General features: G+C 44.7%; 1 protein-coding gene across 6 annotated transcripts; it reads left to right on the top strand.

Annotated features, from left to right (window-relative positions):
* Positions 1-27,646: 27,646 nt before the first annotated feature.
* BCL11A (BAF chromatin remodeling complex subunit BCL11A) lies at positions 27,647-129,294 on the top strand. Of its 6 annotated transcripts, none has more exons than XM_044264013.1 (5): positions 27,647-28,160; positions 35,090-35,419; positions 113,151-113,252; positions 118,716-120,458; positions 128,455-129,294. In XM_044264013.1, exons 1-5 carry the CDS (start codon positions 28,106-28,108, stop codon positions 128,544-128,546), a joined length of 2,322 nt encoding a protein of 773 aa, XP_044119948.1. In that variant the 5' UTR covers positions 27,647-28,105; the 3' UTR covers positions 128,547-129,294. The 6 variants fall into 6 exon arrangements, with proteins under 6 accessions (XP_044119948.1, XP_044119951.1, XP_044119946.1 ...); XM_044264016.1 differs by having other exon boundaries at positions 28,051-28,160; positions 118,716-118,858; XM_044264011.1 differs by having other exon boundaries at positions 28,051-28,160; positions 118,716-120,610.
* The last annotated feature ends 14,486 nt before the right edge of the window (positions 129,295-143,780 follow it).

Raw genomic sequence — 143,780 nt, 5'->3', positions numbered from 1 at the left:
CTCCCACGCTCCGAGCCTGGCCGGGCTGGAGCTGGGGGTAAGGGCGAGAAGCTGGCAGCGCCGGAGTGGGACCCAAACGCCTGCCCGGGAAGCTTCTCTCGCCGTCCTCCCCTTAGCAAAGAATTTGCCCCAGAATTCCGCTCTGGAAAGGCTTTGCACCATGGCCCTGACTCCCCTCTTGAAATGCGGTAGGAACTGGGTGTCACAAAGGCAGAGAAGGAGAGAACATTTAGATTTAAGTGCAAACTGGTGAGCGCCTGGGTCTGGATCCCAGGCTCTCATCTGCAGGGTTCAGGAAAACTTCTCTGCTCTCTTGGCCTTTACTCCCACTATACCGTAGAACTTTCTGCGATGATGGAAATGTACTGAATCTTCATGGTCCAGTGTTTGGTAGTCATGAGCCACAAGTGTGGCTGAAGAACTGAATTTTTAATTGTATTTAATTTTAATGAACTTAGAGGAGCCGCATGTGCTTCCATGCATGTAGGTACGTGGCCGTGCCCTTTGGACCCTGCTACCCGCTTTGGACCCTTAAGGGCTCAAGTTTGTCTGGGCGGTTGAATATGTAGTTACGCTGTTAAGATCAAAATTTTAGGTTCACATAAAGGATGGAGCGCGTGCCTGTTGCACCGGAGAAGATGCCTTGGAAGTAGCTGGTCTGGGAGAAAGAAAAAGTGGTGTTAGCTGAGTTTATCCTGGTTGTTTGGGGAGATGAATAGGGGGTGAGCTCTGTGCTGGGTAAGGTGGATTGGAAAAAAGGTAAAGAGGAAATGGATCTTTAAAAGACCCTGCCGCTATTGCCAAGTGGGACTGGCCCAACTTGATCTGTAGTTAGAGAAAACTGGGGCTCATAATCACTGTCATGTGACTTAGCATACACCTCTTACATGCTGGACTTCCTGAGACAAGTTAATCAAACTCAGAAACAACTTCAGCAGAATTTGGGCTCTTCTTCAGTCCTGGGTGCTTGTAACCAGGCCCGGAGGAGGGCTGGGGTTCTGTTGCTGCTGTTCTTCCTGGATATGTGATAAATAATGAAAAAAAAAAAAAAACAGTAAGACAGTATCACTGCAGGTTCGGAGAGTGTGTATCCGTGGGATGGAAGACACTTCCTGATCGGGAAACTGGAGGATTAGAAGTATTTCTTCGTGGGCAGAATGTCTGAGGTTGCGAGCCGACTTCTCACTCATCATTGTCTTTTTTATGTTCAAGGAGGGAGTGAAATGTAAAATTCAGAAGTTACCTGCAGCCCAAAACTGCCTAATCACCGGTCTCCTCCAAGAGTGTACACCGATCAACAACTTCCATTTATTTTTATTGAGCATAAACATGTACAGCTCAATAGGCCTGGTTTATTCATCTAGTTTATTGAACATTTGCAATAGCAATCCAACGATGTGGATTCTACAATCTGAGTGGATTCTCTCTTTTGATCTTTTAAATACATTGGTGTGTGTGTGTGTGTGTGTGTGTGTGTGTTGGAGGTAAATGAGGGAAGGGGTAAAGATGGACCAAGAAATTGTCTTGTATTATCTTTGCAGATTCAGAGTGCCCTTTAACCTATTCTAAAGTATCCAGAAATCGACCTGTGCACACGGACATCCTTGTAGAGGGAAAGCTGGCGGAAATGTCTTGGTGGGGCTCCTTGCCCATAGTAGGCATTCAGTAAATATTTGGTGAATTTTTATGAGAGGGAAAAATGGGCTGTGATACCATATCCAAACTATCTTTGTGGGTTGTCCATCCCTTTTTGTTTTGTTTTGTTTTTCCCCTGGAGATGTTCCCAACCACAAATAAAGGACAAGGGGGAAAATAGTTAAGCACACCTAGAGCTGCGTCCAAACAAAAGAGGCAAGAGACTAAACAAACTAAGGTTTTCTATTTCTCCCTGAGCCACGTAATCCCTTTGATTACATCTAATACCTGCCAAAACCCAGATGGTGTGCCCACCCATCTCCTGTGTGATAATGCCACATTGTGAAATCTACCCATTAATATTAATTGTCAGCTAGAGAATCTGTCTGAACTACTAAAGCTTGAGATTGCCTTGAGAAAGCAGGCCCTGCTTTAGCAGGGATTTTAAGATAATTCTCATTCTTTCATTCTGTATCTCACATATGTAGAATGTTAAATAATAGCCGGAGAATGCTTTTCTAATTTTGGCACATGTCTGCCTCTCACAATCCAGGTCTTAAACCACTGTTCATTTGGGGTCTACACCTGCTGACCAAAATATTACCTTAAACTGCTGTGGGCTTGCCAGCGACATGTAGGCACCCACTGTTCACCATATAGAGAGAATTTTAACTCCCTGGGAGCTGTTTGAATTGAATGTGCCCTAGCATGAGATGCTCAACTAGTTCCCCTTTATTTTTCTCCCTCTCAGTAATTGACTTGGTAATCCTTGAAAAGTATTACAAAAATCTCTTTTTTTTTTTTTTTTTTGCAATTATTGCCTGAGCCTTCCCGAGAAAGCAAGGCAGGGACAGGAGAGAAGGCCTGAGAAGAGAATTTAGGGTCCGGGTGCCTTTGGGGTGCCGCTCCTGGCTGATAATGCCATCAGTGATGCGTGATTTGGACTATGACCATAAACATGCCCAGGGAGGCTCCAGGATCCCGATCCCATCGAAGCTTCCAGTTCTCCAGGTTGAAATGTCTCAGTGTAGCAGTTTCTGCTGTGTTCACTGAACTTTTTTTTTTTCAAGCCACAAAATTTTAGAATCCATTTATGCCTGAAATAGATATGAAAATTTAGTAGGTGTGAGATTGAGTTTTTCCTCTGGAGTCTCCCCCTCCCCTGAATTCTCATGGGTTATGGTACAAACGCCTTTTGACAGTCGTTCTTATAGCCAACACCTTCAACTTTATGAGTAAAAGCAGAATCCAGCCCACACACTGCCTTTATTTTTGCCAGGAGCATATAGGGCTGGTAAAAGGAATTAATTCGCTATTCTGTGTCCTTTTTTCAAGGAGGTAGCTCCCTGTCATCTTGAGCTTGATGCCCACCTCTGGCCAGCATGGCAGCTATGCGGATCGCCGACTGACTGGGACCGAGGGACAGTGCGCAGATGAAAACTGGTGACGTTCTGTTCTTTTGGGTACATAAATGAATGTTTACTTCAAAGCCCTGACAGTTCTTTTATTAGCAAATATTAATTTCAACTGAAAAAACCAGAAGACCTTCCTGGAGCAGCATGTCTAAATAGACATTGAGATAATTTTTAAAAACACCTATTGGTATGTAAAGCAACCTTCCTCATGAAAAGAAGTAACTGTGCAAGTGGCAGAAGCCAGTTTACACAGCTAAATATTATGATTATTTAATTTATTGCCATTATTTTACAAAACGTAAAAAAAAGCAACTGAATTGCAATTTTGTTCCCTTTCCTGGCCAACTTCGCAATTCTGTTTTGTATGAATGCTGATTTTGTAAAGAAATGAGGGACAAGAGAGCAAATGGCTTTCTGCAGAGAGAGGTGAGTCGTCCTGGCCACTAAGTCTTCTGTTTCCACAGGACTCATAAAGGGGAGTTAAAGTCCTGCCTTGAGGAGACACAGTCACTGGCTGTTCATCAGAAGGCCTTGTGCAATAGTGATGTCCTTCCACTTCTGTCCTGCCTGTGGCGATTTTGCAAAGAATTCTCTGCCTTCTTCAGAAAGAGCGTTAGATGGGTGGCACATGTGCAGGGTGAGGGGGATGGCTCTCTCTGTGTCTCCTCCCCTCTTACTGGAAACCAGCTTTCTGATGCCAAAGATGGGGACAAGTTGTTCTAAAGGCACTCAGAAGGCAGAAATTAGCGCTTTTAAAACTGAAGGTGAATCAGAAGGTCTATTTCTGCCTCACACGCTTCTGTTCAGCCATTTAAAAGGACCAAAATTAACTTCTGAACACATCCATTCTTTGCACAAATAATAGTGGGAGGTGGACCAAATCGCTTTGTGAGACAGAAATCCTCTCTGAGGGTTTGTTTTCAGCGTCTATGTTTTCAAATGATCAAAATTCAGGTTCTTATGGTGTTTGAAAGAGTTCACCCACAGGAGCAGACCCTAACATTTCAAGCTTAGCTTTGAGCAAAATTTTATGGCTGGCTTAGAGACCTTTGAAAAACACACTTAATTATAACAAGGCAGCATTGTGCAAACATATGAGGATGTTGTTTACACTACTCCATTCTTATCAGTTAGAAGAAACACAATAAAAATATTAAAGAGCAAACAAGCCAAAATCAATGTGAAAGGAGATCAAAGTATAATTAATTGAAAAGGAAAGTGCATGCGAAAATACTGTAAAAATTATAAAGTATCACCACACGTAAGGTAATATCCCATTATTATAATCATCTCTAAGCCTTAAGAGAGAGTACACAGTGCCAATACAATGTGTTTCTCAATGTGTGAGGGCTGTCTGCTGTTTTGTGTATTTATATATTTCAGTTGCTGGACACTGAGCCATTTTAAACCTCTTGGTAAACCAGTCAGTACCTTCATTTTATGCTGTGCCTTCTCAAAGGAATTTCCTGAAACCTGCAAGCATTTCTGATGCTCCTCATGAGAATTCTGGATGGCCAAGTCCAAAGAGAAGCACAAGTGGTTCTAACTAAATATTCCTTTTTAGGGAAGAGCATGTCTTGAAATGAGAAGGTCAGTTTGAAAAACAGTGTGAAGATGTATTAAGGTGCATTATGGCGGTGTCTGTGGATGTCATTGAACACCACTCCCCCCTCACGCCCTGGCCAGCTTATTTGATTTCCCCTGTAGAGGTCACCTACTGAGGAGCAGTGCTAACCCCTACCCACCCACACCCACTGTCCTGAAGCCAGAGCTGAAGACTGCAAAATTCAAATGTCCTGGAGGCCATGGGTCTTTAAAATATGTGTTTGCATTTCCTACTCTGGTTGGAGCAGAACCCAAGCCAGGGCCTCTGAGCTGACACCCTAGGAGTTCTGGAGGGCTCCCTGCTCCTGCTCCAGAATGGAGCTGCTGATATGTTCTTATAAATCCAAATGAAAAGAAATCTCTTTGATGTCTAATCTATAGTATCTGAAACCAAGTTTTCTTTTACATCAGTAAATTGAGGGGTAAAAACTTTGAAAAAAACCTACTTCCTACCAAATCAGAAAAACAAACAGACATGAAACAGACTTCTATACTTCATTGCCTAGGACCCTGACATTTTTAATGGCTGGCAGAAACTTATCTAATTATAATGGGCAGGGCAAAATAAATATGTAATTTGATAGTCTGTTAGCAACTCCTTTTACTCACCACACGCAGAACATTTTCTAATTTTCCCTTTGATTGTAAATAGAAATCTAGTTTATTAGGCAGAAACATAGATTATTAATAAATAAACCACTTGATGCCTGTGAAGCACTTTGAGGGTGAAAAGTCCCTACTAAATGGCAAATATTATTATTTTTATTGCAAGCTAATGGGAGAAAAGTAAGCTAATGAATGCTTACAGAGCCCAGAAGTAGTCATCACACTTAAATTGCTGTAGACTGTAAACTATTAAACTTGTTTCTTAGATAGAGATGGGTTTAAATTTTAAGTTGATACTTTTAAATTTTTGCCAAGGATGAAAAGCCACACTTATGGGTCTGTAATTTAAAGAATAACTCAGGGGATTAATCAGCTTTTACATTTAAACCGAAGTTGCCTACAACATATACCCCTTCTGAAAGTACAGCTAGCAAAAAGAGAAAAATTAGCAAGACTAATTTTCTGAGTTAAATTGTTACCAAGGGATATAGCTTTTTATAAGTATCACTTCTTTTGACTAATATCATATCCATGCACCAATCTACATTAAAATAATGTAATCTACATTACAATCTACATTAAAATAATTCCCTAAACAGAGAAAGTGAAACCTGATGATCTGGGGTTCAGGCTCAATGCTTTCTCGGGCTATCCTCTTTTGCATTCGGCCCTGACACTGTGGTATATATGATATGTCAGATGAATGAAATCTTCTACTATCTGATATTTGAAGTAGGGAAGCATATAAAAATAATACCAAGTCACAATGGAATAGTTGAAAATGGAATTATGGATGTAAGTCTGATTTTCCTCCTAAGCATTTTCCAAAAGTCAGACCATAATTATTCACTTTTGATGTTAGTTAAAGTGGACATACTGTATATTTTAATGTATTATGTTAAATTTGCCAATACACATATGAATATGTGTTTACATAACTGGAATCCACACTTTTTGTTCATTCTTATTGACAGTAGATTTAATTTAAACCAAAACACATAATTTAACAGAGAAACCGATAATGATTGTAAATGTTACAATAGAAACGACTTTGTTTAAATCTCATATAAATATATATTTTGGCTAAATCCTGCATGAGAAATCCATATGGGTTACTTGAGATTTTCCTCACTGAAAATGTCAAAGCAAGTCTTCATTCTCAAGAGAACTAGGTTCTGATCTGGGATCACAGCAAAGGTGTGCTAAAAGGAAAGCATTTAAAGACAATTTTCTTGTCTCTCCCCCAGCTCCACACACACACATTCCAGGCATTTTAAAATGACACCATTATGCTCCATGTCCAGGACTGGAAAACAAAGTCTCCTCCTGTTTGACAAGATTCAGCCTGCAGTGACTTTAGCAGCCAAGATACAAGATTTTTAAATTAAGGCCTTCAGAATGGAATATTAGCAGACCCGTACTAAAACAATGCTGGCAGCCCTTATGATGAGACAGGGTAATTTGCTAATTAGCAGAAGTCTATCTGAAATGCAGCATGGTATCCCATTTTTCATACTGGTATTTTCTACTGGATGGAACCAGAGAAATAAAACAAAAGCCACGAAACCTCATGGTCCAATTTCCATAAATGGGTCTCTCCAGCCCTGTAAAGATAGAATCTAATTTTTAAAAGGTTTTTAATTTACAGAACGCAGCTTGGCTCTACTAGGAATGTTGTGCTAAAACCAGAGCACCACCCAACCAGCGATTAGATCACAATAGCTACTCTCCAGTTATTTGATTTAAGGTTTAAAAAAAAAAAAAGGATAATGACCTGTATTATTTATTCATCCTTGTTTCCTTAAAATCTGTGTTTGGGTTCATCTTTTTAAAAAAAGGGTTTAGCAAAGGGCTATGCTTATAGTGGATGCTGAATAAATATGATTGGGTGGTTCGAAGGCTTCGATACCTTCCGCTCTTTATTCTTTCGAGGTAGAAAAGAATGAATCTGGGTCTTCCTTTTTGGCAGATTGGGTCAGGGGAAGGAGTAAGGGTTGGAGGTAAACACTTTTGGGACTCACACGGGGAAAGGCAAATTAGATTCTTGACATTAAGATTTCAAATATAGAAGCATTCAAAGAACAGATTTTTATATGTGAAGATTTCGAAAGTCAGTCATCCTGTGCATGTAAATAGAAATCACTGTCGAGAGCATCATCTTCAATTATGAAGGAGAAAGCCACGATAATGTTCCATCCAAGTTGCGTCATTTGCATATGGACCTCTTCTTCTGTAGATTGGCGAACAGAAAAATAGGTTCAATGGCAGAGAACAACTTGCTTCAAGCCATCCTCCAAATTGCCTCCAGGTTTTATTTCTCCAAAGAGCGTGCCACCCCCACCCTTCTCAAAAACCTCAGATGGTTTTCCACTGCTTATGGAATTTGGTCAAGACTATGAAGTCTGACATTTGAGGCCCCTCCCAAACTTGCCCCAATCTCTCTCTCCAGACATCATCCTGCCACTCTGCTCTGTGCTCTAGATACACCAGGTGAACTCTAGTCCCAAACTAACCACTCCCGTTTGTGTGCCTGGTCTTGGCTCAGGCAAGTCCTTGCTTCCTGAGTGCTCTTACCACATCTTCCCACCAACCAAAGCCCTACCCACCCTTCCCCAGGAGCTGAGAAATCCCTTGCTTTGGGATCCCCTCCTTGATTTCTCCTTTATTTCCTATCCTCTGTCTGACTTGTTTTGTGGCCAGATGTGTGTCGATTTCTCCCCTGGACCATGAAGCCCTTGAGGACATGGGGACATGAAATAAATTTATTATTTATTTATTTATTTTTAACTTGTCTTCATTCCCCTCTACACTTGATACAGGAGCCTTGGTGTGGCAGACAAAAGACCTGGTATTACACTCCAAATAAGAGGCCTGCCTACTTCACATCATGCACAGTATTCAATATTCTATAAATTAGAGACATCGGTTACGAATTAAAAGCAAAACAAAACAAAAGCAACAGCTGCCATGTTCCAGGAATCACACTTGAAGTAGAAAGAGAGAGAAAGCAACTGATGTTGAGGGTTATCTGGAGACAGTTCTTCATTCCCTTCCACCTCATTCCAAGGTGATGAAAGCAACTTCTACATCCTTCCCGGGGCCTGGGGATTCACAGCCTGACTTTTACCTGCACTGAAACTGGACAGATTTGGCTCACTCTTCCCTCTGCCTGACACAGCCCGATAAATGCAGGCATGACTTAGGAGGTTTTGGCTTTCGGATCATGGCGCAAATGTCTCTCTACAATGAAAAAGAGCATGTCTCCTCCCACCCCTGCCCCAGAATAGTCAGGGTTTTAGAAAAGGAAAGAAAAAAAAAAGTGATCATATTATTCTATGATTAACTGAACAAAATTGGAATTCTTTATTCTTAGGATGATTAAAAGTCAACGTGCTTTTCTGTTATGTCTGAGCCTGGGATAGGGTTTAAAAAGCAGTATGTTCAACTCTGTGTTGGAACTCCTGTTCAACTCCTTGCCCTGGTGAGTCCTGCTTGTCCTCTTCCTTGCTTCAAAGCCAACAATTTGGCCCATCTTAGATTATTTTTCACGGTTTCTGCTGGTGGGCTAGTAAATTCCACGAGATCCTGTTTGCCAGACGTCAACAACTGCTTTCAGTAGCCATGGATGGCAGATCTACCCCCACCACCACTTTCTTTCCCATAAATAATAAGCTAAATTGTTTATCATCCTTTTTTGTATCTATGTCTCTATTTGATGGGTTATCCCTTTTCCCTCTAGGTTCTGGGTTCATGGAAATTTGTTTTATTTTCTCCTTACCCTCAGAGGATACTGTGAGTGTTTTCTTAGGTCTCTGACGTAGTTAACATCTAAGACCAAGTTGGGGTTCCTGCACATTGCAGTCTATTTTACCACATCAACCCAGAGGCTTGCTTGTAATCTAATAGATAGAGCTAAACAGATTTGAACAATATGCAGGAAAAGCACTAGAACCTGCATCTTCTGATAGAACATATGTAAGTAATTAAGAAAAAAAATAATTGCACGTTTGAGAAGGTGGACTCACCAAGCAGTTGTTGAACTATAAAAATGCATTAAGTGTAGTCAGTTTCTTTTTTTAATTATTCAGGAATGTTGTTTATGTTATCATGAAAAAAAGAGGTGAGAAAATATATTCGGCAATTTTTGGTTTTCCCCCATTTGAGCAGATGGCGATTTGTAGTTCAAAATTTGTAACTCAAATTATTTCACATTTTTATTAATCAGTACAATATGTTTTTAAAACAACAAACTGCACTTAGAAATATCAGTGTAAGTTCCCCAATTTGCCTAGTTCCAACAGAGAGCAGTTTAAGAATTAGAGAATTTGTTAGCAATATTGGGAAACAGGACATTCCAGTTCAGTATTTCAATTGTAATTATTTTTATTTCAGTGTTCAGAGTATCTCATATGGGGGAGGGGGCAGTTGAAAATAGTACAGAAAATTGCAATGGGGAACTGTAAAAAGCTGGGAGAATCTGTTTCAAGATGTTTGCTTTTTTGGTAGAACAAAAAGTGCATTTTGTTAGAGACAAATATTTTTGTGATAAAAAAACATTTTATGTGAAGTGTAGATTGGACTTTTAATATAAAAAAGAAATGTTAAGCCATTCTATTTTAGGAACCTTTGCCGTCTTAGAATGAAAGCTGTTAGAACTGCATATATTGGAATGTTCTCACAACTGTTGTCATCCTATGTTCCTCTGCAAACCTGTTAAATTACATGAGTGTAGGAATAAGGGATCTTTTTTATTATTATTAATTGACACTCATTTTTAGCTGGCATGTGCTGGCAGGTCTTTCCAGACAGACCGCAGACCGTATAAGGCAGAGCTTCAATCTGAAAGTTTGGGAGTATTCTAAAGCCCTGTAATATGGAAGCTAGGAAGTGTAATATTAAAGTGATAAACATCTTATATTCAGTGTAATTCACAGTTTCTTTCATTCTTTTTACTATCTATAGATCTAAATCAAAACAAATTCCATAAAAGAGGGGGTTATTTTCAAGCACATTTTCCTTCAGAGAGCTCTTGAATATTTTATCATATCTATTTCTATACATATGCTATACATTTCTAGATCCCTGTTGAACAAAATCCAAGGTGATGATTAAAAAAAAAAAGAAAAAACCTATGACATTAGAATTCCCAGGAGACATAAGGTTAGCCTTTGTAAATGAAATAAACTTTGTTTTGGCAATTAAGGAATACACAAAGATATTAAGTCAAGGAACAATATGTCTGAACTATTAAATTGTTTTTTTTTTCCAGGAGGTTATTAAAAATGTATTTCAAATTGCCAGAATGGCAGGAAAAAATAAAAAACAACAACTTAAAATGGTTACATTTTCCTTTGCTGTTGAGAAGGCATATTGGATTTCATACAATTTGATTTTCAAGTAGAATATTTCCAAATATCCACTTTAGGTCGCAGTGAGAGGTTCACCCCCCACATTCCCAATAGTGAGACCTTTTGAGCTGTCACTGCAGCTAACTGTGAATGGGTGGGCACTTCAACTGTCATCTGGCAATGGGAATATATGGATTTTCTGGGCGTCCCTCGAATTGTGCAGAACCCCGGGTTTAGACAAGCTCTTCACGAGGTCAAACAAAAAACCAGACCCGGATCACGGTGCCGCCCAGCATCAAATGGGGCAGGAAGTATAAGCTTATGATGTGAAGAGGCAATCTCTGGTGTCTGAACAGCGTCTGTGTACTCAAATGGTTAATTCCCCCAGGCTGTCATATTGCATAAACAGATCCTCCTTTAATAAAATTAATTAGGTTCTGAGCTTTATAGGGTGATGCCCACTGACCCTTTACATGCCTATTGTTCCCAGATCCAAGCGAAAGGAAAAAGAGAGGCTGCCCAGTCGACAAGAAAGAGTCCCAAGTTGAAAGATTAGAAATCTCAAGTAGGAGCTGGGAGAGGGGGTGGAGGAAGCTAGGTAATGGTTGCATCTGCACCGAACTTAAAAAAACAACACAACACAACACAAAAACCGGCGCGCTAATGGGGTTTTGCTAATTTCGCTTTTGTGAGCGCCACGAAATTCAGGCTGTGTTGAGCTCCTGAGAAACATCCAGAGTAATTGCAGATTGCAGGGATGCGCGGCTTTAGTTCAAAAAAGACCCGAGGCATAGGGGCAGGGTTAGGTGGAGGGCACCACAGGATCTGCAAAAGAAAAGCAGTAACCTGCAAACCCACTTAGATTCCCACTACATCCCTCCCTTTTCTTCTGGCTACCCCCTAGCGCTATCCCGTGCATTTCACGGCACAAGTTGCTTCTGATATTCTTTTAAGTTTGCTAAGGGAACTCCTCGAGGGTGGGAGCGGGCGCTGGGATGGGGAAAGGTGAAAGAAGGACCGTGTCTTTCTTTTTTCTTCATCACAAGGGGCTTGAGGTCCTGGTCCTGAGGATTGAGTAAGCGCATCCCGGGCGCCTGTGGTCGAAGAAAATCTGAGGCACGGCAGCAAACACTGCCCGATGTTGTTAGGGGGGAAAAAAATTAAAGGGAAAGGAAACAATCGTCGTCGACCGGATGTTTCCAATTACAGGGGAGCCAGAGAACAGAAAGTGGAGGGGGGGGGGGGCGTTTGGCGAGGATGCGCCAATATTTGGAGAGGGTGGGGGAGGGTTGGAGGTGAGAAGAGACGCAGGAGGGTAAAATACAAGAAAGGAGGCTTCTGTGAGAAAAAGAGGAAAATAGGAAAATGAAGCAGAACTAGAAAAATGACAAAGTGTTGAGTGCTGATTTATTGCAGAAGCCTCTGGTCATTTCCATATATTGAAATGCGCCCAAGCGGCCAGTCAGTCAATTTCTTTTGAGCTGCTGCCGCCGCTGCCCACGGGCTGCCCACGTGACTCCCCCTCAGTCAGCCTCTTTACCACCCAGCCCCTGAGACAGACAAGAAGAGGAAAGAAAGAGAGTGTGAGGCAGAGGAGGCATCTGTGTACTGTAGTGGGTGATTTGAGAAGGAGCCATTTGGGTGGGTTTGGGGAACGGAGGAATGTGGCCTGGGGAGGGGAGAGATAGGTTTCAAGCTCAATTCAAATGTTACATCCAGTTACCTCTCTGGCATCTTTCTATCTCTCTCTTTACTCTTTCTCCTTTTTCCTCTTTATCTCTGCCCTCTTAAGCAGTTGATGGGGACAGAATACACAAATAGGAAAAAAAAAAAAAAACAACTGTCTATCTACAAATACATAATGGAGATGGGTGTGGAGATGTAGGATATTCCAGTCGGATTTGATTTTGGTGTCTTTGATACTGTCCATTGCTTTGGTAGATTGTTTCTTAAGGAAAGACGCGCACGCGCGCACTAGCGTGCGTGCGCGCGCGCACACACACACACACACACACACACACACACAAATCCTAGATAAAAGCCAGTGAGTTGTTAAAAATGAATTTGCAGCATTAGAGCTGTTAGCATCATTCAGCAAGCAGCAAGCTTGATAATTTCCAGGTGTTGGGGAAAGCCGTTGTCCGGGAGCTCTTACAGAGCTTATAAATCCCTGTTGGGAGGGAGGAAAAAAAAATCTTTAGAGGTGAATGAAATATCAAATCACAAGACTCCTATGTAGATTTATGATTGCATAAGAAGCTTGATCATTTCCATATACTGAAATGTGCTGTCCTCCTGAGCCTGCCCAGCCCTTCCAGGAGACGAGGCGCTCCGTTCTGCCTTGATCAATGTTGACTATGAAGCAAGAAGGGGGGGGCGGTGGAAAGCAGGCTGGCACCAGATGGAGCGGGGTCTCGGGAAAGGTCAAGGTTAGCCCAGGCTGCTATTGAGTCGGTAGCAGCCTCACAGATAGATCTCTGCCTCGAAGGCACCCACTGGGGCTTCTCAAAATCAAATCTAATAGAAAAGGCAGTCACAGAATGAAATCGCTTCATCTGAATGCTAAAATTGTTATTAGGCTACATTAGAGAGATATCAGGCACGTGGTTACCAAAAAAGGGAGCATGCCTAGCAGTTTGTGTCTGAAAGAAAATCTATGAATATGTTGATAACATCAGTAATGGGCAAGTAGAAGAGATGGATATCTTTTTTTTTTTTTCTGTCTGAAGAACAGATTAACATATTAAATGAACTTTTTTTTTCTTTTCAACAGAACTACCTTGTATTTAGAATTGCTTGAAATTCTTCTTTGGAAAGGGTGTATGTGGAAAAAAAACAAAAAAAAGCTGTTCTCTCCAGAAATAGGTGGTCCTTACTGATCAAGAAGTTTGACTCACTTAAGGAATTTTGTTAGCCTCTTCTGCTAGGTGTGTGCCTTTGGAAATTTATTCCTCAAGCATTACATTGGCGGTTGGCACTACCATGGAAATCAGTCTTTCTGGTTTTGGACCACTGGAAATCTGTCAGAGGCCTTCCTCCTCTCTCACTTCTTCCCTGCCCTCTTTTTCCTTTTGCATTCTTTTTAGAGACAGAACAGTTTCTGGAGAAAATGTCATCTCACAGGCAAACCCAGCCTAGGAAGAGTGCTTGGGACCAGACATACATAGCCTGTTAGGGTAGCCGCACTTATATTTTTCAGACAGTCTCTACCCCCAATTATCATAATGAAACCCACATTAGCTGTTTTTAACCTACAGCATAGCCCTATCTTAAAGAAGGATTTAGTCTTGTAAAATAAATGTGGGCTACACTAGATTAAACATGATGACTGCACTCCAAGGGTTAATAAATTTAGAATTAACAGATCATCCCAGCTTGATACAGCTACTATAGATGATTTAATATGCAGCCTAAGTAGGTTGACAGTCAGCTCACAGATGCAGATAAGATCAAACAGTCTCTTGATTCAATAGATTGAATGGTTGTACTGAGTGTCTAGAAGGTGAGTGACAGAACATATATGGTAGGGGTTCTGGTAAAGAGGAGCTTCGATTCCCAACTGCTGTTTTGTGCACTGGCTTTCTTTTTTTCACAGTTCACCTTCTGTAGCAATAAAGTCCAGAGCAGGGGCTTAAAAATTCTCCTCATCATACAGAATAATGGGAGCTTGTTTAAGTTTTGAATAAGGGAAAGATAGACACCTTTACTATCAAGATGTATTTCTAATTCGTTCTGCCTGGTAACTAATATCCACCAGTTCCTCTCCTTCTCTCTTCTCACAGGCTCTCAGGCCAGGGCTCTACAGACAGGATACAAGATTCCTGGACGATGCAGATAAAGGCAGACTCATTGCTAAAATTATATAGGTAATTTCCTCAGTCCTCTACTGTGCTCTAGCTGCGAAGATCTGAATATGAAAATGAAGTGCGAAGCTAAGGTGAAATTCAAACTCCACTACAGCCACTGTAAGAGGTTTACACTAGGAGAGAGCCTGCAGGTTTGAAACTGATTGTAAAAAATAGCAAAGCTTGCGGGTGGGGGACTTTGGGGCATTGGGGAAGATTGGGGAGTGTCCAATAGTAGAAGTATCTGTGTCATCAAAGCTTACCTTTGTGGCTCTATCTAGAGATTCTAACACCTAACTGAGTGTTTTGGGGTTTATTAAGGTTTAATTTCCTTTACGTATTCCTATTCTAGTATTTAAACAAGACAAAAACAGTTTTAAAAGAAGTGTGTGTGACCTGATGTGATAGACAAGTTTATAACAGTTTTTATGATTTGATCAAGAGTGAGGGCTCCTCCTAAACCCATTAGATTCTGTCATGTGAATATATATTCAGGCAATTTAAAAATGCATATTATGTATTCAATAGACCGGCACAGGTCTGAATTGTATCCTGTTATTCTGTTCTATCTCCAACCCCCCCCCATCAAGTCTCAATATGAAAATTTGCAACAGTGACTGTAGAGCTACGGCAATCAGTTTTCCAATGTTTCATTTATTTATTTTATTTCGTTTTATTTTTGAATATCAAAATGTCCAGTCCACACTATGAGCTAATGGCCCACAAAATTTTCCTTCAATAAATAAAGCCATTTAAAACCTAATAATAGCTCTACACACTGTTAACGCGTTAACTTTTCCCTTCCTACTCCCATCTCCTAGTGAGTAGGATGATATTCTTCTCATTCAGAATTTATTATCATTAGGTAACCTCTAGGAAATTCTTAAGATATTTCAATCTTTAAAAATGTGGTGGCAGATCTTGGTATGGTGTATTTTGTTTTGTTTTTGAAAATAATACCTATTCCTATGTAACCTGCATATTTAAAGGTTTTGAGATAAAAGCAAATCTTTACAATTTTAGGCCGAGGAAAGTGTTTGAAGTGTATCTGTGACTGGCAGAAAGAACTCTGAATGTGGGTATGGCTGGGGGTGGTGGGCATTTATTTCACATATTAACCAGATCTAAATGTTTCTTCATTTTATTCTCCCTTTCTTGGACAACCTGTGATTGCAGCAGGGGGCACCACCAACATACGAATTACTTGGAAGTAGGCAGCTTCAGCTCTCCTGTTTCCCAGACTACTTGGAGGCATAGCCACTGAAAACAGTTATCTCTCAGAAATTTGCATATTTATGGTGCCTCCTGCAGGTTCCTGGGATTGCTTTACAGTCAGGAAAGGTAACAGAAAAATATATATCCTCCTTTAAAACATGAAAAAGGATCATATAGGAACAGTGAGTCTAATAGGAGATTAATCCTTGCAAAGCCTGTAGCATGAAATTTGTTTCTGGAACATTTTTGTTGTGGTTTTGTTTTAGGATTTGAAGGGAATATTTTGGAAGTTATTGGACTAAGTCCCTGATTCCTTGAAAATAGATATAGGAAAATACTTAACATCTTGAGAAAAAAAATTAGCATAGACTTACTTATTCATTGAATGAATACCTCTAAAGAACAGAAAATTCCTTACAGACACAGAAAAGCCACCCAATAGATCATTTCAAAGCCTGGTTCCATGGCACATATATTTTTTTTGTCCCAGTCATAAGCAATGAACAAATGTGCAGTGTAGCTTTGGATATAAAAGTTAATTAGGTCTCAGAAGAGAATAGTTTCATTTTTATTGGCTCTGAGTTTAAAGGATACCTTTGATACACCTTTCCTCACAGCCCTTTTTGACCTTCTTTATGGAAACTGTACATGGGCCACTCAGGCGTGTTTGGTTCTGGATGCCAGATTTCTGTTACTCTCTTCACCTCTGCAAAGCATTCTGCCAAACTAAGCATCACAATTGAAATTACACCCAGAAAGATCCAATGTTATCTCTGCCTCAGGACCAAGATGCAGTCTGTGTGATATTTGATTAGGGGCTTTAGTTCAGTGAAAGGCTTTGGGCAATCTTCAGTTGGCAATACCTGAACACAGGAATATGGGGCGGAGACTTGAATTCCAAGTCATTTGGTTTCCATGTATCTTCATCAGGACCTCATCCTGATTTTAACACAAGTCTGTTGTACTTAATTGCCTTCCCTCTTAAAAGGCCAGTGAACAGGGTTCCCAGAACTGTTACCTCAATCATCAGCAAACCTCTTTAGTGATAGTGGACCTCCACCACATGCAGCCTTCTCTGTAGCCCGTCTGTCGAAATCTAGGGGATGAAAAGAATTTTTCCTGCAATTAGACTTTACAAAATAAAGATGCCATGTAGTAAAATTAATATGTGCTATCAATAATATATGTTGACATAAGTGTCCAAAATGCTAGCGGAAGGATTCTCTTAGTACACATTAGTCACCACAACTGTGTATGTACTTAGTACTACCTTTCAGGGCAACATTAAGTGATATATCTATCTGTTTTTCGGGCTAGGGCGATTCTTATTAAAATAATTACTGCCATTATCTTATTATTTCAGTGCTAGTGTATCCACAATGTTTAGGCATTTGATATTATGTTGAAAAAAAAAATATATATATATATACATACCTCAAGATTCAGATTGATTTACTTGCTGCTGGTTGATCCCTTGTCCCTAAAAAAAGGAAGAAAATATACCACCTAAAAATCAGGGCTCTTTTGCCCCTTTCGTCTCCCATAGTGAAAAGTGTCTTCCTTCTAGAATATTTAAAAATTGGGAGTAATGAATCGCGACTTCTTAACGTTACCAGAAGTATATTAACTTTGAATGTTTCTACAAACGAGATATCATGTTAGTCTTACTGAGGGTAAATTAGCTAAAAACACAAGCCTGGACTTAGCTTAAAATTTGTCTCTTTGTCATATTAGCTTTAAAGAGATTGAAACCTTTAAATGTGAAGACCAGTGGCAATAAAACAATCCAGCTTGGAATTCTAAAGATGTTAGTAGAACTAAAATTATGTCAATTTTTTTAATGGAGTAGTTCCTTTTTAGTTTGCAGCTGCTTTACAGTGTGATTTATTTATGCTAAAATAAAAGGAAAAAAATGAAAGTTGTAGATTCCCATGAAGAAGAGTAGACTTCCTGTAAAACATGTTTAAAAATGAGCATATTTAAATTTTCTAGAATTATTAATTCAACACATACAAAAGATCTGTAATCTTCAGCAAAATTCCTTTAAGTGCTTAATATCCAAATAATTAATATGTATGCTTCCCCCCACCGCATGTTTACAGTCCCAAATGGAGTTTCTTTTGAAAATCCACTAATCTTGTATTTTTATCTACTAATTAAGTTTGGAGTTCAAGATTCAGTCTTTTCAGGAGAGTGTCATGGTTCTTTTCCCTTCTTATGTGAAGAGCACATGCTGACACTTCCCTCACTCCTTAAGCAAGACCACAGAAATCACTGGAGTAGGTAGGCAAGTGGGTGCCAATATAATGCTCCATGAGGCAAGCTAGAACCAACTAGAACAGGTCTTGATATGGAAGAAGGTAGTATGTGAAGAATTGGGCTCCAGAATTAATTTCTCAGAGTTACTCTGTGTTATAATGCATTTGGATTTGAGCTATTTGAATATTTTATTGCATTTCAAAATCTGAGAACTGAGAGCAATTAAAAAAACGTTGTAATCCAGGGTAGATAGGATTTTGAAGTTCCTGAAAATCTGAGTGGTCTACTTTGTAAGTCTTTATTCACATACGAGAGCTTTTCCTAAGGTCCTACTCTGTGGTGAGGGGGAGAAATGATGAAAATGACAGAGGCTCTGCCCTCTAAGCACTGACAACCCAGGACCCGAGCGAGGCATGAGGCAGTGGTGGTGGTTTTTATGACATAAGTTATTATGTGAAATATACACAGAGAGACATGCAATTGTTTCCACCTGACACAAATGGGCTTGCAGTTTATAATGTGTCAGTTAGTGCAAATGGCCTATACTTCTTAAGTATTTAAAAAGTGAAATAATATAATTTTCCACTGTATGCATATTTAATTTATTAATGAGCAGACACAAATACTTGTATCTTTCTCACCTGCAGCAGCATCTGAAAATGCATTTGTGGAATTCATTCCTTGATTCAAGAAATGTATTAAATGCCCACTCTGTGTTAGGGAAGTGAAACAGTGTCGTTTTAAAGAGTGAAACATGCATTCACAAATGCATGCTAGAAATAGCCTATAGTATTGCCTACAAAACGAATGTAGTAGAGAAAACCCATTTCTCAAAAGTAACTCGTTATTTTAGAACATCATAAAAACGGAAAACAATAGATTATCACAGATATTCATGACCAGACCTCATTATTTACCATTGTCATTTCTGGGAAAACAAGTTCTTTCTCTAGAAAATAAAAATCTTGTGTCAGGGGGCACCTGGGTGGCTCAGTGGGTTAAGCCTCTGCCTTTGGCTCAGGTCATGATCTCAGGGTCCTTGGATAGAGCCCTGTGTCAAGCTCTCTGCTCAGCGGGGAGCCTGCCCCCCCTCACCCGCCTCTGCCTACTTGTGATCTCTCTCTCTGTCAAATAAATAAATAAATAAAATCTTACCCCCCCCAAAATTGTGTCAGAAATGATCAGAGTGGTGTTCCCTCAAACAGGTCTTTGCAAAAGGTTTAGAACTATTCAAATCAGCAATGTGAAGCCAAAGGTTATATAAGGCAAGGATGATAGTGTGCATCGGTATGGTTTTGGCGTGTGTGACTCATGAACTTTATGGGATAGCTTGTGCCTGTGTTATGTGCACCCTAGTGCCTTAAAAATAAAAGCCATCCAAGAGCACAGACCATGTCTCATGTCTCGGTGAGGTGCTCCATAAAAAAAGAATAACAATTCTTAGGATGAGATTCTTCATGTTATAGGAACCTGGAGGCTAGATAACTGACCTTGGGCAAAGAATTTTTATTTTTTTTCTAAGAGCAAGAGAAAGAAAACAGGCAAATTGTATATAAGCAGAAATGGGAGACAAGAGAGATTTGTTTATCCTCTACCAGGCTGCCAAAGAAAGATGAAATAAGGATAGGCATTTTCTACAGGAAAAGTTCCTTTTGCTGAATTTGGCAGGAAAAACAAATACCGATGATTAACTATTAGAGAAAAAAAGGTGTCTTAATTTCTGAAAAAGGGATCAGAACAGTTCCAACTATTCAGTAATCTCTAAGAAGGGTTAGTATAATTCTGGAGTGGTTGTGGGGCAACACATTTGTGGGGTTTATGAGAAATTGGCAGAGAAGGAACTGGAGCTTGGTGACATGTCTTGATGACTACTTCTCTTCTGTCACCTAACTAATGCCAGAAGAGACCAACTAAAGCTATTATGAGGAGAGAATTATCAAGGCTCTAATGATAGCTGATGGCTTGGTTTGGTGGTCTGATTTTCTTAAGGGGAAACAGAGGAAAATGAACTGCTCTTCTTCTGGAAGTGAAAGATTTCTGAATGCAGACGTGGTGGCCCCACAGTTCTTGGTGGGTCCTTCTGCATGAAGTTCTTAGGGCCTGCTAACAATGCCCAGCCATGGCCACACCTTGTTGTGTGTGGGGAAGGGGCGTAGGGCAGCGTGCTTTTGAAAACTTCATTTGAACTCATCCAAACAACAAGAATTGGAGAAGCAAGGGCTTGAGGTTTTTTTTTTTTTTAAGATTTTTATTTATTTATTTGACAGAGATCACAAGTAGGCAGAGAGGCAGACAGAGAGAGAGGAGGAAGCAGGCTCCCTGTTGAGCAGAGAGCCTGATGCGAGGCTCAATCTCAGGGTCCTGAGATCATGACCTGAGCAGAAGGCAGCAGCTTAACCCACTGAGCCACCCAGGCGCCCTGGGCTTGAGCTTTTTACCTTCATCTTTCCTCTCATTCTTACTGCCCTCTCATGGACATATTAACTTGAGAAAGCACCACCATCCCTATCACTTACTCCCATGGTCATCATTGTCATCTCCGCCACCATCATGTCCATTACCACCCATCATTCTTGTTTTCCTTATGATAGAATCAGACACATCCTCACTAACAAACATTAATTACATTTTATATTGGTAGTATACCAGGTTAATAGAACATACTGCAAAACTCTGACTCATTAGATAATCCAAGGTACATCCTTCATTTATCTGTGAACAAAATCAAGCGGAGAAATAACTCATGTTTGTGTACACATGGTCCTTGGGTAGCTCAATGCTGACTGTTACTTTCTGAGCAAATCAGTTGACCCAGGAAGACACAACTTTCTGAAATAAGATGTTAATACCTCTTTTATTTTTATCACATTGTTGATAGACTAGATAAAGGAGATCTAAAGTGCTTTATTTCTCTTTGGTAAATTTATACTTTTTATCAGAAAGTAACACAGAATCTGTGTATGAATCTGAGGTTGCAACATTCCTTGATATATAGTCTGAATTTTAGTTGTTTTTCTCCATCTCTCTCTTCCTATTTCTCTCTCTCTGTTCATATGTATGTATATTCTAGGATGATAAAATAATAAAAACCTATAATAATAGCAAAAAGTACTTGTCCAAATAAAGGACTAACTGCCTATAAAATTTCCTTTTAGACAGTGAAGTTATAGAGCTAGAAGTTGACAATAAGACCATCTGAAACCACTAAAAACATTTCTGTGATGTTCTATGAGGAAGAGAAGGATAAGAGGGAAGGAGTGGAATGGGAAGAGGAAGAGGGAGAGAGAGAGAGGGTGAATTCTCCAAAAGCTTTCTCAGCTAAGTTATTCTGTCTTTTATGAAACAACTTCACATCTGGACTGATAACTTAAATTCCACCCAGTGCCATTTAAATCGCCCAAGTTATAAACCTCTTAAACTTGAGGTTTATAATAGAAACACTGACAGACCCTTAACTATAGTGCCTCTATAGTAATGAAAGCACAACTATTTCATTATAGCTGTGTCTGGCAGGGCTGCTATAATTAAGAGTCTGTCAGCGTTTCCATTATAAACCCAAATTTTAAGAGGTTTTTAACTCACATTGTTTTAAATCACATTGGGCTGAAACTTGCTGTACAAAATGTCAGACCAGATGTGTGTGTGTGTGTGTGTGTGTGTGTGTGTGATGTTGCTTTTCCTTTTATGTATCCCTTCCCCTGCCCAAAGAAGCAAATAGGTGAGACTTATTTTGTGATTGGGTGTGATCGGGTGTGAAAAACATGTCCTGAAAAAATTATTCCCTTGTTAAAAGAAAAGGAATCAAAGAGGGGTGCAGAAGATTAAGTTTGATATATCTATATCTATATTTGGGGGGGGGGTTGTCCTGATTGTATTTTTTCCTTTAGAAGTGCTCTCCTTTGGGAAACCAGATTTGTGCAGATCCAAAAAACAGTATTAAAAAAAATGAATCTTTCAATATTGGATTCTTGATACTGGTTTATTTGGAAGATATCTGATTACGTAGGCTGCTGGAGATGATGGAACTATCTTGCACTGTATTCTTAATTGTTCAGTTGCTCTAATATTTGGGGTGATCCTTTTGAAGTCACCATCCTTGGTGGGAATCACTTTTAGGCTAAAATTAGCTCTTATAATAGGGTTGCCTGATCAAAGCCTTATTGGTCTCTGGGGCAAATTAGTAGAATTTGAATGGTCATGTTGGTTTCATTCACATGGTAATAGGATTTATTCACTTATTCACTCCAAAACCATTTATTGAGCATCTACTGTATATGAATTTTATATGTTTTTAAAGCAGTACATTGCACTGGCTTTATTGTCCAACACCTGTCTTTAATGTCAATGGTAGGGAACCAAATTAAATATTTTACCTAGCAGTGTTAATAACCAGAACTCCCTCTTGTCTTCAAAGGGGCCTCCTACTTAAATGGTGAGACTGCTTCCCCCTACCCATACATTATTGACTCAGCACACATCAGCCCAGTCTAGAGGCAAGTATAGACATATTTAGAGCAGATTCAGCTTTCTCGTTCTTTCTTCCCCCCCCTTTCTCCCTTCCTTCCTCACTGCCTCTCTCCCTTCTTTCCTCCTTCTTTCCCTCCCCACCTCCCTTCTCTTTTCTTTCTTTTTTTTGGGCAGGACAATCAGGTGGATGAAGTAGCCTGCCAGCCAGCTAAAGGCCCAGGGAGCCTCTAGAGAAATGCCAAACCAACTGTTTCCCCAGGAACTTTCTGGGGGATGTCTGCCCTTGCATAAGGTGTAGACACTACTCCCCAGGGGCCTCCTTAGGTCCTCCGCTCTGGATGACAGTGGCAAGAAAGGGGGAAGAAATGTTACAGAGAGATGGGGGTTGAGGGAGGCTAGGAAGAAGAGGGGTTTGTGGCCCCTTCTTTTCACCTTTCCCTTTAGGGGACCCACATAAAGTCCACCTCCTTTCTCACACACAACTTCCTCCTTTTTTAAAATTAATTTTTTCTTCATCTTAAAGACACCCTAGACTCCCACCCTCAAGTATTCGGAATGCAAAACCTATGTCAAGTATAGAATCTAATCCCAAGTTTTATTTTTATCAAGTTGACTGCCCATTCTCTATTTTCTGAGCTGCTATTAGGCCAAAAAGAAGAAAAAGAAGAAGGGGGGAGGGGGAGAAGGAGAAGGAGGAGGAGAAGGGAGAGGAGGGAGGAGAGGAAAAGAAGAGGCAAAGGGAGAAGGAGAAGGAGGAAAGAGGAAAGAAAAAGAAAAAAAGAAAAGAAAGAGAAGAAAAAAGAAAAAGGAAAAAGAAAGAAGTCCAAAGTAAGGTGGGACTGATTGTAACAATTTTTAACCATTCATTCAATCATTCATTTATTTATCTTTAAGCCTATAAAGGTGTTTCCCCCTAAAGGCAGACAGTGAATATTTTATTTTAATCTTGTAGTTTCCATCGAGACAGACCTTTAACCCTTCATTCTCCAGCTCCGCCCGAGTCCCCCGCACCAGGCGATCCTCCGCGCGAGGGCTGGGACTGTATTAAGTCTCCCTCTTGGAGCTGTTTGTTGACCACATTCACGTTCAGAGCCCTGGAGCTAAAAGCACTTTACACCATAAAATAAAAGCACTGTCTTTTTTTCTAAAAGGTTACGTCTGGAGGCCACGCGGCTCATACTTCATACCGAAAACTACTGAAAGGACTATGAAATCCTCTATGATTTACACTCTCTCTCTGCATTAGGGTATAGATCTACTCGACTCTAAAAATACGGTGGGTTTCTAACCGACGTGAATATATGTGCATTATTTCAGAAAGTCTGTTAGAAAACTTGTCAACACATTATAAAGCATAAACCAGGACTTGGCTATTAAGTACGGAGATCAGAGGCAGAATATATACTGCAGGAAGTCCTGGGGAGTCTCCTCCGCGGGCAAGATAAAAAGGGGGAGGAGGGGAGAGGAGGGGTCGACTGTTGGCCTGGAGTTTACATTCAGTGTCGTCACCAAAGGTTTGGGAAAGAGCCCACGGAGCGTAATTAACAAAGGTTCCACAGCTCCAAATTAAGTTAACTGAATGGCCAGAAAATAATTTTAACGTTGTCATAATTTATTACTTTCTAAAAGCCACTTTGGGAAGGTAAATATACTTATTGTGTATCCAAGTGTGCGCTTTTAAAGTGACCTTTCACCCCTCTACAAAAGCACTTGCATCATTAATCAATACTTATGTAATATTTTTAAACCTCTTAAAACAACACATTTTTCTTTCTTTAACACACGTACAAACCCTCCCCCTCCTCCCACTTTTGAGGGCTTTAGCGAGCATCCAGCGGCAATGAAGGAGGGGGCGTCACTCTGACCCGCAAGCAAGAGGGACCGGCAGTGGCGGTCCGCGACGAAGAGGGATCAAATGCCAATACACAGCCCCAGGTTTTCTGGACTGGGTGAAATCAGGCTGGGGGAGGGGCGGGAGCGAAGTGCAGTTCCTATTTCACTCTGGGCATTTTATGGTGGTGAAATTAAACATATGTTAATGGTGGAAACGTCGCTTCTTACCTCTCCTTTGGCACCTAGGGAAAGCAGCTGCAAAACTGGTTTTTAATGTATGTTTTAAGATGTGGTTTCCGAAGGAACCCCCTGGAATCTGAAACAAGTGCAATAACATAGCAGACCTACTTGTAACTAAGTGCTTAATTTCCTATGATTTTTTTTAAAAAAGAAAATCAATAAAATGTTGCCAGTTATTTATTGGAAATAACAACAGATAGCGGCCCTGATAGGGTGCCGGTGTTAGAGAGCACACAATTGTGTAATGAATTGTAATTCAGAAGACTGTTAAATGTGAACCACAGAACCTTTCAGAGGTAATAAAGTCATTACTTTTTACACTACAGCCAACCCTGAAAAGCTTTATACACACCATTATATATAAATCATACATATATATTTCCACAACACACATTCACCCATTTATATACCTTCTCTATATATGGACTTTTATGGATGGATGGGGGAAATACTTAAATTTGAAAAACTCAGTTCCAAAAGAATCTGAATCACTATTGTTACCTGAAGAGGCTTTTATTTTATTTATTTATTTTACAAAGACCTCCCAGTTGCACTTTATTCTTCCCTCTCCTCACCTTCCCTCCAACCATTCTTCTCCACGCCGACCCCCTCCCGTGCAATGACACTCTTTTGGTTGTTCTGAGGCTAGTTTAAAAAGACAAAGAAGATGAAGAAGAATGAAGAAGAAGAAGAAGAAAATGAAGCGGAGGAGGAGGTGTAGAAGGGGGAGGAGGAAGGGGAGGAGGAGGAGGAAGGAGGAGGAGGAGAAAAGGAGGAGGACAGAAGGAGGAGGAGGAGGCAGGACAAGAAGAACAGGAAGAAGAAGAAAAAAGACAGTAGTGGGAGATGCCGACCTGCTCTGAAGAACTCATGAAAAAGGGGAAATAGTGTAACGCACACATTACAGAGCTTTACTGCAAGTTAATCTTCCTGCTTCTTAAACAGGATTTGAGTGCCCCCCCCCAAAAAAGCTGGAGAGAAACAATAACAACAAAACACATTTACGCAACGCAGTTCGGCACACATTTCTCCTAATGTTGAGCATCAAAACCTCTCTTCCTTCCTTAGTGGGGCCCGAAGCTTCGCGGAGCCAGGCAAGCCAGTCATTTTCTAATAGGTTTGAAACTTTACTAAGACAACACGAGAATAAACAGCCGCTCACCGGCGCGGCAGGGAGTGGGCGCGCGTTTGCAAGCCGGAGGCTTCATCTTAAGGCAATAAAGCCCCCAGCCAGGTGGGGAAACGACGGAAACGACGTCCCTAAGACTGAGGAGGGGAAGAGAAGACGCGAGGGGTTGTGGAGCCGCTTGGAGGAGAGGGAAGGAAGGCTCCTCGTTCTGCAGACACACACTCACACACGTCCACCTGCAGCTCGGAGTCTCGCGGACCGCAGCGACCCGCCTCCACCCTGCACCCTCCGCGCCTCCTTCAGACTTGAGTCCGTTTGCCTCTCCCCCTCCCCTGCCCTTCCTGATTTGGAATCGCAACGCGGTCTCGGTGGCGGCGGCAGCGGCGGCTGAGGCTACAGGGTGGCGCTGGCAGGCGGGGAGGCTGGGAGGCGGGAGACGCCGGGGGACTTTGCAGACACGTTTCTGAATAAACTTTCCAATCGCAGGGGGTGCTGTTGCTGTACATTTTACGTAAAACTGAAAGTATCCCACGCCAGAGTGAAGCCCGCTTTTTGACAGCGGCAGCACGCGCGCGCGCGCGCGCGTGTGTGTGTGTGCGTGTGTGCGCGACCGAGCGCGTGTGTGCATTAAAGAGACAGGAGTTTATTTCCAACAGGTCTTCTTTAATTTCCCGGGAACGTCTGTGGAAAGGCCGGAGGGGCCGGTAGGCGCCAGGGTTTGCGCCTTGGCTCTGGGCGCCTGAGCAGCGCGGCTTTGACCCAGGGCGGTCACCCCACCACCGTGGTCTCCCCAGCTGCTCCTGAGAGCCAGTCGCTCTCTCTTCATTCCCCATTTTCTTTCCCCGGGTAACAGCACAGGAATAGTTGTGCCCTGCCTGTAAGAAACGTTTTTCTTTCCGTTCCTCTATGCTTTAGCAGTTGCTTTTAAAGAGTGGGAGGGGGTGTGTCCATCCCTGGGACCCGGCTCGAGGACCTCCCGCGGCGCCGGGAGCGGGTTCCCAGGGACTGGAACTCTCGGGACTGCCGGTGCTTTGTCCTCTGGCCCGCGGCCGCTCCGTGAGGTGGACGCCTCGGCGCCTTCCTCGCCCCGGGCCGCGGCACTCCTCTCTGGAGGCTGGAACGTGTCCCCTAGTCTGGCTTCTCGTTCTTTATTCCTTGGTCTCTATCTTTGAGACCCTTGGAAGCCCCGAGTCCGTGCTCCCAGTTTCATTCAGACCCAAACGCTTGTCAGGGCGCTTAGATCCCAGCTTCCCCCCACCCCCCACCCCCGCCTCGCCCCCGGCTCGGCCTTGTGGGTGCCCTCCAGCTCTGGCCTGCGCCGCCTCCCTCGCCCTAGCCCCCTCTCTCCTGGCTGCCCCGGCACCTAGAGGCCCCGGAGCTACCTTTCCGGGCCCGCAACCCTCCAAACTTGGGCTGGACTCCGTTTTGCCGCGCGCTTCCTCCCGCCTCCCCTTGCCCGCTGCGGAGCAGTAACTTGGAGGCTCAGCTCTCAACTTCGGGTGATTTTTCTTTGCTATCCTCTCCTCAGGCAAAGTTTCCCGAGCGCAGCCTCCAAGCTCCTGGCTTTCACCACGGCCCCCGGCGTCCGCACGCGGGGAGCGAGCGCGGCAGCCGCGCGGCGGTGAGGGGAAGTGGGTGTGCGCACGGAGGAGGGTGTCCGGGAGCAACTCTACCTGGCTTCCCTCCGCCCGCGCTTCCCGGGACCCAGGCTGCGGACTAGCCGTACACTCATGCTTTTTTTTTTTTTTTTTTTTTTAAGTAATCTTTCATTTTAGGGTCCGCGTCCAGGGCGGGGGGAGCAGGGCGCACGTCTCGCCTCCCCCACCCTGCTCCCCCCCAACCCCGCCGCCCCTTTCTTCTCTCCCGGCCACGCTGCCGCCACGGCGCTAGCTGCGGCCACTGGTGAGCCCGAGGCCCCAGCGCCCCCTCCCCTCCGCCCGCCCCTCCCCCGGGGGCCGCGTCTGGCGTCTGCGGAGCCCCCCGCCCCGCACCTCCCCCGCCCCGCACTGGCCATTGGCTTGTCCTGGTCTCTTTTTCATGTCCAGCCCCTGATGTGTGTCCATTGGTGTGAGCTTCCCCTTCCCTCCTCCCCTTCTCTCCTGCTCGCCCTGCCCATGTTTTGTGTGTCTCTGTCCATCCAGACTCCTGACGTTCAAGTTCGCAGGGACGTCACGTCCGCACTTGAACTTGCAGCTCAGGGGGGCTTTTGCCATTTTTTTCATCTCTCTCTCTCTCTCTCTCTCCCTCTATCTCTCTCCTCTCTCTCTCTCTCTCTCTCTTTTTTTTTTTTGCTTAAAAAAAAAAAAAAGCCATGACGGCTCTCCCACAATTCATCTTCCCTGCGCCATCTTTGTATTATTTCTAATTTATTTTGGATGTCAAAAGGCACTGATGAAGATATTTTCTCTGGAGTCTCCTTCTTTCTAACCCGGCTCTCCCGATGTGAACCGAGCCGTCGTCCGCCCGCCGCCGCCGCCGCCGCCGCCGCCGCCCGCCCCGCAGCCCACCATGTCTCGCCGCAAGCAAGGCAAACCCCAGCACTTAAGCAAACGGGAATTCTCGCGTAAGTAACCCAATAATAGTAATAATAATTATTAATAATCACGAGAGCGCGCAGGACGAGAAGTAAGAGCGAGGGGGAGAGAGGGGTGTGTGCATGCATTTTTAAATTTTTTTCACGAGATGAACCTCCGAGAGTCGGGATAAAAGAGCTTAAAGGGAGGAAAAAAAAAAAAACCAAACAAACAAAAAACAAACCTCCTCCTATCCCGAACCACAGCCGTACGTACACTTTTGGGATAGCACGCACCTTTTAATTTTTATTTAATTTACAAAAATTTGACTCCTCCTCTTTCGTGCTTTCTACTGCTTTATTTCGCTTTTCGATAAGGAATGCAATGATTTCCCCTCCAATTTGGCAAAATAATGAACAATGCTATGGATGCGAACAACTCTCTTGCAAACCTAGAGGAGGGAGCTGAAGGGGAAAAGGGGGGTTGCTTGCACTCACCGAAGGAAGGAAAACGGGGCGGGAGGAGGGGGCCCAAGCCAAAAAAACAATTCCCTGGGAGAAAAGAGGTGAGACTGGCCCTCGGACAGCAGCGCGCTCACGGTCAAGTGTGCATCTGGAGGAAAGTAGTCATCTCCACAATAGTGAGAAAGTGGGATTGTGGGAGGGGGCCCCCCGGCGCTCTGGAGTCTGCTGAGTGTGGAGAGGGGCCGCGGCGGCCGGGAGAGCTTGGCGACCGGGAAGGACGAGAGTCTCGGCCGGCGCTGCCGCCTTTTGTTCCGTTCCGAGGTGGGTGTTTGTCCCGCTGCCTTTTGTGCGGGCTCCTAGCGCTTGCCCTTCCGCGCCTCCGCCGCCGAAGTGCAGGAGCAAGGGCCCGGGGCGAGCGGGAGACGGAGGGAGGGCGCTCGAGCGGCCGCCGCCTGGGTTCCCGCTGCCCGCCCCTCCCCGCCGAACCTCAGTGGCAGCGAAAAGACGTGAAAAATAAGATAAAAATAAAAACAAAAATAAAACAAGGCAAGAGGATGTAAAATTTCTTGCCCCCAAACAGAAGCCAAACGCTCAGCCAGCCGTTTTCTGCGACGCTCTCCTCTTTGACTCCCCCACCCCCCCCTGCAAAAATCTCAATCTCTATTAGAGGGGGGAAAATACAATTACCCCCTTCCTAAAACCCCTTTAGTTGCAAACTTAGAGCGCCGTCGGCATGGAGAGGGAGCGAGGAACTCCCTCCTCTTACTATTTTTTGGAAGATTTTCAAAAAAAGTGGAAGTGGATTTTGATTGGGAAAAATCTCGTGTCTGAATGTTTACAAGCACCGCGTGTGCGGGAGCCTCCTGCCAACAAACAGACAGAGGACCGAGCGCGGCGCGGCAGCCCGGGAGCGGGCGGCGGCGGCGGCGGGGCCTCGCCCGGGCCTCGCCGGGCCTCGCCGCGCCCCCGCCCTGCTCGGGATCGCCCACCCCGCGCCAGCAGTCTGCCAGCCCGCACAGCGGCAGGCCGAGCGGCGACTCCGCGCCAGCCGGGTCCACAGTGCACTCTCGCCCCCAAGCACAATGCCCAGACGTCCTCCCAGCCCACCAGACTGCGAAATCGGTTAGGGAGAAACTCAGCTTTGCGAAGCATTTTTATTTTTCAAAGCAACTGAAAAAGCACGTCTGCTCCCCCCTACCCCACCCCCCGAGGTTCTTGTCCGCAGCTCCGGACCGCGGGGAGGTCACCACGTGCTTTCCTTGCCCCGCTCCCACCGGGTCTGGCCGCTAGCCCCAGCCTCCCGAGCTCTGCCTGGCCAGGTGTGTGTGGGGTGGGGGGTGGGGGGGGTAGTGGAGGTTGGGGAGGTGGGCAGAGTAGTATGTGCGAGTGTGTTTTGGGGGAGTGCTGGATCTCCGTACTCCGTGCACCCCACCCTTCAGTTCCTGCCCTCTAACCCGGGCCGTCTTGGTCAGTGGTGGTAGCGGTGGTCCTTTTGAGCCTTTATGGGGGTGGTGGGTGGATTACTGGGTCCTGGCTAACAGAGTGCGTCCGGAAAGGCGGGCGGTGGGCACTTAGGAAAGTTTGGCAGCCGGGGAAAGAAAGGCGTGAGAGGGCCCACATTCCTTCTCCTCCTCATTCGTGACCCTTATTTTAATTTTTGATGCGATTTAAAACCATCACTTACACGCAGTTTTATATTTATTAAAGGGTTGGGGGTGCGCATAAGGAGTTGAATTTTTCACTAGGCCCTGGAACTTGTCACACACTTCGGAAGCTCCCCCGCCCCGGCACGTTGCGGGGCCCTCCCTCTCCCCACCCCCGCGCATCCCTCCCTCGTCGCTCTCCCCCGCCCCCCACTCCCCCGGCCGCGCCGGATGCGGAGCAGACGCGGCGCGCGGCGGTGTGAAGTTACAGCCCGGCCAGGTACCGGCGGGAAGGAAGGGCAGTGTTCGCAGGACTCGGGAAAGCCGGGCCCTTCTTCGGAAGGATGCACTGGGGCTCAAAGGACGGACTAAGGCGTGCAGTCCGGGCTGCTCCCCTGTCCCCCACCCACCCCGGGTCCATCTCGGAACACTCCAAGCTGGGTGGGTTTAGCCGGCCTCTCGCCTAGTCTCAGTGCGGTCTTTGGGTTAAAGGACTAGTATGGAGGGGGTGCGGGGGCCGCTTCTTTCTCATTTTCTGGGTGCGCAGAGGGGGCGGGAGACATTCCGGTCTTCAAGACCCCCCCCCCCCGTCCTCCGCTTCTTGGGCTGACTGAGCCATTCGGTCGCTAGGAGGCAGAACAAGATCAAGAAAGCTCAGCGAACTTGAACCTGTACCAGAGCCTCCCCCACTCCCTGCTCTGCGTTTCTCCGCCTGGGAGGGACGAGCTTTGCGAGGGTGGGGGTGGGGGAAACGGACGGTTAGGCAGAATTCCCTTTCTCCCCCCATCACCCCTTATGTCTTTGTTCTTCATTTTGACTTTAAAAATGCTTCTGGCCAGGGCTGCGGAGAAGCGCTGGGAGTGCGGGTGACAACCCGGTGCGCCGGGCGCTGAGTGGGGTGCAGTTTTCTCTTTGGGGGCAGGCATTTTTGGTGGGGGGGGGGGAAGGAGTCTGCACTTTCAGCCTTCGAGGCAAGGCCAAAGGGCGGGCTCCAGCAAGTTTGCACTTAGTCTCCCGATTCACTTCTACCCCCACACCCTCGCGCAAAGCACGGACAACGGCGGCTACCGCGGGCTTGCACCGCGGTCTGCCGCCCAACACTTGGCTCCCCCGCCTCCTGCAGCTCTCGCCTCGGAGCCCGAAATCACAACAATAGTAATAGTTATCATCATAATGATGCGGGCTAGCAGCATCATTAATAATGAATAACCGCAGCCGCCGCCGCGCTGCGCACACTCGTGCCCGGAATTGCGGGAGAAACGCATTTGCAGAGATTCCCCGAAAGTAAAAAGTGTGAGCCTGGGGACACAGAATGAATTTCAGGGCCCGCGCTTGAGGTGTGTGTGTGGTGATACCGAGACTACACCAGGTTAACTGGCCAAGTTTCCCAAGCCCCACTTCCCATTTCTCCAACTGGCGGGGTCAGGGAACAGTGCTCACGCTGAGGCAGGGTGGTACCGCGGTGGACGCGGCAGTAGGGGCCCCTGGCTGCCGGTCGCCTCCGGCCTGGCCCGAGCCCCACGGACCGGCAGCCGCTGCTGCACGTGTTTGCAGCGAGTGCTGCCGGAGACTGCAGCCAGCAGGCTGCTTGCTTTGTGCCTCAGAGTCCCGGCGCCCAACTTCACTTTCTGCAAAGCCCGCCCCCGCCGGGTCCCCTGCCCCGGGCCTGTCGCCCTAGCCTTCGCTTTTGTTTCTTTGCTTTTCCTCTCGGCATTTCAGACTAGGTTTGCTTCCTTACCCTGTTAAGACAATCAAAAGGAAGGACTTGGAAAGCAAACTTGAAGGCATACCTCCTTTTCCCCCTCCCATTCCCCCAGCAGCCCTCGTTTCTCTTGCTCCTTCCCTACATTTCTTCTAAAGCTTTTTTTTTTTTTCTTTTCTCCTTCTTTAAATTTATTCCTTTACAACTGCACAGAGGAAGGAGATCTCAGTCAGCCGCTGGGGCATTGAGACGTTCCAGTCTGTTTTGCTGTTTCAACGCAGAAGCATTTTATTTTCCATTTCTTTCTCCTCTTGTAGAGAATTCGCAGCTAATTATTATGATTATTTGCCCACTCCCTTCCACTTCAATCCTGGACTCCCCGCTTTGTAGCGGGAGGTTTAGGCCGGAGCTTAGAAACGATGGTATTGTGGGGGCGAAGGAGGATGGAGTTGAATTGAGGGAGGGGGTAAAATGGCTGAGGTTAGGAATGTTTTTAGGGAAAGAGGAATTTGCATTAAAATACAGAGAAATTATCAGATGCCCAGAAAGGAAATGTTGATTACCACTGAGAAAAGATGTCAATGCAAATCAGTAGACTACACCAAGAGATTTGTATTTTCATATTTTCTTTGTGCCCCACTTCGACTCATTTTTAATAATATAGCAGCAATAATAAGAACACCTTTTGGTATTTCTCTGAACATTACTAGCCAAATGTTTTGCAAGAAGCCCAATGTTAGACATATTTCATACATTAGGATATAATTCTTGTTAATTAGCAATAATTTACGTTAAGAGCATAGAAAATGTTGAGGTTACAGGTTTTATATCTGTACATTTGATCATCTTGTTATTTTCAAGAACTTTGCCTCCTATAAAATTAATTAGGTGAAATGTGGAGGTGTAATCAGCAACCTCTGAATTACCACTTCATTTCCTGGTTTTGATTGTAAATCAGTTCAGTCACTACATTTAGAAGACTTTAACCAAGTCTGTTTGCACCGCATTACCTTTAACTATTTGATACCTAGGAGAATATTTCCTTTTGCTCCTAAATAATATTTCCACTATCAGAAATATATCAGGCCTTGGAGATTTAAAAAAAAAAGAATCTTAATGGTGGAGTTCAAAAAAAAAAATTTTTTTTTTTTGCAAAGATTCTACGTAGTACTAACTTAATGAAGCAAAATATATTATCTCTGAGTCTTTCTTTAATCTGTGAACCTCAGCACTTGTAATTAATGCTCAACAACAACAACAAAAGCCACATTTGTTGATGTGGATTAAAAACCTTTAATTCAAATAGCAGGGATCTTGGAGATGACTTACTTATTCGGTTCCTCTCTTGGTCAAAATGAAAGCAAATGTAGGAGAAAAATGACATAGAGGCATAATGCAAAAGCACTTCCGTTTATCTCCTTTTATTTGAAAAGCGTGCATGTAGTATTCTGTATTTATCTTTTGGTCAGTATGTTGGGCAAAGAAACATAAGTGCTTACTTTGCTGTCTTTATTAGTGGGAATATAACCTTCATATTCCTGTGGTGACCTTATGTTAAATTAGTAGGAGTACCAGAGGCTAGAAATTATGACATGTCCTACTTGAGCACAGGTGCAGCTAGGCAGGGCTCTCTCAATATTATTTCACCCAGCACATCTGGGAGTTACTCCAGATCTTCCCCCTCAATATTCAGCCTGGGTAGGGTTGAAATAAATTTAACCTGAGTTCACTGGATTTTTGCACTTTATCAAAATCGGTTCCAATATTCTACACTCAAATTAAAATCTATTTTTTGATTCTCTGTGGCTTTAAGTTCATTAAATGTGAAATTGGCAGCTTGCTAAAGAAGGTCAGACTGATTAACTGTTTAAGACTTGTACATTTTCTGCTTCAGTTTTATTAACTGGCAGCATCCTGGGTGTGTTTTTTATTTTGTGATTTTTTTTTTTTTTTGGCTAGAGTAAGCATATAGTTTCAGGAGCAGAGACTTACCAACTCTCTTTTTCCCTTTGGAAGGTTAAAAAATGATAGAAGCTGTTCAAATGAGATGCTGGAGTATTTTGGTGCAAAGTTAAAAAAAAAAAAAAAAGGAAACAGGAATGAAAGACATATCTACCTTGTTATACCGTCCACTGGTGATTATGTGTGTAGAAATAGTCCCATAATGAAGCGTTTTGGAGCTCATTCAGAAAATTAGTCAACTTTGACAACATTAGGCGAAGTATTTCAAGTCTAAAGAAAGGACTTCTCAGCCTTGTTCTGAAATGTGGCGTTTGCTTGACCATTCTGATTTTTACGTGATGGAGGCCACCAAGTGCAAACATGTTTAGAATATTTTAGGCATTCCTTTCTTCCGAATGAAAAAATGACTAATTGGCTTATTTTCTTAAGTACTCAAAAGTATCCCATTTAGCTAATGTGTCTGAGAAGAATTGCCAGTGAATTTGGTATTTCTTTGATTTTGTGGCACTGCTGAGTGTAAGATCAGAAAGGTTTTTGGCAGTATGAATTATGCTGTGTTATGATTATTATTTAGATCCGTTTCACAGGTGAATGCAGTCGTTTTCTTATTATGGCAGTGTACATGTGGCACATTTTCTGTGTGATATAGTAGCTTTCTAATTTATGAAGTTATGTCTCTGTGTACTTTGGAGTATATACATTCACACACAAAGGGTACGTGTATTTATCCACCTCCCCTTTTATTCTTTGGCACAATGGACAACTTAGTCTCTAAGAAAAAAGAAACAAATTTGGTTTCAGTCCATGTTTTTACCAGTTTTGGGGGTAGTTATTATTTAAGCTTTCTTTATATTCCCTGCCTTAAGGATTTATTTAACAGTCAACATTGTTTCTAAACTCGCAAACCAGATACAGTTTATAGTGTGTGTGTGTGTGTGTGTGTGTGTGTGTGTCTTCTCAGGAGTTAGGCAAGTCAGAGAGTTTTCTTTAAGTATATGATGATTTGCCTCATTGATAAATTTGCTTATTTGTTGATAACCTTCATATCCTTATATGTTTTAGGTGCTTATGGTTTCTGGGTAATATATGAAGGAAACTAGAAACACTTTATTTAATGTGGCGGGATGGGATGGGGTTGAGAATGTATTTCCCCTTTTTCTCTCTTCTCTGGCGCTCTAATAATTGTGCTTTTGTTTCTCCAACTACAGCCGAACCTCTTGAAGCCATTCTTACAGATGATGAACCAGACCACGGCCCTTTGGGAGCTCCAGAAGGGGACCATGACCTCCTCACGTGTGGGCAGTGCCAGATGAACTTCCCATTGGGGGACATTCTTATTTTTATCGAGCACAAACGGAAACAATGCAATGGCAGTCTCTGCTTAGAAAAAGCTGTGGATAAGCCACCTTCCCCTTCACCAATCGAGATGAAAAAAGCATCCAATCCCGTGGAGGTTGGCATCCAGGTCACGCCAGAGGATGACGATTGTTTATCAACGTCATCTAGAGGAATTTGCCCCAAACAGGAACACATAGCAGGTAAATGAGAAGCAAGGAGAAAAGCTGTTTGCATGTTTTCTTTTCATTTTCAGAGGTGCTGTAGCCAAAGCACTAAGGAGTGGTGAAGTGCTTTCTGTATTTCTCCATGTGAACTGTCCATGACAGCCCTGTAATGTTAAAATAATCATTCCTATTGCTTCCGTCCAGAACACAAAAAAATAAATATTTTCCACTTCACTGAGTCAGATGTAGGTGCTACACACATCTGATACCCTCTATCTGGGTCTACTGATGCTGAATTTCTCTTCCTTTTTTTCTCCCCTTCTCATTTTTAAGTGTTGAACCTTACTATATCCGGCCCAGTTTCCACTGTCCATCTCCAGCCATGGTGACCAGTTGGAGGCAAAAGTGGCCACACAGACATTTGGTAGTTCGGCTGATGACCTCTTTGATTCAGAATACCTAGTCAGACCTCCCTAGGGGTACAGTTAGTTCTCAAGTCTTCCATGAAGTGGGGTGGGCTGGCAGGGCGTTTTGGAGTGGGTAGAAAGAGTTAATTGAGCTTCAGGGCTAGCCTTGGATCCATATTGGCTGTCAGCCCGTATGGGGCTGTAATTAAACACAGCCCCGTGGTGGGATGACACCGTGACCTTGACTTTAAGATGCCATTTTCGACTGGCCAGGCCAGAGTAGAGAGGGCAGTTGCTGAAGCGCACAGACATGCTTACTCGAAAAGTTTAAGGGCATGTTGGAAATTTCAAAAGGTTGGTTTGACAGGAACGGCTGCTCCCTGCATCCTGCCTCCTCAGCTAAATGATAAATGCTTCTCTGTGCTCTCTCTTGTCTCTGATGTGGTTTTGACAGATGTATCTTGATTTTGTTTGTGGTTTACACAACCACATGTCACCCTTACAAATGTCCAGTCCAGACTTCCCCTGTTTCTGCTATAACACAATGTAAAAATTCTCTTGGAAAAATACATACACATATTCAGCAGCTCTCCTTCCTTCGGTTAGTTTTAGCAGAGAAGTAGCTAGGTGTGTGGGTTTCTGAGCAGCTCACGGGGAAAAGGAATTAGCGGCTAACAGAGGGACTTAAATCCCTACTCTAAGTGATAAACAGCAACCCTATATAGTCACCCTTAAAACGTGTTTTTGTGAAACAACAGTGGTTTAACACTCAAGACAGAGTGAATGCAGAGTATGTGGTGACAAAAATGCCAAGCCTATTGGTGCATCCCTTTCTTCTGTTTCCCCCTGCCCCCTCCCATAAAAGGCAGAAGGTTTGTTCAGTTTTAGGAAAGATAGTGCATATAATCAATTGATTGACTGAAACTTGTCTTTCTGACCTAGTTTGACCACAGAGTTGAACTGTAGTAGGTCAGTGGTCCAGAGGGGATTAAATGTCGTCTTATTTCTCCTTTCCCCCTCTGAATTTGATCATTAAAATCAAACGTGGCATTTTCTTTCTTTCTTCTTTTTCTTCTTCTTTTTTTAATGCTTCCTGTAATAACCCTCAGATACTTTTCGTTTAGTGAAATGAGAAATCTGTACCAGAGAAACTGCATTTACAAAATATTTTTCTAGAATCCGCACAGTTAGCTTATGTGACATGTAGGTTAAGATTTCATATCCCTGCTCCCTGTTCATGCCACCCCCCCCCCGCCCCCAAGGAGGATATGGCAATGACCATTTCCATGTGCTGTCTTGTGACTGGAAGGAAAACGTAAGGCATGATTAATGAAGCAAGAGCAGGCGGAAGGGGATTTGTCGTCTTCGGAGATCCAAAGCCTTTCTAAATCACCAAATATGGAGTAACACTTGCGTGATGTAACATTGTATTTACATATCGAGCTGCTCGTTTAAAAGACAAAACACAGTGTCTGTCAAGCAGGAATTAAAACCACACTTCTTACTGAGGTCCCAAATAGGTTATTCACTCTCAGATTAACCAGCTCCAAAATTCTGTGCTTCTGTACTTAGAAGAGGAATCTAAACGCTGGGGGAAAGGCACATAGTGAAAGCTTTTTACTTTGTTGTGAATCTACGTAAGGAAAGAAAAGATATTTTCCTTAACTTCTGGTTGTTGTGAAGGTTTTTTTTTTTTTTCCTTAAAATCTAGTGTAATAGCAGAGCCTAGAGAAGCACCCCACCCTGCCAAAAACAAGAATGAAAACAAACACAAAAGAAAGAAAAAAGAAAGCAAATTTAAAATATGTTTTAGAGTGCTAATACTAAATGATTTCACTGAAATGAAAAGCAGTGTAAGGTAGCTTACAATGGGCGCAGCAGCGCTGCAACCCAGGTGAGGTAAACCTTTCATGCACAAATAATTATAAAGCCTTGATTCCTTTCATTGTGTTTAATCACCTGTTCCCACCCTGGAACTGGCTGAACATAAATAGCGTGGTCACATCTCAAAGCGAGATGTCAGTAAGTAGAATCACAACTTCTCATAATTCAAGTAATGAATTAAGAGTTTCCTATGGTGAAATTAACATTCTACCATTGCACATAAATTAAGATGCCCTGGCCCTCAGGTGTCTCTGAAGGGAAGTATTAGAAGACGGCTGTACACTATTACTAGCCCATTTCTCTCCAGCATGTCTTCCGAGTTCCAAGTCTGCTTTTCTTTTTATGGCAAGGAAGGAAACAATAAGAATAATCACTCAGTAGATATTTGAATTGTGTCACAAAAAAGAAAGGAGAAGCAGTGCTCCGTATTAGGAGAGAGATCTATTGATGAATCTCTAGAAGAATATGTTTGGCAACCACATAAAAGTAGTCATTTAAGAGCGCTGTGTAGGAAAGGCTTTATTAAAGTGATGTAAGTTGGATTTGAGCTCACTGTGCTCTGTGCCATTTTATAGGCAGGAAGCAGGAATAAAACAGTGACAGATTTTTCTTAAGATAAATAAAGCTTGGAATTTGGGGGCTTTCAGATAGGAGAATAAGGTAGAGTTCTTTAAATCCTTAGTAAAGTGATAGCATTTTGACTGGACACAGGCCTCTCCAAGATGAGTGTTTTTTTAGAAGGGATGATTTTTACCTGGCTAATAGAAGGGGCTGGGCTCTAGTACTTCCCACCTGTACGTGCATTAACACATTGCTGTTAATCGGGTTGCTTTTTCATTTCATTCAAATATTCAAAATATTGTGTGACTGTGATCCATTGAGACCATTGCAATAGTACCCGTTTAACTGGAAATGAGCAGGTTATATTGTGGGGGGCCCAGTGCATATATTTGTGGGTCAGATACTCACCATGAGGTATGAGTAGCCCGTGACTGGCAGTGAGGCCTTTTAATAGGCGTGTTACTGTGTTTTCTAGTCTCCAATTTTATGATGGGGGAAATACTCCTCAAAGAGTAGTGAGAGGGAAACTGCTGTTCAGTTACAGAAAAGGCCAAAAATATAGTCCCACAATGTCAGATTTGAGGTTTTGGCTTATTATGCACAGAAATCTTCAAATTAGGATTGGGCTGTCATGAAGTTAGCTTTTTAAGAGAATGGGAGAAAATATTACCAGTGCTATAAAATGTAGTCAAGTCTACTGCCATTGATAAATACTTTTTTTTTCTCCTTAAAATCATGAGCATAGGCCTTTATATCAGGGTATTTCAAAATTATTTGCTCAGGCAATATACCTCATCACTGGATAAGAATATGTAAGACAGTTACTTTAATGGTGGGAGAAATACTAATTCAAAACAGAAATACAGCAGCATGTTACTTAAAGGTAAATCAAGTATAACATACTTAAGCTTTTCAGAATCTAGCAAATCAACTTGCCTTTTCCTTTTGTACCCGTTCTAATTCTTTCCCTAGCTCAGACTGGATTTGGGGATGTATTTGTGTACCTCATGGTGTAATTGTAAATGAGACTATAAATTATAGTATCCTAGTATGACTACTTATTTTTAATTTCTCTTTATTCATGTGATTCTGAATAAAAACCACTGACTTCTGAAGTGAATTTTTAGCATGGTAGCTGAAAAAGCAAATAGCAAATAAAAAAACAAAAACAAAACAAAAAAAACCCCAATGTGCTGGTGAACATTTTACTTACCTTTTGAATCCAGAGAATCGAGAATATTGTTTCCTTATATATATCTGGGATTTTCACTGGGAGCCTGTGTTTGTGAGGCCACTACCCAAAGACTCATGTTCATGAGTCTGGGAGTCCTATATACAAGCTGTATTTGTAAATAAGACCGAGAAAGGTTGTGAACTGGCAGCTTGGATGTTTTGTCAAAGTACAATGTCAGAGAAACTCTCTCTAAGACAAATTGTAAATAGAACTGTCACAGTGATTGCATGATTGAGCCACAGAAGTGTCTTACAATTGTTGGCATTGTCAGAGGACTTTTGAAAGCTTAATTAAACACAGTGGCCCGCATGGCTGCTAAATTTGCTTCGGAAAGCCAAAAAGGAAAAAAAAAAAAATCTAAAATGTGGAAGATCCCAAAGGTCCCAAAGTTTTTCAGACATTACCCTTTCGGTGACACAGAAAAGATGTATTGTGCATTTTTCTAGTTGTCTTTTATAAATAATAGTTTTGAGAATAGGGCCACGTGATATGAAGATCATCCTGTGTGTGATGTAGAGATTGTGTTAGTTTTTCAGTCTCCTGCTGTTACAGACAGTTAATGTAAAAATGGCCTTTTATTGGAAACACAAATATGTATTCACTTCAAGAACAGGAGCAGAGGGGGAAAGTTTCCTTCCCATTCTCTGTGTTCATTCTGTGAAAGCTTAAAAGAACAGTACTGTAATTTCTTAAATCACCCCATTCCTTGCGTCTGCAAGTTGTGCCTTTTACTTTAAAGGATCTGAAATCTGTTTTGCACACCTTTCTCCTTGTGAATGTGGCATTTAATTGTGGAGCTGCCCATGGGCTGGAAAATGCAACTGGGTGTAGAAACGGGCAGGCAATGTCAGGACAGCGAACCTTAAGCTCAGGGAAGAGGAGAGCTGGATGCATATTAATGGCACATTTTCAAGTCCTGGAAAATCATTAATTTCACACCGCAGCCTCAATGTAGTTTGGATAATGTGGGAGGACTAAATTGGAGTATATAACAAACGTGCAAATCCTAGGGAAGGATTTTTCAGAATTCCGTGATTTCTTAAGTGAAAGTATTTAAGGAGGGAGAATAGATGAATGGTGGCTGTGCACACTAGTCAGTAAGAAAGGAAGAAAAGTTTGGCTTTCCTTGGGGAAAAACACGAAATAGAACCAAAGTAGCACAGCTAGGGAAGTGCACCGAGATTGCGGCATTCAATGTGAATTTAATGTACTTTGGTTGGTCTGTTCACACCCTTTACTGCACAAAGGAATCATTTGACAAAATTTACCCCAAGCCCAAGTCTGTTTTTACATACCGTAGTACTAGCTTCGTGCAATAAAAAGCACTTAGCATCCACTGGACCCAGCCTGGCACCTCGCCACTTTTTTAGCAACAGATTTAATCACCAAGGATCTTTAGTACCTTTCTGCTTGTTCAGATTTCATTTGGGTCATGGTTATGTCAGCAGTGTTGTTATTACAAGGATTAAAAAAGAAAAAGATTTTAACTTAGTGCCCATTTTTAACACTGTCTCAAATCAAGCAGGTTTTTATTTTATGTGTCAATTTGGAGAACATTAATAAAGTTCATAAATATGTTCAGACTATGTAATTTAACGGCTAATAACCAGTACTTTTATTTGCAATGACAAATAGAAAATTGGCCATTGTATCGCTCCCTCCTCTGTTCTTTCCTTCTACCCAGGTAAATAAGCGTCCTTAAACTGATTCTCCCTTTCAATTATAGGGTATAGAGGCTCTGGCCAATATCAGTAAATTTACCTTTGTAATTTGCCATGTAGTTTTTACAACAATGACCTAATTAATTTGAGCACGAACCATATTATTGCTACTAGAGTCATTTTCTGTCACAAACTTAATTTCCAGGAAATGTAACCTGACGAATAAGAATGCTTTAGCTCTCCACATGTGCTCCCAGAGACCAAAGGCGGGTTTAAAATAATAATAATAAAAAAAAAAAGCCAGCATTATTAAAGCCAGTATGCTTGATGCCAGACTCAATTTGAAGCCAGTAAACATCAGACTGTATTTCTAATCAGTTTTAGAATGTAACGTATTCCATATTGGGTTCACTGGAATCTGCCTCTCTGCTTTTTACTGGCCAGCTGCACTCCCTATGCATTTTTAAAACATTTCAGCAAAGGCTTTTGCTGTTCTTAGCAGGGTTAGTAACTTGGGGTCTATTTCTGAGCTCATTCGTCATTCTGCGATGGCATTGAGTTAGGCTGGCAAGGGAAGGATTTGAAGCATGGGGGGTGGTGAGGTCACTTCTGACCCCAGCAGGGAATAGGTGAGCTTCATTTGCCTTTACAATAGGCGCACAGTTACTGCACCTTGGAGGAGCACTCAGGTGCCGCTCAGATGGGCGCATGTAAATGCCGTGTCAGATGCGGAGCCGGAATATTAATGCTCCTTCCACCACCGCACCGTAATAAAGCTGTACACAGCAAGCTTAATATGCAGCTAGTCTGGGGAATTGTGTAAACTTAGATAGCCCAGTGTGAGAGACAGCAATGTAAAAATGCTCGATATGCTACAGTTTCCATTCTTGTTCTCCTTTGATCTATAGCAAAATGAAAACATCATCCTTTCCTCCTCATGGAGTTGTCTCCCCAACTCTGCCACCTCCCAACCCACCACGAGAATTTTTTGCATGTGTGGTATGGAGAAATGCGACATAATTTGTTTCATATGGTTAATTACAGGCGTTTGAATATTTAAAATTTTAAATAGCCGCAGCTCCAGCTTTTCCTGTTAAAAGTATGTGATTTGAACAAAGGGAATACAGTGTAAATATTTGTGGTGATTTGCAACACCCCTCTCTCCCCATTAAACACACACACACACAGACACACAGACACGCGTGCGCACGCGCACACGTGCGCGCACAAACACACACACACACAGACATTCGGTTCAGATCTACTGCTGACTTAAAGGACTTCTGTCCCTTCAGTTATACTTTTATTTTTTCTCTAACCAATTTTCAGCTGGAACTCCATTAAAACATTTCACCATTATTTTTGAGTCCACTGTTGCTTGAGATTTTAAAGAGGATTTTTTATAATGTGTTCATTTAACAGAATCAACAGCTGTCAGAACCAGTTGTGGTAAATCCACAAACTGTACAAAAGAAAATACACACGTTTCCTGAAACAAAACACTTGGAAAAAATAAGCTGCCAAGAACTGGTGAATGAGAAGTTTACAGACAGGGAACCAGAGTGTTTCATCTCCGGGTTCACCCTGGAGACTGATGTGAGCGGATCTGATGCAACGCCCCTAGAAGGCTTACCTGACCAGGTGGCCGCTCTGGGACAAGGCACCGTGCACGCGGACTGCCCAGGGCTGCAACTTGCTCCTTCTTCTGCCCTCCTTTTTTTTTTTTTTTTTCTTCTTGATCTCTCTGCAGAGATAAAATACCAAGTTCATAGAGTGCTAAGCAACAAATTATATCCACTAAAGGTGAGATGATCAGATTTAAACTTCCTGTAAAAGAGGTGAGAAGGCGCCCAGCACACCCTTTTCCAGATAGGGTTGGCAGCCTGTTTTGCCGAATGGAACCGGCCCCGCCAGGGAATTCCCAGTGGGACTGTGGAGCAGGCCTGTTGATGAAGGGGATACCTGGGGACCTCGGGTCACTCACAATGCGTTTGTGTTTGTATCTTCACTCTTGTGAGCATTGGCAATGAACAATTACACCTACAATTTGATCTGAGTTTTAGATACAGGTGAGTCCACTGATTAAAAACTCCCATTAAAATGAAGAATGGAATTATTGTGAAGCCTGTGAAGGTGCTTTCAAAAAGAACACAGGTGCTGTTGTGTCCCCCGCCCTCTGGTTTCAGTTTTCTTTTTGAATTTTCTGCAAAACACAAGGAAGCCTCATGCTAAGCATCAGGGCATTTAAATTCATATTCATCAGTTATTCACTTTCTTGGTATGTAATGATGCATAAAAAAACTGCAAAAAAAATCACATCTGTTAATTTTTAGAGAAAAAAGGTGTAGCTTGGATTCTTACCTTAGATGGAGCACAAGGCCCTACATGCCATGTTTGATCTTTTTACATTTTTAAATATGGAGTTTCTTTTTGGGTTAAAAAAAAAAAAAAGAAAACAACAAAACAAAACTCTGAAGCATTTCCCCTTACTGACTCAGGGGTTACCATGACTTCACCATTTATTTACATTTAAGGGGCAGCTCGAAATGAACCATTTACTGGCCCTTTTAGCCCCTTCCTCCACAAGTCTTTGGGTTCACAGCTAAAACAATACGTTAACCAATGTTAAATCTTAAATCTCACATTAACCAATGTTAAATCTTAAATCTCACGAGTTTCTCCTACTCCATTCTACCCTAGGATTAACACACACACACACGCACACGCACACGCACACCCCACAACTATTCTTTTATATTTAAAAGTGAACATTGGCTACTGAAGAATGATTTAAAGGCTGCGAAAATTTTTAATAATAAATCGTAACCTTCTCATGTTATGTTTTTGTTATGTTAAGGGGAAAAAATCAATAAGGAAAAATTTAATTCTGATAAAGATACTCTTGGATCTTTGAAAACAACTGCTGTCCTTTTAACTAAAACATTTGAGCAGCTTCAAAGACTATGTATTTCTTCTGATCTTGGAGCTGTGTGACTGGTAGCAAGAAAGAAAAAAAAATCTTATTCTACATACAAGTGGATTGCTTAACAAGTCTGCACAGACACGTACTTGTTTGTACAATAGAGATAAAAATTCCTGTATAAAAATAATTCAGCTGCTGACAGCAGGCATTGTTGTCGGACCTGTCTTTTGTGCTTGTCCCAGCTCTGGGCCCCCTCTCCCCCCTATCTGCTTGGGACAGCTTGCTGCCTGCAGACTCCTGACCAGAAGTTAATTGCTATATATTAAATGTATAGGTATTGTATCTAAAGAGGAACATCTCAAGCCTTCCTGTATGCATTCCATTCTCCTTTCTGATGTGATTGCGGTGCTGCCAGCAAGGGGGTGGCAGGCAAACGCTCTAATAGGGAAAATGACTTGAAGGCAGTTAGGGGAAATTTGGCCTTCAGGTCCCATTTGCTCGGCAGTGTAGCATCAGTTTCTAAACTTTTGTTTTTAATCTAATTCTGATTTACTCTGTCACATCCCATATCAACCCTCATTGAACTCTACTCATGTAGAGTAACATTAGTGTCAAACGGAATTGGTCAGGACTGTGGACCTGTGGCTCATACAGATGGTTGTGAATGTGAGTTACACGCCGCTCTGCATCCGATTCTTTCTAATAAATGTTAAAATGGGGCACATTTGTGAGCAGGGCCCAGAGATAAGAGAGCTAAGGGATCAGGGATAGTACCTGGGGTTTTTTGCCCCCTTCTCTTGTCTCCTCTTTCGCACTTCCTTGGTATACCTGCCTTTCAGGTAGGACGATCCCTTCTGGGAAAATGTCTGAGGCTGGAGGTAGGGTAGGTGGGAGGGTTGGGGGAGGCCTGTGGGGGGTAAAGAATGGCAGAGAGAAGTTACTGGAGTATTTTCAGTGAGGGTTTGACACAATCACCCAGGCAGAGAGTCTTTTGGGTCCAGATGCGGAGCAGTAAGCACGGGTACGTGGTCCTTTCCGAGCTGTTCTTCTCAGTCTGACCTGTACACAAGCCGAGATAGGACTTTCATCTGGGTTGAGTGTATGGGATGGGGAAGAGGAGGCATTCACTGGGAATTCTCTTACTAGAATTTCTTAACTATCACGAGGTTAGTAAGGTGTGAGTTAGCATTCGAGGTGTGAGATAAATTCTTCTCCAGACTTCTCATTGGGAAGCATAAAAATTAAAATTCCCACTATGTAATAACTGGGGTGGGGGGTGAGAGGGTGGACACCACGACTTTCTGAATGTCAGCTGTTGTCTGTGTGACCTGTTCCTCTTGAATTACATGCTGCCAGTGTAGGATGGGGGGAACCCCCAGGAAGATAAATACCCAACGACAGGATTTTCACTCCTCAGAAGTAAACCAGATCTCGCTCCTCTGCCTCATATCCTCTCCTTTCTTGTTCTTTTCCTTTTGGAAGCAGAAACTTCTAAAACGAATGCCACTCCAAGGCGATGAAAAAGCTGTTTTTATACCCCAGTGGATGTTTACACAGGAGACTCAACTTGAGGGGAAAAAGGCTTTTTGGGAGGGTGGTGGGACTCGTGTTAATCTGTTTTGTTGGAGGCCTGTGCAGTATATTGCCTATGCGCAACTCTGGGCTGTTTTTGATAAATTACCATGTTTAGAGATAGGTTTGGCTCTTAAGGGCTTAGTTTTATGAACAAAGTCCGTAATGATGTTTGCAGCCTCTGTTTGTCTCTTAGCCCCTTTGGCTTCACTAGAAGCTCAATGTTTAGTTTAAGCTCAGTCTGGAAGATATAACAATTTTGCATTAAAAAAATGAGGAAATCATAGGAAGAAAAACCCTTTGCTTTTTGGATGAATCTTACTGATAATTTGCTAAAGCTCATTTGAATTTTAAGCACTTCTTTAATCTTCAAAGGCTAAATTGCTTTATGAATATGCATGGTGTGGGCAGACTTCAGTTCATTACCTAGTTGTAAATTCTAATGACCATTAGGTCCTTCCAGTAATTGCGAATTGTTTTGCATTTTTGATTGGCCTATTAACATGTACATTCGGTGCACATCAGGCTGGCCTGTCAGCCTACTGAAGGAGAAAAAAAAGGTGAAAATTGTTTATAGCACCAAGATTCTTAGATTTTCAATCTTGCAAAATTGATGATGTAAAAAAATTAAAGCAGTGTTTTTTCTTCTCAAGATTGAAAGTTCACCAAGAGATTTGACATATTTAATTTACATGATGACTTTGCACTCCTTCATTAATGCAATTTGCATATGAAGCTGTTGTTAATCACTTTTGATCATGTTTTGTGTATTAGCTGCCTCAGTGGCTCTCCTCCTCGGATGCCCCAGCAGAAAGGAGCAAAATGATGCATCTTCTTGCCAAGTTTCCTTTAGTGAATTGAGGAATTAGAAGTCTAACCTTGAGTAATTACATATGTTTTAGCCGTTTTCTTTTAATGTTAAGTACAGTTTGTGGAAGTGTTGGCTGGAAGTCGTTCTCATTTGGGGAGATGACTGTGAAATTCAAGTGTATGACTGAGGCACATCCAGATCTGTGGGGAAATACGTGCTGCCTGTCCCTGTTCCCCCGCGAAAGTTGTCGGGCAGTTTCATTGTTAAGCAGTTTGATGTCAGGGAGACTTGAATTTTCCAGCGTATTAAGACATCAGGCTTCTCCTTTGGAAGAGAGATGGCTACAAAGTACAGACAAATCTTTGCAACAATGCTTTGGGTTTCTTCTTTCAGTATGTGCCTAGCACCTACACATCCTGGGCTTGGGTTTGGCTGACTTCGTTACTTTTGAGCTCAAGGAAGTTTTCCTGTGGCCTCCTCGGCTTCTGCTCTCCGTGGCTCTGTGTCCTCCCCTAGTCACAAGAGTAAATCTTGGTCCCTGGGCTCCCGGGTGCCTCCTTCAAGGTGTACGAGTGCCCTGGTTGTGAAAACAAGGTGCTAACTAACGGTTTCCGATTTTTGAGAGCCTGTGATTTTGGTATTTGCCCTTGCTGTTGAGTGGCCCGTGCTGTATTATTGATGCTCCTCTTTGGTCTATGAGTTTATCACTGGTTAACAAGCAGAATCAGAACACAGAAACTGATATTCTGATTAAAAGGAATGTTTAATGAAAGAAAATAAATTGTGATGGAAAACGAACAGTGTGTAAGAAACATAACTACAGTTTTAACCTCCGAGGGACCCTCACACTGCCCTACCATGACTTCCATCCATACCATGCTAAAAGCATGCTGCAGTTCAAAGTTGTTAATATTCAGCTGGGAAACAGTATCCAGAACACAAATAAATTATTAAGTGCATGAACTTTTTAGGCAGTAAGATGAACTGATGGGGTCCATCTGTGAGATCCAGGGGCTTTTTATTTGTGTGTGTCGAGCGATTCTGCCCTCTCCGACTTCACAGCCTTTGGTCTCCGGCCAACTGCATGCATAATTGATTCCACACGCGCTATCATTTTCTTGATGTAATTGCTTTACTAAGATATGATGAAATCTAATGGATAATTTGCTATTTGAAAATGGGCGAAAAAGTGTTCATACTTTTTATTGGGGGGAGGGCAACAGAGAAAGGGGTATTCAGATGACCAGCTATTTAAGAAAACACACCAAAACGAAACAGGCAAAACTAACTCATGCGCTATGCTTCAATCACGTTGCTTGTGGGTAGGAAGGTCTTTGTGACATATGGAAGCCAGTGTGTAAATCTCTCTCTTTCTATCTCATATCACCCTTCTTCATTCCTTCTTTCTCTGTCTCTCCTCCAAACTTTACAAGAAAGGGATCCTAACAAGGTAAAAAGTAAACAATTTAGTCATCACAGGCCTTATTATTCAGTCTATCCAGGAGTTTTGCCATGTCGGTTTATTTAACTTCCAGGAATGTAAACACTGACACAGCCCTAGAAGCAGCCAGAAAGATTACAGTATTAGAGTTAAAAACCGTGAGCACGGAGTAGCTGTGCTTTATACTCAGCTATAATAACACTTTACATTGAAACATAATGGTAAGTCAAAACCGACTGGAAACTTCTGCTTATATGGAGTACAAATTTCATTCTAATAGATTGGCATAATCTAGTGTACCCAGAATAGATTGTTATATAATGGAGAAACTGTATAAATGTGTCAAGTACATAAATAATTCTATGGGAAGTAAATGAAAAGTATTAGAATTTCTTAAATCACCATTAAATTTTGTTGGTGGGACAATCTCATTAGGTCCCTCAAAATCATGTGTGGCTTTGCATAAGTCTTTTAAAAATGTATTTTGAGGGAATTTACGGATGTTGAAAACATTGTTTTAATCCAAACCAGTTCATGTTTTAAATGTACCTTAAAAAAATTGTACTGTTTTTCAAAGTACTTAAAGGGAGTGGAGGGGTAGAAAGCATATAAAGTGAATCCATCTCACTGTGGCAAACTGTTTTTCAAGTAAAGTCATAATAATGAACAACACATGATCTGAAATTTGATCAGCAAACATGTACTTATGCCAAGGAATTTTCTTTCTTTCGTTCTTTCTTTCATTCTTTTCTTAATTTTTTTCTTTCTTCCCTTCCTTCTTCCCTCCCTCCATTCCTTTTCCTTCCTTCCTTCCTTCCTTCTGCCATTCACATACCAAGGTTCTGTAGATCAGTAAAGTAGGGGAAGATCAAATCATAACACACAGAATGGCACAGCTAAACTATCTTTTGGAAGAAACATTAAATTCACCACCGCTAACAACAACAACAACCACAAAAAAACCTTTCTACAAAACTAGAAATGACAGAATCGGTTTAAAAGGGGAAAAAAAAAAAAACCCCACCCCACCTTCTGATGCTCAAAACTTCAAACTATTAATAGACCACCAGTGAGATAGACTGTCTTTGTGCCTTGAAATGCAAAATGAGGGAAATAATTAGCAGAGGAACAAAATTCTCAAAATTTGAAGAACTTCTGTGATTACTGGGGGTACAGTGAAAAGAAAATGCAAATTTCTTCCTGATCTTAATTAGATTCGATTGTGCGGTGGGTGTGTTGGGTTTGGGGGGAAAGGCGGGGGGGTAGGGAGTGGGGGAGGCGGGGGTGGGGGTTGAGGCAAGGGGCTGTGCGATATGGAGACAGGTTAACAGGGGTCTGGTGGTGTGGGGGGAGTGTAAGGGGGGAAGGTGGCTTCTGGTGCTGGTGCAGTAGAGGGTGCTGAGGTGGGGTGAGATTCCTGAGCCCTTAATTTAGCTGGGCTCATTTCCCTTGGGTCTAGGGGATTTATTTGAGGGGAGGGGTGGGCACTGAAATAAGAGCCAAGCTGCCTTAGGAAGGGGAAGCTGCCTGTGGGTTACTTTCCCTGACCACATGGGAAAGCTGTATGAGATGTTATGGGCTTTACCTTGTGCCCTGTGGCCATCGCTCAGCCTCTTAAAGGGGAGTCTGCACAGAACCCCCAACACCAGAGCACCACCTCCCCCCACCCCCCAAACAGAGTCTTTGGAGTTCAGTGGTAGTGGTTGGCCGGAGTCCTGCCACAAAGTATGTGCAGCAAGTTTCACTGGCTGGGTTTCCCCTTGCGTGAAATAATAAAAGCCCTGGCCAAGGCTTATGAATCTATTTTTGTTTCATTAATATTATTTATTATGTATTTTATTAATATTTTTAGGAGGGACTGTGCTCTCATTTGACCATTTGTAGTTATAATTAATACATTCCGTACTGGTTGTAAAAAGTGTATTTGCATTTAATTGCAAGTCAGGCTAAATTAATGGCTATGATTTAAAACAAAACTCACTTAAAATAATCTTGCAGGGAGCAAAAGAAGGGACATTCCTTGCATTAAATTTATTTTCTGGGTGTCTGTGGTGAGAGGGTTGAAAGGATTATGTGGGTCCAATGGGAATCGTGTGTTTGTGTCCCAAGGACATGGGGGCCACACAGGGAAAGGAGGAAAACCTGGGCTGTAGGATGGCTACCATGGGCTCTGATCTTTTCTTTAATTTCTGAGGTTACCAGGAGGGGCTTAAACAAAGTGGTCAAGTCCATCTGCTCCGGAGAAGGTGGTAAAGAAAAGAGGTTAGTGGCAAGAGGGAAGAAGCACAAAGGGAAAATTGTACATTGGGAGCGTTGCTCTCGCGGCCGTGGTGTAGCCAGACTGGTTTAGCAGACAGAATGATAGATTGTTTTGTCAAGGGTCCCAGGGTGTGCCCTGAACTTGAAGCACTTTGTTTATCTTGAATAGAAAGGGAAAAGCACAGACATAATCGATGTCTAGTTTTTAGGAGCTCGAAAGAGGTAGGAGAACAGAGAGGAGTCGGGGAGGTGGGGGAGGTGCAGGCCTTGGTTGTGGCTGTCCATTAACAGATGAACTTGGCCGAGGGCCAAGCTTTAGATGAGAGCATGTCAGGGCCCCAGTGCAGCCAAGCCTTTTCAGTGTTTTTGTTTTTTTTTTTTTCTTCCTTTCTTTCTTTCTTTAAAAAAAAAAAAAAAAAATACCTGCTGACTGTACATCAAATGCTCCCAGGTCTTTGGCTAAAGGCAAGAAAAAAAAAAAAAAGACACACGGCTCAATTTTTTCCCCCCTCTGAACCAGTTGAGGCCAGTCTTTTGGCTACACGCACAGGTTCTATCATCTTTCCTGGCTTGCCATTGGGAAAAAAAGAGTTGTGATAACGCCAGTAACCCGAGGGCCCCGGACGGGAAGGGTTCGGCGTGCTCAGGAGAGCAGCGCGTGTGAGCGCGTGCGCTGTGGCCTACGTGCGCTTAGCACGGGCGGGGTGGGGCCTGCGGGCCTGCGCGCAGGTGAGGAATGGGTGCGAACGCGTTCTTTTTTTAATGGCTAAAGTTAAACTCCCTGTTGGGAAAGACCTGTGAACTGGGCTCTTGGTGGCTAGGAAGGGTAATACACCAGCAAGGTCCAGGAAAGGCCCAGGGTGGGGAAGCAAGCACCCCGGTTGGAAGCCCAGCGTTTCCTCCTCGTGCAGGGCTGATGGCAAAACCATGTGTCTGGGCTTGTTTTATTCTCAATTATCTTATCTTCTTTGGTCTGTTTCTGTGTTTTTTAGTTTATTATGACATTATGCATTCACTTATGAGTGTTGGCAAGCAAGAGTCATCAGCCCAATAACTTCCTGACATTTTTAGCTCTTTTAATGTGCAGTCTTTGCCCTCCTGCCACAAGTGGCGAGGTAATTGAATTTCCCTGTTACTTACTGGCGGGAGGCATGTTCTGGTTCCCACCAGAGGAGCTTGCTGGCGCTAAAGCTGGGTTCATAGCATTCTACCTAGGGGACACTCGGGCTTCCAAGTGGTTTGGGGGCCTGTCCAGAACGCAGTTCACACAATAAAAGATTTTTTTCCCCCATGATAGACTTGAAAAGGCACTATTGTGAACAGCCACATAAAATAGGATAAAATCATGTTTGCTTCCCCAGGCCGAAGCCTCAGCCGGGAGGTAGACTTTTTCTCCTTATCTAGTAGTAAATAGAAACTGGGAAAATTTGGAGGCCTCTGGACTCCTCCCACAGATAACCCAAAACACTCAGCCAAGCCCCTTGATGCTGTTTTCATTCCCACCTATGTTCTTTTGTGACCTGCGCGGTAACATGGGGAAGTGGGGCTGAAAGAGAGGGAAATAAGCCCTTAAAAGTATGGTTATCTCCTTTCATTTCCTTTTCTCCCTCTTCTTCAGCTTCTGGGCGGGCATACATGAAATAAAATGGTGAAGTGCTGCCATTTCTAATTGTGTGAACTTGGGCAGATTTCTCCATCTCTCTGAGTTTCCATTTCTTCATCTGTAACATGGGGGGAGTCATAGGACACACACACCCCCCATGGGGGACATCATTAACATTGCATGAGAATGCTTGCCTGGTTCTGGTTCGCGGTAAGCACTTGAGGAAAGCCAGTTATTATTATGATTCTGACTCATGGCTTAGCACTTTCCTTTTCCAGAAGAACTGGGGACTGGGGTCTCAACATAGTTCCTCACAGTGTGGGGGTAGTAGGTTGGGATGAGAGGTGAGCAGGGCTGGGAGGGTTCGAAGGGGCTCAGCGCCTCCTTCTGCATCAGGGTGGGTGGAGCCTGTTGGTAAGGGGCTATTGGGTGGGAACAGTTAGTAGCCATTGTAGATCTGGTGAGGTGGGGTGATTGGAGGGGCTTCTGCTCATTGGCAGCTCCCTCAGGTTTGGCCTCTCTCCCTACAGACATGGGCAGCATTACCAGATGAGTATGCCTGCATATGTGACACAGTCACTCTGGTTTCAGATTCCTGCTTTACCACTGGCTGGCTGGGAGAGTTTGGGCAAAGCGTTTAACCTTTGTGCAATGCAGATAACCCAAAGCACCTCCCTCATAAGGTGGGTTCGAGGGGTGAATGAGAGGAAGCACATAAATTACCCGTCACACAGGATGCACTCAGAGTTGCCTTTGCTATGCTGTGTGTCTGACGCGTTGTCTCTCCGTTCCACAGCAACCCCAGAAAGAAGGTCCTGTTAGCCCCATTTGGTAGAGGAGGCAATTGGGTTCCCCCAAGGGCTAAGTAACTTTCCTGAAGGTTCGCAGTCATTAGGGGTTTAATCCTTTGACTTCCAGGCATTATCCTGTGTCACCTCCTCAAAATGTTTGCAGCTTTCTGCAGTGGAGCTGGGCACCAGTTGGGTGGGAAGCTCTGGTCCTGGCTGGTTGGCCCTCCTGTGGGTTCTGTGGTCAAGTTTTTTAGTCTTCTGGGAAAGAGAAGAATGTTCTCATCCAGTTCCTGGGCGGCTGTCCTGGGCATATTGGCAGAGACTTGGAGCTGTTGGAAAGAGTTGCCATGTGAGGAATTCTGCTTTGCAAGTAGTCACTTCTCCATCTGTCCAGAGTAAGGCAGAAATGGGGCGAGGGTCCTGTGAAGAACGGGAAAGAGGTTTTACTATTTGCACGTGACTCGGTTAGGAGATAGCCGTAGGCTGACCAAGAAACCAAGCTAGGACTTTTAAGGGCTGGTGAAACCGTGCTTCCAGCGTTTCTGTTCGTTGTCTCTCCCGCATTCGTTTCACCAACCACACCTTTAAAGAGCGGGCACCATCAGAATTAGGGTCTGAGCAGGAGAGTGTGAGAGTGTATGAGGGTGTGTGTATGTGTATATGTGTACGTTGGGAGTGCTGGGGGGTAAATAATCTGCTAGGAGGTTTTCATTATTGGCTGAACAAGTTCTGTGGTGAGGCAAGTCCGGAAAGCACATTAAGAGACCTGAGAAAATTTTTGAATGGAAACTGCAGTCGGCAACTCCATATGATCCACATGTGGCTTTCCCCGAGGCAAGTTTTCAAGTGCATGGTGGCCTCCCCTAGTCACTCTGCAGGCTGCTCTGACACCATTAATATTTGCTGAAGCAAGACCTGAGGTTCATTGCAGTGGGATTACATAATGTATTCCAAAACCAAATGTCAGGGTTTTCCTTTTTATTACCCATTCTTTTGAATCGGATGGGCCACCATGGACCACCATTGGTATAATTTCAGAGCCCACTGGGTAGCGAGGAGGCGCCTACTGTGTGTGGTGGTCTGTGTGGTGGGGGACCTGAAGAGGTGCCTTCAGTGGTGACAAGGCTGGGAGCGCTGCTCACTCTTCATGGCTCTTCTCCTCCATTTGAACCCAGGGAGGTGCTCAGATCCACCACCAAGGGGTAGCCATGGGCCTGGATCCAGGAGGTCTTCTGAGTTGGGGGTGAGAATACATGTGGATGAAGAACCCCAAGCCTTACACGTCAGTTCTCACTCTGCCCTGGGACTGGGTCCTCGCTTCCTTTGCACTCACCTCTATCCCTGGTTCTCCACGTAGGGTCTGGCTGCCCCCCTACCGCTCGGGACTATAGCAGTCTTCCCCGATTACCCCAGGAGAGAAGCTCTGAGTTTTATTCCCAGACTGAAAAGCAGAAATGATAAAAGGAATACCATTGCTTTCGAGGCCCTATTTTCCCCCTCTCGTGTTCTCCCCATTCTCTTGAAAATCAGGCCAGCTCTCTGATGGTGGCCTTTTGTTTCTTTTTCTTTTTTGGTTCTGCCTTCATTAAGGTAAGCATGAATTTAATGTCCCAAGAGGCAGGCCGGTGACCCTTCAGGCCAAGTGCCTGGATGTGGCAACGCTATAATAAATATTGAATGGTGAGAGCAATGGAAATTTAACAAAGCCATAACCGAGGAGCCCGCAGAGGGGCAGCGGACTGGTTAAGAGGCTGTTGGATGAGCTGGGTAGTATTTCTACTTCAACCTGATTGAAATGTCGACTAAAAATCAATGCTGTTGACTAGTGATAATTTACAACGTTCCCGGTGCTAAGTAGTTCCCCGCTTAAGAATGCGTTGGCTGGGCAAAGATTAGTGCAGGGAGCTGTGTGTGTCACAATGAATCAGACGCATTATAGGTCAGCCCTTTATTTGTTTCATCATGACTTTTACACAGTTGTCATGTAATTTATGGCTGCTTTCACGTTGTCAAACATTTTCATTGCATCTTCTTCTTTAACACACTCCTGACACGGACGCGCCGTCTTGGAAGGCTTGGTATTATTTCATAATCCGAGAGGAGGCCTATAAAACCACCAAATTACACTATCTTCAGGCTAATCTAAATATGCTGCAGATTAAAATCAGAGCTCATTTGTCCCTGATGCAAATTATTAAGTTCTAATTATAAATATCCATTTAATTACCCCATACATTTTTATTTTGCGGACCCTTTCGAGCACTGCTGTCTGCGACGCAGCGGGGGTGGGGGGCGGGGAGATGCATAGGAGACAATCCACAGTAATTAATGTACACTTCCCAAATGTAAAGGATAAACATATGCTGCTTTGTTTGTCTTATTTATTGATTGATTAGATGTATAGAGACTTTGGCATCGGCACAATCCAATCCAAAGTTGAAATCTTTTTTTTTTTTTTTCCTAAATGAAAACTATTTAAAAATCATTGGGGGGGGGAGAACAAAATAGAGCCAATCCAGAGCTTTCTGCTAGACTACATCATCCTCAAATATGGGATTTTCACCAGATTCTGAATTTGAGTCAATCTAGATTTTGCAGAAATTAAGGATGAGAGAAACCCTACCTGTTTTGTATAGTCTAGGGACTGTGAAATCATTGTTGTAGAAAAAACTGTAGTGTTTAAAATGTAAAAAAAAGAAAGAAAGTCATCCTTATTTCCAGCCCTGTTACCATTTTCCACTAGGAGATATCATTATCTGCCTGTAATAGGAAGACAGTCCATTTGACAGCATTATGATAAACAATTTTTGATTACCACACAATAAAGTAAAACAGAAAGAGAGAGAATATAAAAATTTGTCAATGCCCAATAACTAGACGTTTCCTCTTCCACGAAGGCAGTGGAAAAATGTCCACAATGAGTTGGGAGTGTGGGGTAGTGATTGAGGTCTTTGGGGATTTTTCCAGAACCAAATTTTGACTTTCAATGGGAGCAGGAAGACACTGGTTCAGCAACCAGTATGCCTGGGTTCTAACTCTGGGCAGTGAGACTTTGGGTTTTCTTCACTTTAGTTTCCTTGTCTATGGAATGGGTGGTTAGGAGCTGGTGCATCTCCAAGTCCCTGTCCTGTACCAGCGTACCCTGAACACCGTAGGCAGATAGTCTGCTTCCTCTCCTTTCTGCTCTTTTTGGAATCTCATTGCTGAATGGGGCTTGCCTGCAGAGAGGACAGAATATTTTCTTTATTTGCCTTAAAGGTAGGAGCTATGGTAGAGATTAAGGCTTGGGCTCATGATCCCTCTGCAGAAAGCTTAAGAGCAACTTTCAGATTGCTGGAAGCAAAATTGAAGCATGGTATAATGGAATGGTGATAATTCACAGAAGTTTCCAGCCTTACAAGATTTCTCCGTCTTTTAATTGTTGCAAGCTGTTTTGTGTGTGTGTGTGTGTGTGTTTTTAATATAAACTCTAAGGAGTGTAATGTGTATTTTTTCCAAGCTTGCTTTTTTGGGCAACTGTAGCTATGTCAAAATAGAAATACGTTTGACAAAGAAATCAGTTGAATTTAAACAACCAGGTATTTTAAATTCAATTAACTGACTGCATTCAGTGATATTTTCCTTCTTCCTCCCCCAAAAGCTGGTTTCTCTGTATGGACATAGCCTACATATGCTGAGTTCTTGGAGTTACAAATTCTTGCTTGTTAAAGGCATCCAATGCAACATGTTTAGAAGAACTCTCCCTCTGTTAGTGTTGAAGACAGCATAAATTGAGGGAAAATGTTCTTTTTTTATTCATCATGTAGGTAAAAGCATATGGCCTGTTCTGGGACATGTGATCTTTGCAGTCCATTTTCTAAACTTGGTGTTTACCATTGACTTTTATCACGGATGTTTCTGTTTTCCACACTGTCCAGCAAATACCATCTATGCATCGCATGAAATCCGGTATAAAATGATGTTTTCAGAAGCATGCTGATAAACAACACTCAGAATTACCCTTTGGGTAGTGATTATTTAAAACTTTATTCTATTAACCCATGTGCTAAGAAGAGGGGGGAAATGGACCAGTTGTGGGATACATGTTCCTTGTAGAACTCAGGCACTCTTGAGATCTATAGCTTCCATCAAAAAGCAATTTATTTAAATTACTGCCTCTTTAATTTATAATGTTTTGGGGGATTTTTATTAGGAGTGCTCTATTAGGGCACTGATAATCAGCTGTTTCAAATTTTGCCTTCTCTTCTGTCTCTGGCAGAAAAACAAAACAAAACAAAACGCTAAAAAAACAAACAGGGAAAAGGAAAAAGTTGAGCCCTGACTCAAACCAAAGAAGATAATGGGCAGACTGAATGAACGGCAGCCACCCCGAAGTACTACTTTCCCCTTCGGTTATTACTTGAACAGAAAGCACCACGGCAGTCATGCCAAAGAGATAGGCAACAAAATATGTATTCAGATACGAAGTTTAGGATTTCAGAGCCCGATGGGCTCTCTTCTCCCTCCACCCGGCATTGTATTGTGCAAATGTATCAGCGGTGTATTGTTAATGTGTGATAGGGTATTACTGCTAGGACAGTCTTGGCTCACTAATGGGGTCAGCTGTGTCACAATGTGATCTATGGATTATGTTTACCGTGGCATATTTTGTTTGTGAGCTGGGCTGTGAGACGGGAGCAGATGATAAATGAAGATACCCTACAGGTTTTCACACGAGGTCCTGTGGTCCCACATCTCCAAAACAATCCAGCACTGCTGATAATGGAGGAGTAGTTGTGGGGACGTAATTGGCTTCAAAGTTTGAGATCTCCGGCTGAAGTTTAAGATGTGATAGTCCATTATGTTAATGTCTCTATTTAAAGCTTCTGTTTGACTTAAGTAAATTCTTTAGGGTTTGTTGTTAATATCTCAGGAAATTCGTGAATGGTCAGGCTAGTTCAATAACTTTCCAGTGGTTTTCTGTGCCTTCATGATTCATTTGCCTGGGTTCCTAAGTGTTTGTATGATTTCTCAATCTATTTCTCAAGTTTCAATGGCAATGAATGATTTTTCTTACTGGAGTCTTGTGTGGTACACCAGTAAAAGACATATCTCTTTGGGGAAAAAAAAAAACCCTCCAAATACAGTGAAACTATCATCATAAGATGTAACACACACACACACACACTTACACATATGTACTACATGTATACACACATATATACATACAAATACAGTGAAACTATCATCATAAGATGTAACACACACATATATACATACACAGATATATAGTATGTGTATATCACACAAATGTGTTTGTGTGTATATATATGTATATGTATGTGTGTGTATATATATATATATATGCACTCTATATAGGTAGAGAGAGAAAGATTGAGAGAGAGTGGGAAGACCTTCCAATTTTCCATTAAGTAGTATAAAAGTTCTAAAAAGTCATCCATACGAATACCTCTTTTTGTCAAATTCCTATTTGATGAAAATCTGTTTCATGCTGTTTGTCTTTGAGGGTCTGTTGTTCACATACCCCTAGACTAAGGGGCACAGTTTCTGATTTAGAGACACCGGTTGCAAGGTGAACTCCTGGATGGTGGCCTGTACCCTTTGTCTTCACAGAGTTGAGGCTGATCTTTCTCTTGGTGGCGATAACCCTTGTTGCAGAGTTCTGCCATGAGATTGTTTCCTGACCCGCCTCTGCATCTGGTTAAATGGACTTCAGTACTCTGCACAGTTACTTCTTACTTATTTTATATCCTGAAAGATATTAAGTCCAACAAGCTTTTACCCACCGAGTCTACAGAGAAAACGGCCAGGCAATTTTTGTTTCAATCTCTGTGTCTCTCTGGAGCACTAGTTCCAGAGGCTGATCAATAGGTTTTATTGTAGACCTCACTGTCTCTAAAAGCATTGTGACCTTATCCTGTCTAAAAATAGTATTTGCTCTTGCCTGCAGAACCTTGACCTGTGAAAACCCATTTGGAACATAACTGACATATCTAGTCAGCTGTATATCCAAGACATGCTCTGTGAATGAATTCTGTACGGAACTGTCCAGGAGAACACTTTCTTCGAAGAAAAATAAATACTAGTTCTGAACACTGGGAGTGTACCTGCTTGCCTAAAGCAATGATGGGTCACAGAGTGGGGAATGAGGAATACGCAGGAAATGGGATGTTGAGAGGGGTGAGGACTCTCACGGAGGACTTCCAGGGGGTGCATTTGGCCCCAAAGAGGGCAAGGGACCACAAGGAGGAGTTTGGGCTGAAGTGCTGGGTGTCTTTAAAACAAGGCCCATGACCCTTTTTAGAGAGTGTGAGTCTCCGAATGCTTTCCTTGGCAGCTATAGTCTTGAACCTTGGTGGAAGGGGTCCTCCAAAGCAGGACCTAGATGCAGAGAAGTATTTCTGAGTCTAAAGTAACTCCTCTACTTAATGATAAGGAATTATTGTCACTTTAATTTTTTTTTAGGTGTGAGAATGATTTTGTGGTTAAAAAAAAAGAAGTCTTTAGCTTTTAAAATGCATACTGAAGTATTTGGTGATGAAATGATAGGATGTCTAGAGTTAATGTAAAAAATCCAGTGGGCAGGGTTGGCAGTAGCGTTATAGATAAAACAAGTTTGGCTGTGAGTTGCTAGTGTTTGAAGTTGGACGACACGTACTTGGGAGTTGATTTATACCATTCACCGTACTGCTGTATGTATGTGAGATTTTCCCAAAAATAAAGGTGCTGCCTCACTGCTCAAGAACAGAATGGCCTTGTTCAGTGGATGTTTGTTTCTTCACTAAGAGTTCGGCTCAGAGGTAGTGAGGGAGCAGGTATCCTTTAGGGAAGAAAGTACTTGTGAACTCAAGTCTTGTCTCTGGAAAGTTCGCCGGTAAGGGAGGGTTTCTCTTAGAGTCTTCACTGTAAAGTGTGCTTCATTCTCCTGGAGGAAGGTTGCCAACATTTGTTTCAGCATGTGAAGAGGAGTTGGAGGTGGAGTTTTGTTGAGTTCCAGCACTGGTGCCTCTTTTCTTTGTGGTGGGTGTTGGCAAGAGCTGGTGGGAAATGCCCATTTACCTGGCAGTGTTGAGGAAGATAAGGCTCTTGGGTCTTCCTGTGGCCGTTGAGCTCTGGCTGTTTGAGAAAGATGTTTTCCCCGAGAGGAAGCTGACCATGCTCTCAGGAAGAGGGGGGACCACAGCACAGTGGAGGGAGCTCTGGGGCACAGCCTCTGGAAGATGGGTGTGCAGGCCAATGATGGCAGAACTTTAAAGGGGCTCTGTTCTGTTTAGCAAAAGCCCCCGGATGTGGCTGTTTGGCTTGAAAGTGAGGTCCCTGGTGGTCCTAGTGCAGCTAGTCTCATTAGAGGTGCGGTGGGCCTGGTCTCTGCTGCATCTGCTGCTGGGAGCTGAGACCAGCCTCCCGGAGCCGTTCCCAGGCCGAGGTCCCTCTGGTTTCACAAAATGTCCGCTCCTGCTCACTTCATGGAGAGGCTATTATTAGCAAGTGTCACTCAGTTATCTGAGAGTGGCGCTTTTAGCTGCCATCGAAGTGCCTGACACTTGGGTTTACAGCCGATTAAATTAAATTTTAGGCTGGTTTGGCTTCGCTGGCAGTAGACAATAGGACCAGCTGCTGTCGAAATGTAACCTGGCACTCGCAAGAAACTCTGTCTGTGCGCGGGCGCTCGCGTGTGCACCTATGGGGGTGCTGAGCGTGCAGGTGACTGCGGGGTGGCGGAGGCCCCGACCAGCCATCATTGTGGGAATGGGGAGCGTGTTATCGCTTGGGGCTGGCCACCGGGTACACCTCCATTATCTCTTCTCTGCGGTTGCATCCCTTCCCAAAAAAGTGTTTTTCACACAAATTGTTTCTCCAACTTGGTTTTATTTTACTTGTTGACAGAAGGAAGTGTACAAAGTTAGAATAATCTTTGTACTATCTGCACACACATCACTGTTTTTCTGCAAAGGGGCTAAGCGTGCGTGAAAACACCAATGTAGAGGACTTCGGGCTCGTTCCAGCATGGTGACCAAGATGATGTGATGGGTGGGATAGGCAGGAGGTCTGGCTAATCCCCTGTCCTGCCTTTTATCTCAGACCCTTGTGGGTCCAGCAGGCACACCAGTGTGGGGCTTGTGGGGAAGGTCTTCTCTTTTAGAGGCAAATGTCTTTGCTTTCTTTGGTTCTTGGTTGTGGTCATGCCTGTGAATTTAGGACCTTTGGGCCTCCACTGTTGAGTGGAGTACACAGCAAGGCAGTGTACATCAACATCACATTTAAAATTCTTCAGAAAAGTCTGCGTGGATAACTTCTTCTTATAAACAGAATGCAAATGTGTACAATGTTCCACCAAAGGGCAATGCTCTTTGCTTTTATAATCTGAATTTTAAAAAATTCTGTGGCACTTGATTTCAGTTCTTCAGACACCAGAATTTATACTCACTGATTAGAAATACATTATGCAAATAATTCAGTTTACATATCCAAATACTGTTTTGCATCATTCACACCTCATGTCTTGAAAAAAAAAAAGTGAAATGTTTCCTCAAAATAAACAAAACCTGCAGAAGAGTTTATTGTAAGGGTGAAAATTAAAGAGGCACCCATTTGCCTGGGAACTTTTGAGGAAAATTTTAATACTCGTGCATAATTTTGCATGTTGTTGTTGTTGTTTTGGCTTCTATCCATAGGACATGCCATTCAAGGTATATTATGTTATCTTTGGCTTTCTGAATTTTTCAATTTTTGGAAAAAAGAAGCAACACGCTACATCAGATACACATTTGTGCCTATGTGTGTACAGCCATAAATGACAAATTAAGCAGAGGAAATTGAAGGAGGTACAGACATTGCTTACCAGTGACATGAGTTTTCTGCTAGAAAGAGGGGAGAGCAAGGAGATGCAAATTTTTGATAATCCGTGTCAGGAGAGAGTTAACTGGGCATAACCATGAAGTCTTAAGTCAGAGATTGGCAGATGGAAGGCCCTGCAAAAGTGGCTCTGCTTTCACTGGTTTTTATTGTCATTGGAGTAATTCAAGGGAATACAGGATGTGACCTGGTGGCCTCTTCTTTGGAACCACGTTCCCATGCCCACGTGAACGTCTAACCCAGTGGCTGTGACCTCGTGGGTCGGAATAGAATTGGCGTCAGAAATCTGCCCAGAATTCCAGAGGCTCCAGCCTCACTCTCTGGGGCCATTCACCTACTGCTATTGCAAAGCATGTCTGATTTCAGGAGGAATTTCCCTCCGAAGGAAGGAAGGATGGCAGGAAGGGAAGCGGGCCAGTGGGCGGGGACCTGGCCCTCTCTCCGCGGGCGGCGTGAGTGCCGTCATCCTTCTCTTCGGATGCTCCACACCCATCTCCCCTAACAGGTTACAGACACATTTTTGGCACCGCATAAAGTAAGCGTTCCAACATGTTTTTAATCTTTAACTTTCACGTCGTTAAAAGTCTGATGTACTGACTTTCAGCTGCCTGCAGATAGTTCAGGGCACAGCACCTGACAGGTGTAATGTCTTGTGTTTTATGTCTCTCAATATGGAGGTTATAGAATCAAGAAGGCTGCAAAATGCTTTAAAGATGTTGATACCCGTATACCAAACTCTCATGGTTCTTAGGCTTTTTCTTATTCTGCGTTTACACCTACTTTGTGTGTGTGTGTGTGTGTGTGTGTGTGTGTTTGTGTGGCCTGTATTCGAAAGGGGCTCTTGGTATCTTGGGGAGACAGGAAACTTCTTGGCCTGGTGTTACCTATCAAAGTGTCAGGACTGAGAAATCCCACTGCTCTTTATCTTTCTCCTCAAGGGTTGAGAGATGTGTTCCATAGCTCTTTCGAAGCACCAACTCTCCTGTTGTCATGGGTCATGGGGAGACGTGATTTGGTGGTACTGTGGCTGCAGGTCCCAAGTCAGATGGCAGAAGGTCAGTGACAAGCAGCCCCATCAGTGGCCGCTGTGAGCGACTGCATCTTAACTCTTGCCCATGGAGCAGCGGCATGTTGATGGTCTGTCCAGCTTGCCTGAGTAGTGCCTGCTGCGTCCTCAGGAGCGCCCACAGCCCCTCCTTTTACATCCCAGTTCTGGATGGACTTCTCAAGGAACCCAGTGATGATAAGTGGGCTCTTGAATTTTCCTCAGCGTTCCCTGATGGGTTTGTGTGTCGTCTCTCACCCACCCCTGGTGGGTGGCGATTCTCAGATTGCGTGCGATGCTTCTCGCCTTGTCCCCCCGTGTCTGCGTGTGTGAGAAACTGACATTTTCATGTGTGATGCCCTCCCATGTGCAGCTTCTGGCTGGCCCCACCTCCTAGTCTCCACTTGAGTAAGATATTGAAATTCAGGTGACTGGGAATGTCATTTTGTAGGCATCATCTTGAGTTGGCTCTAACACAGACACGAAGTAAACACGTTTTATCTGTACTAAGTAGTAACAAAATTATTTGGACTCACTTTGTGTTGGGCTGCATCACTCCCATGTGGATCTCGAGGTCTGATGCAGTGGGCCTTGCTCTCAATGTCTTAATGGGATAGGGGAGCTCAGCAGGTGTGATGGAGGGACCCAGACAAGATGACCGGAGCCCCACCCAGCCTTGCTGGAGGGAATCTTGATACAGAAACCTGAACCTCATTTTACCTTTTTAAATGAAGTTACCTATTTTTTTTTTAAGTGCTTCAAAGAAATGTCTCCCTTTCCTTAAAATTGATTCTGAGGGCAAGGCTCTTACTCCTTTTTGACCAGAGTAGCTGAGCAATCAGAGACAAAAGTACAGTTTTTTGAGCCTAGTGTCCTTCATTAAAGGGGGAAGTAAGTATTCATGGTGCATGTTCTTTTTTTTTTTTTTTTTAAAGATTTTATTTATTTATTTGACAGAGAGAGGTCACAGGTAGGCAGAGGCAGGCCCCCTGCTGAGCAGAGAGCCCGATGCGGGACTCGATCCCAGGACCCTGAGATCATGACCTGAGCCGAAGGCAGTGGCTTAACCCACTGAACCACCCAGGTGCCCCCATGGTGCATGTTCTTTGCAGACATAGAGTCATGAAGTCCTATTATCAACCATCTCATTATACAGATGAGGAAGGTTGAGGCTGAGGAGGGACGATGACTGGCTTAAAGGCCACTCACTAAGTGGTGATAGAATTGGCCCAGAGCCCGGGCCTCACACCCTTAGCCTGACGCGCTCTCCCGACTTGTAGAGCCTTTCCTCACCCAGCAGGACCCAGGTTGGCCCTGCTGTGCTTTGGTTGAGAGACTCATGCTAAACCGCCCCACACCCCTGCCCCGATGCCTTGATGTGTGATGGCTGGAATGCCTCTGAGAGATGGAACTTTGCTGAGGAAGACCCGTGCTGTGGTCCTGCGCTGTGCCCTTTCCTCAAGGCCTCCTTCTTTCCCTGCCCTGTTTCGGGCTGGCTCGGTGGCCATGTTTCCTGATAGGGCTCCTGCAGAGTGGTAGTTCTGAGGTTTGCGCCATGTGCACATGGAACAGTTGGCATTTTTATCCGGATCATTGAACATATGGGTGGGGTGGAGCTGGGGTGGTGGGGGAACCTGTACCCTCTCGGTGACAGACGGGTCTCAAGAACTGACCAGCTCAACCTCTTCCTCCTCCACATGTGTTCTCTTTTTAAAGACATCTCTCAATAGCAGGAAATCCTTCCTTTTTGTCTACTTTAAATCTCTTATGCTTCAGTTTAGACCCATTTCCTCTTCATTCCAGAGAAGACTGCATTTCTTTCTCTTTTTTTTTTTTTTAAAGATTTTATTTATTTATTTGATGGATAGAGATCATAAGTAGGCAGAGAGGCAGGCAGAGAGGGGGAGGAAGCAAGCTCCCTTTGGAGCAGAGAGCCCGATGCAGGACTCGATCCCAGGACCCTGAGATCATGACCCAAGCTGAAGGCAGAGGCTTAACCCACTGAGCCACCCAGGTGCCCCAAGACCACATTTCTTATCACCAGCTTTGAGCTGAAACCCCTCATATTTTAGAATCCTTTGCTCTGCTCCCTGCCACTTCTCCTTCCTGAATAATATCTGTTCCCTGAACTTGAATTCACAGGTCTATTATTTTTGTGCCCCTCTTTAGAACCTCCTGGTTCTAACCCTCCCGGATCTTTTACTCGAACACCAGTGTGATTACTATAGAGCACACTGGTAAGATACTTGGCGTTTTCCACATTCCTTACCCTGAGATCTGCACTCAGGTATCTAGCTTACTTTTTTAATAAAAAGCAGACATTCACGTTCAGCTCCATGTCCATGAGGAATTCTAGAGCTTTTTCAGCTATCTTTTTTTTTTTTTTTCCCAGCAATGCAAAGTTTATTGAGTGATAGTAAAGGGATACTACAAAGCTCCCAAAGAGGGAGGGGACCGGAGAGGGTTGCCTTCTTCAGCTATCTTTCATACTGAACCTAGTTCTCCACTCCTATCCTAAGCCCCCGGCCATCTCTGTGCTTCACCAGGGGTCGGGGGGTTATGATCCTATCTCTGAGACTGCCTCCTCCCTCCTGGCTCCTCTCCCAGTGACTCTGTTCATGGAGGCTGAGAAATACAGTGAGTGGCCTTTCTTGCCTCACTGCTGGTAAGAGAGCTGTTCATAACTTTCTGCTGACATCTGGAGAACGTAGGCTTTGGAGGAGCAGAGCCCAGATTACCTGGGAGCCAGCAAAGTCATGTCTTTTATAAGTCTCCAGCACAACGTATGTTATAGTAATAGGAGTTGGTCATTATGTTTAATAGTAAAACAAAACTGGAGCACCTGGGTGGCTCAGTTGATTAAGCGGCTGCCTTCGGCTCAGGTCGTCATCCCAGGGTCCTGGGATCAAGCCCTATGCTGGGCTCCCTGCCGAGCGAGGAGCCTGCTTTGCCCTCTCCCTCTGCCTGCCGCTCCCCGTGCTTGTGCTCTCTCTCTCTCTAAGATAAATAAATAAAATCTTGAAGAAAAACAGGGAAAACAAAACCGAAGTGCACATGAAAAGCGTATCTTCTCTGTGTGCTGGGGTGAGGAGAGGTGACCGCAAGTGTGTAGGATGGGATGAAAAGCATTACGGACATGGGAAAGCATTTCAGAACACACAAACATGGCATGAGTAATGGCAGGCTAATAGCCACAGGCTAGATTTTCAGCCCTGCCTCCCGTTTTTTGTACCCCCGTTCGGTCAGTTAAGATGTATACGAAGTGGTGAGAAAAGGGACCGCCTGCCCTCTGCAAGGCATTTGTAGCCCCAGACCCCCCATGAGTGTTGGCCCAACAGAGCCCAGAGAACATCCCCTGACTGGATCTTTCTCAGACTGATTTGCTCACTTCCTGGTCTGCCCAGCCCGGAGGTAACCTGGTAATCCCCACTGTATGACCTCACCGTAGGCCAAGTGGCTTGGGAATTTTAGCCTCCTGTCTCGTGTCAGGAGCACAAATAGGGAAGCTGGGAGATTGAGGCATGAGGTGTCTGTCGGCGGGCCCTGCCTCCATGTCACACCCCGCTTCCATGCGGCCCTCTGTTTGCCACCTCATACTCCTGGCCTGAAAGCAGCCGGCTGGGTTTCGAGGAATAAAGAGATGGCCCGGTCCCACACATAGGCACTGAATGGTTAGTTCTGGCTTGCCTTTCCCTGAGCTGGATGGCTTCAAGGCTACTCCCCCAAGTCACTAGGAGCATATGAGTGGGGACCCAGCAAAGTCCTGCCTCTTGTCAGGAAGTGGCTGCAACCCCTTTCTGCTCCTTGGAAGGAGTGTGGCTCTGAGGTTAATGAGAGGGTGTCAGTAGTATTTGCGCTGCCTCCTGGAGGCTAGTATTTCCTGCTGCCCAAACTAGAACCTTTTGGAAGGCAGGGATCATGTTTTGTTTTTTTGTATTTTCATGCCTCTCATAATGTTGGTTCATATATGGTCTTGAGTTCATTTTTTGTTCTGGCTGATTGATTGAAAATTGAAAGGCCAGGCTTTGTATTGGAGCTTGGGTCCGTATGGGGGAAAGGCACAGAGGCTAAGTGAGTTTACTTTCCTCTTTTTCCCTGTGGACAAAGATACGGAGGGGTTGGGACGGGTGTGCCGTCTTCGAGGCCTTCACTGGCTGACACCTTTTCTCTTGACCGAGCCACGAGCTCTTTGCTTATAGCTCTGCCCCTTCCTGCCTGGAAGTTGTGTGGGGGAGGCTCGTCAGGGCTGGGCAAACACTGAGGACGACAGCTAGGGATACCCTGGGAGTGAGGGAAGCCAGGAGTAGAACATACCAGAGGGAGCATAGCCCGTGTTCAGAAGGGAGAGAGTACTGCTTTTCTTCAGAGAGCTCTGGCTGATGCTGGCTGGGGTTAAAATGGGGATTCTTTCTTTCTGGTGTATGTGTATGCAAGACCCTTGATATTTGAGTAGGGAAATCCTCTCTTATCCATGGAATTCACTAACTCTTGTGGCGTGTTTCCCTTGCAGTGTTGTGAAGAGAGTCATCCAGACCAACTAGATTTATTTGTACAGCTCTGATTTCTTTCCTAAGGAAAAAAAATTCCAGTTGAAGTTTATGTTTAGATAGTCTGTTCTCCAAGCCCCAGGCCTGGCCAGAACTGGGTTGTTCGACAGGACTGGGCTCAGTGCTGCTGTCCCATCCATGACCAGCGCAGCTATGACCTGTCTGATGGTAGGGGAGGTGGTCCCGCATGAAAGCATTCCCCTTGAGAACCTTCGGGAGCACTGCTGGCCAGAAGTGCTCTTAGTGAAGTCCAGGAGGAAATGGCTGAGGTGACCAGAGATCCTTGTGCTCTGCCTTGGCCCCAGCCCAGGTCAGCTCACCTTCCATGCCTCCCTCAGGCCAGGCTGCCTTCCTGCCTCTCCTCCAGTTCCTTCTTTGGAGATTTAGGACTGTGGCCTTACAGAATTGAAGACAGTGAAACTCGAATCCAGGTCCCCCCCACCCCCCCACCACAGGCCAGGAGGGTTCTCTTCCATGGAGTTGCTTGTCTGTGGAAGGCAGTGAGTTGCTGGCCTGTTGAGAAAAATGGGTCTCCTGCCCACAGGACCCCTTTGCTAGTGTGGACGCAGCTGTGCTCTATTCAAGAGCTAGGTGTTACTCCTCAGTTTCCCAGGTATTGGCATCATGGAGGTGGGGTGTTAGTTGTGGCAGGAGACATTTTTTTTTTTTTTTCCCGCCATCCTGGCCAAGGAATGAGTTGGTTCTGTTGTGGATGGGAGCAGGCTGCCAGCCCTCGGCTGGGGATGGAATCTAGAAGGGAGAGGCCAGGACAAGGAAGGTCCTGGCAAGACTTGAAGATACGCTCCAGCAAGAGAGAAGAAGCAGGAGTTCTTGCTAGAAACAGAGCCAGCACCCACCCCCTGGTGAAGGTGCTCCTATGGGTGCCTGGCCTTAGGGAACCTGGCCAGTGGCTTCTGCAACAGAGCCTCGACAGGGGCATGGAAGCAGCATCTGCCTTACCACCGGGTCTCGAGCACCCCTGAGGACTGGGCCCTGGGGGCAGGGGCTCCATTTAGTGTCACTCCTAGCACGAAATTCTTGTCCCACCTTCTAACATCTTGTGGTGTCCACGGCATAGACATGGGACTGGGGAGTGATAGGGGGTGCTGCAAACCTAATTAGCATGTGAGTCCCTTGCTCTGGTCCTCCTCCTTCCAGGGGAGAGCATTTCAAAGAGTTGTGGCGAATGAGAAAGACAAATTCACCACCCCTGCAAGGATTTGTGTCCCATGGATTTTGGTGCTGGCGGGGATAGGTCCTTCCTATCCCTGAAACTTCTTAAAAGGTGGCTGTTAGGTGGGCTGTCCGTATGCTGCCTCTCTTGGGGGTAACCAGAGATGGTGGTGTGGTCAGATGTGACCTGTGAGCTGGGCCCTGGGTGTCTGTTTTTGGGTGAAGTTCATCTCCGAGATGGCTAAGTGGTAAAACGCCTTTCTCCTGTGTCATCCAAAAGGATATCATGTGGGTGGGCTGTGTGGTTAAGTGTACTCCTTAACTTTAGATGTGTTGCAGTAAAACCTGACTGTTCTCCTACCCCTCCTTCAAGGTGACTCATAGTTGAGAAACTGAAAGAAAATAAACCATCTTCAGCAGACGGTGACCCTCTCCAGGCACTGAACCCATCTCTAGTAACGGGGATGCCCTGATGCCTATATTGCAGAAGCCTCTTGAATTAGATAAACAACATGGAGTTATTCAGGGCTTTTGTTTTCACAGGACCAGAGAATGAGAGCTGAGAGGAGGGGCAGAGGCCATCTCATCTCATTTTGGTTTTTATTCAGCATGTGTTTATTGAACACTTACTCTATGCCCAGCACTGTGCTGGGGGTTAGACATGCAGAGGTGAGCAAGACCAGACAAGTTTCCTCTCATGGAGTGTGTATGTTGGGAGAAGGGGAAGAAGAGGGACAAATCCCTTATACCCAATGGCCAGGCATGCAGCCAGAAAAATCTGAAGCACACAGGCAAAGAGAAGGCAAGTGACTTGGCCCAGCCACCCTCAGCCACAAACCCAGATAGGTGTTTCTGAGACCCAAAGTCATGCTCTTTTTAGCATGTCAAGGAGCTGCCTTTGGCAACTCAACCTTAATGTGTGGGGATCTAGATGCCTCTGAATTGCCCCCTTTAGAGCATCCTAGGTAAGCACACTTCCCCTTGGGACAACTAACTCCCCAGGGAAGGTGCGCATAGAACTTCTGCTGCAGCACCCACTTCAGGTGTTTCTGAGCCTTCCGAGTCGTGTGGATGAAGTTGTAGCCCCTGGTCGCCGCACACATTCTCATTTTGGAGTCAGCTGAGACTCTTGCATGTCCTGGAAAGACTTCCTGGATCTTTGGCCCAGTTAGTCCTAAGCACTGAGCCATACCTTTCTTTGGCATTTGGATGCTTGTCCCAGTTATTGGAAGGCCAGCTTGGTGAGTTGGGGGCAGCAAGGGAAGTACCTCATATTCTTATTTATTTGTTTGTTCTGAAAGAAAAGAATTCTCACTCGTTTTACCCGGTCCTCCTGTTCTTGCCTCCATGGAAACAAAGTGCACAAAGCTTGGGAAAGAATTAGTGACACTCCTCCCCACCAGTGTCTTACATTACGAGCTTCTCCTATGCCTCCCGCATTTTCAACGTATTGTAGCTCTTCTGTGGCTTGGAAAGTCCGTTGACTGAGTGATGATTGTTTTCACGAAACGGTGCAACATGTAAAGCAACGGTTGTCATTAGTAGCGCAGTTATGTAGAGAGTCCCTCTTTAAGCCTTCAGTTTCAAATCAGATTAGCGCTCTGTTAACTTAAAATAGCCCCCAAAAAGAAGGAAGAAGAAAAAAAGAACTGTCGGAAATCAGAGGGAAATATTAGCATTATGAAACATGTTAACAAGTGGCCATTAGCACTTTATGTCTGCATGAATAGCATTTTTAAGTGTTTTATTGGTAACAGAATAGAGCGGAGTCTCATAGAATGGCATTACTTTTCAAATTGGCAAGTTCTTTTAATTCAGACTTCTCCTTGTTATTGCCTACTGGGGAGCATTTATTCACCTGTCAAAATGTACACCAGGGTGGGAAAAGGTACTTTAGCTGTTCTGGCTGATCTCAGGCTCTCAGGTGCTTTGTCCCTCTACCAGACTGCCCCTCCCCGCCCTCTGCCCCTGCCCCCAATGCTGATCCCTACCGGGAGGAGGGGGAGTCTGAAAGCGCAAACGGGTTGAGGGATGCTCTGAAAGAAGCTGGCCCCATGCCCCCACACAGCCTTGGGGCTGAGTGTGTGCATCTCAGAGTGCCTGGACACATGGCTGGGCGAGACGGGGGTGTGTTTGCACGGATCTCTGAGCTGGAGGAGCCCTGAAGAGCTGGTGGGCACCTCCCCAGGCCCTTAGCTTCTCCCTCTGGAGGCTCCTCCTATGCCTTAGGGAAAAGGTTCCAATTTGATCTTGATTGGCCTCTCTCAAGAGCGCCCCCCCCCTTCTTTTTACTTTCCCAAACCAGCTGAACCCCTTTATGTTACAATGCAAAATGCTGTTCCCTCTGGGCCTCGGGGCTTGTGGGGAAAATGGAATTTGGCAGAAACTCAGACTCCAAAGCCAAAGTGACCCCAGGTCTGGCTGCCTGATGGTTTTATAGATAGGGCGTTGAGTGGCCTCCTGGCAGTTTGGGATTCTAGAGGTTCCCTCATTCATTTTTCAACACGTTTTTTGAACGCTTGCCATGTGCCAGGAACTGTTCTTGGTGTTGAGCACATAGCAATGATCAAAGCATTCAAAAATCCCTGACCTTGTGGTGCTCCCATTCTAGCTGGGGAGACAGACAGTAAATGAATAAACATGTGAATTATATAGTGTATCAGAATAGGATCAGACTGCTTTGGAGAAAAGTAAGGGGGGGATGAGGGATAGGGAATGTGTGGTGGGCACACTTTAAATAGGATGGTTAGGGAAGCAAAGGCTCCAAGGAATGAGACAATCAGCCATATGGATTTCTGGGGGGAGGAGGGTTCTATGCCAGAAGAAGAGCAAATGCAAAGACTTTGGTTGGTTGGAGGAGGAGCAGGGGGCACTTGGTGTCCAAGCGGAGGAGCAAAGGAGGTGGGTGGGAGCTGAAGTCCAAGGGACAAGAGTCCAGTGCCTTGTCAGCCATTGTGAGGACTCTGGCTTTGACTCTAAGAGAAAGCCACCGGAGGAGTGACCTAATGTGACTTAGGTTTCCAGAAGGTCACTTTGGCTGCTTTTTGAGACTTGTGTGTGGGGAGGTGAGGCAGAAGTATTCCGGAGGCTGTTGCCAAAATCCAGGCCCTATGATGGCAGCTCAGACTGGGGGTATGGACATGTGAGAGGAGGCTAGATTCTGGAAGTGTTTTGAAGGTGAAATGAAAAGGAATCGCCGACAGATTGGGCATGGGCTGGGAGAGTTGGTGGAGGAGTCAAGGTGGACCCTTAGATGTCTGGCTTGGTGACCAGAAGGATGGAATTGCTGTGTCCTGGGTTGAAGAAGGTCCTGGGAAGTGTTTGAGAGGATGGAGGTGCTTGTTCCAAGCTGTGGGGCTTCTCTTCCTCTTCTGCTTTGGGCCACAGGTGGCTGTTAGCCTGTCCTGCTCAGGGAGGGTTGGGAGGGAAAGGAGTATGGCCCTCATGGGGCAGCTGAGAGACCTCCAGTAGACTGCTGGGAGCTGAGATCGCTTAGGTCAAGCTCTAACTTGTAGTTGTTTAGAAAAGGTGCTTTTCTGGAGCTGTTTTGTTCCATTTCTTTCTCTATTATTTGTTAGCTACCAAAGACAACTTGATCTTTTGACTCAGAAGTATGTGCTTTGTGTCTTGCATTTCTTTTCCTCAGCTTGTTTTCTCAGAGCTCAGGTAAATCATCAGGGGCTGCTGGTGAACCATGGAATTTGGGAATCCGTATCTGAGCTGCATCTTTTCCCTGGACTTCACCCTCCCCAGGTACCGGAGGATTATCAGGAATCCACCCACGGCCACTGTGTCTTATACCTGTAAAGAGTCCTTTTCTGAAGATTTCTCTGTGGCTCTGCTGTACCCAGATCTGCTGCTCAGCCTGGGCTTTGGAATTTCTTATGGAAATCTGTTGTCCTCCTTTCCATAGGTCCTCCGCCTCCCTTTCCCCATTCCTGGAAAGAAGCTGGCTGGCAGATAGAGTGTTTTTCCTTGAAAGGAGAGAGGAGAGCCCTCTAATGGAAAAGTAAAATAATTCTTGGAATTCTTATTCCACCGAAGCCAGCCAAAGCTGAGATGAAGTAAATTATTTGGGGGTAATTTGCAAGGGCCTGAATCAAACAAATTGCTTTTTTGCACTGACCTCAGCTTGAATCTTTAGACCAAAAGCTGGTGATGTTAGGACTTTGATAAGAGTGAGCATTTTTATCTGAGTTATTTTGGTGGTGGTGGTGGTGCTTTTAGGCTTTAGGACTCATAGGTGAGCATCTTTAGCTAGCAGAAGACTCCTCATCATAGGAGGCACTCCTTTGCCCTCAAGTCTCAAAAGACCTTATTCAATAACAGCATTTAGAGCTTGAGTTTATTAACATCCATACAGGCAGGCTTTAGTTTTCTCTTTATCTCTTCCATGGTGCTGGCTTTGCTACATGTAGGACAGATTATTCTGGAATCCAAGGTGGCCCAAGGAAGAACCCACAGAAAGGTCTAGGCTGCCAGCTTAAAGATTCAGCCTGTTGTCAAAGACGCTCTAGGGGAAATCCAAAGATCTCCAGCCTTTCCCGTGGTCCCAGATGTGTAAGCACCAGCCTCTTCCTGAATCAAGCTGGCATGGGTTGCTGACATCTTTCTTCTCATAGCTATACCCCTCCTTGACCAGTTTGCTGAAGTGCCTGAGATCCCTTGCCCACCAAGTATATCCTTTCCATCCAGAGGAAAATACTGTCCTCCTCAGAAAGGTTTAAAAGCCCAGCATAGTTCCGCATTAGCTGTTCCATAAACTTAACAACTGCATTCCTTTAAAAAATGTGTCTTGGGGATGTTTGTCTCACAGCAGCTGGCAACCTCCTTGTTTTTTAAAATGTCAGACTTAGGGGCTGGGCTGCCCTATTGGCCCCCTTCACTATGGCGGGGACAATGGCCTGGAGCGTAATTCTGTGTCCCCCAAGAGGATTTTCTCTGGCACCTCTTTCACATCATGCCTTGTCTGCCACATTCGAAAACAAGTGTGGCTGAGTTTGAATTTCCTCCTATTTTTTATTTATGTAATTTTTTGTAGTTGTTGTTTGGATGGAGGGGGAAGGGTAGACATCCCTGGGGCAGTCTGCATGTTTGGTTGGCTCTTTGAGATGAATAACTACTTAGCTGTTGCTCAACTACTTTTGTTTGTGAAATAAAGGGTAGTAAGCACCATGACATCAGAGTATTTCAGGTTTATTGTGATTTCTTTTTTGTGTTTGCATCTGCCCTGCTCAGTTAGGGCATTACCCGTAACCCCATAGGAACGAACACTGAAGACCATATGATTTTAAAGCTTTAGAAATCTGCGTGTGTAATATGTCTTTTGTGAATTTTTTTTTCTTTTGCTTTAGAAACAGTAATAATAATCCATAGTAATTATCCCATAGTATGCTGTCCTTTGTTACCGGAGCACTGGATTAGTGTGAAAACGTGTCCTGTATACAGTTTCAACAGCTTGATTTTGCTTCTTCCTTCCCCCTCCCACCCCCCTTTTCTGTCTTATGCTGTTTGGAAGACAATTTCCACATTTCTGCCATATGTCTTAGAAAAGCTCAGGACTTAGAGACAGTAGCAGACTTAGGACAGCAAGCTTAGTTCAGGTGGGGAGGCAGCCCTGTACGGCAGACACAGTTATGTAGACTGAGAACTGTTGAAACAGCTGCATTTGGAAATCAGGCTTCCCCTTGCCTGCCCTCTTTTCTTGAGAGACTCCCAAACATCTGAAAATGCAAAAGTGCTTCACCAGGTTTTAACTTTTCTGGCTCAAACAGAAGGAACAAGAGCACAGCAGTCTTTGTATGTTTTGTAGACATTTTTTTGAGCTTTTCAATCAAGATAGGCCCTTCCCTGCTTTCTCCCTCCATTCCCTTCCTTCCTTCCTTCCCTCCCTCCCGTCCTCCCCCCTCCCTTCTCTCCCTTCCTCTGTTTCTCCCCTCCCAGCCCCTCCCCTCCTTTCCCCTTCCTTTTTCCTTCCTTCCTTCCTTCCTTCCTTCCTCTTTCTTGGTGCCTTCTTTTACATTCTGCTCAACTGGAAGAGCATTTAATCCTTGGCCTCCTGTCTGTTGAGATATTATGTTTTTTTAATAGTGCTTGTTTATGACTAAGGTCAAAGACAGTATTTCAGAACAAAAATTAGAGTTAGTTCATAATTGAGTACATATGTATGTAACTGTTTATTTTTATAGTTTGCTAATTTATTTTTAAACCACTCGGTTATGCCAACATGTTTATAGCTCTGCTCATCACGTGCCTTACCAGTCAGGGTGTTAAAAGGCACATGCTTTTCAATAGTTTGGATCCCGAGTTAAATTAGATAATGCTATCAGGGAGCAATTTAATTACATTAATTGAATGTTTAGGTGGAAAGGTAGTTTGGCAGAGGCTATAATGAAATAACGTTTATAAGTACACATGTGTAAATCTCAGCATTATAGACATTATTTGAGGTTGCTGACAGAGAAAAATGGATATAGATCAGGCATTTGGAAGGAAACATGTGGGGGCTTCAGCATCTGTGGTAGATGCTGCCTTCACACTCTCAGAGGCTGCTGGGCACCGCCATTTCCTTTGTGCGACGCCTTTCGTCTTTATCATAGGCCTCTGAGCAGAGATACACAAAGGCGTTAGGGTGGCACTTTTCTGGGTGGCAGCCTGCCCACTTGGGCCAGATTGTTGAGCCCAAGGAGACAAGATGCAGTCTAGTGAGGCCTTTGTCACTTTGGAGGGTCAAGGCTTGGCACACTTGGGTCATCTCTGTGGCTCTCCAAGCCAGCTCTGTCTGGAATCCGAGGAAGGCTGTGTCAGGGTTCCAGGACATTCCCCCCCACACACACCCCACCAGGGTGGAAGCCCCTGGCAAGGAGAGCCCTGGGGCATAAGGTGTGGTACATCAGCCCACAGCTGTTGCCTGTGAAGGTGGCTTCCTCTGATGCAGAGGGAGTTCTGGGAGGGGGCTGGAGCCCCAGGCCCCCAGTCAGCCACCATCCCTCCACGCCCTTGGACGAAGTGGGAGAGCTGGCATTTGGGTAATGTGACAAGTTATTTGGGGCCCGGGTGCTCCTTCCCACCTCTCTGTGGTTTAGGGTGGTGGGTGTCAAGTGATTGCTCGCAAAAAAGGATTTTTAGGTGTACTAACAGCAGATTCTTTGCCTATGAGTCATTCATTGTCTTCTGACGCCATCTGGTTTCACCGGGCTGCGGAGCCTAGCGTGGTGTCCCGTCCCCTGCAGCACCCTATGTGGGTTATTTACCAAATGCCACCGTGCCTCCCTCGCAGCGTCTGGCAGGGAGATCAGGTGGGTTTTCTGTAGCTGCTGGGTGTTCTCCGGATACGGAGTCTTCGGCCCACCGTTGTTCTGGAGGATACTGTCCCCCCCTCCCTCAGGTGGATTTGTTCCTGGCCATATCTGTAGTTGGCCCTTCCCCTTGGGAGTCAGCCATGAATGACTTCATCCAAAATTCAAGACCCAGCTGGAGGCTTACCCTCCTCAGCACTGAGTGGCCACCTTGGGTCCCTTGCCTCTCAGAGGTGGGGGTGGCTGGGAGGGCTTGTGATTTCAAAATACTCTTGCTTTAGCCAGGGGGTCTCAGTCCACTGAAAGAGAGCTGGGGGAGCTGGAAGGAAGGGTGGGCAGCTGTGCGTTCGAGGGGAAGGAGTCCTGCTGGTTGGGACAAGAAGGTGAAGGAGGGTTGGTTTGGCCCCCAAGGGAAGGACAGGAAAGCACTCATTCCTGGTTGCAGATGCAGTGTTTGTCCAGCTGAAAACAGCCCCACTCGGTTGACTACCTGATGAGTGATTTTCCCCAAGTTGACAGCTGCTCCAACACATTTTACCTGCAAGTCCTGACAAAGTGGTATGTTCTTTTGGGGCTGTTATTACCGCTGTAGGCATTTGGAAGAATCTGGAAGAATGGGGTTCCAAGGGACGACCTTGAAGCAATTTCTTGGTACCTGTTCCCTTCTTTCTGTCCAACCCTCTCACTTATTTGGTTTATGAAAAATTGAACCCATCCCTTTCAAATATCTACTGTGCTCTTAATAATGAGAATGGCAATAAAATCACAGTACGTTTATAAGGTTCTTGAATAAGCCCTTTGATGAGCATTGTCAGATTTGAGCCTTACCTCATGAGTTAACTTGTGAAGAGGCAGAAGAGGTGGCATATGAAGCCCAAAGAGGTTAAAGGGCATGTCTGGTCTTACACAGCTAGGGGATAGACTTAGGGTTTGGACCCAGGACTCCTCCCTCCTGGCCCTCCATCGGGTCCACAGCCCACCCACAGGACAGACAGTTGGGGCTTGCAGAAGGCTGCTTTTTGGTGGAAGGTCTGTTTGAACAGTTGGGAGCAGGGACATGCCGGTGGAAGTGCTTCCTGGTAGGGGAGCCAGGTGATGAGAATTAGGATGATCTTTGAAGGTCTGCAGAGGCAGAAATGTGCTTGACATTCAGCCTTTCTGTATACTTCCATGAGTTAATTCCTGGACCCCTAAGCACCAGGGGAATGTTAAACTGGAGAAGCTTCTCAGTAAATACCCCAGGTGTAGTTCCTGGTAAAGAGCAGTCGCTGTTTCTTGGGCTTACACCCGATTCCCTGCAGTGCTGAGGGAAGGCTCAGAAAAGGAGGGTTTGTGGGAGCCCAACACGGAGCTGGTTTTTTTCCACACACTTGGTCTTATTTGACTTCACTTTCCTGGGTTCAGGGATGCCGAGCTCCGATTGCAAGGAGAACATTTGTGTAAATACAAAAACTGCAAGTAGTTAGAGGTTGGCTTGTTTGTTTCATTATACCTTCCTCTTTGGGGAAGCAGACTGGCAGGGTGGAAGGCTCAAGCTCGTGTAATTTTCTGGTCTCCGGATTCGTGGCCTCTTCTCTCTTTGCAGTGGGTGGCTGGGCTGGATGAAGTCCCGAGGCAACTTAGAAAGGGCAGGGTGGGCCAGACAAGCCTCTGGAAGCCTGTGTGCCTTCATCGTCACCCCTGCACATGTGCCAGTAGGCAGCTGTGTGTGGCATTGGGGAAGCTGCTAGTGTGAGCCCTAGGCCCTGTTGGCTTGTGTGAAGGCTCAGTGGGCATCTCTGTTTTATGTAAGAGCTAGTGTGAATGGAAAAGGAGACCAGACCCCTGTGGTCCAGGGGTGGTGTAGGCTGAAGGATGCTTTTCAGAGTTCTTGGAATGTGCCACCTAAAGCCATGAATGCTTCCAGCAGGCAGTGACAAGTGTGGGGTTTCTGTCTTGTTGGGTCTTTCACTCAGGTCTTTTACTTCTTTCCTCCTCCTCCTCCACCTGCTTTTTTTTTTTTTTTTTTAAATCAGTAAACAGTTGATAATCACTTCTCAGAAGGCTTAGATGAATGCAAGTTATTGTTGCATTTTAAAAACTTTGCAGAAAATTAAACTCTGATGAAAGCTCCCGAATGGTGGGGTACTCTCAATGGGTGTTGGGTTTGTATCTTGTCCCCTAGATCTTCTGGACAGGATAAATGAGTCCTTCCAAAATGTCACTCTGGCAGAGCCATCTGGGTGTTTGACAGAGTCTTTCAGAGCTGGGTCGGAAATGCTGGGTGTGGAAAACTGCCGTAAACCCCGAAACAGCCACTGGGGTAGGAGCTTGGGTGGTACACAGGCCTTTCCAGCCTTGGGCTGCACAGGGAATCTAACCCGTAGGTGGACAGCTTCTGCCCTGTCCTGGGAACAGATGGAGGAGAAGGTACAGGGGAAGTTGTCATGGCGCTTAAAGGAAGCAAGGGGTGGCTCTCTCCCAGGGAGAAGTCTGGGGCCTCAGCTGGCTGTCCAGGCCGAAGTGGGTGGCAGCGTGAGGATTTTAGTAAGAAGTCAGTCCCTGGAGAACTGGGGTTCCTTTGCAGCTGCCCCCGTGTCTCTCTCGGTTTTCCTGGTCAGACCTCAGTCCGTCCTTCTACCTGCTTGGAGACTGCCAAGGCTCCAGAATGGGGCCAACGTGATTAGGGTAATGCGGCCCCTCCCTTCTGGGCTTGTTGGTGACCCAGTGTGGAGGATGCGGCCCCCATCCCTGCTCCCACCCCCGAGGCAAATGTTATGAGTGGATCTGGGGCTGCTTCCTTCCCCACAGATACCTTCATGACTAGCTTTGATCCTTTTAAAACACATTCCATGCATATTAACATGACAGACATATTGGTTTTACTCCAAGCAAGTAGCAGCCTTGGGCCCTTCAAGACAGGTGGGTGTTGGAAGAGAGTAAGCAACGAGCCTCACTGTCCCTGGAGCCCCGGATGGACCAATGTTCTCTCATGTCTTGCTCACGCCGTCCCCCTCCCACCCCATCTCATTTTACCCATGAGAAACTTGACTCTCTTAGAGATTAAGTGCCTCCTCCTGGTCACCTGGCTTCCTAGTGACAGGACGAGAATTTATGTCTTTTGGTTAGCAGCTGAGTGCTTTTTCTGCTCTACTCTATTACCACGATGAGAGCTAATTTTTTTTTAATTGGTCTTTCTTGAGTGCGTATTTTAACACAATAAAGCATGGGATTGGATGTGAACCCTACTTTTTGATGTAGGAGGAAGATAAGGGGAGGAAGCCGCCTGGGGACAATTCTGGAGCAATACCCGAGATCTGGGAGTCGTATGTACAAAGTGTGTGATGGCAAAGTGCAAATACGTGCTAGCAAGAACCCAATGAGCTACCCTTCTGAATTCCACCAAGAAGTTATTCTGTCTGTCGTTTTATTAGGCTGAGACTTTTTCCGATGGTTTATTTTTCCGTTTGCTCACAGTCCGTAGAAGAGAGCCAGAGAGGGAAGCCAAGGCGCTTCCACTATTTACCTACTCCCTGACTCTGGACCTCAGCAGATTTGCTCTGTGGCGCTTTGTCGCACCACACACCACCTCTGTCGCAACTTTCACAGATCGGGACAATAAACTATAAGCACATCAGCTCACTCGGAGGGACCTCATACCTGATTGTTGCTCTGATAAGTATCTGTACAAATATTTATACGATTCTGATCATCTTGGGTTGTGTTGTTACAACATGCAAAGCTGTCAGTTTTCCAGGACTGCCGGTGGTAAAGCTTCTCTGTGGAGCGAGGCTTATTTTTGATCTGGCCTTCCCTCCCTGAAACCCTGTTAGCCTGGGATCTCACCTCGTGCGACACAGGTTTTGTAGAAAAGAGTGGGACATTACCCCATCACTCACTGGTAAAATAACCGGAAGAGGCCCTTCTGGAACACAGAGAGGCCGGCATAACTTCTCAGAGTGTGTCTTCCAGCTCCCCTTGCTTAAATTTTCATGTGAGAGGAGCCCATTACTGTAATTAAGGAGACGACATAGCATTTTGGAAGGCCTTTATCGCTTCAGGTGAGCACCTGAGAGAGAACGTGGAAGTGGCTAATTCTGTTACCAAAGTGACCATTTCCCTGAAGAATCCATGGCTCCCTGGGACCCTTAGACATCTGTTTACAGATCAGTGAGGGTTAGAGCTGCTAGACTGTGAGCTCCTCGAGGGCAGGGACTGAGGCTAATTTCGTTTTCTTCTCCCTGCCATTAACAACACATGTGTGGAGCAAAGAATGAAGTTGGCTGCCATTGAATATGGAGCAGAAGGATGGAAGGATTTCCAGAACAATGATGTAAATAGGTGCAAAACTGGATACTTAACTGATGTTTTTCCAAAAACGGGTCTTGTTTTGGACGATGTGCCAATGGCGTCTTGTTGGGGAGGGGCTCGTGTGGTGTTCGGAGACCATTGTCGTTGATGCCTTCAACCGTGATTGGGCCAAGCAGTGTAGGTTTTCCCCTTGAAAGAAGGAGAGAGAAAGAAGTGCTTGTGAGCCCACTCTGCTAGATTACCAAGCTCCAACAGCTCCTGAGCTCCAGACACTTATTTTTTTCCTAGGTCATTTCACCATAAACTTCTTCGCCATAGACCTCTTCGCTGCAAGCATATTTGCTGCATAACTAATTGGGCCTAAGGCAGTTTTGCCATAAAAGATAAAAAACAAAAAAAGAAAAACAAAAAAACTGGTTGACAGTTTGGTTTCATTTCTCCATTGAGGCAGTCCTCCCATTTTTATATGATACAAATCTCAGCTCTCATAATGGTCTCTATGGTGGTGTAGAGTTTTGAACCCCCATTTCCCATAGAACTTTGGAACCACTATCAACTGACAAGTGACAATATGCCAAGAATGAATAGCAGTGTAGAAGGCTTTCACAACGCAGTACAAAGCCCAGTTACAGATAAACATCCTAGTATTTGGAAACAGATGCCTCTCTTAATGAAGGAAGAAAATTTAGCAAGAGAAGAAGTGGGATGGTGAACGAGATGAATCAACAAGCAAAAATATGTATAATACTATGAATGAAAGACTTCGAAGACAAATGTTTAGCTACAACCCACAAAATAAAATCAGTTATTTGCACCATATTACCGTGAATCATCAACATTATACATTTGGAATGTATTCGAATATTTTGTATTTTGCAATAAAGTCTTTAATTTTGTTATTCATTTTTCATGTTTTGTTATGTCCTTCTCAACGAATGTTCCCTTTTTAAAATTTTTTTGTGATTTTCTCTCTTAAAGTGGCAAAATTGCCTTACGGCCAATTAGTTATGGGGGTGAAAATGTTTGCTAGAAAGGTGTTTATGGTGAAAATAGGCAGTAGCCCCTGGAGGCTGGTACACAGTATTGTCAGGCACATTTTACGGATGGATAGACTGAGGCTCAGGGACCTTAAAGAGTTGCTCTGGGTTGCACAGCCGGGAGGGGGTTGGAGATGAAGATTCTAGAGTCCATCTACCTAGTTCTAGGGATGCTGAGTGCTCACCCTGCTGACCCACCAGAGCTTGAACCCACACACCCCATTCTGAACTCCAGGCTGATGTTCCCGGCCTGGCAGCCTTATACCTCCACTGCTCCCAGGTGTTGCCTCTCAAGCCACCGCCCAGGCTCTGGACTTGGTCCCGAGGGGTGGGGAAGAATGGGGTACCCTTCGTCCTTCCCACTCTTCCCCCATCATTCACAGGGCCTCCCCTTCCTTGTTTCCCAGCCACGGAGACAGTAGGCTGCCTGCTCCAGTGTGCCTTCCCGCCAGGGCTTACTGCCTTGGCTTGGCTGTGGCCACTCCCCCACTCTGCTCTGAAGGCATGTCTGTCAGCCCACAGGGGTGTGGTTCACAGGCTAGAAGTCAGAGGCACTCTGCCTGAAGAAACTGGTCCCAGGGGGCCTCACCTGTCCCCCCTCTTCCTCCCCGCCCTGGCTGGGCTTGGGGAGTCTTCCTTTCAGGGTCCTATCTCCAGCACCAGCCCCTTTGCCACCTCAGGCATACAAGTTCTAGGGAGAACTTTCCGGGCCTCTGGGTTTTCCATCCTGGGCAGAGAAGTGGGACTGTGGGAGTCCCAACCCTCAGTGCCCTGGGCATAGCCCTGACATGCCATCGCTCTGGCAAGCAGCCTCAGGCAGGCCTGGGCAGAGGACCGAAAGGAGGAGAAGGAGCAAGGGGAGCCTCAGCAGACCAGAGAGAGACAAAAGCCAGCTGCAGAGCAAACTGCCTGGCAGTGGGGTGGGTGCCCTGGCTGGAGGGCTGGCCCGGACTGGCCTGCCCTGGGAGGAGTCAGGTTGGCGCCTGCTCTCTCAGAGTCTCCGTCCTCCTGGAGGCTGGCCAGCTGCTGGAGCCGTGTGTGGGCGACAAACTCAGGGTCTTGGAGTCTTGAAGGTTAGGGCTTGGGAAGAGGAGGAGAGAGAGAGAACTGAGGCAGGCCCCCTTCCCTGCCACCCCATGGGGCCTAGGCGCGGCCTCAGAGCTACCCCGTTGGAAGGGGGGCACTTTTCCTCACCGTGGTCCATGCTTTTGTCTTGGGGATCTTGTGGTCCCCGTGGCTCACTGACACCCATACCTGGGGCTGGTGAGTAGGTCAGGCTGGTTAGTCTTCAGAAGGCCACATGTTGGAGGAGTTTGGGCCTGAAAGCCAGGGGTATCTGGGTTCGTTCCCCTGCTGGCTAGGTGCCCTGAAACAAGCTGATCCACTCTGTGGAGCCTCAGGCTCCTTATCTGTAAAATGGGGATAATTAACTTTCGTGTCCCCTGGGAAGAAGTGTTCTGCTTGACTTTCTCTCAGAGGTGTTACAGAATGTGTGTCTTTCCCAAAGCGTATTGTTCTGGAAGGCATAGGCCTGGCCATCTTCTGACTTCGGCCTCAGCACTGGAGGGCACTGTCCCCCGACGTTGCCCAGAGTGGCGTCTGGCCTGAGCTCCCCCTGCTCCCCTAGCCTCTGTGGCCAGACGCTGTTCTCCAGCTCACTGGCTTGGCCCAGCAGGTGGGAGAGGATGATGGCAGCCCTGGGAAACCGAGTCTTGGGGACAGGCCCCACGGTCATCTCCCAGAAAAGGTGAAGGTAAATGGGTTTGTTGTTATAGCGTTCTTCCCTTTCGATGCCCATTTTCGGAGAGAATCGGAGGAAGGGAAAATGGGGAAGTTAGGCTGCCTATGCCTCACACCCCTCACGCTACCTGCTTCCTGTTCTAGTAAAGAAAAGTCGTTTCTGCATGAGTTGGACAATCATCTGAGTTTGATCAAGGTTTATTGGTGATTCAGATCTGTATGTAAGGTACATATGTATCCGCACATAAATTCGAGAGGCTTCCCTTAGCAACAAAGTCTCCAGGCCCTTCAGAGAATCGGCAGCCTGGCCAACAAAAGGGCAGGTCCCGGACAGCCTCAGGCCTAGAGATGACCTCTGCCGCCCCACTGGCTTCTGGCCTCCTTGTCCTCCATTGGCCTGTTTCCCTCTCTTTCCTGCTCACACACATAGGTGAATAGACGGATAGGTCACATCACCCCTGCTGATTTCTCTTCAGCACACTAGACCTATTTGCTGCCAGAATTTGAAGACAAAGGCAGGTGCCAGAGGGGGCTGTGTTATGGATGTCCCAGGCCAGTTCTAGGAAGGGAAGGGGGTAGAGGGTACCCCAGTGCTTCATGGTGCCTTCTTGGTATCAGGATGATGCAGTGCTTGGAGGCTGTCCTTCCCCACATCCTCAGTGCGCACCCTGCAACCTTGCAGGGACCCCTGTGTCCAGCCCAGCCCGAGTGTGCATCTGTGTGCTTGGTCGGCCCTGATAGGGGTCACCATGGGGAGGAGATCTCCTTGGAGCACACTGCCACATGGCCTGTAAGCTGTCCCCGAGGCTGTGCCCAGCCCGCAGTGTCCAAGCTCTCTCCTGCCAGAGCCCTGCTGGTTATCGCTGTGGGCATTATCTCCACTTGCCACCTCTGCACTCAGGGCTGTGGTGTCCCCTTCAAGAACCACACACCCATCTACCAGGGGCCCTTCTTGCTTAGAATCTGACCCAATTCCCCCCTCCTTCAGGGACTTCTGACTCACCTCCCGCCTTTCTCAGGACAGTGTCTTTTTCCAGAGAACCAGACCCAGCTCTCTGAGCGCTGCCTTGTGGATCCCAGTCCCTCACGTCCTTGGGCCTGTCCGTTTTGTGCCTGGTAGCTTCAACCCAGACCTTTATGGGTTCTCATGATGGCCCTCGGCTGAGGAAGTGGCTTCATTTAGGATTGTGCACAGACCATTTTGAGCAATTCTCTGGTCATTGGCAAAGGGAAAAATGGGACAAAGGAGGCCACGGAGTCCTCTGGGGGAAATGTGTACAGAGGATAAGGTGGTAGCACATGGAAAGGGGGAGAAGAAGGCTGGCCTGGAAGGCCTTCAAAGGAAGTGAAGTTTGTTAAAGTGCTCCATAAATTGCAAAGTGTCCTTCAGTGGAAGCTGTCTTCATCATCATCATCATCACTGTCATGGCCATTATCATTCCCATGCCAAGGAGGTAGGTGTAACTGACCAAGGCTCTAGCTGACTCCTGATTGCGGAGGCCATGAATTTGTTTCCTTGGAACATTCCAGTTCAACTCAAGAGCTGGTGTTTGAGTCGAGATGTCAACACTTTCCGCTATTCCCCTGACTTACTAAATGGAGGGCTAGTGTCTAGGATGTGACTTGACTATGGCTTCTCTATCCTTGAATACTAGTTATACATACTGTGAAAAATCTAAATGCATCACATAGAGCAGGAAAAAGGTGATAACTTTGTTTTACCAAAGATTTTTTTTCACTTTACAAAAGGACCCACAGTGGTATTCTTTGCAGTGGAATGTTTCTGTAGCTGAGTGAGTGTTTACAGGTCATTAACTACTCCATGGAAGGACTTTGGTAGAGAAAAAAAAAGACTGCAAGGAAATAGACTCCAAGCTCCAGTGCAGAGATGCTAATTAAAGAGAATTAGAATCTGCTGACCAGTGGTGTCTGCTAAGCACTGTGTGGACTCAGTGTTGGGAGAGAAGTAGGGGGCATGCTTCCTTCCCTTGGAGACCTACAGTCCTTTTGGAAGCAGAGACCTCTGGTGAAGTAACTGTGAAGACTCGGTCATGAAGGCAGAAATCAAATGAATGCTAAGCAGTGTTTATTCACCTCGTACCATTGTTGATCAGAAAATGGACCATGCCTTACAAAAATTCAGGTTGTAATAGTGTTTTTCAGGACTCCTGCTATTGCATATAGTGAGGAGAGTTTGAGGAAGGAGTTGGCCTAAGACTCCTCCTGGGAGCATGGCGAGAGCTCATGATGGAATGCAGAGGGTTGGCTGTCCTGGAACTTAATTTGGAGTTGACGCTCCAAAATGGCCCAAGACCCCGATGGATGGTGGGAAGGAGAAGGTGGTGAGGAGAGAGGGCTGTACACGAGAGGAGAAAGGTACTCAGCAGGCCCTTCCAGAAGAGGTAGCCAGCTCAAATCTGTATCTTACTTAAACCAGTAGCAAAGTGGAAGCTGGCTGCCCTCTTTCTTCTTGCTCTCCTGCCTGCTGCTACTCTGAGCTTGCTTTGGCCACATGTGTGGAGCACAGCAGAGGACAACAGCAGACCCATCATCAGATGGTCAGCACCAACTCTGTCTGCCTGGGAAGTGGTTTCCAAGAGCCCCTGTTTGTGGCCTGGACACCTGCGTCACAGGGCTGGCTGCTTGCCTCTTTAGGATAACCCCTTTGGGATGGTCGACTCTTGGCCTTTCTACCGTCTGTGGCAGCTCACTCCGCCTTACCAGGCAAGGCGTTCTGTAAATGTTTTTATTGGACTTATACTGTAGAGTTCATAATCTGTTCTCCTGACTTCCGGGGGCCCTCCGTGGTCCTAGTATTCTGGGATTTCATGGCAAGTGCATGTTCCCCATCTGTTTCCTCACAGATACATACTTTCCATTCATCCCTCCTCCTGTTGTCCTAAAAGCCTTCATCGTCAATTAAGTTTTCATGTATGAGGGTGGCTCTGGCCTCCTTCTCTAGTTTGTTCCTCCCTTTTCGGCCAGCCTTTCCCAGCTCTGTAGCATGTTTCTTAGGTGTTTAAAAAAATATTCAAAGAAGAACGAAAATGTCCTTGTACTGTGGAGACTGTCAGAGAAGTGGGTAGTACCACGTACAGTGTGACATGGGCAGGGCTCCACCTCTGCCCTGGGCTCCCACAGTGACTGGGGGTTTGGGTTGGGGGGTGTGGGGAGAGCAGTGAATTGCCTGTTCCTGAGCAGGAAGGGACTTGGAGTTTGCCAAGCATCTTTTATGTCTCTGTGCCAGTGGGAAGTCCTTTTGGAACATTTTTCCTTGCAGGTAAGACCCAAACTTTCAAACCACAGGGGCGACATCAGACACGTAAGGTCTGCACCCCAATCTGGAAGACAACACAGCTGCTTCCGCTGGCCAACCCAGACTCACGTCTCGGGGCTCTACTTTGAGGTACTAATGGATGAGCCACTGCTATGAGAATAGAGGAAGCTAGGCAGGACTTGGCAGTTATCTAGAGGGACATGGCTGAGAAGAGATACATAGCTGGTGCACTCCAGGTGCAGAAGTAAGAATACGTAGCTGATGTCGGTGCAGAATAGACCCAACACTGGCCAGGAAAAAAATTCGGCATCCCCCCCTTAGAGCACCCCAGGGTCCACACAACTGTAAGAATTGGTCTGGTGCAAGCTAACAGTTGCTTTTATCAAAGCCCCAAGGAAGGGTTTGGCTTCCAATTGGGGGGGTGGGAAGAGAATTGGTAGATTTCCTGGTTTGTGGCTGTTTGCTCAGGTGGCCTCTTTCAGAAGACTCTCTTGTTAATGGAAAGTTAGATTTTATTTCTCAATGGGAATAAAATTATTTGCATGCATTGCCATGTGGACTAGATCATCCCTCCTAAAACATTAAAAGAGATTAAGACCCACCCTCTCCATCTACATTCTCCCCACCTCATCACTATCCATTCATTTTTCATCTGTCTGTCCATCCAACTTGCATGTATAGGCACCTATCAGGTTCCAGCTACTCTGAGTTCCCAAATGACACCCTCCCCCCTTCCCCCCAAGCCTCACTTTGTTTCCTCTGTTCTCTCCCTCCTCCCTTTCTATTACTCTTGGGAAAGGGGCTTATGACCTCATTTCTGCTGAGGTGTAACTAATAAATACTAGGAGGTATGTGTTTTATTTCACAGAGCACTTACTCTGTTGTAAGTACTTTCCAAATATTAATTCATTTGATTTCCCTAGAAACTCTGTGAAGCAGATACTCTTATTATTCCCATTTTTCAGATGAGTGCATTTTGTATTCTAGCTGAAGAAATGCAGTGTGGTGGTGCAGCACCAAAAGCCAGGAATTATTTGTCATCACAGATCCAGCATCTATCTTCCCAAGTCTGGCTTTGCTAATCAATGGAGGATAGGTTGTTGGAATGAACCCTTTCTCCTCCCTTTCGATATTTCATTTCAGCTATGGCCATTTTCACTGTCCTCTCCCTACATCCTCATCTCTGCAAATGCAGCATGAAATCGATAAGGCATTAGGGAATCAGTGATCATTTTTTCCAACCTTCTTGTTTACAGTGGGGTGACTAGGTTTCCAGAGACGTGACAAGGCCAGGCATGGTCCCCTGGCCAAGTAGTGGCTATGCACAGATGAGGAGCCAGGACTCCCAGCTCCTGGCCCCACGTCTTCCACTATCCCATAGCATTCTGTGAGCACCACCATCCCTCCACCTCACACTTCCTCAGTCTATTTAGCTAATGGATCTGTTGCCCCAGGAGTAAGGATTTGCACAGGTGTCTTAAGTAATGTAGGTGTGTGTCACTCATGGGGCTTCATTTTCTCTTTCTCAGTTTATTGCCAGTAACAGTCTTTGTTCTGTTTTCTTCAGCTTCTTTTTGAGTTACTCTCTATTTAAGATGGCTGCCCCTCTTGCCCACCCACCCCCCCCATTCCCTTAATCTGCTTCTGCTGCTGCCTGGGGCCATTATGGCTCCCGTTGTGAGACTCTAGCTCCTTGATGGATCCTTTTGCTTCCTGCTCACCCATTGTCTCCCAGCCCTGCCCTGTCACAGCTGAGGAGAGTGGGGGAGGGGCAAAGAGGGTGAATCTTCCTTTCCTCCCCTGGCTCTCTGCTGTCCACAGCGCTGGGCAGCAGCTGTTTCCCCCTGCGCTGTTGTCTGAGAGAGGCCTTGAGGTTGTCTTTCTTCCCAAGGCCTTTTGGCAAGGTAAAGTCATCTCTAGAACCCTTGGCTGCTGTTCAACTGTATAGCTAATGGGAGAGGTCAACCACCTCTTTCTCTGACCTAGTGAGGGGCTCTTAGGCCACTACATACCACATTTCAGGGCCTCCGAATGCTCATTATAAAAGGGTTTTGAGGTTTCTTTCTCTCACTTCCTTAGGGTAGTGGAGAGGTTTCTGCTTGGAATAAGGTAACATTTGGTAATTGAACCCAACAGATGGCTGGAATACAGACTTCAGAGCTGAACACTCAGGGGAATGGAGTGGTGGTGGGGGGCAACTGAAGGGTGACAAAAAGGGGGCTCCCTGGACTCTTAAATTCAAAACCTTTTCTCTGTTCTCAAAACTGGAGTGGCCCTCAGTATTTACCTAGGAGAAATGAAGACATGCATTCATACAAACACATACGTAAATGTTCATGATGGCATTGTTTTTAATAGTCAAAAGGTGGTAACAGCCCAAATGTCCATCAGGAGGTGAATGGATAAATTGTAGTACAGCCATAGAAGGGAATACTCAGTATAAAAACAAAATAGTAATACTATTAATAATTTCAAAAACATGGAGTCTCTGCATCATTCTGCTCAGTGAAAGAAATTAAACACAAAAGGTGACATGCTGGGGTGCCTGGCTGGCTCAGCCAGTAGAGCATACAATCTTGATCTTAGGGTCCTGAGATTAAACCCCACATTGGGCATGGAGACTACTTTAAAAAATAAAAATAAAAAAAGGTGGTATGTGGTTTGATTCCATTTATATGAAATTATAGAAAAATCAAAACTATAGTGATAAGTAGATCAATGATTTAAAGGGGTCAGAGACAGGTGGTGGGTATTATAGAGGGCACAGCTTGCATGGAGCACTGGGTGTGGTGAAAAAATAATGAATACTGTTTTTCTGAAAATAAATAAATTGGAAAAAAAATTTAAAAAAATTTAAAAAAAAAAGAGGGAAAAAAAATAAAGGGGTCAGGGGCGCCTGGGTGGCTCAGTGGGTTAAGCCTCTGCCTTCAGCTCAGGTCATGATCTCGGGGTCCCGGGATCGAGTCCCACGTCGGGCTCTCTGCTCAGCAGGGAGCCTGCTCCCTCCTCTCTCTCTCTCTGCCTGCCTCTCTGCCTACTTGTGATCTCTGTCTGTCAAATAAATAAATAAAATCTTTAAAAAAAAAAAAATAAATAAAGGGGTCAGAGAATTAGGGGGGAGGGTTGACTGCAAAGAGGAGCATGGAAAAACTTTTCAGAGTCATGGAAATGTTCTCTATCTTGATTTTGGTGGAGGTGAGACAACTGTATACAATGGGCAAAATTCATTAAACTCTGTACACTTAAAATGAGCGACTTTTATTGTATGTAAATTATGCCTCAATAAAGATAAAAAATAAAACCAACCACTTGAGTTGGACCAGCATTGAAGGCTGTCTGTCTATCTCTAAGCCTTTAACTGTTTGTGTCTTCTCAAGACTCCAGCCGTCTCTGAGTGGGGCACCAAAGTACTTTTTCTAGAACTCAGAATGTTCTTTGGATTCTGAGGAGATTTCATAGAAGTTGGGTATGACTGGGAGAGAGAAAGAGTCAGGCTGAGATGGTGTCATCCACCACAAGTGGAGCATGTGTACCCATGTGAGAAATGGGTAAGCACTTGTGAGTGTATCAGGGAAAGAGAAAGTAAAGGGAGGGTGTTTGTTACCTAGAATTCCATTGGGCTTTAATAAAAAGCGGAGAGGGTGTCTGAGTCAGTCTTATTCATTGATAGTATCTTCTCCTTGGGTGGAGATCCCAACTGTATAATTGTCTGGTGAATTCCTGTAAAGTGAGAGGTTTTATATGTTTTTAATATTCATCTTTCTCTCCAAATTTGTCTCTCATGCAGAGTTTCCAAGGTAGTCAGCATAAATGTGAAATCTGAACTTTACTCATTTTTTTTTAAAGATTTTATTTATTTATTTGACAGACAGAGATCACTAGTAGGTAGAGAGGCAGGCAGAGAGAGAGAGAGGAGGGAGCAGGCTCCCTGCTGAGCAGAGAGCTGCATGCGGGGCTCAATCTGAGGACCCTGAGATCATGACCTGAGCCAAAGGCAGAGGCTTAACCCACTGAGCCACCCTGGCACCCCTGAACTTTACTCATTTATTTGCACACTTGGTTGGGGTGTATTTTCTGAATCCAGCTTGATGCTAAGGCTGCCTAGATTTGGGTCCTTAACACAGAACACCTCCATGCATGAGTAGTGTTGGGTCCCACCTGGCCACATGGCGTGACTCTGGGTCTTGGTTATCGGGATGGAGTGGGGATGTGCAGGGCACTTGGATATGAACATTCTGCCCGGCCTAGAGAATTAAGAGCCACATTTCAAATAATAGTTACATTAGCTGCTACCTTAGTTTTTGCTAGGCTCCCCTTTACCATACCCAGGAGCTAAAGGGGGCCAAGAATGTCCATGTTTGCTGCTCTCTGGCATAAAGATGAAGTCCTTTTTAGTGATGCTGGATTTAAAAATCATATTAAAACTGTGTTTTTGGAACTTAGCTTTTTGCATGCAGGGTGTGTCCCTGCTGAGAACCTTGCTTCTCTGCAGATGACCATGGTTAAAATACAGCTAGAGAGTGGGGTGCCTGGCTAGCTCAGTCAGTAGACCACATACCTACTGATCTCCAAGTCATAAGTTTGAGCCCCATTTTAGGGGATAGAATTTACTTTAAAAAAAAAAAAAAAGACCAGAGAGTTGCACAACCTTCAAGTTGGTTTTCACATTGAAAAGATGTTATTTTTTGGTACCTCTGCCAGCCAGACTCAACTGGCCTGGTAAACGCTCTGGTCAGCATATATACTTCTTTTCTGCTCTTCTGCAGGGTGTGGGGTGGCTGTTTAAAGAGGGTGGATATTAACGCTAATCTTTGTGTAGCATAACGTGTTGCTGCCACTTGCCCTTTTTATCTGGAAGTTCAAACAGATATCAGAAGGGAACTGTTTGTGGGTACAGTGATGGTTAAAGTTACCATTATGCACAGAAATGATATTTGGAAAAAAGAACTTCCCTTTTAGGAGGTAAATCAGTTATTTAAGCATTATTTATTGAATTCCTAGGATATATGTTTATCACATATCACATGCCGTGCCAGGTACTTTGAAATGAAATTAAAATAAGTAGAGGACAGGGTGCCTGCACTTAAGAAGCGCTTTAAGAAGACATGGAATTAAGGAGAGGCATGGAGCGCTAACCAGGGAGGACTGGATATGAGTTCAGGTTGGTGCATACAGTGAGGCTGGAGAAGGAAGAGATTGATTCTTACGTGAAGATGACTCGGAGACCTTTAGCTGGGCCTTGAAACATTGGCTGGATTCCACAAAGTCAGGAAGAAGAGAAGCCAGAAAGGAAATGAGAATGGAAGGGATTTTATGCTTGCGCAGAGTTTTTTCACTGGTGCAGAGAGGAAACTACACCTAGAATAGAAGTGTGAGGCTGGATTATGGAGCTCTGAATGGTGGCTTAAGGAGCTAGACCATATCCTGTTGATTGTGGGAGGTTGTCCAATGGTTCTGAGCAGAGGATGAAGGCAGCATTCTCAGAGACCTAAATGGAGGAGTCTGCCCTGGGCTGGGGTGGGCAGGTTGTTGGAATGCTCTCTATAACGTCCTTCATGCTGAGTTCTCCTTTGTCAATATGTAAATTCTCACTTAGTTGACGGCAGGATTTCCTTTCACAAGCAGAGTGGAACCAAACATTTTGAGATACTAGCAAATGGGTCTGTTCTCAATGTATAGAATCATTTAGGTCTTGGAAAGTTTTCATTTCACCCACATTATGGTTGGAGAGTTGACAGGAATGGAGTTTGGAAGCAAAAGCCCATTAGCTTCCACATTGTTCTCTTGTCCCTCTCCTCCAGACCATCCATGTTGAGGAATTGTTCAGGCATGGAAGTTATCCATGATGGCATTTATCATTCAGATGTGAGGAGACAAGGCAGGCACCAAAATCCCTATCCTTCTGAACTCTCTTTAATAGCATCTTCCTACTTGGGGTGTCGGTAAGCTAGCCTGAATTTAAAGAACTTTTTTGGGTGGGGTAAAAGGAAAGTTGAGTAAAGAGGTGGTAGATAGGCATTTGGGAAGGAAAGAAGGTCTGTGGGCTCAGGAGATTAGCCAGGGAAGCACAGAAAGTCAAACAAAGCAGAGACCCTAGCGAGCCCAGAAAATTCAGGAGAACTCACCTCTGTTCGGATTTGAAATGATCAAAACATCTCTTCAGCTGCCTTCACGGTACTTCTTCCTGCAGGCAGAATTTTCTTTTGAGACAAGTGTTAGTCAAGCAAGCTTGTTTTGTTTGTGTTGGTCACTTGGCATGTGGCATGGCTTCTTGTCCTGGACAACAAGGAAGCCATTTTAATGGTGTACAGGGCAGCTATGTGTTCACTGCAAAGGAATAACAGCTTCTAGGAGAATTGGTGGCTTTGGGGAAAAACTCACAGTGGCAGAAATTAATTGGAAAGTAGAGTAGAACTGACTTCCAAAGGCTGGTATTATGTGGATTTGGATGTGCTGTGGGCGAAATGACATAAAGGAAATGGAATGAGAAATAGTGTAAGTGACTGGCAAGGACCCTACTGGTGGGTCGACTAGTGCTGACCGCTCCCCCAGTGTGAATTTAGTGAGGTGTTTTCCACTTTATCTTCCCCAAACTCTCTAAAGCAACAGTGTTATTCAGAAATTTTGTGGCCATCTATTGTTTTTTAACCAACAGCAATTTTTTCTTCTTTCTTTGAAGATAAATTCATTTTGGGTGGTAGTGACTTCAGGCTGTTTTTGAATCTTTGGCTATTGGTTTGAAATTTTTTTTTTTTTTTTAATTATTGTCACATCAACCAAAGCTAGGAAGTTTTACCGTATCCCCTTGCAGTATAAACCGTGTTTCCTTTCATCGGGAGAGCAAACTATTTACAGCCCTAACAGGGTTTACAATGAATTGTATAAGTGATACTGACTTCTGTGTCAGCAAAAAATGAAACAAAAACTGATCATAGATGACATTACCTAAATGACAGTACCTACGTGTGTCCTTCCTTTCACATTTGCTGTAATCCTGTTACGGCATTGTCCTATTACCCCGAGTACTGTCATCTTTAAATGCTGTCAGATCGTAACTGGATTGCCAAGGACAGAGGAGAGGAATCAGAGAGAGCACAGTGGCATTCCCCAGCACACCGCAGAGACAGCTCTTTCCCATCCCATAGGCTGAATTCTTGGAGAAATTGCACAGTTAGGGGCACCTGGGTGGCTCAGTGGGTTAAAGCCTCTGCCTTCGGCTCAGGTCATGATCCCAGAGTTCTGGGATCAAGCCCCACATCAGGCTCTCTGCTCAGCAGGGAGCCTGCTTCCCCCTCTCTCTCTGCCTGCCTCTCTGACTACTTGTGATCTCTGTCTGTCAAATAAATAAATAAAATCTTAAAAAAAAAAAAAAAAGAAATTGCTCAGGTAAAATGATGACTCAGGTGTCTTTTACAAGCTTTGACGAAATAGCCAGATTCACTCGTCATGTTCCTAGAAGGAAAGAAAGAAACATTCTCTTTTTAACAGCTAATGAGACACACTCTTCCAGGATAATATTCATGTTTCTGCATAATGAGAGCTCCTCATAAGTATTATTATTGTGTTTTCAAAACCAGGTCAAAAGTAAGAGCAAAGAGAGGGCTCTCTCTAAGAATTTAAAATCCAGTTGTTTCTCATGATGTTTCCCCAGACTTGGTGAGGAAACTCCATTTTAAGAGGGGGGAAACTGAGTCGTAAGACGTGTAGAAGCAGTTGTTAAAGGACAGCTGGAGTTGGGAACCTTCGTATTTTGGGTTTGTTCCACGTGTTCATGTTCTTCCTTATATATTTAGACCAGATTAGTATCCAGATTTTGCATAAAACATTCATGAATTTCCAGTCTTCACCTTTCCGCAGCTTCTGTAGGTAGACTAGTTGATGGGGAGATGGCTGCATTGAAATTAAGCCTCTTGCTTTTTGCACTCCATGGCTCATAAATAAGGGAGTGAGAAATGGTTACCCAAGCACCCTTATTCAGGCTAGCCTGGCTGCCAGAGAAGAGGGCTAAATTTAAGGGGGACCAGCTAACACTTCTTTCTCATGCCTCTTCGGTTTTTTGCTTTTTATTTTTTGGCTTTGCATTTTATAACAGTATAACTTAGTCTTTCCTTGATCTGATTCTGTATTCGTTTTTTAATATACAATGTTGATTAGTATGTTCTATTATTTATAGCTCTCCAGAAGGCTCCCAAGGGAAGATAATCTCCATTTGAGGAGATGATTTCCCAATCTCCATGCAGATGACGAAATGGTAACTGCCCACTGCACGGCCTCCCTCCAGAGTTTTTTCCTTGCTCTCTTGGTGTGTGGCATGTGGGCCGTGGACACCCCAAAGCCCAGCTAGAGGTGCAGCCTGGGATGTGGTGACATTAACGTGAAAGGACTGGCTAATTGACTTGCAAAATATAGGTTAGGGAGTTTTATGGGATATCAAATTATCTTACTCTTTCTCTGATTAAAGACAAAATATTATATTAAGTAGATCATTACATGAGTAAAAGGTTAGACCTTCGCACACTTAGAGGTGTAGCGCTGGTGTTCCCCCTGCTGCTGCTGCAGAGGCCCCATGGCAAATAGCGGACGCGAGGCCGGGAGACTCAGTGCTCATGGAAATGTGCAATGTCTGAATAGAGAAGTTAGATTTAGAGAAAGGGTGTCTGCCCTGGCTTTGAGTGTCCTGAGTCTTTTTGATACTGATAGACTAGAATCTCAAAATTAGATATGAATTTGTTCTGATTCCATTGCTGTTAGCAGAGAAAAGGGCGGACCCGTGAAAGGCAGAGTGAGCAGCGGGCAGAGGGGAGGCCAGCTTTCAGAGATGGGCTCAGTCCCGGTCGGCCTGTGAGGGGCATTCCCGGGCCATGGAGTGGAAACATCCCATCAAGGGATGTGGTGGGTCCATGACTCCCAGCGGCTTGGCTGTCACCCCGTGATGCCTTGGTCAACTGTCTAATGGTGTCAGGTTCTTCCTGAAAGAAATTTCAGTTCTAATCCTGTTGTTGGGGTGGAGCCTCCACTTGTCTGATCCTCATCTGCCACCTAATCCATCATGCCCCCCCCCCCCGACTTCTGTGCGTTACTGATTTCAAAGCCTGAGGCCCTCCGACCACCATAGGGCTGGTGATCTGTAGAAAGCGGCAATTTCAAGGCTTTTCAGGCCAGATGAATTGAAGACGTGTTGGTCTTTAGAAACTATTTCTTAAAGTGTGTGTGTGTGTGTGTGTGTGTGGAGTGAGTAGAGGTTTCTTGGATTTCTCTCTTTGGTACTTAACTACACATACGGGCATTCGGTGGTCCATCCGTGTTTGGCACGCCATCTTTTCCATCGTGTGAGAAGAAGCCATGGTTGCCAAAGACGAAATGGAGCAGCGTGGGCCAGTAGAGCTGCTGTTGGTGTCTTGATTGGATGTGTGCGGCAGAGAGCAGATCACAAGTCATTCTCTGGAAATGAGCCAAGATCCACCTGCAGAGCAGTGACCCTGAAAGCCCCAGTACCAGCCTCCCCAGGATGTCTTAACCTTCAGCAGCCTTTTTGTCAAATCCACTTCAGAATGGAGAACAGCTTGCCTCTGTCCCATCCTGTTGACCTGCCGACAGACAGGAGTGTTAGAAACTTTGAATAGATATGGAAACAGAGCCCTAAAAATACTAAACAGACCTTGTATGTTGCTGGGGGTGGGTGGGTGGGGGTGGGGATCAGGAGGTTGGAGAAAGTAGAGGAAATACTAAAATGTGCAGCCTCATTCCCTGTCTTGTTGAAAATGGGGATCAGATGTAGCAATATCTATTTCCAAGAGAAGACAAAGCCATCTGTTGGGCGAGGGTGTCTGTCTGGAAGGCCTGGAATTGCTGTGTGACCTTAGGGAAACACTTGCCTTCTCTGGGTTGAGCTCAGCTGGTGGCTCACAAAGGGGCGGTGCTGGTATTTATAGACCACGTTTGAGAGTCCCGAGTGGAAGGCACTTCACTTCGCAGCTCAGAATAGCAAGCGTTGTCTCTTATTTCTAGGTTGCTGGGACAGCTTCGTAGGAGCCTCATAGTCGGCAGCTTGGTGACGTTGGACAAAGGGTTCATCTTTTGAAATGAGTTGATTGGTTTTTGCCACTTGCCACGTTGTTTTATGGGTCTAGATTTTTTTCTTATTTTTTCCTCACAGGCGGTGTGTAATGGAATAGGGAATCTGCCCTGGCTCACACGATCCTGTTTTGTCAGTTGGCTTTAATGGCACTGAGGGTTTTCCTGGGACTGGTGTCTGGAAGCCGCTGGCCAACCGGACAGCAGCAGGATGTGGGAAGAGACATGGGCCCCTTTGGGGTTAGCGGCCCACTGTGGCTGTCGAGGATGCTGTCCTTGGGAAGCTTGCTGGGGTCGCCTTGCTCCACCCTGCCGGGTCGCGGTGACTTTAGCTAATTCGGGGGTTGTGTGAATTCATCAGTCTAGCTGGTGGCATCCCACCCCATCCCGTCCCACTGCGCTTCAGAAGCCAGCAACTTGCAAGGCCAGGCTCCCATTACCCTTAGCTGCCTGTGTTTGTTTGCAGGACCTCAAGGAAGAATTGGGTCTTCTTAGGGAACTGGGCCCAGTATCAAACTTGGAGTCAACATGGGAATAGTGGCAAGCAAGGGACAGCTTGTTTTTCTAGGGTTGGCCCTTTTTCTTGGTGGGGGTGTGCAAATTGTTTTTATATTGCCTATTTTGACTTACATACTGTTCTTGCTGTTGACCCAGTCTTAGGCAAGTGCCACAGAGCATTTCCTTTTGGCCTAAACATGATGACATTTATATGAACTGATGAAGTAAACACAGATTTACATATACATGATCATGGACGCGTCACCCATCCCCTTGTCCACCCCAGCACACATCCTATGAGAAGCTATTCCTAAGTGAGAATGCCTATAATTTTGAGGTCTTTCATTGGAATGGTGATCAGGGCATAAAACCTCAGTCCCATATGCATTTTTGCTTGAGTTGTTAACTTTTCCTTCCTTCCTCTTCTTTTTTTCCTCCCCCATCAAAGTCCCCCTTCCCTTAAGAAAAAACCTGTGATCCAGGCTGAAAGTACAGACTAGACCACCACCTTACCAGGTGCAGCTGCTGACCAGCACAAAAAAAAAAAAAAAAAAGAAAGAAATATTTTTTTAAAAGAAGGTTGGAGGAGGTAGTTTCTGTTCCACAATCACTGCAATTTCAATAAAAAGCAACCTGGTTTATCTGTAAAACCTACTTCCCTTTCTGTGAATGTGACCATTTTCAACAGCAGAGGACCCTGGGGTGTGTGTGTGTGTGTGTGTGTGTGTGTGTGTAACTGGATAGAAGGTGACAGAAGGGAGATGCTAGTGAGTATGGAAGGAAGAGAGATGAGAGGTGGAAAAGAGAAGGGGAAGAGAGAAGGCAAAGAGACAGGTGGGAAAGAGGATTGAAATCTGAGCTATTTTTAGCTGAATGTGAATGCAGATTTCGTCAGGCTTGCTGGCTGTGGGGAGACACTGTGTGGGGACAGTCACCTTGCATGTAACTTCCTGCAAAGCGGCCATGGTGACTAAATTCTCTGACACTGTCAGAGTTTGGACAACCCTGCCAGCTCCTGGAAGGGCAGCCCAACAACTGTCACAGGCAAAGCATCAAAAGCGTGAGCTGTCGATAGTGACCTGCATTTGCAGAAAATCTGAGGGCTTTCTAATTAACAGGGGAGCTCTAAATTACAGGAAAGCTGTTCGACAAGCCCCCTCAGATGCCGTAAGTGTCACAGCGCAGATCATCATTACATCTAACAAGCTTCTGATTTTTAACAGAAGCTGTGAGGTGAACTTGCTTATAATGGTTCAGTTTCGTGGAGGGGGTGGGGAGGAGGGGGATGCAACCCTCTGCCCTGAAAAGGAAGAAAGAAAGAAGGAAGGGAATTCTTGCCTTTGTTGCTAGCTGAAGCATTCAGATACATCCTCTGTTTTAGCTTTTCCTGACTGTAATCTCTGTCTGCTAATAAACCAGCTCATTCATTTGATGTCCCCCAGAGACAAGCAACTTCTGCAAGTTATTTCTGACCATCACATAATCTGCGGGGTCTGAACTGTTGAACACGGTGCCCCAAACCAGACCAACTTGAACATTACAATCAAAACACATACTATAGATGACAATTGATTAGGGTTCTCAACTTGGATGGAGAAACTGACTAGGGGCAGCTGTACCTGAGGACTTGCCCTAGATAGCTTGGTGTTCATCTGAGATCAGGCCTCCTGACCCTGGCCCTGTGCAAAGAGTCGGGTCTTTGCACAGGGCCAGGGTATTTGAACCCCAGTCGGAGGCATTGATTTAAAGCAGCTTTCAGAGGCCTGAGTGACGTGGCTCATTTGTATGCCTTCCTCTGTGGGTGCTCCCCTTGCAAGACCATTTCTCTACCATGGGATATCCACTGGAAGAGGAGAGGGCCATAAACCCAGATGGCTGACTGCCATGGTTTGGGAAGGGCTGCATTTGGAGTGGTAGTTCTTTGGCTTGTGTGGACTCCCCCAAACTATCCATACCGTCCTTGCAATTATTCATGGGAAATAAAATAACATAAATCACGCGGCCTGATTCTTCTCAAACAGCTTACAGAATAATCACAGGCTGACGTGCAGGTTTTCTTGCAGTGTCTTTATCAGTAAATCAGATTTTGAGCATTTATCAGCAAAAGTTAGATTTAAACATCATTCCTGTAATGTGTGAAAGAAAGATTTGTTTCAGTGGGGACTCTGCCAATCAGTGATCTTACAGCTTGACTCTGCTATCAATTATTGCTGCAATTATTTGTCTAGTTGGATATTTAAAATGTCATCAGAAAGAGATGATTACATATTCCAGAAAGCAAGGCACTGTATAATCAGATGAACTGAATCCAGTTAAATGTAGTGTGGTACCAACCTGTCCTTCAAAGTTCGACGGTTGAGCTACCACCAGAGCCGAAGCCTTCTGCCTGGTTTTCAGGAAGCTGATCTTAACCTTGGGAGGCAGTGTGCTGCCGGGGTCGGGTGATACTCAATTATGGGAAACTTTCCAAGTCTGAAAATGGAATTGCTCCTTCAGATACACGAGAAGTGCATTCTGGTTATCTCATTCAGTTCATCTGCAAATCTATAAATAAGAAGTCCCTCTATTCTTCTTGCTTCCTGTGGATTTAAATGCCAAATCCTGATTTGTGGCGAAGTTGTCACATGCCCCTTTTCCCACTCTCTCTGCCTGGTGCCCAAGATCTAAGCAGTGGCGGTAGAAATTACAACTCTTTGGAAGCCAAGAAAAAGCTCCCTTTCTCACTTTTCTCCAATTCCGGATATTCTCGGCCCTGCTTCATCTATCAGCCTTCTCCCCACTCCTCCTCCACTGCACACCCTCCTTCTGTCCGCTCCACGAACAGGAAACAAATACAGCTTCAAATTTATTTATTTTTTTATGGAGGAAAAGAGACCACAATCTGAACGAACAACACAAAAACTCCAACCAAACTAAGCTCTGTAGACAAAATTGTCCCAAATGTTCCCGTTAAGAGTCTGACCCTAATTCTGGGTGTCAGGAGTGCCCCTGATGAATAGGACCTTCCATCTGAAAGCGACAGCCAAGCCCTCCGCTGGGAGACGTTAGGCCATCCCCATTCCTACAACACCTGGGGGCTGCAGGGATGCTCTTTGTATCTAGGTGGATTTTGTGAGTTAGAGAACAAGCATGGTGGGCTGGCTGGAAGGGTTTTTCCCAGTCCACTTCCTATACAAGCATGCTGAGCTCTTATGAGTCCACAACACCTTGGTGGTCAAAAGAGTCTCCCACCCTAACAGAAAATGTACTGGGGTCTGTTAAGAAATTAATCTCGGGGTACCTGGGTCGCTCCGTCATTCATTGTCCACTTTTGATCTTGACTCAGGTCTTGATCTAGCAGTTGTGAGTTCGAGTCCCACATTGAGGTCTGTGCTGGGTGTGGGGCCTACTTATAAAAAAAAAAAAATAAAGGAAGGAAGGGAAGAAGAAAGGAAGGAAGGTAGGTGGGTGTGAATCTCATCTGTGGGGGCAAAAAAAGCACCTTTTAAAAAACACTGGAGCCCTGGGTTGTGTGCACTTATGGGAAAGAGAAAGTTGGAGGGGGTGGACCATCCAAAAAAAAACCCCAAACCCAGAAAACTTTAAAAAAGTCACAACCCATTGAAACAGAGAAGAAACACTGTCCATGCTGCAATCAGTGTTGGCCAGGAGTGGGCAGTGGACAGACCTGTCACCTTGTTCCCCTAACCACCCTCACTGGCTGTGCTCCAGGACCCTGGCCTTGCCTAGGTTTCCCTGCCAGGCCCCGCAGCGTGTAGCTTGGTGAGCCAGGTCAGCTGACCACACTGCCCTTTTGTGAGAGGACAGATATTGCTTTGGCCTTTGAAAGCAAGTCATCTGCTTGTGGTGGGTGAGGTATACTGTGTTAAAGCCACAGAACAAAGGGGCCAAGGGCCTGGTTTAGCTCTTGAGTGATGGAGACAAGGCCCTGGGGTCTGAATGTCTGCTCTGTTCTTGGGATTCCTGCTCTATTTTTATTGTAAGGGTGCACGTTTCTCTCTTTCTGCCCTCTAGCATGTCCCAAGCCAAGGTGGGGGCCTAGGCCTGTGGGTAGGCAGGGAATCTGTGGGGCTGTCTCTGAAGCCCACAGCCATGGTTTCACATGCCGCAGCCCTTGCCAGGCCTTGGGCTGGGGAGCCTGGGGCCTCACGGAGAGCAGCAGGCTTTTGCATTCTTTCTTTCCCAGGCCTCCGTGGGGCCGCGCCAGGATATGGTGCAACTCATGGGTGATGAGGTGTGGGCGGCTGCAGGTGTTCTCCTGCATCTGAGACGGGGAGGCAGCTGAGATCAGCCTGCCAGCCTTTTCTGCACCTTCCATGGCCAGCTTCCTAGCCTGGTTTTTAAGCCCTTTTAGTGTAGCAAAACCATGGGTTCTAAATAGAATTATTTGAACTGAAGAACTTCACACTGTTCTTTCTCTTGGGGCAGAAAGATAGGGGTGTAGGTGGGGGATGAGAATAGAGGAAAGTGTGGGAGATTACTAAAAAAAAAAAAAAAATGAGAGAGGGAAAGGAAAGGGACCCAGATTAGGTAATTGGGGCCAGTTCATTAGAAGACTTAAGAAAATCTGACATTGATTGTAACTCTTCTAACTGTGTGATTGTATGGCATTTGGAAGGTGAATTATTAACCTGATTGTCCATAACAACCATTGAGTAAATATACAATTAGAGATTGCCAAAATTGTACAGTGAACTGATGGGCCAGCAGCCACCTTGAAGGGGCTGTAATCATCTCCCAGGTCAAGGCTGACCTGGAGGTTCCTTGGTTAGTGAATCATTTACTGGAGTGACCTCAGGGAGGGAGGGTTCCCCTGGTCGCTGCTGGCTCTGTGCAGCTCCTTCCAGCCAGTTCGTGGAGAATAAAGGGTTCCCTAATAAGAAGAAAAGTCCACTGAGCAGTGCTCAGGTTCTGGCTGTTTATTAAGAGGCTTTTCTCTGCCTGGGATGGTGTCGGGCCATGAGAGGTGGACAACACCGTCTTGGTTCTCAGAAGTCTGGGAGTTTAGTGGAGGAGCCCGTGCCGGTGGATGCATGATGATCACGGGGGACTCTGGGCCCAGGAGAAATGCAGTGCAGAGCTGAAGATGGAGGAATGGAGGCCTTTGTCATCCCCTCCATTGTCTACCCAGGGCCCTTTGTGAGTGTCTGCCGGTGCCCCCAGCCCTAGGTGCAGGAGGGGCCCTCCCCTGGGTAATCTCAGTGGGGCCTCCTCCTGGGGAAGTCCACAGCCCTCTCACACTGAGGAGCCAGCCTGTGTCAGCCAAGAGCCTCGGGCCATAAATGCAAAGTATGGTTGAACAAAAGCAGCTTTTGAGTGAGAAAGCTGAGTGGAGTTGTCCCAACCTGTCAACTTCAGATTTCTTTCCTCCTCCCCATAAATCAAAAAACGGTTGGTGGAAGGGAGGGACAGAAGCGTTTCATTTTCAGATTTTGTAAGAAAATAAAATCAAATCAAAAGAACCTGTCCCACGCTGATACCTTACATGCCAGGTTTGAGCCTGAGGCAAATTTTTGTGGCCATGTAATAAGCCTCTTTAAAATGGTGACAGACCCTTGACTCTTTGCCTTGAATTACACTGATAAAAGACATTTTATTGCGTTAGAGCTGGGGCAGGAGTACAGGACGGTTCTTGCCTGGTCGGCCTCTTTGAAACCGTGTCAGCCCTGCTGTCCACACTCCCCACCGCCTGACAAGGTTGGAGCACCATCGCCGCGGAGATCTGTGGGCCCGTGACAGAGGGGGCTTTCTACCCAGCAGTCGAAAGTTGAGGCTCTGGAAGTAAAAGGATTTCAGCCTGAGGGGCTTGTTAAGGAGAGTGGAGTGTCTCCGTTCTTGGTAGACGTACGAGATCCTGACACTGGTGGCTCTAGGTCAGTCTCATGGTTGGGACCCCCAGGAAATAGAGCGCAGCTGGGAAAGCGAACCCTCTCAGACCTCATCTCCCCAGCCGTCTTAGAGACATTCCAAAGAAACGATTCCAGGGTCTCCCTTGTGGTGTTGGACCCCTATATGCCCCCCTTGATCCTTATGGAATAGGGTCAGGGGATTGTGGCCCCTTTGCCCAGGGAGGCCAGGTCTCCACTGGCTGAGTCCCCAAGTGAACCTGTTCACTGGGTAGAAAGGAGTTGAGATGGTGCGTTCTTGGTTTGAAGAGCTTGGAGGTGTCTGATAACTCTGGGTGTTACCCTTGCTGAATCAACAGAATTAGTAAAGCCAAGAACAGCTAGCAACACCCACCCTGTGGCTGGATTGGGAACTCTTGAATGAGTGTAGATGATACATGTGGGCATCTCTTTTTTATTCAGGAAATTCTTTCCAGGTTGGTTAGTGGTATAAATGAAGGATTAGAAATTGGGTAAAAAGCCAGGAAAATGACTAGGAAGCCAAGAAAATAGGCCTCAGATAAATAGGCTATGTCCTCCTCTCCTTTGTTCTGTGGGATTCTGTCAGGGAGGTTAGGGCTGAGGCCAGAGCTTGGCTGCTCTGTGCCCAGAAGGAGGGAAGGTGCTGAGGGACTGAGGAAGACGGTAGCAGAAGTTGGAGGAGCTTGTGGGCGGGCAGAGGCCTGTTTCTGAAAGAAGGACTAGCTGCCTTGGGATGAGGCCTGGCCTCACAGGACCAGAACCCTTCTTGATTCAATCTCACCTCAGGCAAGAGGGCAGCCTAGTTTTGTTCCTGAAGAAATGTCAGAGCCTGACCTGCTAGACCATTTTTTTTTTCTTTTTAGTTTGTAGAGCTTTGAAGCCTTAAATTAGTTCTCATAATTTCCGAGCACTTCTGTATTAACCATAGGACATAATAGGTTTTAATTCTGGAGAATGGCCAGTTCTTGTTCTAAGAATCTCTTGGCCAAGATTGTCACAGAGCCTTTGACCTGAAGATTATGCCTTCCCCACTGCCTGAAACGCAGGTGAGCACACACACACACACACACACACACACCACTTTATAGTCCCAGGAAGGCAAGTGATTGCCTGTAACTGGCATTAAGACTTGTGTCTAGACAACACACCCTGCCTTGGCTCACCTTGAGGGCTCCTGAGGTAAGTGCTGCTGAGGGGCAAAGCTTGGTCCCCAGAAAGGTGGACTGGACTGTCTGCTCCAGCCCTGCCTTCATGACCTGCAGCAGGATGCTTTTGGCACCTTCTGCTTCCTCCTTGGGGAGGTGAGGATAACACTTTCCCTCATCCCATAGGATTACCATAGGGCCAGAATGTGAGGAGGATGCTTTGGGAAGAAGGAGGATATCCTTTCTTAAGAAGGGCCAGGCTGGGAGGCTTGACACAGCCTTCCTGGGGCTGCCTGTCCTTTGGGGCCGCGTTCCCTTGAATGGCTGCACAGATCAGCCCTGGAAGATAATACTAGAAAATTCTCCAGCTCCGTGGGTGGTCAACCATGCCTATGCCCTCCCTCGTCTCTCCAGCACCACACTGCCCCAGCCTATTGACCTCCTCCTCCACAGCACCCAAGAACACCTGAAAACATCAAGGGTCTCTTTATAAATGCCAAGCTTAGTTTTTTTTTAAGTTTATTCTGGTATTTTCTTGAGACTGATGAAAATGGTGGTGTGGAGGCAGAAATTATGTTTGCCGTGAACTGACACAGATAAAAAGGCTGGGGGTGGCCTCTTTAGAGTAATTTGGGAGTTGCATGTTCTGCCGGCTTTGATAGACAAGTCTTCTGCTCTGGCCGGTGTTATCAGAATTAAACGTTTGCTGAGCAAATGGTCAGTCTCATTGGATCCATCTTCCTGGCCCAAATGCCTTTCCCTCCCTTCAGTGCAAAGTGTTCATTCCACCCTTCTCAGGCACCTAATTCTTAAGTCAGGAGAAACTCAAGTGTGGTTTTCAAGGCTTTCCAGGTGTCTGGGACCATGATTTTCCATCCTTTTCTTCATTTATCCTGTGGGGGGGCGGGGCATGAGTGGTGTCTGTGAGTGTATTTGTGGGAAGTTGGACAGTTTGGGTGACAGAAAGGAATTCAGGGCAGCTCCTTGGATCACTGCCCCCTTCTCACCACAGAGGTATTGCACTGAGCCCCACCTTAAGGAAGCCCAATACCCACAAAATCTCATCAATGGCAACTGATAAATTAGAGGGTGATTTTTCACATTACAGAAAAGATTGTTAACTTTTCAAAAGGTTTCGCCACAGGGTTCCTTTAAATAGTGAGCTCCCCCACTGAATTTAAAGTGTTTGTTTACAGATCATTAACTACTTGACAGAGAGGTTGGGGAGGGGGTGGAGGAAGAAGCACTTAAAAGGTAAAATGTTAGAAGCCCTGCCAATTTTCGATGGGCCTGGAAGGGTGATGAAACATCTCTGAAATTATGTTGGTTAGCAAATGCGATTCCGTTTACAGAAACTCACTTTACACATGGCTTTCCAGGAAACCTTCACATTGGTTGAAGGCAGGGACCACTGGACCCTGGGGCCTTGCTGCCCTGGTTTGAGGTGGCTGGGAGAGGACTCTGGCTCTCCTAGAGTTCTGTGTGTGCCCTCGCGAGCTGTGGGTGCCAGGCTCTGGCATGAGGCCGAGCTTTGCCACTGGCCGTCTGGCACGGACAGCTGAGACCTTTTCCCTTGACATTTAGCCTGAGTTTGTGGAAAGTTTTTTCCTGGTTCTCTGTGACCTTCAGTCTCTTTGGCTCTGGACCCACCTAGGTTTCCTCCTTGAAGCTTAGACAGGCGAGCCTGGCAAGACTGTGTCCCAGGAAGCTGAAATCCACCACCAGGCCTACCTTCTGAGCCGAAGAATTAGGCTGGCAGCTGAACCCAGCCCACACTGGTATGTAGGTTCTTGCTTGTCCCTGCAAGGGCATGAGGGGCACAGGCCCATCCTGGCCAGTGTTTAGGATGGCCCATGGCAGGTCTCTTCACTGCATCCCAAACTCCTCTACTACATCTGGTCTCAGAGAGACTGACTGGCCTGGGAAACTGGAGGGAGTCATCCATCGGATCCAGTCTGCTCTTTTTAAGGACAAGAACACTTCGGGTCAGAAAGGGGAAGGGATTTACCAAGGTCATGCACCGCTGGTGAGTGGCAGAGTGGGGATCGAAGACTCTGGATTCCTGACTTCATGCCAGCAGCCTCTCCAGAGGAGCGAATCCCTGACGTCCTAAAGGAAGAGAAGAATCTGGAGAGTGAGGGTCAGTGCAGCTCATGGGCCTGGGCATCTTTAAAAGTAGTTCTTCTATTCTCCCAAATAACCTGAGAAAGACCCCAGGTAAAAGCAAAACTACCTGTGCACATGTGCAAACGCATGCCTGCCCGCACACATGCACGGACACTCCACCCCAGACAAACAAAATGCTCAAAGAAGGACTCAGAGCAGGGGGTGGGGGAGTGTGAAAGGACCCGGCCTTCCCTGTGGCTTTGAAGAGAAGAAAGGGGGAAATTTGGAGGGAAGGTCAAGTCGGTGATTGAAGAGACAAAGCAGGGTATGAAAATCTCCACACTTCTTGCACAGTCATTTGTTGAAAATGTGTTTGCAAGTACAAGCCCATCTTAAACTGCCAATGATACATCTGATATAGATTATTTAAGCCAGGGAGGCAATACCACGAAGAAGAACGTGGCTATCAACACTTGTTTGTCTGACTCAGAGAAATGAAACAGTGAATTCTGCCTCAGTGGACCACCCACCATTCATCAGGGGAGAAAAATGGAGGTGGGGGGCGGGGACAAAACAGGACAGGCGAACTTCCGTGAAGAGTTTCACAAGCGTTCGCAGGGCTGTGTCGCTTCTTTGAAGAAAATGTGATATTTGGGGACGCCTGGGTGGCTCAGTTGGTTGGACAACTGCCTTCCGCCCAGGTCATGATCCCGGAGTCTCGGGATCGAGTCCCGCATCAGGCTCCCAGCTCCACAGGGAGTCTGCTTCTCTCTCTGCCCTTCTCCTCACTCATGCTCTCTCTCACTGTCTCTCTCTCAAATAAATAAATAAAATCTTTAAAAAGAAGAAGAAGAAGAAGAAGAAAATGTGATATTTGGAAGTATGAACTTGTCAAAGCTGAAGACTTTGCAGAAGTCCTCAGAGGGTTTATTTAGATGAGCAGAGCCTCTGTCGTCAACTCAACGGATCGGTGTACAATATTTTGATTTCAATGTAACTACCTGTTGGGCCCCCATTTGCTCTGTGCACACCTTGGCCTTTGCTCCTCTGAGCACCTATACCTACTTTTGCTTTTGTCTAGAAGGTCCTTCCTCTTGGCTCTCCAGGTACAGTTCGTAAGTTACCTCTGCCTGAAAGCCGCTCTCCTCCCTTTCAAGTGGAAGTAATTTCTCTTCCTTTGAATTTTTATAGCAGTTTATCTGTGGCTCTCTCATGACACACTTTCTGCATGGGAGTGGAGCGATTTCTGTCCAGGCCTTATCTTCTCTACTAGTGGAAGGCTGCCTCGGGAAGTCTGTGTCTGGGTTTTCTTTGTGTTACCGGCAGACGCTGGCCCATTGCTTTGGGCCTCACAGGCACTCAGTAAATAGTTGTTGAATGAATGCATGGAAGAATGAATGAATGGAATTAACCTGGGCGACACATTTTGCGCAGTGAGGTACACAGTTAAACAAAGGGGAAAAAAAAGTCCTAAGACAATTTGTCTTTATATAGCTGCCCTTCCAGTCTCCTTGATAAGTTCCACCATTCTAACGCAAAAGCCTGAAGTGTAATAAAAATTTATCTAATTCACAATCAAGTGAAAATACTTTGGGCCCAGAGCCAAAGAATATTATTGGAGTGCACTTTTTTCAACACCCTAAATTTAACCAGCTGGAATTCTTTTTTTAAGTACCATCCTATTCAACCTTTTGAAATGAAGGATTTGCCTTTTAGTGGGAAATCTGCATTTCAACACAAAGATGGAGCACAATGTGTTTGGTTTCGTTATTCTTCAGAAAAGCAAGCTCTTTTTTTTTTCTTTTTTGAATTATATGCTTTGCTTATGTTAAAGACACAGACTGCAGAAATTTTGTTTAGGCCTGACAGATTGGTAGCTCGCATTTTTTGCATTTTTATAGATAAAGGGGCATGGAAAGTGGCATCTCTCCTCCCCTCGTTCAGTGAGTTCCTACGGTAAGAACTCAAAAGGTGAAGTTAGTTTTTAGATAGTCAGGGCTCAGCTAAGAGGATAGAATTGGTCAAAAAAGAAGAGTTTTTCATGTATAATTGATGAAATGAAGTCAGTGATGAAGTATCAAGGAATGTAGAGATCATGAGTAAGTTTCAGCAGAGACATTCTGTTCAGTGTGATATCTCTAGAATGCCTGCTTGCTTTCATTTGTACAGGATACATTTTTTTTTTTTAAGATTTTATTTATTTATTTGACAGAGATCACAAGTAGGCAGAGGGGCAGGCAGAGAGAAAGTAGGAAGCAGGCTCCCTGCAGAGCAGAGAACCCAGTGCGGGACTCTATCCCAGGATCCTGGGATGGTGACCTGAGCCGAAGGCAGAGGCTTTAACCCACTGAGCCACCCAGGCACCCCTGTACAGGATACACTTTTTAGAGAGCATCACAATTTGGTAAAACCTCAGCTCGTAAAAAAAGCAGTGGTGGAAAAAATGCTCGTGGAAAATGCTCATTTCTAGAACAAAAGGGAATGCAATTTTGACAATATCAGAAGGTTAATTAAGAAGTCTGTTAGCGATGATAAACCTGGCACATTTTCAGTTTAGACTGACATGACTCAAGACACCGGCATAGCTAATATTTGCGCTATAATACTGTGATAAGTCACAGAATCTCAGAGAGGAGCTGGTAACTATTGTAAATGGAAGGTCAAGAGCTAGAAAGACGTTTAGTGGATTTGCTTTCCGGTTAAAGAAGCCCCTGTCCCAGACTAGCGGCCCTACTGTTACTTTTGTGATTTGGATCCACTAATATTGATAGAACTGGAATTGGTTCATTCAGCAATCCGTCTAAACTTTCAGGATGAATTTTTAAGTGTAGTTGGTAAGTTGGCTGGGGAAGAGGGGATTGGAGAATTTTGGAACTGGAACAGAGGGTCAGGGTCCTTTATTTTAGCCTATCACCCAATATCGAGATTCCCTCCCCATCATGGTGGGCTGTCATTCTTTTCGTTTTCTTTTCTTTTTTTTTTAAAGGTTTTATTTATTTATTTGACAGAGAGAGACAGCGAGAGAGGAAACACAAGCAGGGAGAGTGTGAGAGAAGCAGGCTTCCCCAAGAGCAGGGAGCCTGATGCAGGGCTCAATCCCAAGACCCTGGGATCACTCCCTGAGCCGAAGGCAGAGGCTTAATGCACTGAACCACCCAGGTGCCCCATGTCATTCTTTTCTTCAATATCCAGAGTGAATGGAAGTAACAGCTTCCCAAGGTAACCCATTCTACATGGGGACAACTCTGTTCCCTTTGTGCCCTACCTAGTTGGAAAAACAGAGAAGTTTTCTAAAAACGTATGTTCAAGGGATACCTGGATGGCTCAGTCAGTTGAGTTTCTGCCTTCGGCTTGATCCCAGGGTCCTGGGATGGAGCCCGGCATTGGGCTTTCTTCTTGGTAGGGAGCCTGCTTCTCTTTCTCCTGCCTGCCACTGCGCCTGCTTGTGCCCGTCTCTCTTTCTCTGTCAAATAAATAAATAAAATCTCTTTAAAAGAAAAACAAAACATACGTTCAAGAAAGGAAACATATACATGTGTATACATTATAGTAACTATCACACATCTCTACGTCCGTGTACTCCGCTAGAGAGGCCTGGGGGTTTAATACCGGATAAAGCTTGGCCACCAGAAAGTCATCAGGCATGTTGTAGATGATGCTTCGTACTTAGCTGTTTGGGCTCCTTTGTAGATCAGCAGTATTACTTGTCGATGAGGAGACTGTAGTGTGGCTGCGTTTCATACCCAGTGATTAATTTCAGAAACAAACAGCATGGCAATAATAAAGGAGTCTTTGAGATGCTCTTGAGGAAACCTAGAACTTGATTTAAGGACCTTAAATTCCAAGGACATCCCACAGGGCTGAGAAAGCTCTGCATCCAAAGTTGGTACCCATTGTATATAGAAATGTAAAGTGACCAGTGTAAAACATTAAATCAAAACCATTCCCAATTTACTGCAGATTTTTAATGAGACCTGAAAAATAAGATTCATTATTTTTTATTTAGCCGTAAAGACACATTGCAACTTAACAATGCCTAAGGCATTTCCAAGGCCCCAAGTGGAAATGCTGGGTCTCTAGAGAATTTTGTGAACCAGAACAGGTTAACACACCTTTTGCCAGAAGCATACAGGCATTTGAAAAGACTGATCCGGAAGAGGGCAACACATTACATGTGTGATTCCAGACAAGGAAACAGAGCCCAGCTCCTAACTCTGCCCCTGCCGTGTGCCACAGCTGCTTTCTCAAACATTTCAGCTTTGGTGGAAGTGGTGAGGACACCATCTGTCAGACATAAACCGGTCTGGATGTTGTCTCGTGCAAAGAGCATTCCCTGTTGGATGGAAAGCTTGGGTCTGTTCTCTGTCCTGTCACTGAAGAAGGGTGACCCTGAGATTCCACAGGAAGGGATTCTTAGCTATGTCCCAAGCTTGCTCTGTTTTTGACTGTTCTAAAGGAGGTGAGTCCCAGACAGAAGAGACCATCGTCTCGTAGCCCTTCTGGCTCTCTGCCAGAAGAACATGCTTCCAGCTTCCATGCCTCCCTCGTCCTAGGACTGCAGGATTAAACTGGAACTGTGCCCACATATCACCTGGAGGAGTTGTTCAACATCGATGGCTGCCCGGCCCCCACCCCCAGGTGTTTATTCAGTGAGTCTGAGGTGGGCCTGAGCATTTGCATTTCCAACGGGCTCCCAGGGAATGCTGATATTGGGCCTCCAGTCTGGATCCGCTGCCCTGAGAGTGCCACCAAGGAAACGAAAGAGAGAATAGCCAGACTGCCCGCTTTCTAGCCCACCACTCCCTGGGGAAAATGAAGAGCAAAGGCCTTCAGCCAGGGGTGGCTCAGGCAGGTAGACCTGCTCATTGAGTGCAATGCTTAGAAGCATTCATGGTGAGACTTTGCCTAAAACATGTTGAAATCATTGCAAAAAGTTAAACCCTAGGGAGGCGATTAACAATTTAGCATTTTTAGTTCCAGTGAGAACTGCCGTCTACTTACCAAGGGGAATGTGTTCAAGTGGGAGAGGCTGCAGAGTCAGCTGGGGTTCCCCACTGCCTTTGTTTTGACACTCTTCCTGGAGAAAGAGAAATGCAAGGATGGGTCTCTCCGAAAGGCAGTGTCAATAGCTTGTTAAGCTGATAGGAACAGTTTGTCTCTCTTTAGCTGGCTAATTCTGCAGGGGAAGCAGCGGTAGAGGGTGAAAGCAGAGAGATCTGGGTTGGGGCGGGTGTGTGCGGGGAGGGTGGGGGTGCGGGGTGGAGGCGTGGGAAGCTAAGAGGCTCAGGAGGCAGATCAGGTGTCGGTTTCCAATTTTAAAGCTCAGTCAGGTTATTTGGACCTTCAAAAGGCCCACTGAGCACCTTTGGGTTGGACTTTCTCCCAAGACGTGGTTAGGAGAAATTCTTTCTCTTAACGGGTCAGGAGAAAGGGAGCCCCCCACACTGGCACTTCTTGGGCGGGAACCCCGGGGAAGAGCTGGATGGATATCCCAGAAAAGAGCACAGGATGGGAAGTCAGGAGACGATTCCGATCTTCACTTCAGCCGTCAGCATAGCTGTGGGCCAGCCAATTAATTTCTCAAGGCCTCAGTTTCCCCGTCTGTAAAACGAAGGCATAGACTTGAGGATCTTGAAGGTTCCTTAGAATTCAAAAGCCAAAAGCAGGGTTGTGGTGCCAGATACCCAGACACTGTCCTTGACGAGCCCTTGCTTTGCCACATGGCCTGGCCTTGTGGAAGAGTGGACCAGGCTGCTGCCCCCGGAAGCTCAGCTTGCTCAGGGCCGACGAGTCTGTAGACAGCTTTGCCAACCAAAGGTAAATGTGAGTGGTCAGACCTAGATGAGGCGAAGAGCCCTCCCATTTCTTGTTGGAGGCCTATCAAGGCACCTCAAGGCTCTTCTCAGAGGAAGTGGCAGAGAGTTTGAAATCACACTGTCCCCGGGCAGGGGTCCAGGTCCCCTGCCGCATTTCTGCCAGGGTCACAGAGCTACCTCAGTTGTGTGGGTCTCCTAAGGAAAGGATTTCCATCTTAGTCTCACGTTGAGCAAACTTCGGAAATGGCTAAAGGCAAGAGCAAGTGCAAAGATGGGTTCTCAGACTTCTTGTTGAAAAACACAATGACTAAATCTGCAGTGAATTTTACCCTCTACTCTCAATACCCTGTTTATAATATAAACGATCAAATGAAGATTTACTTTTTTTTTTAAGTCCAGTCTTTGCACTTTTCACGGGTTCATTTTGTGGTATCTATTTTGTTTGGAGTTAGAGCGGAGGATATGTCTCTGGAGATGGTCTCCAAGAGCAGCCCCCCCTTTGCAGGCCTGGTAACAACAGAGTATAAGATCTTGCACGAGCACCACGCCATTGTTACCCACCGGGCTCCCCATGAAAGGGAGCCTTGTGCTGACTGCCCTGGCTGTTCTTGGCAGCGTGAATCTCTATAAGGAGAACAGGATGTATTTTACACTTGAGACCTGCTATCCGAGAGTCTAACAACAACACTTTTAAGTGCTCTTAATATTAAGCTAATGGAAAACATGCTCTGTTTACTCACCATCAAAGTCTGTTTTTCTTCTCTCCCTCCTCCCCCAATCATCACAACCTCCCAGCCTCTAGAACACACTGAGTATCTCCTGCTCCATCGATCTACACTCTGTCTCAAGGTTGACCTCTCCATGCTTGGTTGGCTCAAGGTGGACTTGGAAAAACTAGGAACTTACCACATAAACCGTGTAATCCCCAGGTCGCACAAACCAAATATTTCTTTTCTCACAAAAGTCTCAGTGCTAGAAATGCTTGATTTACTGCTAGATTTATGTTTATTAGTGTGAGAAGCCGTTTCTCCTCGCCAGAGAGCGACCAAGTGCAGTAGAATGGAGAAGGTGGGCCACTTTTTCTGGGTGCTTGGTTCTCTCCTTGTCACGTAAGAGTAGGATTCCTCACTCTCAAGATGTGGACTTGGCCGAAGTTATTTGGACCCCAGAAGTCTAATCTTTATTCTCCACTGCTTTGTGTTGTAAGAAGCCGTGTCTATGTGGGGTATTCCATTGATGCGATTTTAGAGAAGAGTCTATTCTAGATTCTTGCCCAACCAAGTCCACAATGCCCACGATTTCCCTGTCTCTGAAGGCGCTGTCCGAAGCACAGCTTGGGAAGAGGGAGCAATGGGACAGGGAAGACAGAATGGGCCTCTCTATTCTAGAAGGAATGATTCACAGATCCACTTATTTCCTACTTGCATATTGTTTTTTGTTTGGGCTTGTCTTTTATGGTAAATGTATGCATGTAAACCAGCCTTGCAGATAAATCCCCTCCCTTTTGCAGTCTACCCCCAGTATTACCAATTTTCCCCTTGCTATTTACATGTCTCTTATTGTAAGACAATAAACAAACAATAACAAAGAAGCAAAGGAACCAAAGACCAACCCCCCCCATTAAAACAAACCCCTTTTCTTTTGTCTAAAAAGACCAAAATCAAAAACAAAACAAAATTGTGGAAATAACTTCATCGCTGTTTGTTTGATGCAGGCCTTGGGCCTGTTAACTATCTGCAAGGCTGTTGTAATGATGTTAATCTATTTTAATGGAATTGAAATGTGATATCCTGTGGTTTACGATGCACATTGTTTGTAGCTTTAGTGCTTGATTTTGGGTTTCTTTCACAGATAAACTTCTGCACTGGAGGGGCCTGTCCTCCCCTCGTTCTGCACACGGAGCTCTAATCCCCACGCCCGGGATGAGTGCAGAATATGCCCCGCAGGGTATTTGTAAGTTGAGCATTATTTCTTCTACAAATGTCCGTGTGTATAAAGCTGAGAGTTTCTGGAAATTACCCTTACTTTTTAAGTACTGAAAAGAGTTACTTTCAAAACAGATTGGCATTCTCATCTGCATTATTCCATTACTCACTGGTACCCTCTCTCCCGCCCCAATCCACACCCCCTCCCTTTTTCCCCCTCCCCTTTCCTCACTGGAGACAGAACTGACAGCAGTTCATCCCTGGGGGTAGGGGGAGGTAGGGGGGTGGAGGGCGAGGGAGGTGGCCTCCCCAGGGTCTTAGCTGTCTCCACTGCTGGTGACCATATACCATCTGTGTGTTCAGGCCCCATTTTATTGCTGGACATTCGCTTGCATGGCCTCATTTAGGACTTGGAATTTATTCCATGGAGTCTGTGTTAGCAGAGGCCAGAACCAAAAGAAGTCAATGTAGAGTTACTTTAGAGCTGTGCTCATGTGTGTTATATGTGCATTTCCATGTGTATTGAAGCATGGTATATTTGTATATCCACATGGTGCATTATATATGTGCATACATATGCAATTTCTACTTATTTTTCTCCTAGTTTTAGAGACAAATGCACAGCCTTGTTGCTTAAATTCAAAGAGTCCACCGTTACCCACATCACTACCACTAATACCATCCATGTACTTGTTCAAACCAATTTTATGGTGGGGGAAATTTTTCTGAAATGTAGATTTGTATGTTGGTGAAAATGTGTTTGAAAAGATGTTGTTTTAAAAGGTAATTCGGTTTGCTTTTCTATGGAGTAACAAATGATATGAGTCTTGCATGGCTATAAAGTTGGACGGGGGTGGGGGTTGATTCTACCCCAAACACAAAAAAGCAGCTTCCTGAAAAAAAGAAGTGTGGCATCTAATCTTTAGTTAAGGAATGTTATTTTTACTTTGAAAGTGTGTGAAAACTAACCTGTTGTAGACAGAAGAAAGGAAACGGGGAGTGTGTCATGGAAAGAAAAGAACAAGATGCTGCAGGTGTTCAGCTAGAGAGGGGCCTGGTTATTCGGTGGGAGACCTAACCATCCCGTGAATGGTGTCTGCAGGGCAGGGCTTGCGCCCTGAGACCAAATTGGAAGCCAGTTGTTTGTTTTGTTAACTCCTAGGTAATCCTAGGTAACAAGGACTCATTGTGTGAATTTCACAAGTCCTCCAGTCCCGAGGGCTGGGTGGTGGAGGGGTTAAAACACCACTTCTGCCACCCCCTCCCCAACACCAGGCTGGGCCTAAGGCTGGCTTAGGTCACAGACTGTAGAGTTTAGGGGGTTGGACTCATGGTTTCGAGTCCCTACATGCTGACTGGGTGGGGAGAGCGCTCCTCGTTTGGCTGGGGGTGCCTGGGGCCCCGCACTGGGCCGTGGGAACAGAACCACCGGTGGAGGGAAGGGGAAAGAGGGGACTGGGGTGGTGGAGAGGAGGGTGGGGCTGAGTGGCCACTGGCTGGTGGCCTGGGAAACAGTTCCATTCTCTCTCTCTTCCACTGACCCTTCTAAGGGCAGGGAGTTGGATTCGAGGGGTGCAAGCTAGGAGCCTGATACAGAGCCAATGTCTTCTCCCCCTCTTCCCGCAAAGGGAGGGTGCCTAGATTGCTGGTGCCCATGCTGGCAGGACCAGTTTTAGGAGTGACCAAACAAGGTATATGGAGATGGGTTGTGGAACTCCAGAAAGCTCTGGAGCAAAGCTGACCCCCAGGCCACTCAGCTGCCTTAACTAGCTGCCCCCTTGGCTTTCAGAGCACTTAGCCCTTACCTTGTGGCTTCCCTGCTGGTGGAGCACAGTCGTGGGCCCTAATGTGGCCCCACCTGCTGCCCTCTAGCCAAGGCCTCTGCTGGGCCTGAGGTGAGGCCTGGATTCTGGATTCCAGCCTTCTTCTGGAAGCCCTTCTGGGCATGCAACCCTGCTAGGGAACTCATCAAGGCTGGGAGTAAGGAAAACTCATGTTCACCTTGGTCCAGGTAGTTTACATGTGGCTTTTATAAGCATCTGTCATCTAAGCCTCATAGTTCTGTCAGGTACTGTTTTTATGCTCATTTTACAGATAGGAAACCTAAGGGCCAAAGAAATGACTGGTTCTGAGCCCTGGTGTCAGACCTTGTTCTTCTTCTAAATCCTGAGGCTGAGATCACAAGTCTCTTTAGTATTGGTGGCAAACTGAAAATGGGGTTACTCCTTCCTATATAGTAAAATGAAATAAAATAACAGCTGGTAGGTGAGCTAATAGCCGATTTTAACTGTTTGCTGCCTGGAGTTCCTGCACTGGGGGCCAGGTCTCCACTTATTGCTCTAAATCAAAACAATCCCCGTGAATGCCCAATGAGGCTCTCAAATTGAGAAGTTGATTTTCGTCAGAGTAAATGAAGAATATTATTATATTTTACACGTCAATAAATCAATGTAGTCCTAATTTTGCCACGCAGGAAATCAATTCTGGTCTTTCTAAACCATCAAAGATGTTATGAACAAAGTAATTTCACAAATTATGGCAAGTAACACATTTATTGATGACTGCAGTTTAGGAATTGAGAATCTGTGAGCACCGTAATATAATATGGTGCACTGGTGTGAGCCGAGTGAAACACAGATTATATGGTGAAACTGTAATGCATCATTTGCTATTAGTGGGCTGGTAATAATTACCAGTTTCAAAGCAGCTCTTTTGAGGTAATCTTTAGTCTCATTCGTAACAGCCCTTCTCATTGACATTATGATTACACTAGCTGCCCTCACAATCTAGAATATCTAGTTGATAGGAATACTATAGCGCGATAGTGAAAACTGTATGTTGTATGCTCATTATAAGATGAAATGCCATCTTCTCTGACCTGATGTATGAGAAGAGAGGGTAACAGTATGGTGTGAACATACTGGAGCATGAGCACGTCACTGGCTCTGAAAGCAAAATTTTAGGAAGTTCAGAGCAGCAAAATCAAACAGACGATTCCCCTTTAAGCCTTTTGGGGAGGGTGCAGGTGAGATCCTTGGAGCTGTGCCAGATAACTTTTGGCACTCACCAGTGGCCTTCCCGTTCATGGTGTGTGCGAAACTGGCATTGCTAATCATGGGTCCAATCCTGAGTTTCAATAGAATATTATAATCTAAGATACGATTTTAAGGCATTTGGAGTGATGAAAGTGTTAAGAATTTGTTCCAGCTGACAAATCTCCTTTTTACTTATCCAGTTCGGATTGTCAGGCCAAATGTATGATAATAACACAGAGTCCTAGGGAGGCAAAGGAGAAAGCCACAGAGGGTCATGTTAGTTGGAACCAGATCGGTTTTTTCCTGCCTATTTAGGACCCAAGTCATTGTTCAACAACAACAAAAAATTTATGAAAATACTCTCAATGATGCTTTTTATTTCCCTTTCAAGAGAGGAGGCAAACAAAAATAGGCAGATAATGTGATACTAATGTCAGCGTTTTCTTTCAAAATCTTTCTGCCTTTTTTTTTTCCTCCCTCCACATTAGGCAAATGTTGGAAACCTAATTTTGGTATCTTATCATCTAATCTTGTTAAAGAGATTTACCCAGGAGTGGGATATATTGAGTGAGATTATAAATGCATTGTAAAGTAAATTACAAGGTCAGGGCAGGGAGTCCATTATTCAGACAAGTGCTTGAGCAGGGCTGGCTTGTTTTGGAATGCAAGTGTTTGGGGCTCCTGAGAAGACCCTGCCAGCTTTTCTTTCTGACTTGCTAAATGGAGGAATCATAACTGATTAATTTTCTTATTCTCACTCTTTAGCTTCATGGTGGATTTTTTGCTTTTAAAAAAAAAAAGTTACTGACACATACTAGCTGGGAGCCTTAAGCGATTCGTCTAGTCCCCCTTTTAAAAGACTGGCTCAGGGTGCCTAGGTGGCTCAGTGGATTAAAGCCTCTGCCTTCGGCTCAGGTCATGATCTCAGGGTCCTGGGATGGAGCCCTGCACTGCTTCCTTCTCTCTCTCTGACTGCCTCTCTGCCTACTTATGATCTCTGTCTGTCAGATAAATAAATAAAATCTTAAAAAAAAAAAAAAAAAGACGGGCTCAAGCTTATTCCTCGCTTGTGTTTTACGCACGCCTTTTTTGGAATCCCTGGGAAGTTATCTATTTTTCTCATCCTTGTTCTCTGGCCACCAACATTTGTGCCCTTTTTAATGCTGTCGTTGACTGGTAAACTGTTAGTTACTCCCTTGGTGTATATATATTTTTAAATTTAGCTATCTCCAGAAATGAATGATTGTGAAGTCAAGCTGGCCCCTCTTTGCCAAAGTGGCATTTACCACTCTCGGGTTCTTTTCAGCGAGAGAGAAATAATGTGACTTAAGCAGGGCCCCTCTCCAGACGGCTTGGCTACTGGCCAAAGAGTTGACTAGCTGAACTGTATCTTTCTGTTTCTTTCTCAACTGGAGCTGAGGCTCAGCCGAGGGCGCAGGATGTTGTATAATTTGGTTCACGTTGTTAGCCTCTCAAAATAATGAGGAGGAGGCTAGTGTAGCATTTCTCAGCCTGCTGCCCGTCATGGTGCTGGCTGCTTTAACTGTTCTTCAACTAGGATGCTGTGTCTGCTTAAGTTGGCACCGGCCACTCCTCCTAACTTCTCCAGACTCGCATTTGTTTGACTGGGGGACAATTCTTAAAGATGTGATCCAGCCTGTTGGTTAAATCCGAATTAAATTTCTCTTTTGAGATTTTTGCACTGTCCCTTGAGATAAAAAGGGGAGTCCCTGTAGGGAGTTGTGGAACCAGAACTGGGACTCACTGATCCTCACGCAGGCTGGGAGGTGAGAATGTCGCTAGCCTCTCTTCCACGGAATTACTTTATGCGTATCTTCTCATTTTTAACAATATCAACAATTAGTGTGTTTCCGGCTAAGATTAAAAGCATCTCTAGGCCCACAGAGAATTGTAATGAGTTGACCTTCTCTTTTTTGATATCTCTATGAAATGATTGCCTCTTTAGAAAGTTCACCTGCCACCCAGGGGAGAATAGAACGATGGGATTTAGGAAGCAGGGAAGTTTCCCTTAGGTCACCTTGTCCAAGTGCCTCTTTTAACAAATGAGGAAACAGAGTCACGGAGATGAAGTAGCTTGCCCCAAACCACAGCTGGCAAAGGACTGGAAAGCTCAGATGTTTGCTGAGATTCCCTAGAATGTAGGGATCCTCATTCCCAAGCTAGAATTGGTCCAGATTCTTCTGATTTGGAGATTGGATTTAAATTTCTTAGAATTGAATGAAATGGCAGAAAGATTGGACAAATATTTATTGGGCCTCAGTCACCAGATGTGCCAGGCACCAATGTAGGCTCGCAGAAGAATAGGTCAGTGAGGGCTTAGGCCTCTCGGGTTGAGGGCTGGGGGCAGGGAAGGCTGGAGGTGAAACATAAAGAAGCAATTGCTAATGCACTCCTCTGTGATGAAACATTGATGTTGGTGTTGTATTATTTTGCAGGTAAAGATGAGCCCAGCAGCTACACATGTACAACTTGCAAACAGCCATTCACCAGTGCATGGTTTCTCTTGCAACACGCACAGAACACTCATGGATTAAGAATCTACTTAGAAAGCGAACACGGAAGTCCCCTGACCCCGCGGGTTGGTATCCCTTCAGGACTAGGTGCAGAATGTCCTTCCCAGCCACCTCTCCATGGGATTCATATTGCAGACAATAACCCCTTTAACCTGCTAAGAATACCAGGATCAGTATCGAGAGAGGCTTCCGGCCTGGCCGAAGGGCGCTTTCCACCCACTCCCCCCCTGTTTAGTCCACCACCGAGACATCACTTGGACCCCCACCGCATAGAGCGCCTGGGGGCGGAAGAGATGGCCCTGGCCACCCATCACCCGAGTGCCTTTGACAGGGTGCTGCGGTTGAATCCAATGGCTATGGAGCCTCCCGCCATGGATTTCTCTAGGAGACTTAGAGAGCTGGCAGGGAACACGTCTAGCCCACCGCTGTCCCCAGGCCGGCCCAGCCCTATGCAAAGGTTACTGCAACCATTCCAGCCAGGTAGCAAGCCGCCCTTCCTGGCGACGCCCCCCCTCCCTCCTCTGCAATCCGCCCCTCCTCCCTCCCAGCCCCCGGTCAAGTCCAAGTCATGCGAGTTCTGCGGCAAGACGTTCAAATTTCAGAGCAACCTCGTGGTGCACCGGCGCAGCCACACGGGCGAGAAGCCCTACAAGTGCAACCTGTGCGACCACGCATGCACGCAGGCCAGCAAGCTGAAGCGCCACATGAAGACGCACATGCACAAGTCGTCCCCTATGACGGTCAAGTCCGACGACGGCCTCTCCACCGCCAGCTCCCCGGAACCCGGCACCAGCGACCTGGTGGGCAGCGCCAGCAGCGCGCTCAAGTCTGTGGTGGCCAAGTTCAAGAGCGAGAACGACCCCAACCTGATCCCGGAGAATGGGGACGAGGAGGAAGAGGAGGACGACGAGGAAGAGGAAGAAGAGGAGGAAGAGGAGGAGGAGGAGCTGACGGAGAGCGAGAGGGTGGACTACGGCTTCGGGCTGAGCCTGGAGGCGGCGCGCCACCACGAGAACAGCTCGCGGGGCGCGGTGGTGGGCGTGGGCGACGAGGGCCGCGCCCTGCCTGATGTCATGCAGGGCATGGTGCTCAGCTCCATGCAGCACTTCAGCGAGGCCTTCCACCAGGTCCTGGGCGAGAAACATAAGCGCGGCCACCTGGCCGAGGCCGAGGGCCACAGGGACACTTGCGACGAAGACTCGGTGGCCGGCGAGTCGGACCGCATAGACGATGGCACTGTTAACGGCCGCGGCTGCTCCCCGGGCGAGTCGGCCTCGGGGGGCCTGTCCAAAAAGCTGCTGCTGGGCAGCCCCAGCTCGCTGAGCCCCTTCTCCAAGCGCATCAAGCTCGAGAAGGAGTTCGACTTGCCCCCGGCCGCGATGCCCAACACGGAGAACGTGTACTCGCAGTGGCTCGCTGGCTACGCGGCCTCCAGGCAGCTCAAAGATCCCTTCCTTAGCTTCGGAGACTCCAGACAATCGCCTTTCGCCTCCTCGTCGGAGCACTCCTCGGAGAACGGGAGCTTGCGCTTCTCCACGCCGCCCGGGGAGCTGGACGGAGGGATCTCGGGGCGCAGCGGCACGGGAAGTGGAGGGAGCACGCCCCATATTAGTGGTCCGGGCCCGGGCAGGCCCAGCTCAAAAGAGGGCAGACGCAGCGACACTTGTGAGTACTGTGGGAAAGTCTTCAAGAACTGTAGCAATCTCACTGTCCACAGGAGAAGCCACACGGGCGAAAGGCCTTATAAATGCGAGCTGTGCAACTATGCCTGTGCCCAGAGTAGCAAGCTCACCAGGCACATGAAAACGCATGGCCAGGTGGGGAAGGACGTTTACAAATGTGAAATTTGTAAGATGCCTTTTAGCGTGTACAGTACCCTGGAGAAACACATGAAAAAATGGCACAGTGATCGAGTGTTGAATAATGATATAAAAACTGAATAGAGGTATATTAATACCCCTCCCTCACTCCCACCTGACACTTCCTTTTTTCACCACCCCCTCCCCCATCGCCCTCCAGCCCCACTCCCCCGTAGGATTTTTTTCTAGTCCCATGTGATTAAACAAACAAACAAACAGAAGTAACGGAAGCTAAGAATATGAGAGTGCTTGTCACCAGCACACCTGTTTTTTTTTTCTTTTTCTTTTTTCTTTTTCTTTTTTTCCTTTATGTTCTCACCGTTTGAATGCATGATCTGTATGGGGCAATACTATTGCATTTTACGCAAACTTTGAGCCTTTCTCTTGTGCAATAATTTACATGTTGTGTATGTTTTTTTTTTTTTTAAACTTAGACAGCATGTATGGTATGTTATGGCTATTTTAAATTGTCCCCGATTCGTTGCTGAGCAAACATGTTGCTGTTTCCAGTTCCGTTCTGAGAGAAAAAGAGAGAGAGAGAGAAAAAGACCATGCTGCATACATTCTGTAATACATATCATGTACAGTTTTATTTTATAACGTGAGGAGGAAAAACAGTCTTTGGGTTAACCCTCTACAGACAGAATGGACAGCACTGAAACGAAATCTCTATGAGCTAAATGTCTGTCTCTAAAGGGTTAAATGTATCAATTGGAGAGGGAAAAAAAAGGCCTTGAATTGACAAATTAACAGAAAAACAAAACAAGTTTATCCTATCATTTGGTTTTAAAATAAGAGTGCCTTGGATCTATGAAAACCACGTTGATGGTTCTTTCTACTTGTTATAAACTTGTAGCTTAATTCAGCATTGGGTGAGGTAAGAAACCTTAGGACCTAGCATATAATTCTATATTGTATTTCTCACAACAATGGCTACCTAAAAATATGACCCACTATGTCCTAGTTAATCATCATTCTCCCTTTAGTTTAATCTTATAAGCAAAACTGATTATACCAGTATAAATGCTATTTTGCTCCTGGTGAGAGCTTAAAAGAAATGGGCTGTTTTGCCCAAAGTTTTATTTTTTTTAAATGATGATTAGATTGAATGTGCAACGTGCAAAAGCCCTGGAATACAATTAAATGCATTAGTAAGGAATTCATTTTATGAAGATAACTTGTTTTAAATAATGTCTGTTTAAGAAAATTCTGGCACCAAAAGAAATAGATCCAGATCTATTTGGTTGTCAAAGGGACAATCAAACGATAAACTTTAAGACCTCGTAGACCATATTAAAAACAAGAGACTGACGATAAGGTTTGACAGAGGGTAACAGGAAAAAAAAAATATGTGATCTTTTAGCACAATGTGGTACTATTTGCCATTTTAAACTAGAACAGGTGTATAAGCTAATATTGATACAATGATGATTAACTATGAATTCTTAAGACTTGTGTTTAAATGTGACGTTCTTAAAAAAGAAGAGAAAGAATTTTAAGAGTAGCAGTATATATGTCTGTGCTCCCTAAAAGTTGTACTTCATTTCTTTTCCATACACTGTGTGCTATTTGTGTTAACATGGAAGAGGATTCATTGTTTTTATTTTATTTTTTTAATTTTTTCTTTTTTATTAAGCTAGCATCTGCCCCAGTTGGTGTTCAAATAGCACTTGACTCTGCCTGTAATATCTGTATCTTTTCTCTAATCAGAGATACAGAGGTTGAGTATAAAATAAACCTGCTCAGATAGGACAATTAAGTGCACTGTACAATTTTCCCAGTTTACAGGTCTATACTTAAGGGAAAAGTTGCAAGAATGCTGAAAAAAAAAATTGAACACAATCTCATTGATGAGCATTTTTTAAAAAAAAAAACTAAAAAAAAACCTTTGCCAGCCATTTACTTGACTAATGAGCTTACTTACTCGGACTCAACATTGCAAGCGCTGTGAATGGAAAACAGAATACACTTAACATAGAAATGAATGATTGCTTTCGCTTCTACAGTGCAAGGATTTTTTTGTACAAAACTTTTTTAAATATAAATGTTAAGAAAAAAATTTTTTTAAAAAACACTTCATTATGTTTAGGGGGGAACTGCATTTTAGGGTTCCATTGTCTTGGTGGTGTTACAAGACTTGTTATCCATTTAAAAATGGTAGTGGAAATTCTATGCCTTGGATACACACCGCTCTTCAGGTTGTAAAAAAACATACATTGGGGAAAGGTTTAAGATTATATAGTACTTAAATATAGGAAAATGCACACTCATGTTGATTCCTATGCTAAAACACATTTATGGTCTTTTTTCTGTATTTCTAGAATGGTATTTGAATTAAATGTTCATCTAGTGTTAGGCACTATAGTATTTATATTGAAGCTTGTATTTTTAACTGTTGCTTGTTCTCTTAAAAGGTATCAATGTACCTTTTTTGGTAGTGGAAAAAAAAAAAAGACAGGCTGCCACAGTATATTTTTTTAATTTGGCAGGATAATATAGTGCAAATTATTTGTATGCTTCAAAAAAAAAAAAAAAAAGAAGAGACAAACAAAAAAGTGTGACATTGTACAGATGAGAAGCCATATAATGGCGGTTTGGGGGAGCCTGCTAGAATGTCACACGGATGGCTGTCATAGGGGTTGTACATATCCTTTTTTGTTCCTTTTTCCTGCTGCCATACTGTATGCAGTACTGCAAGCTAATAACGTTGGTTTGTTATGTAGTGTGCTTTTTGTCCCTTTCCTTCTATCACCCTACATTCCAGCATCTTACCTTCATATGCAGTAAAAGAAAGAAAGAAAAAAAAAAGGAAAAAAAAAACAAAAACAATGTTTTGCAGTTTTTTTCATTGCCAAAAACTAAATGGTGCTTTATATTTAGATTGGAAAGAATTTCATATGCAAAGCATATTAAAGAGAAAGCCCGCTTTAGTCAATACTTTTTTGTAAATGGCAATGCAGAATATTTTGTTATTGGCCTTTTCTATTCCTGTAATGAAAGCTGTTTGTCGTAACTTGAAATTTTATCTTTTACTATGGGAGTCACTATTTATTATTGCTTACGTGCCCTGTTCAAAACAGAGGCACTTAATTTGATCTTTTATTTTTCTTTGTTTTTATTTTTTTTTATTTGGATGACCAAAGGTCATTACAACCTGGCTTTTTATTGTATTTGTTTCTGGTCTTTGTTAAGTTCTATTGGAAAAACCACTGTCTGTGTTTTTTTGGCAGTTGTCTGCATTAACCTGTTCATACACCCATTTTGTCCCTTTATTGAAAAAAATAAAAAAAATTAAAGTACACAATGTAAGCTTCTTGTGTCCTCATTTGACACACTCTGTAAATTACTTTCAAGAAAATAACAGGTTTTAAGAGAAGGCCAGTCAGTCTTTTTCAGGATTATTTCTATGGGCATTTTGATGCGTGTATTATACCCTAAAGGAACATAAAGTGCTTACTATATTAAAATAGACATGTCTCAAAACATGGAAATAGTTTTTAGATTTTATAGTTCTAGAATAATTTTCAAGAAATGGAAAGTGTTTTCATTCTGATGTTAAAAACTTTCCCTTCATCACTTAACAATAATTCATTCAGATATAAATGAAAAATTTACTGGTAATAGCATCTTAAACTTTTATTTCTTTTGGATTTTTTGCTGTTCTTGTTGTCTGAAAGTTCTTTTTCTATTCTCCCTTCCCTGCCCTATCTTAGAACATAATGTAAAAAAGCTTTTTTTTTTAAAAAAAAAAAATCAGCTCTTTCGTTTCCATATGAGTCTTTCTTCATACCAAAAATAACCTCACTCCCCCCCCATAAAAATCCAGAAACAAAAGCATCAGGTTGAAAAGACAGAGAGAGAAAGAGAGAGAGAGAGAGAGAAGTAAACAGTAGTTTAGCCAGATGTGGCTAATCTGTGGAATCAGCCACTGATTTCCTGAGATGGATGGTGTTTGCCTTGTGATTCTGAGGTCCTAGGGACCAAAGATGGGACAGATCTTTTAGGTGTTTTTATATTGTGTTCCTGGCTGATAGCAAATGAGGGGGGAAGTACCTTCAGTGATCATTTGCCCAACCAACAGATTTATGAATTGAAACATAGTCTTTGGAAAGCAGGTTAGGTCCCTTATTTAAAAAAAAAAAAAAAAAAAACTCTCCTTAGAAATCTGTGTTGTCAGTTTTACAAATACTGCAACCTGCAGCATCTATTTGCTTTATTAAAGCACAGACTTCTCTGATCCTGTCTCCCTGTTCCCAGTGTAGATGAATGGATACAACATTGTTCTTCTTTTTGTAAAAACCAAAACAAAAGCTGTTCTGTTGTCTTCTTGTGGTAGCATTTTTGTTGCTCAGTTCTTTTGCCCTGGTGCCTTTTCATGTAATGCCTTTGATCTGAGGCAAGAATAGTTTTATCCTAAAATGCACAGAAAGGAGGTGTATTTTTTTAAAGCCAGTTTGGGTGGGAATTAGGGAGTGGAGGCAGAGAAGAACCCCGGAAGAGAGGATCTGTCTGGGGCTGGGAATAGGGACTGGGATAGATAGAGATGGACGTATCTTGTAGGACTTGGTAATTGGCAGTGAACTGAGAGGCGATTTTTGTGTTTTGAATTAGGTTACTTCACAACTGAATCCACAATACTAGTCAGGATAGAAATATTCCCCAGGGCCATGCCAGTTTTAGATGTGATGACTTCTGCTTCACCATATTAAATGTCCATAAAACCGCTGTGTGTCCCTATTACTCTTTTATTAGGAGCCATGAGTGCAGCTGTTCAGGTTTTATATACGGTGTTCGTTTTAATTTTTCAGTATATGATGCTCTTAGCATAATTGGGTTTTGCATCCTGACAGACAGAATTAATGGTGGATACTGTATACTTACTTGTATGTTCAAATTTCCTCAATCAAATGGGAAATGGGGAGGGGTGCAAACATCTGGTGATAAATCACAGATTATGTTTGATTTACATGGTACCGAAGTTAAATAAATTTATTGGGAGACATGTTCTTCAGGGTACTTAGTCTCTTGACTTAGTGAAGCCCTCTTATAAAATCTAACTTCTGAAGCTGAGTGAACAATAGGAGTCTGAAAACCTAGGCAACAGGAATATAACTTAAAAATGACATCTGTATCTGGGACCCCAAAATTAAAAACATTAATACAAAATAACAAAAAAACATTTCCAACAGAGGATAAATTCCCGATTTTTTTTAAATGAGGAAATATTAAGGATGTTAACATTTTTCATAGTTCTCCAGTTTATGTGAAACCCCCGATGTGTTGATGCAATGTTCTCTACATACCTGAACTCTTAATGCTTAAGTGCTCCCTTTTGTCTTCCTTTGGAGAACAACTTAATAAACAGGGGTACCGCAAATACTACTTCGCACAGATTTTAACTTAGAAACCCTCCCAGTGCATGGATTACCTCTATCCCAGACCATTTCCTACCCTCTCTTTGTTTATGACCTACAAAAGGACTGAAGCCAATACATTTTAAAGGTGGCTTAGAACACTTGGTTCTTCATTTGTACCAGCCATGGCAGGAAGTGTGAAGTAGTTGAGTTTTCCCAGGGCATTCTGTGATAGGACTGTTTATTTAAATACCATTTTTGTATATGTAATAAGTACATACTGTGTATGTTCATAATGCTTGAAGTGAGAATTTGAAAGGAAGCGGCAGTGGGGGTTAGATATCATTTCATTTGGAGAAATAAGGAAATGAGGTGGTTTATTCAAAGACACTAAAAGTTTGTTGAAAGTTTGTAAACTGGGATATTTCAGGCTTTCCTGAAAAGGAGTTGAGGAGCCTCAGGCCCCATCCTGTCCTGCTTTGAACACTTTCAGCTCAGAGCGTGAGGGAGGAAATACGGCGTTTTCTTTTTTTTTTTTTTTTAAGCCTCTTTTGCCCTCTGTACGCACACACAAACATGATTTCTTATGACTGTGTTGTAGTCGTGTGTTCTTCATTATGATTCTGTTGCTCCATCGTCCCCGGGCCTGGTGTGTTCAAGAATGTACCCATCCCATTCTCTTTTCTTTTTCAGACAACTTCCCATTAAAAAAAAGAAAAGAAAAAGAAAAAGAAAGAAATGTGGGAATTTTGCCAGTGTGAGGATGGGATTGGCAGTGTTTAAACCTGCTTGGAAAAATGTCCTTTATAAGACTGTTAACTTTTAAAAAAGGCACAAGGCACTTAGCAAATTTTCCTAAGTGTCTCTTAAGGCCCTGCAGCTTTTCCAATTAAGAATAAATGAACCCATGTTTAGAGAAATGGACATCAGGACACATAGCCAGAATTGGGATTATGTACATTTATTTCAGGGGTGCTGTAGCTGCAAATGGTAGACATGGGTTGTTGGGTGTGCACTTTTGCTTACTGTCATCTTGTTATCCCATTAGCCCTCTGTTTCATTTAGTAAAACACATGGCCAGTGAATCAGCCTTTAGGGGGATGGGTCTGTTTCTCTCTCTCTCTCTGTTTCCCAGTGTCATCTATGGTCATGGGATGCGATTAATTCCTCCCTTGCAAACAGGAAAGGAGACCAGTTCAGTTCACGTGGGTCATTGTGCTTAAGAACCTAAACTTGCCTGAACACACAATTCCAGTGGTTGATCCAAATACTGTTTTTCCTTTCTGTAAAAGTGGCAAAGACTACTTAAAGGGAGCGCATATCAGGTCCTTGTGATTCAGCAGAAAAGGCAAATTAAACGATTTCCCCAAAGTCAATCCTCTAACGCAGGACCCACCCCCCCACCCGCAAACCCATAGGGGGCTGTGCTTTTCAATAATGGTGAGCGTGGTACATGTCCATGCTGTATTTTGTCTGTTAGGGTTTTCAGTACTGGTAGCAGGTCGGACAAAGGGGTTCGATGGGGGTATCAGCCCACCTGGACACAGGAGGCCCCTCAGTCCGGGTCTCCACTGCGCGGGGGGAATTCAGGAGAGCAGCTGAGCTCCAGACCCTGGGCCTCCTGCGGCGCCAAGTCGGGGGAGAGGAGGCCCCAGGCCCAGGCTTCAGGTCGCCATGGCAACGAGCCCTGGAATGCCACAGTGGTAGCCCTCTTCCTCGGCACATCCGGACTCCCAGTTCTGCTGCTTCAAGTCAATGTACACAGCAAGGGAGGAACCCCGGAGGAAAATAACCACTCCCTTCTTCCCTTCACCATTGCCTTTCCCCCTTACCAAAAAGAAAAAAAAAAGGAAAAGAAAACTGCATGTTTGAAAGAAACTACAGGCAGTTTTTGGTGCAATTTGGGAGCAACTATTTTGGGTTCTGGTTTTCTCTTCAGAGATTTGTTCGCCTCTTGTAAATCGTTGGCTGCTTTGACGTTGAACTTGATGACATTTCATGTTTTCGTTGTGCTGCTTTTACATCAATTTTGAGTTTCTGTTTCTTTATAATTTTATTATTATTTTAAGGAAATGTCCCCTTCCCCCCCTCCCTCCCCTGTTCTCCTCAACCAAAGGACTGTTTCCTACTCAGTTTTCTCAGTCATAAGGGAAAGTGTTTCCTTCCAGGTGTGTCCCGAGTTTATTAGGACTATCATACAAGCGGGTAGCGGGTCTGGGTCCCTGGTGGGGAAGGCAGGGAGGGAGGCATGGGAAAGGCACTCAGAGAGGTCAGAGATGTGGTGGGGGAGGGGACTGAGTTTGAAATCATGTTTAAGATGCCAGTGGCTCAACCTGTGGTGGATTTAAGTTATAGTTTTAAAAAGCTAGTTAGAGAACAGAAAATCACTGGGCCAAGTCACACCTGTACTTTTTTTTTTCCCCTCCTCTGTCTCCAACCTCTTTCTAGGTTCTTCACACACCCCCATTCGGCGTAGTACCCAGAGAGCTCAAGATGTGTGGCAGTTTTCGGATGGAAGCTCGAGAGCCCTTAAGTTCTGAGAAAATTTGAAGCCCCCAGGGGCGGGGTGGACGCGTGCCGCCCAGCCGACATCTGCGTGGTCTGTCATCCTGCTAGTTTGTGATGTTTTCTGACAGTAGCCTCCAAGAAGCCGTTGTGCGAAGACAGAGTCCTGCAGAGTCCTCCCTGCCCGGGCCTGCAGTGCCATTTTATTTATATTTTTTAATAAAAATTAAAAACAAAAAAACAGACCTACATTGGAACAGTGAATCAGTCCCATTACAGAGGGCCCCTGGACCATCGCTGTCCCTAGCAGCGTCCTGGCCCTTTTGAAACCAGCCAACCTAATTACCCGTATTGTGGAAATGAGCATGAGTCCCCCAACCCCTTGTTTCTATACATTCTATGTTGTCTTTTAAAAAGTGTGCTTAACATTGACACAATAAATGTTGGAGCTTTAGGTGGTGTTTGCTTGTTCTTTAATTATTAATGCTTATAAGACAATGCAGCTGCTTATGACTTTGTGTACCCGTTTCCTGCAGACATCCATTGGGTGGGTAGAAAGAACAGATTTGAGGAATGGGTAGGAGGTGTAGGAGGGGAAAGAGGTTACTGCTTATCAGATGGCATAAATTTTCAAGGAGAATCAAAATGCAAAACTTGGGAATAAATCATAGCAATATCATAATTAATGTAGTAGTAGTGTTGCTGTTTATTAATGCTGAAGTGTGGTTTTCCTAACTGTCTGACTTATAATTTGCATACCATTAAATAATGCATAATATGGCACGCTGAATTCTGTTTTTCAAATATATGCTTTTGGTGGCTACCATGCAGGATTTGAATTTGTCTTTTAATTCAGCTCAAGAAAGATAACGTCACTGTGTTAGTGGTAAATCCCAAAGAAGGTGATAAATGTCAGTAGTGGCTTATTAAATATTCTAATTTCAGGTTCCCAAACATTTAGTAAATATATCTTAATACAGACAAACAAACACACATAAAACTTCTTTATTACTTACATTACTGTATCAGGAAATTTGGGGCAGATTTTATATGGGGCACACGTGTGGGGGGGGAGTGGGGGAGGAAGGAGGTTCACATCAGAACACATGGTTATGATCATGACATCCATTCCTCAGAAATTAGTGACACAAATAAGTTAGGTCTACAAACAGGTGATAAAAATCCCTTCTGGTCCAGTTAATTTGTAAAAGAACTTTTCTCAATTGGGTGTTTTCCATTGCCTGGAGAACCAGAAGAGAACTAGAAACAATATAGCATATTAAAATAGGTTTATAAATAATAGAACTCAGACACCTGTGTATTATAGATTTACATATTGGCTGTGAATGTAAGTGGGGAAAATCTTACCCACTCACCACCCTCTGGCTAGATTACCTAGCCTAGTGAGAAGATAGAAAAATAATTGGCATCTGGATTCTTTCCTGCTTATTCATCATAAATAATGACTTCTTATAGTAGTGTACTGCCTTCTACTTCATACAGTGTTCTCATGAACATTATTTCATCTGATCCTCGTCGGGACAGATCTCAGAACTTCCACTTCGTGGGTGAGGAGACTGAGGCTTGCCAGGGTTGAGGGCTTGCCAGAGGCCAGGACGATGAGGGGGAGGGGAGGGAAGCCAGGTGTTCTGGTGTCTAGTCCAGAGCTGATTTCACTGAACTCTATAACTGATCAAAGAGACTGTCTCCCCGTGTTAGCACACAAGTCATAAATGTTCATAAATGCACACACGTATGGCACACACACACACACACACAGAGTCAAGAATGTCCAAACGTCAGGTCACACAAAATTGTCCCTTCCTACCAACAGCTCTGGGCACTGCAGGAGGAGCTTGGAGCAAGGGTCCTTCCTTGCCATCTTTCCCATGACAGATAAACAACCCTGATTGACTAGGTGGCCTTGATGAGTTAAATTCCTCTCACCTAGGTGGGCTGGGTCTTCCAGACATGAATTATTTCCTAGAGAAACTCTCTCCCTGCCCCATGCTCTGCTTTTGTGTTGTTGAAACCTGAGACCAATAGGGAGTCTGTGACAGCATCCTCCCTGAAAGTGCTAAGCTCCTTGCTGATACTTCGAAAAAGCGACACCATTTCCAAAGGGAAACCCTTTGGACTGAGACAGAACAAATAATCAAGATTTTTTTTGAACAACGTCGGCCTTGGTAACTGCACTCGGTGTTCACTACACTTCCATTTCTGGTCTACATTTCTGCCTCTACCTCTTTTTTCTTCTCAGAGTTAGAAAGTAATGGATAATTATAAATTATTGGGTAATTATAAATAATTGGGTCCATTATAAATACATGGCTATCTCTAAAAGTGGGATTTTTGTTTTTTGAGGGGGTGGGGGAGGAGAGAGGGCATGGGTGAAGAATATCTTTTCTTCCTCCCCCTTTGGGGAAAAAAAAAAAGACCTCTCTTTAGAAAAAGAGAAAAGAAAAGACCTCTCTTTCCCCCATATCTTTTTCAGTTGAAAGAGAATAAAAGTTCATTTATGAAATTCATTATGAAATGATGGTGGTGTAGTAGGGCTAGAACTTTTGAAAACCCACACAGGATTGATGATTTGGGAAGACATCTCCCTGTGTGATAAGTCAAGGTCGTGGTTATCCATGAATGGTGAAAGCCGAAGAAGGGACTGACAAATCTGATCGGGGTCTTCAGTGTGCCCTCTCCTGAGAGTGAAACTTCAAAGTGTAGAGAGATTAATTGGTTGCCCAGCATGTACTGAGCATGGATTAGAGGACACGGTCTCAGATGCTTGGGAGGGTGGGGACCAGACACTGGACATTGTTCTTACCCTCCCAAGCCTGGTCTAGGAACATTAATTTTGTGGTCTGTGTAGGTTGTCACACTAAACAAAAAGGTCTGGTTAGACTTCTGAGTCTGTGATGGCAGAGACTCAGTAGCTCCTGCAAAAACTCGTGGTAGTTTAAAGAAAAACTGAGGCAAGCAGAGCAAACTTGAATTCTACTTACATCCAACTGAGTGCCCCAAACCTTGGTAGAATGTTTCCTGGGCATTTTTGCTTGTAGTTTTCAACAACTTTTGTATTAGATTCAAGCCTTGCAAAAGATGAAGAAGATCTTCCAAGTTTTGTGTGCACGGACACGATTCCCCTGTTTTTGAGGAATAGCTGAGATTAATGTTGAACATGATTATTAATATTAACACATTTCTCCTCTACGTTAATGTTTATTTCTATCAAGAATTCTTATTTTACAAATCAGTGTCTCCAGGAAGTAGTGGTAGAGACGGTTAGAATTGAAGTATTTTGTTGACTGTTGTTTCTCTTCCTCTATGCCATATAGCTTTGGCTCCTTCTGGGATATAGTGTGAGGAAACAGATTCCAGGAATTTACATACTGGCTGTGAAGTCAATATGAAGTTCATTTGGAAGTTCAGAAACAACAAATGTTCCAAGCACACCTTCCTTCTTCAAGGATCCATTCTGTCTAAGTTCTTAGCCAACAGGGAAGCAATAATGCTATTTCTTTCCTCTGAGTCTCTAGCAGAGACAGCACTCCTCAGTTTGTACTTCCCCAGGGTTACATGGAGACAAAGCACTTCACACTTCCAGCAAAATCCAGAAACATAATTGTTTTCCTTCCTATCTCAGTGTAATTAAGATACCTTCTTGTTAAATCACATTACTTTTCCCCTGGCTTTATATTTTTAAGAATGCTCCCAGAAAATATCTCAGGCTTATAGAACCCTTTTATAGACATGGTAGAATCAGTTTTCCTAGAGATTCTAGAAAGCTGGGCCAAGAACAGCCTAAAGCGGAAAGGAACCACGGCAATCATTCATTTTACAGATCAGGGCAGCAGAGTCCCAAAGATTAAGTGAAGGATCTAATATCACACAGCTTGGAGGAGGGGGAAAAAAAAAAAAAGTGACAGCCAAGCTCGAAACCACACAGTTAGTGGTTGCGTCAGAATTGGAACTCAAGCCTCCAGCTCCTGTGCAAAGGAATTCAAGCGGCAAATCTCTCCCTTGTGACCTACTAAATTCAGAAGCAAGAGTGGCAGAAAAGTGTGCATTACAGAAGGTTTTAAGAATAAAATCAAAAGCTTGTTTTGGTGCCAGTCCTGGTGGGGAGCATGTGAGCATGTCCCATATTTCAAGGGTTTCTAAGCAGCATCCCGATGGCGGAGAACATTTAGGTCACTACCTGGAAGCATCCCTCCTTTAATTCACCCCTCCGATGGTAGAAATAAACTAAGGGACCCAGAATTGCTGCGAGACAGCTTTTAAAGTTAAAAGGGCATAAAAAAGAGCTACTCATCAAACCAAATTCATCTCGAACGACTTAAATAGATTTCACAATCTGTTCCATTCTCTAGACAGGATTCAAGAGAAACACCCACTTAATTTGAATTTTAAGGCCACATCACATCCTGTTAGAGAATCCAAATAGCCAATAGCATGACCTGAATCTTGTTACTGGGGATATTTAATTTTGAGTTCAAAGGTGGAGAAACAGCCGTGAACGGCAGGGAGGATCCACTGAACGGGTTTACAACTCGGCATCGTGAGGGTTATTCGCCTTCACGTGCCCGTTAGGCCGCGCTTTCTTTTCTGTGCTAGACGAGATCCTACCCACTCCCCGCTTCGATCAGTGGTTCCTGGCTCTGTTCAGAGATGGACACATCCTGCCTCACCCTTTACTAGATCTGCTGTGTTCAGCTCTTCTGCTGCCATTTCTTTCCTCACCAGTCATCCTTTGATTCGCATTCACTTCTTTGAATGGACCAGGGTTTGACTCTGAATGTGCCCAGGCCTGACGGGGCTGCAGTCCCCTGCAGCAGCTGTTCAGAGTCCGCTCAGGCAAAGTCGTCCCTGAAATCGGAGCGGGACAGCGGGAAGTCTCAGAGAGCAACAGCGAATCAAATATCCCTGTTGAAGATAGTCTGAGAGGAAGTAATTTGCCTGATTCTACACCCCACCCACCCCCGTCCCGCCCCAGGATAGTCCCCTGAATTTCCTGAAAGGGCACTGCCGACAAGCAACTTCAGTTGACATCACTGTCCCTTCTGCTCCTCTCTCTCCGCTGACTTTTTCTCTCTCCTCAGACAGAGAAAGCCTGCTGAGAGGAACTGGGGATTACCTTTCTATGGGCTCTGAGGTTTGCAGAGCTGCTCACGCCCCTGGTTCCTCTTCACCTGTTGCTTGCCTCACTTGGCAAAGGGGAAAAACCAAAATGCAAATCCTCCTCCTCAGAAATTCACTCAAAGCTCAGAGCTTTGAACACAAGAGATTTCCCTTTAAAGCGGTCTCCTTTGTGTGGATTTGCCTATAGCCACTATGCCTTATTTTTATTTTCCGGTTCTGAGAGTACATTTTCTTTTCCCTCTGACAGGGTGATGCACTGCGGGTGGACCCCTGGGCGTTATGGTCCAGGCCAGCGAATGGTGTCAATCTCAGAGCATCTCTGATCTTGGCTTTATCATTGCCATGCTCACCCACTTGGTGTCCCCTCTCTCTGCACTTGACCTTATAGGATGCCCATTCCTCCTTCTAAAAAAGGAAGGACATAACCTGCTTTCGGCCTCCTATGACCCAGCAGCGCACAACAGTCTCAGTTCCATGAGCCACCCATAAGGTCCCAACTCTGTACAGGATCAAGGGGGTTGACAGCCAGTCTTGACTACAGGCAAGTGGGGTTGGGGTCCATCCTAAAGCTGGGCTTTTCTTTGACTTTAGTTAGTAAGCCCGTTTTTTTGTTTTGTTTTAATATAACTTTATGGCACAGGGAAAAATAGCGGCAGTGATTTTTGTTTGGGATCTAAAGATGTCATATTTCAAAAATGCTCACCTTTGCAGTGCTCAAGGTGCCTTTTATCACTCAGGGTACACCTGAAGGTTGGAGGTCTTTCTCTGCTCCTTGCACTGCTGGTGGGTAGCACTGGAGGGCCTTGTGCACCTCCCTGAAAGTTGCAAAGCGTCACATATCTGCTGCCTGAAGATCAAGGGCCAGAAGAGGTCCAAAATGTGATCTCTGTTGAACACTGAACACTTCTCAGCTGGCCAACTGCCTGGAGCTTGATAAAGAGCAAAATATAGGTTAAAATAAAAACAATAATATTAGCCAATACTTATTCAGAATTTACTATGTTCTGGGCATAGTGATGAGTTTTCCATGCACATTCTTTTTTTTTTTTTAAAGACTTTATTTATTTATTTGAGAGAGAGAGAGAAGGGGGAGGGTCAGAGGGAGAAGCAGACTTCCCTCAAAGCAGGGAGCCCGATGTAGGACTTGATCCCTGGACTCCAGGATCATGATCCCCAAGCCGAAAGCAGTCGCTTAATTAACCAACTGAGTCACCCAGGCACCTCTTCCATGCACATTCTTATTTCTTCTTCATAATCATCTTGTGGGGTAGCTGCTATCATTATTTCCATTTTACCAAAGCTGAAAGAAGCTATGTGACATGTCCAGTCTCACTGCCATGATATAATTCCAGACTCCTCACTCTTAACCTCTATGTATTGACTTCCAGGTTCTGTCTCATTCTAGAATTTTGTCATCATATGTGATGCCATGGTGGAGGGTCCCCTATGATAAACAGCGACAACAGTGCAGGGCTAATTAAACTGATTAGAAAGCATTGCCTTCAGGGTTCTGGTCTTATCAACTACTTAGTAAGGTTGGTGTCAGTATTTCCACAGTGCTTGCATTTCTGTCTGTCCTTGGCACTGGAAGGACCAGTTTGATTTTGTGTGGCATATCTGAGAATTCACTCGTGCATCTTCTCCATCTACAGTAAGGCTCATTCTTTTGTTCAGTCAACAAATATTTATTAGTTCCTTGCTATATGCAACCTACTGGGCTAAGTGCTAAGGAAAGGAGGCAAAGAGGTAAAGGGCACAGTTACTGCCCATCAGAAATTGCCACCAGTGGAGAATTAAATTAATTAGAATCCTACTGAATAACTAGTTAAGCTGACATGGTGAGAACAGTGGGCCTTTTTAAATGCTAATATATAATTCACTTTGCCAAAGTAGACAACAGGCCAGGGGCTTCAGCACTCCCGAATGAATGGGAATGTTATTCTTTATACCTTATCAGTAGGCTATATTTAAAAGTTATTTTTCAAATGGTGGGGATAAGTATACACTGATGTTTCCTTGTGTAGTTGGTCCAGTCCTTATGGTAAATAATAACAGCAGATCATTTAGAAGGGGAGTAGCAATAAAAACACAGCTTCTTGTCCTGTGGATCAAAGATAAGTGTTATCTATATCCTATATATCCTATGTGTATATCCTATAGAAGGGCTAAATCCATGTATTTCCACTCTCCGGGCTGACGTGTCACTGATTATCTGCTGCTAATTCATTCTAAATGAAACATGACAAAGAGATTTTTACTTCTCCTATGTGCAGTCCTATGATCTCTTTCAGAATATCAGCATAAGCCAAATTTGTTTTCCCCACCTACAATGTACAAGGTGGTGTTCTAGGCACTGTGGACAACTACAAAGAAGTAGAATACCCAAGTCCTGTCTTCAGGGGGATTATAATCAGTCTGGTTAAGAGGGCAAAATTAGAAGCATAAAGTCAGGTAATTAACAATGAAAGGGTACAATGGGATTAGTTCAGAAGTGAGAGATAAACTATAGGAATCTGAAGGAAGAGGATCTCTCTGGGTCCCACAAAGATGCTGGGCTTTCAGTTGGTCATCAAAGGCAGGCTAGGATTTGGACCATAAAGAGAAAGGACAAGGGCAAACCAGTTCAAGGCAGTCCTATGGTGTGTGGAGGGCAGGGGCTAGATCACTGTGGCAGGAAAAGGTTTGTTTATGGATATAGTGGAAGGTAAATTAATTGGGAGCCAATTATAGAGGCTCTTTAATGATAGGTGAAGGGGCATGTACCATAGTCAATAAATAGATTTTGGAAAATCGTGTCCACAGAAAAGTTTTAGGAAGAGTATAGCAGAGTATGGAATGGATTGAAAGGGAACTCAAAGGTGACCAAGAGACCAAATAGGAGGCTGATCCTTTAGGGAATTGCCAATTTCCTGGAGGGAGGACTCTGCCATGAGTATAGTATTTAGGTCAAGCTATGTAGTCACCTTCACTGCATACAAGCACACAATGATGCCATTATTTGATGGTATAGCTAAATTCCCCATTTACCCTGGTCTAGATCCATCCCAAAATGCCTGTGGAAGCCAACAAAAGATCTTCCTAATGTGTTGACTGTTGTTAAAGCCCACACAATGAAGAGCCTGAAGATAAAGACCTTGAGGCCCAAACAGGTCAGTTGCCTAGAGATGAACTGTTTTTATAGTATAAAGGGAAAACATCTCGTTTCATCAGGCATTTAACAGTTTAGCAGAGTCTCAAGCACAATGATAAACTTAACTGGAAAAAGAACAGAAAACTGTAAGAGTTTAGTAGCTCAGTGGGCTCCAAGGATTTCTTTTTTTGAGGGGGAAAGATTAAAGTTTTTTTTTTTTTTATTCTCTTGACTATTTGTAAAAGTTGAATTATGTTGCTTTTTTCTTTGCAATATGCTTGTTGATACATGCCAGATACTGTAATAATACGATTTTATTGTCATTTGGCCACAGCACTAGATGAATTTCATAATGAAGGCATGGAGTGAAAGTAAGCAAGAATGTTTACACAGAATCAGAGAAATGTTCTCTGCACCACAGTAAGGCTGAGGCAGGCTAGGTCTTTACTCTCTTGGAGCTTAAATTTAAAAAAAAAAAAAAAAAAAAAAAAGAGAGAGAGAGAGAGAGAAACCTTTGTATTTTTATACAGCAGTCATATCGTCTGTTATCCTTCCACACCTCCCTTCCCCCTGGCTACCATTCTGTTCTTTCTGGAAGCAGGATTGGTCTATGACTGTCCAGTGCCATAAGGACATTTAAGGCATAGGAGGGATTCATTTTTGACACGGGGTTGCAAACTCTCCATTTCACCCATGAGTTATCCCTCCAACCTCTTCTTCCTCACCCCTGTGACCTGTCCCTAGCCACAAGCTCCAGTGCTGGCCCCACTTCTCAGGAGGATTGTCAAGGATGTAAATACAAGTTAAAGATCAGGCATGAGTGAGTGGCTGGGAGCTGCCCAAGGAGTTCAGTCAACGTGGAAACATTCCCCTGAGGTGTGAAAACACTTTGACATGACAGGTATGGCTCATATTTCCCTCCCACTGAAATAAAGTGTAACTGAAAAAATTAAGTATTCCCTATAGACCTTGACGTGGGACAGGGAAGAAAGTAAGGTCTCTGTGAGATGAAGTCTGTGGGACAGAAGACAAAGCTCCCTTCTCTCGCTAAGCTCCCCCTCTTCTGTATCAGCAGAGGGCTCAGTTCACACTTCAACAAAGTGATAATCACTGAAAGTCACAGAGGGGAGCCCCTCCTCATCTCCAGTTCGGCTTTCCGTGGTTTCAGTTGGCCATCCGCAACAGTGGTCAGGAAGCCGCTGCTCCCTCTCACTCACGGTCCACAGCCAGCGCTACGTCATGTCGTCTGCGTCATTCCCCTGCGTCAAATCCCTGCGTTGTTCCGCTGCGTCATTCACTACGTCATCTCATCATGCCGGCATTTTACCGTTTCCTGTCCTCACAGGAAGAAGAAGGGTGAGTGAGGTTCATAAGAGATTTCAGATAGACCGCGTACACGTAACTTTAACACAGTGCAGGCACACCTCGGGGATCCTACAGTTTCGTTCCAGAGCACCGCGATAAAGTGAATATCGCCACACAGCAGGTCAAAGGAATTCAAAGGAATTCTATGTATTTCCCGTGCATAGAAAATTTATGTTCCCACGATACTGTCATCTGTTACGTGTGCAGTAGTGTGGTGTCTAAAAAAGTACATACCTTAATTAAAAAATACTTTATCGCTATACAGTGCTAGCCATCATCTGAGCTTTGCGCGGACCGTAATCACTGGTCACAGATCAGCATTGCAAATACAACGATAGTGAAAAAGTTTGGAATGTTGTGAGATTACCAAAAGCAGGCATGAGGTGAGCAAGTGCTGTTGGAAAATGCTGATAGACTTGCTTAGCACCGGGTTATTACAGACCTTCCAGTTATGAAAAAAGAGTATCTATGAAGTGCGGTAAAGCAAAGCACAGTAAAACGAGGGATGCCTGTATGTTTTTATAATTATTTTATTTTATGATTAGTTTTTGTTCTTAATGTCTTACTGTGCCTAATTTGTAAATTGTACTTTACCATAGGTATGTATGTATAGGGAGAAAAAAAAAACATAGTAAATATAGGGTTTGGTATTAACAGTGGTTTAGTAGGGGTCTACTAGGGGTCTTGGTTCTATATTCTCCATGGATAAGGGGGTCTCCTGTATACGTGGTTAGGAAATGTAAGTGTCCATATACTATATTTAATTGTTTAATGTAGTCGTTGTAATGCAAGTGCTTAATGTAATAGTTTTATGTAATTATTCTTTTCATTTTTCCCATGAGTCAGAAGTATGGTGTATGTACGGGAAGGGTGTGTATATGCACAGTTACACTTCTAATTTTGTATGTATACACCTGTTTATAACATATGCATATTCATGTCATGTGTATGCTGCCAGTATGCACGCAACCAGCCAGGAAAACCTTCTTCATCCCAAATGACTGTGATGATCTCAAGGACATTATTGGGCTTTGATCTTTGATATTCAGCACCCCCCTGCTTTCTAGAATCTTATCTTCAGAAACTGTACTCACTTTGACCCCCACTCTTCTTCTCCAGGAGTTAAAGGTAAAGGCTACAAAACTGGACTAGAGAAGGTTCGTTTATCCTCTCCTGCCCTAAGGAGTCATTGTGTCTACAGAACAGATGTGGGATGGGCAGGAGTGGAGTAAACTTATCCCCTCTCCTACTGGAAATCACATTTAATTCTGACCCAAGGGGCCTCTGTTTCAAATGGAGAGGTAATTAAGCCTCCAGACTCTGAGCCTTTTGGGGTGAGAGGGCTTTGCTTTTCATATATATATCCAGTATATTTTTGAAGAGCAGAGGGTGGGGGCCAGAACGGCATAGGAAGCCTTGAAGAGAATGGAAAACAAGATGACAGGTGTTGGGCGTATTGCTGTTAGGTGGCATGGGTAAATAGAACACATATTTAAAAATTAATTCCAGTTTTTAAAAGCTCGAAGAATTCTACCAGCATTCTTGGTAATGTGACAGAGGGATGGGACCACCACCTTGCCAGTGAGTGCTCATGGGAAGGAGAGGGGGCTGGAGTACCCCTTCTACTGCTATTATTATTATTATTTTAAAAAATTATTATTGAAGTGGAAAAGTTCCACCTGCAGAGACCTGGAGTGAGACCTCGAAGGACAAGAGCCCTCCGCTGGTAACAACACTTGGTTGTTAACCAACACAGCCAAGGACTGAGCCCAGTGACCTAGAGGGAGATGGCTGAGGTAACCAATCCCCAGGAGTGGTCCTCTGAGGCTTGTTGGTCCCATTTCAGCCACTGCCAGCAAGGAACATTCCATTTGCCGCTGTTCTATGTTGATTTAGACCATTCCTCTTGGGTGTGTGGCTGCAGTAGAGCTTGGAAAATCTGAAGCGAGCAAGAGGACTTGGGATTTCCATTTAGGAATGTTGACACCTTCCCCTAGTCAAGGGACATGGAGTGTGTCTGTATGTGTGTGTGTGCATGTGTGTGTGCATGCACGTGTGTGCCTTTGGTGGATTTGTGTAGAAGGTAGGGTCAGTCCTTTCTCCACCACCCCACTGTGTTAGGACTGGTGAAGTGGAAGGTGCTATTGTACACTGCATACTCTGTCCTCCTGCCACCCTCTCTTGGAACCAAGCTGAGAGAACTCTTTAGCATGGGCACCCTTGGATTTTTTTTTTTTTTTTTTTTTTTTGATGGGCCAAGCTTACAGTTTTCAAAGTGCTATGACAGGATGGTTGCAAAAATAAAAAGCTAGTGAAAGCTTAGTCACAATATTTCTATAGCTGGCAATCAAAAGATCATATTGCATGCAACTGGCAAAATCATCATAGGGAAATTATGCATTTTCCAGAATACCTTATTCCCTTCTGTGTATTAAACATTACTTTAATATTCTGGTGACAATGTTTTATAATTAATCTAAATGTAAGGGAATGAACACACCAGAGATTATGTCTCAGTGCAAAGAGGTGAAAAAGGCTTTTTTGCAGTGGCAGACTGGATTACTGACTCAACTCCTTTCACTTAAGAGCAGCCACAGATATCACTAAGGGCTAATATCCCGCCTCATCCTCCAGTGAATGCAAACATTCTGTACACTTTGGGGAGTAAAATCTTTTCACTCATAAGGGTGTTAATGTTAACACAGAAGAAAAGCATTTTAAAAATTGCATTAGTGCATAGACTTACATTGAACTCATGAGGGGGAATCTAGCCCCAGAGAGATAAAAACTAAAGAGCTGAGCTATAAACCAGTATGATAACATCCTTATTATAAGATGCAAATTGAGGGACCCAATTCACTAAAACACATGTTACTGGTATTTAATTTTGCTTGTGGGAATATATCAGAAGTTGGCCTATGCCTTTTGTACAATGTACTTAAAACGAGGGCGAGTAACTTTAGCTATTAAAAAAAGTGATAAAGAAGCACAGGGCAAGCCAGGATTGAGAGATAATTGCAAGGATCTAATTTAAGTGTCAGTGTACACAGCTTTCTTCCCTGGCTTGGGCTTAGAGGCACAGCACTGGTGTGGGAAGGCAAATGGGGCTGTGCTCCTGGGTGGGGAGGTTGGGGTCCTGAAGCAGGGCAGTGGAATGGCAGCCCTTCTTGGCTGGCCGTAGCCTGTGTGGTGGGGGCCAGATGAGGCTGGCCCACGCCCAATGGTCATCGCAGGAACTTCACTTGAGCTAGTATGTTTGGGAGCCTGTGGTTTGGAGAAGAGAAGATACACTTCCCCATGTGAAAAAGGTCAGTTCCTCTTTCCTCGGGTGGCACAAACAGCCTGCTGGGTGTACTTGGACTTCCTGCCACTACTTCCACCCTTGGGTAGGTGAATTATGCTTCCTTTTCAGGGTGACATGGTGAGGTTGTACCCTGTGTCTGCCCAGGTGGCCATTCTTGTGGGACTACACAGGCAAGAGAACTATTCCTAAGCTGTCCTCCTTTTAGAAGCCTTCCACACCTGGGGGCTCTAGGGAAGGGACATCTCCCCTCCAGACTCCAAGTGCTATCAGTGGACCCCAGGGTATGGGCATCGTCAGCTGGGAGCCCATTAAAAATGCACAATCTGCAGTCCCTCCCTAGAGCTGTGGAGTCATGGTCTACATTTTAACAACGCGAATTAAGTTTGAAAAGTGTGGCCAACCCCATCCTCTGGCCTACTGCATGGGCCCTTCATTTGGCATTTATCATTTAGGGTTTTCAGGGTTGGTATAGTGAAGAAAAAGTTCTCTAAACATCTATTTTTTTGAAGGGGGGGATTTAAATCTTTGCAATTAGAGGGAAAAATAACATAGGAAGCATAGGGATTCATTGGAAATTGTCAAGGCACAAGGATGATGCACTGTGAGATGCTACCTTAGATAACATTGGGGTCACCTTGATGTTGGCTGGGGAGGGAAGGGAAGTCCAGCTGTGGGGATGTGTTGGGTCTGCTGAAGGATACATTGTTGGGAAGATGCATGTTATGATGGGCATACAGTATTGTGAGTATATTTGATGCCACTCAATTGTATAATTACAGATGGTTAAAATGGTAAATACTGTGTTATATATATTTCACCCTAACTAAAAAAGCTATTTAAAGGAACAAGCAAAGAAAACCAAAATAGAAAATAACAAGAACAAGGGCACCTGGATGGCTCATTTGGTTAAGTGTAAGCCTTCAGCTCAGGTCATGATCCCAGGGACTGGTATTGAGTCTGGAGTTGTGCTCCTTGCTCAGTAGGGAGCCTGCTTCTTTCTCTCCCTCTCCCTCTGTCTCTCCCCCTGCTTGTGCCCTCTCTCTCTTTCTCTCAAATAAATAAATAAATGAATGAATAAAATCTTAAAAAAAAGAAAAGAAATTAACAAGAACAAATGGCAACAAAGTAAACACAAAACAGGAGACAAGACTAGCAAGAGAAAGCAAAGGAATAAGGACAGCAGCTGGTATGGGAGAGGCAGCCACAGAGAGGGGAAAGAATCTTATGGGAGACAGAGGCACTCTCTAGAGTCTGGGGCACCCACAAACTGTCCAGTCTGTTGCAGCCAGAGAAGGGCTGATTTTCTTCTACTGCCTGACAGGGTTCCTGGAGTTTAGGGTCAGGATCACCTCCCTGGGGTGGGAGAAGTGTCCACTTCCAGCTTATTTATGTGTGTTGTCCTGAAAGTAGTATAAATGGCTGTGAAGCTGACTTGATATTTATGTCCACTTGAAGGCAGGTGGTTGATATGAGTGCTTTCTCGGTGAACTGCACCCTCAGAGCCATTTACTTTATGGAAGGTTTCTGTTGGGGAGGACTGGGAAAAATAATCAGATTGCAAGTTTGCTTCTTCCCCTCATTATAATCTCACTTCTGAATAATTTCTGAGGAGTTTGGAAGTATAAGAAGGGGGAACCTCTTCAAGGTGTGGGAACATTCCAAAGACAGGTAAGGTGTTTTCTACCCTGGACGGGCTCTTTACTATTTGTTTGCAAAATCTACTATCATCATTCTAAAAGTTTCTTGTTGTTCATTCTGCCCATTTAAAAAAGTAGAAGATCATGGCTTTTGTTATTTTTGAGCTGGATCAGGGAAGACAGTCTTATCTTGTCTGACCTGTTAATTTGTTTGGTCAGTCCTTGCTTGTTTAAGATTCCCTCCCCTCTCTTTTCTCCCTCAAGCAACAACATAGTATAATCATAGCCCTTGCCTGTAGAACTCCCTGCTTGTCAAACTCTAAAGGGTCAGGTCTGTAGACAGAAAGAGGCTGGAATGCAAGGTGTGAATACTGGGATAAAACAGAGTGTGGGCAAGAGTTTTCTCTTGTTGCTATTGGGCTTTAAGAACTTGCAGGTCAAGAACTGGGCTCAAAAACAAAACTTGAGAGACTTGAAGTTATATTCTGAGACCAGGGGAGAGGACTCCAAGCTTTCAACTCTGTGACTTGCTCTCAGGTAGCATGTAGCATGTATTTGCTGGTGATGGAGGTAGATGCTTGGAATTTATTTTTTGCCAAATGATTTGGTTTTCTGAGTCCTGAGTCCTGGTCAAAGCTTCCCTTTTAATCTTGTTTTTTAAAAAGTCAGTTGGTACAAATTGGGCTTAACTGCA

Source organism: Neovison vison, chromosome 8 (genome assembly GCF_020171115.1).
Source record: "Neovison vison isolate M4711 chromosome 8, ASM_NN_V1, whole genome shotgun sequence".
Lineage (NCBI taxonomy): Eukaryota > Metazoa > Chordata > Mammalia > Carnivora > Mustelidae > Neogale > Neogale vison.
Note: the sequence above shows the minus strand (reverse complement) of the source record. Positions and strands in the feature narration are given on the sequence as shown.

Bases quoted from the DNA above. Each gene is read 5' to 3' on its own strand.
- BCL11A (XM_044264010.1), top strand. From the start codon at position 28,106: ATGTCTCGCCGCAAGCAAGGCAAACCCCAGCACTTAAGCAAACGGGAA. The intron at 28,161-35,089 runs GTAAGTAACCCA...CTCCAACTACAG, and splicing joins AAGCAAACGGGAATTCTCGC to CCGAACCTCTTGAAGCCATT. The intron at 35,420-113,150 runs GTAAATGAGAAG...TTTCTTTCACAG, and splicing joins CAAACAGGAACACATAGCAG to ATAAACTTCTGCACTGGAGG.